The following is a 105,777-nucleotide window of genomic DNA, read 5'->3' on the forward strand; positions in this document are numbered from 1 at the left end:
AATATCTAATTTTTTAATTTAAAATAAGTACTTAAAGTATTTTATATTAAAATAGGTACTTAAATTATTTAAAAAATTTCATCTAAGTTCTAAAAAAGATGATAGATGAACATTAATTAAAAATATTTTAAGTACTTAGATAAAAAAAATATTTTACGTACCTATTTGGACTAACTAAAATAATTTTACATATTAATTTTGATAAAAAATACAAATGTAAAAAGGTAGAGATACTTTTTCCATTTATTTATTATATAAATTATTTAACGTATTCTCATGTGTAATGAGATAAAGAAAAGTAGAATAATAGACAGTCAAAATTTTAAATTGACCATCGTGAAACTTAATCTGACTACAAAATTAAAAACCTTATAACCTTAAAGTTAGGAGCCTTGTACTTTAACCAACTGTATCAGTGGTCAGATCGAGTTGCCTGATTAAACCATCTTCAAGTGAAAAGTCTCCGCGCTTCAAATTATATAGGCAAACTTGCAGTCTCGCGCGTTCTCTAACGGCAATTCCCCTTTAATTAAAATCCTCCGTGTCTATGGCTTCCTTCTTTTCTTTCGCTTTACTCTTCGGCAGCCGGCCCTTCTCCGCTCTTCTCTTCACTACACTAAAGCAGTAAGTGCTTCTACTGAATTTATTAGTTCATTTATCAAATCTTGCTCTAGATTTTATGTAATTTCCTTTTATGGTTTCTTTAGTTTACTTGATGAAACTTCATTTCATTGCGTATCTTTCGTTTTCTTAGTTTATAGTTTATATATCTGTTGTTTTGACGGAATATATAGGTTTTGTTCAATTGCTTGATTCTTTCTTTTTTTGTTCTGAATTGGGGAAGATGGATAGTATTTTTGGCTGTTTTTGATTTAGTGATTTGATCTGACCTGAGCTAAATTTACCAGATCAGTACAAGATGAGCAGCTCTGATTTGAATCCTTCCAACGACCTCTCGGTTTCTGATTACCCATCACCAGGACATCTTCAACTTGGTAAGTGGAAAAGGCACAACGGCCAAGAAAAGTATGGCCTACAGCAGGCAACCTTGTTGTTTCCTGCTTCTGTTTACACACACACATGTATGGCCTTTAATGCTGGTTTCTTTAATTGCTCGAGGAAATCTCGTTTCATATCGTCTTGTTAGTTTATGTCTAATTGTTTGAAGAAATGTCAGTGTCCTTGACTTGCTTCTTTCTATTTTTGTTCTGCAAATGGGAAAAATCATTAATGTTTTTGGCTGTTTTCTACCCAATGATTTCGTCTGATCTGAGCTAAATTTCCCAGACCCGTGCATGATCAGCAGCCCTGACATTGATCCGTACAGCGACAACAACTATGTTTGTGCTTTGTCTGTAAATAAGTTTGCACAGTCACTTCGAGCACATGGACCGCCTGATGAAAACCAGGAGAACTTGTTGATCCCGATGCCAAGTGAAGGCAACATGAGAGACTGCCATGGAGCGATGTTGTTGTCCGATGACAACCAGCTGAACTCATTCGGGTCGATGCCAAGTGGAAGCAACAAAAGAGACCAACATGGAGTGTGTGGGCAACAATTGTTGCCAAATGACAACCAGGTGAACTCACTGAGCTCGATGCCGAGTGGGAGCAAGAAAAGAGGCCGGGAATTAGTTTCTGATGACTCATCAAAAGCTAAAGGAAAAGGCAAAATGAAACAGTCCCGGCGTAGAAGAACCATTGTTAACGGTGAATCAGCACCGACCAGTAAAGCAGTGCGAGTGAGTTATGAAGAGCATATCAAGGAGAAATCTGTGGGGGGAAGTGCGAAAATTTTGACAGATCGAGTCTCCAAAAGGACGGAGAGCGTAAATTCTCTTACCTGAACTTAGTACTTCATATTCAATTCACATTATTGTTATTTATTATATACATATATGTCGAAGGCAAAAATTTCCACATTAATTAGAAAGAATTGGACTCTGTTTATAAAGCAAGGGTTCTTTCTACCTTCACCTTTTCTTATTAGATACAACTGTGAGGACAGTTCTCCCTTCTAAAGGGAATAATACCTTAAAGTCTATCAACTAGTAATTGAAATTATTGAACTATGGCCTCTATAAGCAAAGGCCTATACTTTTCTTATGAAGTGCCTTTTCTTGAACGGGATAATACCTTGAATCCTTGCATTAACACTGTCTGTATGTTTTAAGGTGATGGCCCTGCTAGGTGAATTATTCCTCACCTACGATCAAATAAAAAAGCCATGGACAGCTAGAGCCCAAACATTGAAAACAGATTGGAAAGCTATGAGAGCTAAACTTAAAAGAATTGATCGATATATCAAGAACATACCAGTCAAACACGAGAAAGGTAGATTAACAGAAGAAGTGGCGAAGAAGAGATTGGTGGGTGCACACAATAGGTTAAATGTCTTCCTACAGGTAAGCTACTGTTCCTAGATCTAAAAGTTTGATTTCATGATCTAAACCCCAGTTTAACATTGTAACTTTGTTTTTCAGAAAATGGAAAACGCAAGGGAGGAGTTAAAACAAATCTGCCGGGTACGCTTATGTTCACAAATCTAGTTATCATGATAGATTTCACAACCTGAATCTCTAATTTAACATTTTAACTTGGCGTTTCAGGATCTGGAAAAAGCAAGGAGCCTTGATGAAATCTTCATTAAGAATATGGTATGCATGTTCCTTGTCATTGATATTAACCAACGTAGTACTATTATTCTTGAAAAAAGATGAACATTTCTTGTTTATAAATCACATTAAAAGCATATCGTCTTTCCCCTGTTCTAGATCCGTTTTACAAAGTCATTTTCAGCTGTTACTTGAATTTGAGTGCAAGTGTTGAATATGGATTCATTCCTGAAGCATGTATGTTCAACTTTTTCGAAGCTTTTTCACATGTAGTCGTCATATTTGATACTTATATCCAAATGTGTCTGTTAATTTATTCTCCATCCATACCTTAGACTTTCCTTTGCTTACATCTTGATCATTTATTTATTTATCTCGTAAATTTCAGGATTACAGCCCAAAGGATCTAAGAGATAAGGTACGAGATATATATATATATATATATATATATATATATATAATTTCCAGTTTCCGGTGTACATAGATTCATAGAACTAATATATCATTGTTTTGATGACATGTTTTCATGTTTATTGTTTTAGTTGGCTTCTGGATTACCATTTGATATCAAAGAACTTGATCAAAATCCAGATCATGGAAGCTTATCAACTCTGGTTGATTTACCCACTAAATTTATTAATTTTAAGAACCAACTTTACAACGAAGAGAACAACAAAGTGGATTTTCCAGAATTCGAGGGCTTGCCAGAGGCATTGAACAGAGCTGGCTGGGGGAAAACTCCGGACCACCTGGAACATATTGCTGTGGAAATTGAAGAGGCTATTGGTAAACAGATTAACAACCCATGTATCCGAGTTCTGCTCTCTGCTGCCATCAAAGAGATGAAAGATTTGAAAGTCGATGAAATGGAGGGGGATATGTGTAACATGTTTAAAAAGTGGGCGGCCACGTTCAATTACGCCAAGCAAAATGGTTTTCATGTGCGATTAGCATATGAAAAGCTGGAGAAAAACTTGCGTGCCTACCTGAGTTATCACGGGAATTAAAAAGGCAAAGGTTTGGGAATCGTATACGGCCGAACTCTCATGGTTGTAAATCAAAGAGTAGTTTGCATTTGCAGAAAGATCTTTGGTAAACTGCCAGGGACTTGGTTTCCATATCTGCTTCCCTGTCTTTTGTTTATGGTTTTTGGCTGAACTCGTACGTTTCTCTATCCTTTGTGTGTGGTTTTCTGTGTCTGGACTCTTTAATTCACGATATATTTCTTTTGGGTACACTTTTTATATTGGAGGTTTAGAAGGGATTTTTAATGAGGCTCTTTTTTTTTTACTTTAATTCGAATCTTATTCGTGTATTCTATGGATTTTATTGTATTGTAATCCTATTTGTATTGTGCTTTACGTATCTCGAGCCTTAAACTTGTACCGGGTCTATGTATTTTGTTGTGTTATAATCGTATCTAAACTATATTATGTTTATAGATATTGGTATGTATTTTTTTGCTAATATTTTTTGCTTTTCATTCTGTCATATGGGCATCTAATATTGTTATAATTGGCTAATTTGATGTTGAAATTTTTCTTATCCATCGACGCGTAGTTCTATTTGTCATACCCGTTTAAACTTTTCTTATTTTTCAAATGTGTGTATCTGTCCCTTAAAAAATTTGAACGAGTTAAATTACCTCAGTAGTTAAATGAATATTTGTTATTCTTAGAAGTTCTGAATTCGAGCACTAACGATTATTAATATTGATAATTGAACGTTTATTGTCAAATGGTTGATAGTATTTAGAATAGATATTACTTTGTAATCAATATAATTTAATAAAAAATGAATCTAAAATAATAAAAAACAATAACATTAAAATTCAGGAGAATTATTTATATTGTTTAACACGACTAATCCAATATGTTTCATATGGTAGGTATAAATGTACTTAAAATTCGATCAATATATTTTAATATATTCTATGTCAGATTAAAATTGATTTTCAATGTGTAAACTAATAATTAAATTAATAGAAATATCTGATTGATAAGATAATAATAGTTTGAGAAATTGGTTAAAATTAAATTTAGAATAAATTCTTCAAATGGTCTCAATGGTTAAAGGAAATATCGTTTTTTCTAGAGAATTTAAGGTCGAGCAGTTACGTCTAAGTGTGTCTATTGTCAATTGATTAAAAGAGTTTTGAATAAATACTATCTTGTAATCTATCTCGTACTATTAAAAAAAATAGAACCACATTTGGATCATAATTGAAGGACGTCTAACATAATTAATCCAATAAACTTTGATTGAACTAAAAAGTTCTCCTCTCTTTTTCACTTCCACGTGGAAATTGGATTTTACCGATTCTTATCTCCAAGCCACGTGTATAAAAGACAGCGTCAAAAAAAAGTTAATTCATTTTTATTTAAAATTTTATTTATAATATCATGATATTTTAAATATTTTTTCACTTTTTTTTTATTTCGTCATCGTTGTTTGATTTGTTAATAGGATTTCAGATCAGAATTAGAAAATCTTATAATTTATTAATATTTTAGTTATAGAGAATTGTTTGATGTAAGTAGTGTCATCGAAACTTCAAAAATCACTAGTGTCGGATGTTTAATATCTATTCCGATTGATCGATTCAGTTGTTTTCAATCCAAAATGTTTAAGAATTTTAGGAAAGGAGGACAACGGAAGCATTCTAAAGCTGACGCACCGGATGCACCCGTGAATGGATCCGGTACACTCGGATCGGGTCAGTTACCGAGTCCCCGTGACCCGCTACCAAGCCTCCCTCCGATGACGAAGGTGGAACCCCTGCCGTTATTCAAAGACGTCTCCAAATCAGAGAGGCAGACTCTGTTCTTACGAAAATTACAGATTTGTTGCTTCCAATTCGATTTCACGGACTCCTTGAAATCGGTACGACAGAAGGAGATCAAGCGGCAAACATTAATTGAACTCGTCGATTTCATCCAGTCCGGAACGGGCAAGATCGCCGATGTGTGTCTCGGAGAGATGATCAAGATGGTAAGAGTCAACATTTTCCGATCCCTTCCGCCGGGGTATCACGAGACAACGGGACCGGAAGGCGGCGATCCCGAAGACGAGGAAAACTATTCGGAACCCGCATGGCAGCATTTACAGATCGTTTACGAGCTCCTCTTGAGGTACATCGTCTCCTCCGATACAGAAACCAGGTCCGCCAGGCGATACATTGATCACACCTTCGTCTTAAAGCTGCTCGATCTGTTTGATTCTGAAGATTCAAGGGAAAGAGAGTATATAAAAATGGTTCTCCATCGGATTTACGGTAAATTCGTGGTGCATCGCCCGTGTATCAGGAAAGGCATAAACAACATATTCTATAGGTTCATATACGAAACCGAGAGGCACTGCGGCGTCGGCGAGCTTCTCGAGATCCTCGGAAGTATCATCAATGGCTTCACGGTGCCGATCAAAGAAGAATACAAGCTATTCCTTACGAAAACATTGATCCCTTTGCATAAGCTGAAACAGCTCTCGCTTTATCATCAGCGGTTATCTTATTGCATCGTCCAATTTGTTGATAAGGATTATAAGTTGGCTGATGTAGTTGTTAGAGGGTTGTTGAAGTATTGGCCATTGGTTAATTGTCAGAAGGAGGTTCTCTTCCTAGGCGAACTCGAGGAAGTTCTCGAAGCCATGCAGTTCGCCGAGTTCCAGCGATGCACGGTTCCTCTCTTCCGACGGGTTGCTCGGTGTGTTAATAGCCCCAATTTTCAGGTAACTTTGAAGGCTTTTGTTCTTTATAGATATATATAATGGTATCGAACCTAGTTAAAAATTTTGATTCAGCTAAGTTGACAAGGTGTATTTTATACCTTAAAATTTATTTTAAATATTTTAAAATCAATTATATGAACAAGTCGAATTATTTAAATTTACATTTAAAATTTATTTATAAATATTTATAATATTTTAATAAATTTCAATTTAAATAATTTTTTATAATAATATATCAAATATGTACATTTATATTTTCGAGTCAAATAAGATTTAGGATAAAGTATATAAATGATCCATTGACTATAGGATACTACTTTATTAAGTTTTTTTACTGTTAAAAGTTACAAAATTATCATTTGACTATAGAATGTTGCTTTGTTAAGTCCCTCGACTATTAAAAGTTACAAAATTATCATCTGACTATCATTATATTCTAAACTCATCATTTTCCGCTAAAAAGTTGACGGTTGCCTAAGTATGATGTTAACAAGATGACCCCAATATGATAATTGTTTGAGATTCTAGGATTAAATTTTATTATATCACAGTCAGTATGTTAATGTTCAACTCAGAATATTATTAGTTTTTTAACATAAAAGGATGAGGTTAGCGCATCGGGTGACCATTTTGTAACATTTTATAGTTGAGAGATTTAACAAAATAACACTCTAGAGCTAGAAGATCATTTGGTAAATTTTAATGGTCAAGGGACTTAATAAAGTAGTACCTCATAGTCAGGGACCATTTCTATACTTTACCCTAAAGTTTATAAAATTATAAATTGAGTCAAATATTTTAACAAGGAGTCGAATTGAAAAATTGAATTTGTTCTTGTGGACTCTAATTTTGTTTTCCTGAAGCTCTGGTCCTACTAGGTGAGGGTTTTGTGTTGCAGGTGGCGGAACGAGCCCTTTTTTTCTGGAACAGCGAGCACATCGTGGGCTTAATCTCGCAGAACCGGAAGGCGGTGTTGCCGATCATGTTGGAGGCGTTGGAGAAGAACATCAGAGGTCATTGGAATCCAGAGGTTCACGGGTTGACGGTCAATGTGCGCAAGATGTTCATGGAAATGGACCCCGTGTTAGTCGACGAGTGCGAGAGACAGCTCGAAGAGAAAGCGGCCAGAGCAGACGAGATGGAAGAGCAACGGGAAATGGCATGGAAGAAGCTGGAAGAAGAGGCAGCTAAGAAAGGTGGAGGAGGCTAAACGAGTTCTGCTATTCCCTTCTCAGTTTTGATGGTATGCTATGTTTTCTTTTTCCCTTCGTCTCTATTCTTTTCAGAATTATATATATATATATATATATATATATATTCGTCGGAATTCGGCGGCGGGGAATGTAATTAAGAATGTCTGGAATCTGTTGGTTACAGGCTGCTGATCAAATAATCCTTGAGGAACAACTTGTATCTTTTTGTTCTTCTCTGCAAATTAAATCATGTTAGATTTACATATTGGAACACGAGCTTAGGGATATGATTCTTTAAAAACTGACGCTCATTTTCATTGCAAATGTATACAATAACCTATGATAAATTTACCATTTATATTTGGTACATATCTAATCATGAATTTAATCAAATAAAAGGTATTGAATCATTCAATTCATTTTTTGTCTTTTTTTTTATATTTACATTGGAATGTATAAAAACCTTTGATCATTTAAATAAAAGAAATTATAAGTTAAAGATTTATTTTTTTAATTATAACTAATTACAATATGGGTAAAGTACACAAATGGTACATTGACTATAGAGTACTTGATCATTAAAAGTTACAAAATGGCCCTCTGACTATAGAATATTATTTTATTAAGTCATTCGACTATTAAAAGTTATAAAATGATCTGACTATTCATTATGTTCCAAATAACAACAATTTCTCTACCACCGAAATCTTCGTGTTAAAAATATATATTTATATATATAATTACACATATATAATTATATATAATATGTTAAAATAGTGATAAATTTGGGACCATATACTATTCACATTATTATTCACAAAATAAATAAATATAATGAAGACTATTAGATTATATTTAAATAATTATTTTAATCTTTAAATTTTGAAAAATTATTAAACCTTTTAAATTATATTTAAATAATAATTTTAGAATGTTTAAAATTTGCTTAAATTAGGAATTTAGTATTTAAATTATCATATTTGGTCTATTTAGTATATAAACTTTTAATTTTTTTTTAAAATATACTTAAATTTAATGTTTGTTTCATTTTAGTACCTTGTTCAAAATTTAACGTTAAGTTTTAAAAAATTGAAAGTTTAAATACTAAGATGAGCCAAAACTAATAGATTAGGTATTAAATGAGTTAAATTTTTAATGGTCGGATACTAAAATGGAATGAAAATTAAACGTTAGGCATGATTGTAAAAAAATGAAAGTTTAGGTCTTAAAACGGACTAAAACTGATAGTTAGATACTAAATGTGTAGCTTAACCTTAAAATTTTAGTGATTAAAATAATTATTTCAGTATATTTAATGACCTTTATTATCCTAAATAGAAAACCTGCTTCGATAAACCACAGTTTAAAAACCAGGTGAGATGAGCCACAATTTCTCTATTGAACTAATTTCCATTCATTTCTTATCATCATCTTAATTCCAATCAGGAATTCGTTCAAAACCCAGAGTTGAATTCGTTTCGATCCTTAACTAAAACAATTAAAAACCAAAGCATGACGAAGAAAGGAGGTGCTTTGTTGCAAAAGGATGTTCCATGGCCGGCCTCAGCTGGAAAATCTATTCCTAGAATCCACCACTCCCCTGTTCTTCGTCTACGTCAAACCCCTAATTCCAATTATGCCATCGACATCATGAAGATCATCCCTTTATAATCAATTTTATTTTCTTCTAAAAAGAAGAAGAATATGATGAATTTAGATTTTTGTTTTGATTTTTGCAGCACTCGGACCCTATAGGAAGTGGGTTACCGACAGAGGCTATTGCGGAAGCAGCTGGACCCGAATGCATCGTCCCGGGCCAGATTATTAGATTGCTTGGTCTTAAGGTATTCTTGTTTCATTCCTTTTGGGGAAAATATGATTTATGTTCTTTTTTTTTGCCAAGATGGGAGTTTTTTTATCAGTCTATTATCATAATCTATAACTAGTTGTATTAGCAGCTTAAGTACAATTAAAGGGACTTCTAGTTTGGAATTTTGATATGAAACATTTGAGGAAGTTCAACTTATTTTGCTCCATAAGTAATCTTATTCTACTATGAAAGGATTTATCTCGTGTTTGTGCAGATTTTGAATGCCGGTAGACGGGTTGAAGGCCTCTTGTTGGCTGTTGCATTCGATTTTAACGAAACAAACTTGTGTCATGTTTGTATGTTGTGTTTGTAACCTTTGTTCCATGGTCCTCTTCCTCTTTCTAGTTTGCTTTGAGAGCCTCTAGGCTCTAGTGATGAGGTCTTTCTAGATGTATCTATTTAACCATTTGATTAAAATTATATTTTTAATTTTTAACCTTTGGAAGGGTACAACAACCGTATGATTTTGATGTTTGGTCTAATGGTTAATTTCTTTTGAAGTAATTTTCCGGAGTAATGCGCATTTTTGCAGAAATACAACATTAACTCGAAAGATATACTTTGCAGTTTCATCATCAAAGTGAAACTGAGATACTGTTGCTTCCTTTGTCTACCCGAAGCATTGCATCTGTTTTACAAATAGCTTCCTTTGCTTATGTCTGGGGTGTAAACCTTGCCTGCTACACATTTTTTAATTTATTTCTTCTCGGTATTGACAGGTGTGGCCAAATGAAGTTAACACAGTTTTTGGAACCAGTCAGTAAAGAACTAAAGTTGCTTGGAAAGGTAAAAATCTGTATTTTTTGATGTTCTCTTTCTAGCACACATGGAATGGTCCACTTATCGTGTAGCTGGCATCCATAATAAGGAACTTATGATGTTAATGACCATATTTTCAGGGTAGTTGCATCTGAAATTCGAAATGAGTCAATATAATTAAGAAAAGCTTTTTAAGTATTGAGATGGAGATGTTTGTGATGAAGTAGAAACGTGTTATTTTGTAGCCAATAGGCCCAAGGGATTCATATAGCATTTTGTCTTTAACATTGATTTCGATTGGATGGAAATGGGGTTCCTCTAGTTTGTAATGCTGTCCAGAGCTATGATAATCATACTCGGGTGTAAGTGTCAAATATGGGTATGTATCTTCCACGTGTAAGGTTGGATTGTTCTAAATTCATCTATTTAGAGGATCCTTGGAGGTCGTATCTATTCATATGTTGAACACGAGCACTGGACATGCATACTTCAAGTAAAAACGAAGTACACGAGCAACATGGGTCCAGAGCCCTCAGACAAATGGTCAAAAAGACTATCGATGTAAAGTATATGCATCTGATAATATTTCATGTACTTGCTAGTGTTGTTGCAGTTCATGGATGATGCCGTCAACCTCATGAATAAGTTGTTTATAGATCGCTAGCGGCTTTATAAGCTATTGAAAGTAGAGGGAGCAGCTAAAAGGGCTTATAGGCGGGATTTCGGATTTTTGTTGCAACACATAGACCAAAGAGTGACTGTTTTTGCTATTTCCGTACACATGATATTATTTATTTTTATTAAGAAAGGGAATAAATTGATCAAACAAGAACCATGTCATTCAAATTCAAATTATCTATCAATCTGGAATAGGATTGCTTAATTTCAATCGAAATAAAATTAAATAATCTTATTCCGAACTATTGACGTCAATTGATAACACGATAATTTATAGAAAAACCAAAATTTTAGAAATTTGAGGATTAATTTAAAATGATGGTCATAGTTCGGGGATCAACTACAAAACAAAGTAGACGCAACAGACTACAAAGGTCAGGCAGCTGTGAGGCTATAGCAACAAGTAGAGCTGCTGCTGCTCTTTGCCAGTCCGCACTGAGTTACAAGGAAACTAGGATAAATGCTATGCATCGTTCATTTCTGATTTCTACCCAGTGAGTTGTTGTGAAGTAGCTTGGGAATATAAGTGCAAACTCGATTTGTACTTCGACCATTTTTGAAGGTTTAATTATGCTTTTCTCAGCTGTAGGCACTGGTTGATCTTGATCATGGCTTGATCTGCCATAGGCTTGTAAAACTATTATGTTTGGATGTTGGACTATGTAATTTGAAGTTTCGAAATTTTAAATTCGTGTGTATTTTTAATTAATAATTTAAAGAAAAAATCGAGTACCGGGTACCCGTAATATCCGGATCGAGACACGAATCGAGAAATCAATTACCCGAATATCCGATACCCGAAAACCCGAGTATCCGGATTTGAACACCCGTAGCTGCAAGTTTCCTCCGTAGAATTCAATGTTTACTTGACCAGTCTCCCCCTTTCGTTTTCTAAGAAAAGAAATTTGTGTTCAGAAAATGGTAGGAAAAATATCAACCGTAGAAACCAACTTGTGAGCAAAACTAGTTCAAATTTGTTGACTCACTCGACTCGATTTAACATCACCCTAACCCCAAGTACACGCATCTAACTAAAGCAATTGAACTATTTATTTCAAACTCTACCTCTTGCTGATGGACAAAGCCTTCTCAAATACATCATTTCTTCTCTGTAACCCCATATTTGTTTCCTTGGAAAATTGGTCTATTTTGCTCTCTTTTTTATGTTCCTACTTCCTATACCATACTTTGATTGTTTATAGTTTCTTTCTGGATATTGAGAGATCTATTTTCTGATTTTCAGCACCAGATTCTTCATCATGTCATCGTTACCTTCAACCTCATCATCTATTCCTACAAGGATATACGATGTTTTCTTGAGTTTTAGAGGCGAAGATACCCGCAACAACTTCACAGGTCATCTCTATGATGCTCTAAAACGGAGTGGAATTGTAACTTTCAGGGATGATCCAAAGCTGGACACCGGTGAAGAGATCGCACCGGAACTCTTCAGAGCCATCCGACAATCGTGGTGCTCGGTAATCGTTTTCTCGGAAACCTATGTCTTTTCAGGTTGGTGCTTGGAGGAGCTTGCCGAGATTGTTAAACAAAAGAACGAGACAGGACATAAAGTATTCCCAGTTTTCTACAACGTGGAGCCATCTAGTTTTAGAAAACAGAAAGAGAAAGTTGAAGAAGCTTTTGCCAAACATGAAGAAAGATACAAGGAAGATGAAGACAAGATCTTAAGGTGGCGAAATGCATTGACTCAAGTGGCAAACATCAAGGGATGGCATTTAAATGACAGGTGATTTAATGATTACAAATTAAATTGTTGTTTTTCGGATCACATGTTATAGATATAATATTATATGTTTAATTGTAGGAAAAGAACTAAATTTTGTTTCTTCGTAGGCCCGAATCAGAATTTATTGCAGACATTGTAAGAAAAATATCCGCAAAACTATGTCAGACGTATCCAATTGTTCATGATGAGTTGGTTGGAATTGGTTCACGCTTGGAAGAGTTGTATTCGAAAATAGAGATTGGGGAAGATGATGTCCGCGTTATAGGAATTTGCGGAATGGGCGGCATCGGTAAAACAACTCTCGCAAGAGTTGTTTACGACCAAACGTCTTCTCATTTTGAAGGTAAAGGCTTCATCGCTGATGTTCGAGAAGTTGCAGGGAAATTCGGACTTGTTTCTCTACAGAAGCAACTTCTTTTCCAGGTCTTGTCTGATGAAGGTTTCAATTTTTTCAATGTTCATGAAGGGAATGCCATAATTAGCCACAGGCTGTCTCACAAAAAGGTTCTTGTTGTTATTGATGATGTGGACAATGAACAACACTTGAAATGCTTGGTTGGAAGGCGTAATTGGTTCGGATTAGGAAGCAGAATCATTGTAACAACAAGAGATGAACATTTGCTCCAATCTTACCGAGTCGATGATGTGTATAAGCCTACAACATTGAATGACAATGATGCACTTCGGCTTTTCAATTTGAAAGCTTTTGATAGCCAGACAGTACCGGAAAATGTTTTCATTGAGCTTTCTAAACATGTTGCAAAATATGCGGGTGGACTTCCTTTAGCTCTTGAAGTTTTGGGTTCATTTTTGTGTGGTAGAGATGCAACTCAGTGGAAAAGTGCAATCGAAAGGCTCGAAAAAGATTCTAACAAAGAAATTATCAACAAGCTTCGAATCAGCTTTGATGGATTGGAAGAAAGGGAGAAGGATATATTTCTAGACATAGCATGCTTCTTCAATGGGGAGGAGAAAGATTTTGTAATCAAAGTATTGGATGGTTGTGAGTTTTTCCCGGATATCGGAGTCGATGTTCTCATTAAGAAGTCTCTACTAACAGTTAATGAAAACAACAAACTGTGGATGCATAACCTGCTACAAGAAATGGGAAGAAAAATTGTTAGGGAAAAATGTATTGAGGAACCCGGAAAACGTTGTAGATTGTGGGAGGAGAAAGATGTCTATCATGTGCTAGCCAAAAACACTGTATGTACTCATTCCACAGAAATTATATATTATTTATGTCGTGTTTTCTGATGTTCTGTTCTTGATTGCTTTTAGGCTACAGAAGGGATTGAAGCCATGATCATTGGCAATGAAAGGTATAATATTCATATTGTTATCAAGTAATGCTTTGGTATTGGATGCCTTTGTATATTTTGAAGTGAATTTTCGTTCTTTTACCTATGGCTATATCAGGGAATCGAAGAAGATGCTGAATTTGAATGTGGATGCCTTGTCGAAGATGAAGAAATTGAGATTGCTCAAAGTCCTTTGTCTCTCAAACTGTGATGACCTCAAATATCTTTCTAGTGAGCTACGACTTTTAGATTGGACAGGATATCCTTTAAGATTCTTGCCTCCAAGCTTCCAACCCGATAACCTTGTTGCTCTTCTCTTGCCATACAGTCGCATCGAACAACTATGGAAGCGAAACACTGTAATAATTCATTCATGCCATCCTTCTTTTCTAGCTTTATCGGATTGGTTTCTTGATCAAGTTTTTCTCTTTTATCTCTAATTCATCATCGGTTTCAACAGCTCTTGTACAAGTTGAAGGTGCTCAACCTCAAAGGGTCTCGAAACCTGATCAAGACACCAGACTTCACAACCACCACAAATCTGGAAATATTGATATTGGAGGGTTGTATAAAAATAGTAGATGTTCATCCATCGATCGGAGTTCTTTCGAGGCTTGAAATTTTGAACTTAAGAGGCTGCAAAAGTCTTAGGAATCTTCCAACCAAAGTAGGAGGGTGCAATTCTCTTAAAAGTCTTGATGTTTCTGGTTGTTATAAAGTTGATAAATTGCCAGAGGATTTGCAGCAAGTAGAGTTTCTAGAAGAGCTTGACTTGAGTGGAACAGCCATTGTAAAACCGCCATACTTCGTTTTCCGATTTAAGAATCTTAAGGTTCTGTCTTTCAATGGGTGCAAGGGATCAGCATCTAAGTTTGGAACAAATCTACCTCCTCTTTTCCAGGTTTTCCAAAGAGGAAGTATGGAGTCATTGCCTCTAATGTTACATTCATTGTCAGGTTTGACATCATTAACTAGCTTGAAACTGAAGGACTGCAATCTTTGCGAAGGAGATATTCCCAGTGATATTTCTTCTCTATCCTCTTTGATAACTCTTGATCTCAGTGGTAACAACTTCGTCAGTGCACCTTCGCCTATTTCTCTATGTTTCAAGCTTCAATATCTGGGATTGTCAAATTGCAAGGAGCTTAAACATTTGAATGGGTTATGTACAGAAGGTGTAAACATAGATGGTTCTTTTCTGGAACTAGTTCCTAATAAGGTATGCAATTCAGTGGGTGGACCACGGTTTAGGGGTCTTCACTGCTATAGTTTGGCTGAGAGTATCGATGTTTCTACATTGCAGGGAAGACATATTAAGGTCAATTAATCTCTCTTTCGCTCTTATGAAATCTCATGCTTGAATAATTTTTAGTTTTAGTCACCAAGTAACATAAGTTGTATTTTGCAGCACCATGCAATTTCAAGAAAAGAGTTTGATGCTGTTGTACCTGGAAGTGAAATCCCAAAATGGTTCAGCCATCGAACAGATGACTCCTCGATCAAGATACCACTGCCTAACAATATTCAAAATGATAGTCAATGGATGGGAGTTGCTTTCGCCTGCGTTTTTGTCGACGATGATGGTTTGAGGCATGATGAACTCACTTGTGAATTTGTTATCCATCATAGAAAATCTGGACGAGCTAGTTGTGATGGATCTGTTTCTGGGTTTAAAAATCCTCAGCATGTCATATGGAGATCCTGGATTTTTAATAAAGAATATTTCCAACCCATGATAAAGGACCATTTTTATCATACTTTTGTGCCGCGCGACTCATTATATCCATTTTACTACGAGGATAAATTTGGTGAAAGTGAAAATGAGGATTCACTTACAACAGATTACTCGAATCAGGTATTCAATGAACTTCAATTGTCGATAACATCAGACGACTGTGCCAAATGTGTTAAGGTGAAGAAATGCGGAGTTCGAATAGTATATTGGAGAGATTTGGAAGATACCAATGAAGACTCAGCCGCAAATGAATCAATAGCTATTGGCACCCTTATAAAGCGAAAACGTAGTGTCTGTGAAGAGACAGAGGCTGAGCCACAGCAAAAAAGGATGGAAAAGTTTTTCAATTTTGTAACGGGACGACCGGGGAAGAAACATTAGTTATGGTCATACATACATTTACAATCTTTTACTCAATGTATACATACATACCATATTGCATTCTGATGATCAATGGAATTTGAAACGCAGGTGCTGTCGAAAGTTGTACGATTCCCTTTGAACTCACCGTCTGAAGAAGAGGATGACATTCTAAAGACTCCCCCGAGGAAAAAGAAAATGGAGAAGCAGAGAAAGGCAAAACGAGGTGAGAAAGTATATCAGCTTGTTTTTTTAGTATTCTTTTGTAATAACTCTTTGAAGATTTCATTCTAATGCAGCTTACTATTTCAGGAGACAGAGGAGAAAATTGTGGCTATGTTCAACCAAGTCCTGGATCTTTGAAAGGCACTGCTAGGAGCCCTGGAAGAGCTGTTTGAGCTGCCTTTATGAACAAAAATCTATGTTTCTGACAAGCCCATTTGTGGTTATCATGGTTGTTGCAATTGTATGATTGCAGGTATGGTTAACGTTCAATTGTCTCCGTCATCACCGCATTGTGATGAAGTGAAACAATGTAAGATACAGCATTTGCAAGGTTCCAGAAGAGCTTGTAGGTGACCAATAATGGGTTGTTCCTTTTGACTACAAAGAATTTTCGGTACTTGACTCTACCAAGGTCACTTGAGGAACTCTTCTAAGATACGGTTAGTCTAATTGCAGGGTCTAAGATTTAACCATAATAATTCATGTATTACAATTGTGTTTTCAAACCAAGGAACTTGTAGAGAAAGATATTTGGCCTAATGGTTAATTTCTTTTGGAGTAATTTTCAGGAGTAATGTGCATTTTCTCAGAAATACAACATAAACTCGAAAGATATACTTTGCCTTTTCATCTTCAAAATGAAGCTTAGATACTGTTGCCTCCTTTGTCTTCCCAAAGCATTGCATCTGTTTTACAAATAGCTTCCTTTGCTTATGTCTGGGGTGTAAACCTTGCCTGCTACACATTTTTTAATTTATTTCTTCTTTTCGGTATTGACAGGTGTGGCCAATTGAAGTTAACACAAAGTTTGTGGAACCAGTCAGTAAAGAACTAAAGTTGCTTGGAAAGGTAAAAATCTGTATTTTTTGATGTTCTCTTTCTAGCACACATGGAATGATCCACTTATCTTGTCGCTTGCATCCATAATAAGGAACTTTTGATGTTAATGACCATATTTTCAGGGTAGTTGCATCTGAAATTCGAAATGAGTCAATATAATTAAGAAAAGCTTTTTTAGTATTGAGATGGAGATGTTTGTGATGAAGTAGAAACGTGTTATTTTGTAGCCAATAGGCCCAAGGGATTCATATAGCATTTTGTCTTTAACATTGATGTCGATTGGATGGAAATGGGGTTCCTCTAGTTTATAATGATGTCCAGAGCTATGATAATCATACTCGGGTGTAAGTGTCAAATACGGGTATGTATCTTCCACGTGTAAGGTTGGATTGTTCTAAATTCATCTATTTAGAGGATCCTTGGAGGTCATATCTATTCATATGTTGAACACGAGCACTGGACATGCATACTTCAAATAAAAACGAAGTACACGAGCAACATGGGTCCAGAGCCCTCAGACAAATGGTCAAAAAGACTATCGATGTAAAGTATATGCATCTGATAATATTTCATGTACTTGCTACTGTTATTGCAGTTCATGGATGATGCCGTCAACATCATGAATAAGTCGTTTATAGATCGCTAGCGGCTTTATAAGCTATTGAAATTAGAGGGAGCAGCTAAAAGGGCTTATAGGCGGGATTTCGGATTTTGTTGCAATGAAGATGTTGCAGCACATAGACCAAAGAGTGACTGTTTTTGCTATTTTCTTTATTTCCGTACACATGAAATAGTCTGTGACGATCTATACATTGGATGATAACATTGAAGCTTTTATGAGTTTCCTTCACCAATTTGAACTAAAGATTTCATAACACTTTAGTTTTAATATAAGGCAAAATATTATTTATTTTTATTGAGAAAGGGAATAAATTGATCCACAAGAACCATGTCATTCAAATTATCTATCGATCTGGAATAGGATTGCTTAATTTCAATCGAAATCAAATTAAATAATCTTATTCCGAACTATTGACGTCAATTGATAACACGATAATTTATAGAAAAACCAAAATTTTAGAAATTTGAGGATTAATTTAAAATGATGGTCATAGTTCGGGGATCAACTACAAAGCAAAGAAGACGCAACAGATTTACAAAGGTCAGGCAGCTGTGAGGCTATAGCAACAAGTAGACCTGCTGCTGCTCTTTGCCAATCTGCACTGAGTTACAAGGAAACTAGGATAAATGCTATGCATCGTTCATTTCTGATTTCTACCCGGTGAGTTGTTGTGAAGTTGCTTGGGAATATAAGGGCAAACTCGATTTGAACTTCGACCATTTTTGAAGGTTTAATTATGCTTTTCTCAGCTGTAGGCACTGGTTGATCTTGATCATGGCTTGAACTGCCATAGGCTTGTAAAATTATTATCATTTCCTCTAGCTGCAGTTTCTCAGATGACTTTGGAAATCAAAGTTTACCTTTTTTTAACATAAAGAAAACTCTTAACTTTGTTTTGATGTTCCATAATTTAGACAGTAATTCTCAATGTAGTGCCCCATAATTGTGACCATGCTGCAAGTTTCCTCCATAGAATCCAATATTTACTTGATAAGTCTCCCCCTTTCGTTTTCTAAGAAAATAAATGTGTTCAGAAAGTGGTAGGAAAAATATCAACCATAGAAACCAACTCGTGAGCAAAACTCGTCAACTCAACCTCAAGTACACGCATCTAACTAAAGCAATTGAACTATTTATTTCAAACTCTACTTCTTGCTGATGGACAAAGCCTTCTCAAATACATTTCAGCTCTGTAACCCCAGATTTGTTTCCTTGGAAAATTGGTCTGTTTTGCTCTCTTTTTTATGTTCCTACTTCCTATACTATACTTTGATTGTTTATAGTTTCTTTCTGGATATTGAGAGATCTATTTTCTGATTTTCAGCACCAGACTCTTCATCATGTCATCGTTACCTTCAACCTCATCATCTATTCCTACAAGGAAATACGATGTTTTCTTGAGTTTTAGAGGCGAAGATACCCGCAACAACTTCACAGATCATCTCTATGATGCTCTAAAACGAAGTGGAATTGTAACTTTCAGGGATGATCCAAAGCTGGTCGCCGGTGAAGAGATCGCACCGGAACTCTTCAGAGCCATCCGACAATCGTGGTGCTCGGTAATCGTTTTCTCGGAAACCTATGTCTTTTCAGGTTGGTGCTTGGAGGAGCTTGCCGAGATTGTTAAACAAAAGAACGAGAAAGGACATAAAGTATTCCCAGTTTTCTACAACGTGGAGCCATCTAGTTTTAGAAAACAGAAAGAGAAAGTTGAAGAAGCTTTTGCCAAACATGAAGAAAGATACAAGGAAGATGAAGACAAGATCTTAAGGTGGCGAAATGCATTGACTCAAGTGGCAAACATCAAGGGATGGCATTTAAATGACAGGTGATTTAATGACTACAAATTAAATTGTTGTTTTTCGGATCACATGTTATAGATATAATATTATGTGTTTAATTGTAGGAAAATAACTAAATTTTGTTTCTCCGTAGGCCCGAATCAGAATTTATTGCAGACATTGTTAGAAAAATATCCGCAAAACTATGTCAGACGTATCCAATTGTTCACGATGAGTTGGTTGGAATTGGTTCACGCTTGGAAGAGTTGTATTCGAAAATAGAGATCGGGGAAGATGATGTCCGCGTTATAGGAATTTGCGGAATGGGCGGCATCGGTAAAACAACTCTCGCAAGAGTTGTTTACGACCAAATGTCGTCTCATTTTGAAGGTAAAGGCTTCATCGCTGATGTTCGAGAAGTTGCAGGGAAATTCGGACCTGTTTCTCTACAGAAACAACTTCTTTTCCAGGTCTCGTCTGATGAAGGTTTCAATTTTTTCAATGTTCATGAAGGGAATGCCATAATTAGCCAAAGGCTGTCTCACAAAAAGGTTCTTGTTGTTGTTGATGATGTGGACAATGAACAACACTTGAAATGCTTGGTTGGAAGGCGTAATTGGTTCGGATTAGGAAGCAGAATCATTGTAACAACAAGAGATGAACATTTGCTCCAATCTTACCGAGCCGATGATGTGTATAAGCCTACAACATTGAATGACAATGATGCACTTCGGCTTTTCAATTTGAAAGCTTTTGATAGTGAGACAGTACCGGAAAATGGTTTCATTGAGCTTTCTAAACATGTTGCAAAATATGCGGGTGGACTTCCTTTAGCTCTTGAAGTTTTGGGTTCATTTTTGTGTGGTAGAGATGCAACTCAGTGGAAAAGTGCAATCGAAAGACTCGAAAAAGATTCTAACAAAGAAATTCTCGACAAGCTTCGAATCAGTTTTGATGGATTGGAAGAAAGGGAGAAGGATATATTTCTAGACATAGCATGCTTCTTCAATGGGGAGGAGAAAGATTTTGTAATCAAAGTATTGGATGGTTGTGAGTTTTTCCCAGATATCGGAATCGATGTTCTCATTAAGAAGTCTCTACTAACAGTTAATGAAAACAACAAATTGTGGATGCATAACCTGCTACAAGAAATGGGAAGAAAAATTGTTAGGGAAAAATGTATTGAGGAACCCGGAAAACGTTGTAGATTGTGGGAGGAGAAAGATGTCTATCATGTGCTAACCAAAAACACTGTAAGTACTCATTCCACAGAAATTACATATTATTTATGTCGTGTTTTCTGATGTTCTGTTCTTGATTGTTTTTAGGCTACAGAAGGGATTGAAGCCATGATCATTGGCAATGAAAGGTATAATATTCATATTGTTATCAGGGAATGCTTTGGTATTGGATGCCTTTGTATATTTTGAAGTGAATTTTCGTTCTTTTACCTATGGCTATATCAGGGAATCGAAGAAGATGCTGAATTTGAATGTGGATGCCTTGTCGAAGATGAAGAAATTGAGATTGCTCAAAGTCCTTTGTCTCTCAAACTGTGATGACCTCAAATATCTTTCTGGTGAGCTACGACTTTTAGATTGGACAGGATATCCTTTAAGATTCTTGCCTCCAAGCTTCCAACCCGACAACCTTGTTGCTCTTCTCTTGCCATACAGTCGCATCGAACAACTATGGAAGCGAAACACTGTAATAATTCATTCATCCCATCCTTATTTTCTAGCATTATCGGATTGGTTTCTTGATCAAGTTTTTCTCTTTTATCTCTAATTCATCATCGGTTTCAACAGCTCTTCTACAAGTTGAAGGTGCTCAACCTCAAAGGGTCTCGAAACCTGATCAAGACACCAGACTTCACAACCACCCCAAATCTGGAAATATTGATATTGGAGGGTTGTATAAAAATAGTAGATGTTCATCCATCGATCGGAGTTCTTTCGAGGCTTGAAATTTTGAACTTAAGAGGCTGCAAAAGTCATAGGAATCTTCCAGCCAAAGTAGGAGGGTGCAATTCTCTTAAAAGTCTTGATCTTTCTGGTTGTTATAAAGTTGATAAATTGCCAGAGGATTTGCAGCAAGTAGAGTTTCTAGAAGAGCTTGACTTGAGTGGAACAGCCATTGTAATACCACCATACTTCGTTTTCCGATTTAAAAATCTTAAGGTTCTGTCTTTCAATGGGTGCAAGGGATCAGCATCCAAGTTTGGAACAAATCTACCTCCTCTTTTCCAGGTTTTCCAAAGAGGAAGTATGGAGTCATTGCCTCTAATGTTACATTCATTGTCAGGTTTGACATCATTAACTAGCTTGAAACTGAAGGACTGCAATCTTTGCGAAGGAGATATTCCCAGTGATATTTCTTCTCTATCCTCTTTGATAACTCTTGATCTCAGTGGTAACAATTTCGTCATCATACCTTCATCTCTTACTCTATTTTCCAAGCTTCAATATCTTGGATTGTCAAATTGCAATAAGCTTAAACATTTGCCTGTGTTTACAAGTACACAAGGTTTGTTCATAGATTGTTGTGCTTCTCTGGAACTTGCTCCAAATCTATCAATGGTATGCAACTCAGTGAGTTGGGCACGGTTTAGGGGTCTTCACTGCTACAAATTGGTCAAGAATATTGACATGTTATTATTGCTGAGAAGACGACATCTTAAGGTTGATTAATCTCTCTGCTGCACTTACGAAATCTCATGTTTAATTAATTTTTAGTACTACTAGTTATCAAGGGACATAAGATTTATTTTTGCAGCAACACGCAATTTCAAGAAAAAGGTTTGACGTTGTTATGCCTGGAAGTGAAATCCCAAAATGGTTCAGGCATCAAACAGTTGGCTCGTTGATCAAGATACCACTGCCTAACAATATTCGAAATGATAGTCAATGGATGGGAGTTGTTTTTGCCTGCATTTTTGTCGACGATGATGCTTCGAGGGATGAGGAACTCACTTGTGAATTTGTTATCCATCATAGAAAATCTGGACAAGCGAGTTGTGATGGATTTGTTTCTGGGGTTAAAAATCCTCAGCATGTCATATGGAGATCCTGGATTTTTAATAAAGAATATGTCCAACCCATGATAAAGGACCACTTTTATCATACTTATTTGCCGCGTGACTTATTATATCCATTTTACTCCGAGGATAAATATGGTGAAAGTGAAACTGAGGATTCACTGACAACAGATTACTCGAATCAGGTATTCGATGAACTTCAATTGTCAATAACATCTGATGACTGTGCCAAATGTGTCAAGGTGAAGAAATGCGGGGTTCGAATAGTGTATCAGAAAGACTTGGAAGATACCAATGAAGAGACTGCCGCAGATGAATCTATAGCTAATGGTCCCCTTGTAAATCGAAAACGTAGTGTCTGTGAAGAGGTAGAGGCTGGGCCACAGCAAAAAAGGATGGAAAAGTTCTTCAATTTTGTAATGGGACGACCAGGGAAGAAACATTAGTTATGGTCATACATACATTTACAATCTTTTACTCAATGTATACATACATACATACAATCTTGCATTCTGATTATCAATGGACTTTGAAACGCAGGTGCTGTCGAAAGTTGTACGATTCTCCTTTGAACTCACCGGCTGAAGAAGAGGAGGTTGACACACTAAAGACTCCCCCAGGGGAAAAAGAAAATGGAGAAGCAGAGAAAGGCAGAATGAGATAAGAAAGTATATCAGCTTGTTAATATTCTTTGGTAATAACACTGAGGATTTCGTTCTAATGCGGCTTACTATTTCAGGAGGCAGAGGAGAAAAATGTGGCTTATAGATGACCAATAATCGCTTGTTCCTTTTGACTACAAAGAATTTTCGGTAGTCGACTCTACCAAGGTCACTCGAGGAACCCTTCTAAGATATGGTTAGTCTAATTGCAGGGTTTAAGATTTAACCATAATAATTCATGTATTACAATTGTGTTTTCAAACTCAGAAACTTGTAGACAAAGATGTTTTGGGGATTAATAGCTTCTAAAGCCTTCTTCTCTGGTCTCAGCAATGCCATCTTCAAAGCTCCAATGCTTTTCTTTCATTCAACCCCTGTTGAGAGGATTCTGACCCGAGTACGATCGAATTTCCCGTTGTACCCATTTATGTTTCCGATATTTTCCTTGGTCCAATTGATCTGTTTGATATAAGTTAAACCAGCGAAAAATATAATGAGGAATCTGGAAAATGTTGCAGATCTCTATACAAGCAAATCTCTATTAAAGTGAAGGGTAAATTATGTTTTTTTTAGTACTTAAATTATCAGTTTTAGTCTTTTTTTTAGTTTTTAAATCTAACTTAAAACTTAAGTGATCCTGTTCCCATATGTAATGAGGTAAGGGGAGGTAGGATAGTAGGCTACCCCCAACGTCAGGTTAAGAGCAGCTTCCGTGGGAGACCTACCGACAATCAGAATTATGAATTGCCCACCGTGGGACTCGATCTCACGACCACAAGGTTAAGAGCCTTGCGATCTACCAACTGAGTTGGATGGAAAATTCAATTTCTTTAAATCTAAGTCAAATTAAATAAATAATAATAATAATAATAATAATATTCAGATCTGTTAAAAATTTAACCAATTTAATCAATGTCTATCTCTGAGTTGAATTTCTAATTTTTTTATTTAGGTTAACTACACAAATGATCACTTATGTTTGGGTTTTGTCCATTTTTGGTCATTGATTTCAAAATACATAATATATAGTCGCCTTCGTTTTTATTTAAATAAGATATGGTCACTTTTGTTTTTATTTGATTAAGACGTAGTCACCAAGGGTTAACTGTCGTTAACAGTTAACAGATTCGATGACGTTGCAGTTAAATATTTTGGTATAATCATACATTTGGTCCCTATTGTTTAAATATTATCTCAATTTAATCCTTTTAATAAATTAAAATGAATTTAATCCTCCTATCGAATGATGTCACGTGTCATTAATGTCACAACCAATGCTTGCTCTAAAATAGATAACATGATGTATATATTTTGTATCTTAGCGTATAAATATATACTTAACTTAAATTCATAACATTTTATATCTAGTAACTTCAAAAATATAGTTTTTATATTAACTTATTAGATATATTTTATTATTTTTTAATTTAGAAATATTTTATTTTTTATTTTAATTTAAAAATATATATTTTATTCTTATCGAAACTTTTAAGAATATATATTTAATTTATTTTAATTTATTAAAAGGATTAAATTGAAAGAATAGGTAAATAACGGTGACAAAATGTGTGATTATACTAAAAAATATTTAATTGTCACATCACCTAATATGTTAACGGAAGTAAGCCTGGTTATCACATCTTAATTAAATAAAAAACGAATGTGTCTTTTGAAATCAATGACTAAAAGTGGACAAAACATAAACATAAGTGATCATCCGTGTAGCTAACCCTTTTCGTTTTTAAAAAAAATAGAGTATGCTCTCACCTAAGTAAATGATCATGGTTGGTTTGTTAGGATGAGAATCTTTTTGGGTAGCCCATCATTGTCATATTTGCATGTTTTATATGTGCAACATGGCTTAGGTTTTCTGTCTTCGTCCATTTATCCTATTCTATCAATGTCCCACCTAAGAATGTACAGAAAAATAGCTATGAATAATATGTAATTAATATCAAAGTTGTATTAATGAATGGTTAATATATATATTTTATGCTTGAGAACGTACTTATAGTTGTTTTCTCCATGCTTTAATCAAAACTAATTATTGATGAAGAAAATCGTATTATATATTTCAAAGAGATTCCAAAATGGGAGGATCTTTGATACCTAATGCATTAAATCTTTCTAAAATTAAAATATGAACTTGCGGTTCCACATTATAAGCATCCACAGGGTAGTGGATGATGACTACAAATGTGTTGTTTCTGCTCGTCAGCCATGCCATTTTCCTTTCTTAATTTCGGTGCCAGGTTGGTTATTCCCGTCACGTGGCCTACACTGTGCATAGAAATCAGGGTAAGTTACGTGTTTAGCACTTAAACTAGCAGTTTTGATCCGTTTTAGTATCTAGAGTTTCAATTTTTTTCGAAATCATACTTAAAGTTCAATTTTTGTTTCATTTTAATACTCACGTTCAAAATATAACGTTAAATTTTCAAAATAATTGAAAATTAGGTACTAAAATGGACCAAATTAATAGTTTAGGTACTAAACGTATTAAGTTTTTAACGACGGGATACTAAAATTAAACGAAAACTAAACGTTAGGTATGGTTTTAAAAAAATCAAAAGTTTCCGTACTAAAACAGATTAAAACTGATAATTTATGTACTAAATGCGTAATTTACCCTAGAAATAAATAGGTTAAAGTACACTAACGATTCAATTGTCAACTCTAGCCTCGAGTTTGAATTTATTTTTTTAATAATTGATATTTAATTTATTAACTGATTAATTTGAATGAAATATTATAAGGGTTTATTATGAAACAAATAACTGTTAAAAGCGTCTAAATAATAACTCCACCCCAAGATGAGTGCTCCTATTCCAACTTCACCACAACTTCTGGTAGCATAGTCGAGACGACAAAATGTATTATATCCTGGCAAAAATTGGGTGACATAAATTTTGAGAATTCAAGAGAAAGTTAGGGTGAGATGAGTCGTTTATCATTATGATTGGTATTAAGTGAAAACGAATTATGTATACGGTTGAGGCATTCTATTAGACCAATACACTTGAATCTTATTCTACATAATCTGATCAATTCGACCAGACATCATCTATTTTTATTGTTCAACTCTTAAATAACACAAATTATCTCAATCTAATTTATTTTATTTATAATATTAAAAATTAAACTCTAAATTTATTTAAAGAATTTGTTGTCTCGTATTCACTCATCCTCGTGCAAAATTAAAGCTTCATTCATCATCAGCTTTTGGTCTTTACATATAACATATTGTTATCAAATTGAATTGCCCGTCCAGTTCAGTTGGTAGATTGCAAGGCTCTTAATCTTGTAGTCGTGGGATCGAGTCCCACAGAGGGCAATTCATAACTGGAGGTTTCCCACGGAAGCTGCTCTCAACCTGACGTTGGGGGCAGCCTACTATTCTACCTCCCCCTTACCCCATTATATATGGGAATAGGGTCAGCTAATATTGTGATCAAATCCAAAGCCCTTGTGGGTTTTTGAATTTTTTTCTCCAATAAGACAAACAATTTTATTAATTAGCTTAATAAGATATATAGAAGTTTATTAATTTGTTATGTCGACGTGATGAGTTTAAATATAAAATATTTTTTATTCAAACATTTTACTTCGATGTGATAAAATTTAATATAAAATTATATTTTATTGGAACTCATCATCTCGACGTGATGAGTTAAAATAAAAAAAATATTATTTGGGTAAACTCTTCACCTCAATATGACCAATTTCTTCAACAGTGTAACAAATGTCGTAGATCCCAAAATAAATTCCTATATGTTTTATTGAGCAAAATATATGTTTGCTCTATTGAGCCCAAAAAAACAGACAAAAATGTAGAGTATCACAAAATACGGCCCAAACAATGTGAGCCAGATTCACATGCTGGCCCAAATTTCTTCGGAAACAAACCAAACACTGCAGCAAACGGCCTTATTCATGACCGCCGCCGCCTTGTCCAGCATATGGCCCAAATATTTATATATATTTATTATTTTTATTAATAGATAATATATTATTACAATGAATATTTAAATATCTCTGCACTCGAATTCAAGATTTCTAGAGATAACAATCATTCATTAATCACTTAGGTCACTTGGTTCATATCATATAATATTTTAAATATATTTATAATAAATTATAGGATAAATTATGCATTTAGAACATAAACTGTCAGTTTTGATTTGTTTTAGTACTTGAACTTTCAATTTTTTCAAAATCATACCTAATGTTTAGTTTTCATTTCATTTTAGTATTCTATCGTTAAAAACTTGATGCGTTTAGTACCTAAACTATCAATTTTGGTCCGTTGTAATACCTAAACTTCCAATTTTTTCAAAACTTAACATTAAATTTTGAATGAGATAGTAAAATGAAATAAAAACTAAAAATTTTTAACGCCAAGATACTAAAATGAAACAAAAACTAAACTTTAGATATAATTTTTTTAAAAATGAACGTTTAGATTATAAATGCTTCAGACGGAAAATACTTATTCCAACTATTAATATAGATTCTTACGTTTAATTGTTGTACGTTGGTGGAGGGACTCTTCTTATGAGTATTAGCTAGGGGCGTATTCAATTCAGTTTGGTTTTTTTTAAAATATGAATCAAATAGAACTTTGCGGGTTTTAAACATGGGAATCAAAATCAAAATTGAATGATATAAAAATTACTGTTTTTGATTTTGTACAGTTAGGTAGTTTTTTACTGTTTACTATTTTTCAAACTCAACATAAAAAAACAAACTTAAAGTTAAAATATAGTTAAATATATAAATTTAAATTTATAAACAAATATTATTAGTTTTAATAGTTTATTTATTTAAAATTTTCTTATAATAAATTTAAAACTAATGTGTTTTGGATACTTATTATCTTTTATTTTTTTTATTCAGTTTAATTTTGTTCAAACATATTTTATATGGAAAAATTAAAATCGAATTAAATTACACATTTATTTTTTTAAAACTGAACCAAAATCAAACAACAAATTAAAAACTCGAATTGAACTAAATCAAATAAATCAATTAAAATAAATTGTTCGATTTTCTCGGTTTTGTGCTAACCCTATTATTAGCCTTAAAAAGCCCATATTGAACCCAAATTTGTCAATATCGAATTTAACCGACGACGACCCATAGGCCACACGGGATCCACCCACCTGCGCATTCTTACCAAGTTTCCCTCGTTACTTAACGGAACCGTCACGGCCCATCATGTTCCGTCGAACCATCCCTCCACTCTCTCCTCAACGTTTCTCCCTCCATCCCCTAACGTCTTCCGTTCGACTACCCCTTAACGCTAACGTCGACCTATGGCCTCTTCCGTTGACGAAGAGTTCTCTCTCATCGACGACCACGAAACTAACCCCGATCACCACTACCACCTATCTTACGCGCCACCACCCGATAATCACAACGCCGACGATGACTCCGACTCCGCTTTCCCCGGAGCCAATTTCGGTAACACCACCACCAACAACAGCAGTAACGCTACCTCGTCCGACGCGCGGATCGGGAAGAGGAGTAATCAAGAAGAGATAAATGACGGAGCTTTGAAGAGATCGAAGCAGTCAGCGTCGGCGGAGTACCGGAAAGACAGAGAAGAATGGAGCGACGCCGCGATTGGATGTTTGCTGGAGGCTTATATGGAAAAACTGACGCAGCTGAACAGAGGGAATCTGAGAGGACGGGATTGGGAAAAGGTGGCGACCGCGGTCAGCGAGCGATGCAAGAAGCAGAGCAAGAGTGTGGAGCAGTGCAAGAACAAGGTTGATAATTTGAAGAAAAGATATAAGCTCGAGAGGCATAGGGTGAGTGATGGCAGCATCACGGCGAGTAATTGGCCTTGGTTTAAGAAAATGGAAGAAATTGTTGGAAATTCTCTGCCGGCAAAGGCCGTAGCTGATGAAGATAAGGTTAGCGCTTCTCCTGGAACTGCCGTTAGACGATCCAAAAGGTATATCTCGATAGCATTTCCGCTTCTGGTTATTATTTGCTAATGTTTCACTAGGTTCGAATGTAGCCATGGAATAGCTTGAGAAATGATTATTTGTGATATTCAAATTCGTTATCCGCAAAAGTAAAGCTAACCTGAATGTATATAATTCAGGTATATCATCTGCATAAGTAATGCGAATTCTGATAATGGATATCCAAAGTTTCAAATCCGCACTCAATTTTTAAATATTTGCCTGTACTCGTTTGCCAACAAATGCTAAACCATTATTAGAATCCGTTGTCAATATGAACTATCAACAAAAATGTGAGCAAACCGTTCTCAGTTTCACTCTTTTATGAGTACATTTGGAAACAAATATATTCTCGAGTTGTTTCAGTGAAATCAGAGTCTGTTTGATTTTATTGTTTCATTGTACAGAATTTGTATTCGAATTTTGAAGCGTTCTATCTTTTTATAGTTCTTGACTCTGGCTTACAATGATGTTGCTGCCTTAGTTTGTGATAAAAAGTCATGTTTAGTGTATTCTGTTCTTTATATAATGATAGAGATGCCTTAGCTTTTGTTTAATTTGCAGATATGCTTTAGCTACACCGAGCCCTGTAGGACAGATTACCGTGAAACCCAAAAGTCCTAAATGGCGCAGAGTGGTATTCAAAATTAGCAGCGCAGCTCTTGCTTGCACTGGTCCTCTCAATATCGACCCTAAGGTGCACCATGAGTTTGCTGTACAAAGTTTGAAACTGGATAATTTTGTTGTCAGTTTGCATAAATGTGTTTTCTTTCTCATTATCAGGTAGCAATGTTGATTGCTAAGGAGATTGCAATTGCATGCCGCCTCGGTGTAGAGGTAATAATTACTTCCTTTATATTTTATGATTGCAGATGTTTGCAATCCTGTTAAGATGCTGTCCTTTTCGGTGATATTCCAGGTAGCAATCGTTGTTGGAGGTCGCAATTTCTTTTGTGGAAACACATGGGTTACTGCAACAGGCTTAGATAGAAGTACTGCATATCAAATTGGGTAATGTGTTCACTGCTTGACTCACGATGGATGATACTCCTTTTTATTTCCATACCAAATTTGGTTTAATTTTGATCTATAATAGAAGAGTATAAAGCTTAAACTTGGGTGAGGCTTGTAAGACTAAGTTTACCGATGTATAGCTGTCATTATATTGTATGTTAAAACAACTCTGGTTGATAGTTTTATAGTTCTCGGGTCATGATCATAAGCCGATACTTTTTGGATGTTCTCGGGAATGACTTCAGTCGGGTGGTATATCCGTATATGTAATACCTCTGCTTGTAAGTTGTTCCATATTGCTTAGATTCAAGTGCAAGTATCGGACATGAGTATGTGTCTCACAGTGCCCTGCTTATTTATTTTCCAAGATTTCCTCTCGTTTGGAGAATCATATTCTCTTATCCGTGTCTAAGTATGCGTTGGATATAGGTGTCAGACATAGGTACTTCAGGAAAAATGAAGATTCGAAGTAACATAGGCATATTATATCCCAATAAACAGAATAAAATGATGGAATGGGTCGAAGAAAATATCTTAGCTAATGAATCTGCTTTTTGTCTGTCTTTTAATCTTCATGGGCTAACTTATATTTTTGTATCTGGTTATGAAACTAACCAAAATCATGATCCTGCAATTTACTGCAGCATGATGGCATCCGTGATGAATTCTATACTACTTCAATCATCGTTGGAGAAGATGGGTGTTCAGACCCGTGTGCAAACGGCATTTTCTGTGCAAGAAGTTGCAGAACCATACAGTCGGCAGCGTGCCATACGTCATCTTGAAAAAGGTAGAGTCGTAATATTTGGTGGCATTGGTGCTGGCACTGGAAATCCACTCTTTTCTACTGACACAGCTGCTGCGCTTCGAGCTTCGGAAAGTATGATCGTCTCTCTTCCTGTTTTCTAGAATTCAGTCTCTTAAATTATATGCACTTTTTTCTTTCTTTTCTCAACATTTGACGTGTCTACTGATTTCTCTTCAGTTCAAGCTGAGGCAGTTGTTAAAGGTACGAATGTAGATGGTGTTTATGACTGCCATTCCCAGGACAACAATGCTACATTTGAGCACATCTCATTTCGAGATTTAGTCTCAAGAGGCGCCACAGCCATGGACATGATGGCATTGACCTTCTGTGAAGAAAATGGCATTCCTGGTTGGTATTCTTGTAGAACTCATGATTCGTGTTCGTCTTCCATGTTCTGAATTTTCATTACCAGACAATTGATCCCATACGAATTAAGTCAACTTACTTTGGCACAGTTGCAGTCTTTAATCTTCTTCAGCCTGGGAACATCTCGAAAGCCTTATGTGGAGATCAAGTTGGTACGTTGATTGATCAAACTGGAAGGATAAGCTGATCTGATTCATTTCCGGTTGTTGTGACCGTTGATATTAGGCCCGATACGGTTAATGCTACTCTAGTAACAAGTACCCGGCAGTTCAGCCGCCGTGCTTCTACAACGAAGACTTCGATTTATTCTTGACCCAAAGATGCTGCGGCTGTAACATCTGGAGGCCAGGTTTCTATTTTTCGCCTGCGATGCCGACTTGATCGAAAATCTGTAATTTCGTATGGTGGAAAAATTTATTGTATTTAAATGCATAAGAAATAGTATAAACTCAAAGATGATTACCGGTTTATAAGAAGACAATGTGATACTGTTGAGGTTTTTGTAGTTCACTGATAGCACTCGTAGTTTAGAATTAGAGGTAGGAAGTGGTCATAAGCTGAAACTATTGTATCCGAAATTTTATAACAAATAAATTATTTTTCTTCTACCAATTTACCTATTTTATAGGAGGGGCCAAAATGCAACCAGGACAAAGTCAAATAGATAATGGGAGGGGATCAGATGGTTAGTATTTGATACATTGTTAGTGAAATGATTTTTTTATTAAATGAAGAGGTATTATATTCCTAAAATATATCGTTATGCTATAAACTTTAAACTCTAAACTATTAATTTTGATTCGTTTTAGTACTTAAACTTTCATTTTTTTCAAAAACATACCTAAAGTTTAATTTTTGTTTCATTTTAATATCTGTTGTTCAAAATTTAACGCGTTTAGTGCCTAAAATCTAAATTCAAACCCTTTAATATCATATCTTATTCATTCTTTTTTATTAGTTTGTGGTAAGTACAATGCAAGATTTGTTCATAGATAACTCTATACTATTTGACATGACATTGAACGCTCACACCCTTGGTATTTCTAATACTCAAACACAATATCTCAAAGAATAACAATAATTCATTTCCACCGAGGTGGCTTAGTTGATGCATATCCCATTCATTCAATTCTATTAGTGAGTTCTTTTTTTCTAATTCCATAGGTTGTTGGCATTTGGATTTAGTTCTCATGTATTTTTCACTATCAAGTATTTGAAAAATAATTAAAAAATTGAGATAATGTACTTGATATTTTATCAATTTTAAAATAACAATGACTCGAAGATACCTATCAAACCATTGCTAATCTGCTTGATTTTGTCGCTTTAAATCTACCGGCTTTTATAAAGAGTGCTTCCCCTATTATATATGTGAAATCATTGTTATGATTTAAACGTAATATCTATCTCTATATATGCACACATTGATACATACATGATACATACATACATATATATATATATATATATATATACACACATAGAGGTATAGCAATTTTCCTATGGGTTGCATGCAGGGGCGGATCTAGAAATATTTTTTTTGGTGGATACACATATATTAATAACATAAATTTTTCACATGAGACATGCACAAATAAAATTTTAAGGTGGAAACTCTAAATAAAATGAACTATTAACATAAATAAAAACAGATTTCAGGGTGAAAATGTGTCCATATTGACCAAAGTCTACATCTGCCACTGGTTGCATGGCTGCATGGGCCATGAGGATAGAGTGGTGCCATCCAGAGATAAACCGAAGGGTTAAAGATAATCGTCCTTATGAAATTTTAAAAATATTATATATTTTTTTATTAAAAATCTTTTTTTGTTCCTTTAAATTTTAAAAGTTTAAGTTTATCCTTTAAAATTTAAAAAGTTTAAATTCGTCGCCTAACATAAAATTTTATGTTCGTTATTGGTATTATCGGCGGTTAGAAGAGGTAGGGCGACTTCCATCAAGGTCGATGATCGTTTGCCAAGTTGCTTCGTTGGCATGGACCCATCATGACCTTGGGCTCATGACTCCACGATCATCTCATCCAACAAGGTAGCTCGCGAGATGTTCAAGAACAACGAGGTGGTGTTGGCTGGCCGAAAGATCTACGAAGCCATGAAGGCTCCCTCTCCCTCATAACATTCCAGTACGACCCACATTGGCGGATGAGACAATCGTGCGCCAAGACGAGTCGCCTCGGCGCCATGCGGAGAGTCTAGAGACAGTGGTCGGTGGATAGACCGGGTGCTGCATTTGATAAGAGATCCAAGATATTTGGGCCGTCAGGTTCTTTCAAGAAAGCCCAAACTGGTTGATTACCCAAAAAAAGAATCCCACATCAGAATCTTTTTACTCTACTCTGGGAAACACTAGATCACAGCCTCACCCCGCTCCCCAAGTTTTCAAAAAGTCGACGCCCGATGGACAATACTAATTACACACTCTCTGCGTCGTTGACTGACGGATTTCTTCTCTCACACTGCAAATGGAGTTTTGGGGTAAATTTCTCTCTACATCACTTCTATCGTTTGTTTTAATTAGATTTTCGTTTCTTTTAATCTTTCTTTCAGTTACGGAATCAGCAGAAATTAATGTTTATTAGTATTTGCTCATCGCTTATTTTAGAAATGCTAATTATATGTTCGGAACTTCGGTTACTGTTTTCCAGAAAGGATTTGATCTTTCAGGTTGTTTCTTAATCAAGTTATTTTGCTTTCAGTTTGATAGTTTTTATCTTTGATTATGCATATTAGAGTGCGGCTTGGAATTATTATTAATTTTAAGATATAAAATCACTTAATTGATTTCCCTAAGTTAGGAGTTATCTTGTTTATTGTATAAAATTTAAGAATATGTTCTCTCTGCTAGTACTCTTGGTATTATGTTTCATCATAGTCCCTTAATTGAAGCTTTTGTTTCTTATTGATGATTGCATGTTGATTTTTTTTTAATGTTTGCATATTTGCGATTTTGTGTTGGTTTTTTAACTTATCATTGCATCCTTCAATGTTTTTGGTTCTAACGAATTATGTACGCCCGTTGTCCTCTGAAATTTGGCAACATATATATAGGTGCTGAGGTTAAAACTGGACAGATCTTTGAGGTGGAATTGGAGGATGGTGGCTGTAGGATCTTGCATATTTCACAGGTAATTAGGGAATTCTGGTTTCCATACTTCGTGTTTGTACTTTGTCTACTATACTTAGATATCTATTAAATTTGCTACTGTATAACTCACAGGTTGCCCTTGGTGAGGTAACCGGTGATAAGAAGAAGGAAAAAGGAAATGGAGATGCTTGCATCTATCTTAAATTCAAAAACGAGAAGTTTGTAATTGGAACACTTTCCCATGAGAAATTCCCCCAGATGCAACTGGATTTGGTGTTGCATGGCAAGTTTGAGTTGTCCCATACCTGGAAGAACGGCAATATATATTTCACTGGGTATTATGTTGATACAACTCAAGGTGGTGGTAAGTCATTCTGATAGTGTTTTGTATTTTTTTAGTAATCTTTGAATCTGTAAACCATGTTTCAATTTTTACTTTACAGATTCTGAGTCTGAAGATGAGTTCCCTAAACCCACAGTTTCTCCCGTAACGCCTCATGCTATAGCATCTGATCCTACTACGTCAAAGCAGGTTAAGAATGTGGAACCAAACAAAGAGGAGGATAGCAGTGATGATGAGGATGAAGACGATACTTCTACTGAGGATGAAGTGTCCAGTGATGATCAGGTAGATGTCTAGCAATTAGTATCATAACCAACTGATAAGTTCTTCCCCATTTTTGGGCAAATCATAATTCTGAATAGTTGAAATAAGGTGTTAAAACTGTGTTAATGATTGATGGTACATTAGGGACACAACTATCCCTGTTGCATACCTAGTAAATCTTCGATGTTTTCCTTTATAATATTTTGTCTTTATATCAAATTTTGATATTTCCTTTTCATCCAAGAATTTGCTGAATTAAATGTTTACTGTATTTATCTTGATCTTGGTTGGAGCTGCTTTTTTTATTGTTGTTTCATAATCCAATTTGTGACATAATACCATGTCTGGTTACTGTCGATTTTGAGTTATTGTTTTAGGAACCTGGCCTGTTAGTCAATGGTGAGTATGAAAGTGATGATGATAGTGAAGAAGAAAGTTCAGATGAGGATCAAGAGACACCTGAGGCTGAAAAGGTGAAAACATATGCTTTAAGCTTTTTCATTCAGGAATTTGAGGTGTTTCAGTTGAGTTTTTACTTTGTCATTCTAATCACCGCTGATTGGTTCTCCTTAGGCCGGACCAAGCAAGAAGAGGTCTGCCGAGTCAGCTATGAAGACCCCTGCTCCCGGAAAAAAGGCAAAGCTGGTCACTCCCCAAAAGACAGGTACATTTTCTCTTCTATATGTGCTCTTCTTGAGATGGTGATTGCTAAATGACCAATGAGGGATTCATAATGGCACATTCATCAAACCATAATTAAAATGTTTATTGTTAAAAGAATTACAAAATCTTTGATGCAGATGGCAAGAAAGTGGGCGGACATACCGCAACCCCTCACCCTTCAAAGCAAGCCAGAAAAGCATCGGCAACCACTGGTCAGGCAAAACAGAGTTCAAATTCAGGTGGTTCATCATTCCTTTGCAAGTCTTGTGGAAGGTCAGTCGGTTATCAAGTACTTAAACCAATTACAGTTATTTTTGCTTACATATGGATTAAAATTCATTGCCATCAAAACTTGTCCAGGTCATTTGGATCCGAAAATGCTTTACAATCCCATTCCAAGGCAAAGCATGGATCTGCAGTGTAAAAATAAGTCAAACAATATCTTTGTTTAAATATTGCCATTTCTGGAGTGAACTAGTGGACTTGATTAGTTTCATGCTTATATTATTTCCCATGGTTATGATTGTGTTTGTGCCTTATGGTATTAATTGATCGTGTTGTGTAATTTTAGACGCTTGTATTTTTTTTGGTGTCCTTTGTGTTTATTTAAGGAACTATTTTTGGGGTTCAAAAGTGTCTCTCCCATTAATATTATTTCTAAAACTCGAAACTAAGTTTTTCCTTTGGGAGTGCAATGTGTCCTACCACTATAATGTGAAAAGAGTTATATATATGGTTAGACAAAGTTAAAAATTTAGAATAAATCCTTGTGATAATACTATAAATAATTATAATAAAATTAGTATAGAAACTCGAATAACTTGACTCAACTAGAAAAAATTTTAACTTAAATTTGAGTTGTGAAATACGACTCGCCAACTCGAATAATTCAAAAAATTTTGACTCGACTCGATCAAATGCTCTCCCCTAGTTTAGGTACCAAAGGACTGCGGCTTACGGACATTTTGGACGAAATGACTTGGATTTCACTGGAGAGATCGTTAAGCCTTTTAACCCAAAAGCTTTTGGGTTACGAATAATAATATATACTCTAAAGACTTTTAATCTTTTGATAATAAACACTCTAATATATTGTAATCGTTAGTGTTAGAACTCGAGATCTTTATAACAAGCATCTCTGTAACTAGTGAATTGATTTGGTTCTTTCAATTTTTGATTTATTTAAACTCATTAAAAGATCTCATCCTTCATTAGACTTGTTTGTAGATTGAACCGGGATGAGATTTTGATTTTTTTTTTTTGTTTAGTTTTCTTTTGAATCATTGTCTAGTTAACTTTACTTCCATCTAGTGTTATATATAAAATTTTATCAGTGTGATTATATACATGAAAAATTTTGGTATTTTGAAGTATATTAACAGGAATGTGATTACCCCATTCTTTTAGGTATTGTTGGATTATTGGTGTTTTAGACTAAAATGCCCTTAATTTTTTTTTCTTCAAAAATATCATTATTCTGTCGTTGAAAAATAAAAATTCTATGTAGGTTAAATTACAAATTTATGCTTAAACTATTTTAGATTTACAAAAACGTCTATAATTAAAATTTTATATGAAGTTCAGGGGTTAAAATAAAATTAAACCCTTTCATTAAACCTATTTATCTTTTCAATTTTGTAAAAAAATTATATAAATTTTATGAATTTAAATTTTTTAAAGAAAATATATAAATTAATTATAGTAATATTATAGTAGAATTCAACTTGTTAAAAAAACAAATATATAATAAGGACAATTTGGTAAAATATATATCCAATAGTATTTTATTCCTTTAACCAAACACTATAATCTTATATTCCTGCTAAACTAACTAAACACAAAATACAACATTCTCAGTAACCCTATTCCCCAGTAATCTTTTATTCTCACTGGTAATCTTACATTCCGTGAACCAAACACATCATGTAATATATCAATAAATATGATGCTTTATTTATAAAATTCAACATAACAATATATATATCGAGAGTATTTCTAAAACAATAAATATGATTCTTTATTTATAAAATTCTATTTTACAAGTCTCCTACCTAAAGTCTCAACATAACAATAAATATGATGCTTTATTTATAAAAAAGAAAATCGTCTCAGTGACCAAAAATGCCTTATAATATACGATTTTAACCAACTTTTTTTGGATTTGCCAAAATGACCAACAAAATCGCAACGCGAATATGAAAATCGCAACGCGATCCCCAGGATCGCAAATCAGTTTCCAGAATCGCAATGCGAATATGAAAATCGCAACGCGAACATATAAATCGCAACGCGTATTCGTAAAAATCGCAACGCGTATCCGTAAATCGCAACGACAATACGTAAAGTCGCAACACGTATCCGTAAATCGCAACGAGTATTCGTAAAAATCACAACGCGTATCCGTAAATCGCAACGACAATACGTAAAATCGCAACGCGTATCCGTAAATCGCAACGAGAATACGTAAATCGCAACGCGATTCTGACTATCGCAACGAGTATCCGTAAAATCGCAACGTGTATCCGTAAATCGCAACGACAATACGTAAAATCACAACGTGTATCCGTAAATCGCAACGACAATACGTAAAATCGCAACGCGTATCCGTAAATCGTAATGAGAATACGTAAAATCGCAACACGATTCTGATTATCGCAACCAGAATACGTTAATCGCAACGAGAATCTGTAAATCGCAACGATAATCCGTAAATCGCAACGATAATCCGTAAATCGCAACGAGAATCTGTAAATCGCAACACTTAAATTTTGGGTATATAACTACGCAACAGCAGCAAATCATAAACTAAATCCCTAAATCGCAACTCATTCCATCTCCATCTATCACTCTCTCCGGTGACATCCGTTCCTATATCCAACGACATCCTTCCCCATCCGGCAACAGATTTTAGTTTCGCAGCTCGTCTGTTTAGTAAATTAATTTACAACCATGAAATCATCTAATGTTGATCATGTTTGGATAAATTTGTGTTTTGGAGAGTCATGGGAGAATGTTCATGGTGTTTTACAATATATGCATTTACCTATGAATCTTCAACTAAAACTGTCTTTACAAAAGTTAACTTATGAAACTCTAATTTTACGTGTTTCAAAGAAATTGAATTTAGAGCCCCTAAGTGGATTTAGGTTATCTTATCAGAGAAAAGGTAAAGTTTATTTGTTATCCGACAATGAAGATGTTGAACGATTCATTGCTTACATTAGAGTTTCGCAAGATGATGTTACATTGTATGTTGTTGAACCTAGAAGTAGTGAAGTTGGGTCAGTAGCGGGTAGTAATCAACTAAGTTGTTCAGCCCCAGTTTATGGTGCTCACAATGTACAACGTTGTTATCAACCTCAAAATTTAATGGTTCCACCACAATTTCATGACCAAGAAATTTTTGTTTCACCACATTTCCAATACCAAACACAATATCAAACACAATCTCAAAACCTACAACCTTTCCCTAATCCAAATCCCAATCAACTTTCAGCACCAAATTTCGGTTTTCGTATTGACCAGTTAGACGATGATGAGCCAACAGAAAAAATTGTGAGTACTAGTCAGTATTCGAAATTTGATCTTGGTCAATACATGGACTTTGATCTTGGTCAATACTCGGATTTTGATGATGTTTCAGAAGAAGAATCAAACCCGGCGTGTAATGATTTTGATATTGGTCAATACCCGAATTTTGATGATGAAACAGGTGTTGCCGAAGAAGATGTTGTTGATGATAATGAGCAGGAAGTTACGAATGTGAATGAACATGTTGAACATCCATTCTGTAATTCATATAACCCTGAAGAAGAAACAGAAGGAGAAGAATTCCCCGAAGAAAAGAAAAAGAAGAAAATGCCACGGGAGTATAACTGGAATATGCCAGAATTACTTCAGATACCGGAAGAAGAGTTGGTAAATAATGCAGTTGATTGTTACACAAAAGTTATTCGTATCAAGAAAGATGATTGTTTTGATACAAAGGAAGACTTGAAGATAGCTTTGTATACGAAATGTGTGGAAGATGGCTATCAACTAAAAGTTAACAAATCAAGCAAAGATCGTTTCGAAACAAGGTGTATGATTGATAAAAATTGTACGTGGCGTATGATTGCAAAGAGGATAAAAGATTGCGAAGTGTTTCAAGTTAGGACTTTTATTGATAAACATACATGTTCAAGAACCCAAGTTTTTCCTAACCATAGACAGGCAAACAAAAAGGTGTTGGGTGGTTTTCTGGCTGAGTTAATGTTTTTGAATGGCAGTGTATATCGGGGACATGAAATTATGACTGACATGAATGCTCGGTTCAAGATTAGTATATCATATTCTCAAGCTTGGAGAGCCAAATGTTATGCCTTGGAATTGTTGAGGGGGTCGCCAGAAGCATCGTTTGCCCAACTGCCGGCTTATTGTCACAATTTAAAGCTGAAAAATCCTGGGTCGGTAACTCATATCAAAACATATAGAGATGGACGCTTTGAGTTGCTGTTTATCGCCATTGGTGCTACGGTTAGTAAATCAATATAATTTTGTTGACTCATTTTTGTTAGTTACATGCATTTCACATTTAAATGATTATATTTCTTGTGTATATTATTTTGTAGATTCGTTCGTTTATTACTTGCATGCGCCCAGTTATTATAGTTGACGGAGAATATTTGAAAGGTCGATATCTTGGAGTAAACTTATTAACAGTAGCCATGGATGCTAACAATGGGATATTGCCAATAGCTTACGGGGTTGGCAAATCTGAAACCTCTGATTCATGGACATGGTTTATGGGGCATCTTAGGGATTGCATAGGTCTTATTAGCAATCTGACAATCATATCCGATAGGGAAAACTCAATTGACAACGCTGTTAGAAGGTGTTTCCCAGATGCTTTTCATGGACTTTGTGGTGTTCATTTGTATAGAAATCTAAAATCAAGGTCTGCTGGTATAAAAAAGCACAAATGGACATACTGGAAGGCTGTAAAAGCTTATCGGGAAGTGGATTTTAATAAGCATATAATCTGTTTAAGACGTGTTTTGCCTCAGTGTGCTCAAACACTAGAAGATGTCGGGTTTGAAAGATGGTCAAGAGTACATCAACTTGGAGCAAGATATGGTTTCATGATGTCTAATAGTGCAGAATCAATCAACGCTCTAAGTCGTCATTCCCGAAAATTACCTATTACTATGTTAATGGAGTTTTTTTCGAGCCTCTATTCAACAGTGGTACTACAAGAAAAGAAACCATGCATGTAATTATTTCTTTAAAATCATAACTTATCATATATTTTACTAAGTATTGTTTATTTAAATTTACAGGAACATTGGAACATCGTGTTACAATATGGACTGAAAAAAAGATAACGAAACGTGTTGTGAAGTCAACGTCATGGAGAGTTGAACCATGTTCAAACACTTTGTTTCAAGTACTGGATAATAACTTAAATGGGCTGGTCGATCTAAATACAAAGACGTGTAGTTGTATGAAATGACAAACATCTGGTTATCCGTGTGGCCATGTTATAAAAGTTGCTCTTCATCTAAACCAAGATGATTCAAGCGCATACGCTATAGATTGCTACACTACAGAAGTTTATCGACAGACTTATGCCGAGATTGTCTACCCTATTCCACATCATTCTGAGTGGGACATACCAGATGACTTACAAACAGTTTTGCCACCAGCCATGGACAGAAGGCTACCTGGCCGACCAAAAAGTCACGATCGTATACCGTCTAAGGGTGAAGAGAAGAAGAGATCGACATGTAGTCGGTGCAAGGAAAGTGGTCATACAAGGTTGACATGTGGATCACCAGTGTCATCACAATCATATTTTCCTCTACTAAAATATGGATCCTCATCAAAATCCAAATCTCATATGGTGTCAAGCAAAAGGCAATCATCTTTAAAATCCCAATCACAACTGGCTTCACCTTTTGGTACTGTTAACTTAGGTATTTTTAAATGCAAACGTTGTATTATGTGGATTTTATGTGTGAACTTTTAACATTTTCAGTTGAATTAATGATTCAGGCCAACCATTTTGACTTAACCAACTCTTACTTGTTATTCAGTTGTTATCATTTATTAGGCATTCATTTTACTATCGCAACGCGGAAATTACAATCGCAACGAGAGAATCGCAATGCGAAATGAAAATCGCAACGAGAGAATCGCAATGCGAAATGAAAATCGCAACGAGAGAATCGCAATGCGAAATGAAAATCGCAACGCGAGAATCGCAATGCGAAATGAAAATCGCAACGAGAGAATCGCAATGCGAAATGAAAATCGCAACGAGAGAATCGTAATACGAAATGAAAATCGCAACGAGAGAATCGCAATGCGAAATGAAAATCTCAACGAGAGAATCGCACTCGTTGTGATTTTCATTTCGCATTGCGATAGTCATTTTTGCCTTCAACATAATGCAGATTGAAATTAACAAAATCAACCATTACATTTCAATCAATTAAACAAGCACAAATAAGAATTATGTTCACATCAATTAAACAAATCAACTTTTACAAATCATCTTTTACAAATCAATTAAACAATCAAAAAATAAGCAATAATTCTTATTTCCTCATCTACTATTGAATCAACTTTTACAAATCATCTTTTACAATGAATTAAACAATCAAAAAATAAGCAATAATTCTATTTCCTCATCTACTATTGAATCAACTTTTGCAGCCATACATCATTTTCACGCAGCTCACTTATAAGATTAACCTGCAGAAACCAAACATTTGCTCAAACAACACTTTCTACACATCTAAAACCTACAAACAACAAATTATTGAATTCTAGGTACTTAACCAAACATTTTCAAACCAAAAGCCTATAAACTTACCAATTGTTTATGGATATTTTTATAACGCGGATGCAGGTAGGCAGCGTCTCGTATATATCGATTTAGCCATATAATGCTGAAACCACAAGCCTACTACAGCTCTATCTCTATCGGTGGGAGGTAGATACTTTATACTTCCTGTCGTCAAACGCTCCAACGCGAAGCATACGAGAGGACCACAATCCCCTCTGGCTCCTTCCGTTTGTTGTGGCGCGGTCTCGTCTCTGATAACTGTAATATTGAGCTTCTTTGGCTTCTTGTTTCCAGAACGAGTCCAATAATGTATCGCATCCAAGAATTTAGCCAAATGAGAGCTCCATCCCTTAATAATATCTCTTAAATCAGCCAATGATATGTAATTTATCATGATGTCATATACTATTATCTTAAGGGATGGGAGCTGAAGCTCGACGAGAATCCAATGTTTACGTTCCAAAACAGGGATAAACACCTGCAATCATAAGTAATAATTCATTCATTTGCGTACTTATTTATGAATACCTTTAAACTCAATCTAAAATAAATACTAACCTTATCGACCTCCCACCATGCAGGATAAAATTTAGCTTGTCCATTGCCCAACACAAATGATTCATCTCGTTGATTCTTCAAGTGAACGGCGTTAAAAGACGTCGGCATAATTGTATATCGTGTATTTCTTTTATTTTTCTTAAGTTTTATAATTATTAGAAGACGTGTCACCCACACATCGATATGCTGTTTTACAAAAAAAAGACATATATTAGTGACTTACATAAATTTAAAAAAAAATTAATGAAATTTAAATATAAGAAAAATATAAGACTTACCCCCCATCGAAATAGCCATTGTCTTCGACCCCTAATAATACGCCCCACCAAGACCGATCAAGCAACAAATAGATATCATCGGTGAGCTTGCATATGTCAGTGAAACACCCCTGGCTCCGCTCATGTAGATAAAAATCAATTGCGGTCTTAGCCCAAATGATGTTATCCAGAATTGTGTCTGGTAGTTGTCTCATCTCTACTTCAGATACCGGAATGGTACTGGCCGGTAACTTATACGAGAGCCAACTCTCATCCATCATGTCCGGCACGTCAGAGGGTTTCTCAAGAAGCCTACATATGACGCCATGTGAATCGGGCTCTTGAATGGTGGGAGGGACCTCTTCAATGATGACAGTGGCCTCTTGAACGGTGGGAGGGGACTCTCGAGGAATGATAGGGGCCTCTTCAACGATAGGAGTGGACTCTTGAGGGATGACAGGCGAGTCGAGCTTCTTCTTGTGGTGTCTTCGCACTATTGGGGTGTACGGAGACTTAATAGCACGTGCACGCCGTCTGATGCGTGAACTCCGTCGTGCAAGCAAAACCCGACGTAAAGCATCCACCTTATCGGGCCGCTAAATAATTAAATACAAAAATCAGTAAATAAACAGACATGATATTTAAATAGTGAAAACAAAGACAAATATGTTTCAAACTTGCATTGTATTCACCCAAGTCAATATTCTATCATAGTTCACAAAATGCATCAGATAACAAAGACAAATATGTTTCTATCATAGTATTTGTCTTTGTCTATTGGTTGAAGTAATGCAATCCATTCAAGTTTCAATTTGCAGAAGAAACGCAACGAGAGAAATGAAAATCGCAACGCGAAATGAAAATCACAACGCGAAACCAAAATCGCATTGCGATTTTCATTTCGCGTTACGATTCTCTCGTTGCGATTTTCATTTCGCGTTGTGATTCTCTCGTTGCGATTTTCATTTCGCGTTGCGATTTTAAGTTTCGTGTTGCGAAAGTAAACTATTTCTTCTTCTGCAAATTGAAACTTGAATGGATTGCATTACTTCAACCAAAAGACAAAACAAAGACAAATACTAACTTCAGAGTATTAAAGAATACACAGTTTAGTTCAACCAAAAGACAAAACAAAGACAAATACTATTTCACAGTGTTAAAGAATATACAGTTTAGCAGAATTGGTAGCAACCGAATAAATTTACTTCAACCAAAAGACAAAACAAAAGACAAATACTAACTTCACAGTGTTAAAGAATAAACAGTTTAGCAGTATTGGCAGCAACCGAATAAATTTACTAAGCAATCTAAGTGAAATGGTTAATCTAAGTGAAATTACGAGTAAATTTATCATCAAGTTAAATATGGAAAATCTTAAACTTACCTCGTTGCGTAGAGTATGAACCTCATTCTGCAACGATACTACCATCTCACGTAGAGCGGCAACCTCACCACGTAAAGTAGACACCTTCACACGCCATGCACCATCGTTATCGCGTAGAGTACCGATCTCCTCACGCAAGGCATTGACCTCATCACGTAACTCCCTTGACTCATCACGTGGAGGTGGAGGTGGAGAACAGGGAGATAGAAGTCGTGGCATCTCTGCCGGTCGCCTATCATGAGGTGATGGTGGAGAAGAGGCTCGATGATGTGACAGGATAGGTGATGGCTCTGGGTGAGGTGATGGCTCTCGAAGTGGAGGAAGTGGATGCTGCTCATCATCCGTGCCATCAAAAAAACGCTGACTAGCTTGCCACCAATCAGTGGCAAGCTCATCCTCCGTGGGTGTCAGTCTTTGTAATGGAGTGTTGGCCTCCTAACAATATAAAAACTCAAACAAAGTTAAACGTCTACTATTAATAACTTGTTTATATATGAAAGTATTTGTGTTAACTTACATTATTTATTGTCGCATATGGTATTAAGTCTTCCCAATCCAACAGACTTTTCCTCTTCCAGGAAATAGCCCTGGGAATATCATTTGACGTTTTTATTGCATATGTCCGCATGCTGGGGAAAGCCTCGAATATCCAAATCTACAAACAATATAATAACAAACATTAGTAATTGTTAAAATAATTAATTATAATTTTGGAAACATTATATAGAAATTCTTACCTTAAAGGCCCAAACAAAGCCTGATAAAGTGTATTTCGACCCATCGCCACGCAAACTTTTACGGTCATCAAAGGCAGACGACAACTTAGTCCAGGTAGCTTTCCATATATACGAACCCCACGGAAACAGATTCCATGCATTCAGGTCCTCTACCAATAATATTAGCTCCTGAGGAATAGGTTGTCTGGCCTCTCTGCCTAAAAAGCCGGCATACAAAAGTACTAGAAGGCATACTCGGACAACATCGACGTCATCCATCCGAGTGAAACCATCTTTCTTATTAAACAATTTCTTCAGGTCGTCGACGTGTAGGTTCGGCTTCTCCATTGACTCATCCGGAAAAACCCGGGATAACCATGATGGGCGGGCGATATGACGAGTGTACTGGCCTACATCATCGTGTCCGAATCGTAGACCAGTGATTAAGCAGAACTCCTTCCGCCCAAAACAAGTATACGCCGGTGGAAAATGAAACCATATCTCTTCCTCACCACGTTGTATACTGTCGGGTAGATCGCTAGTCATGGTCTGAAGCCACAAATGGGTCAAATTAGCATCTCCACCCGGATGCTGTACTCTCAGCCATGGCCCGAAGCAGGTTTCCTCAAACAATTTTCTTTGTGCAGGTGAAAGCTTCGAAGCAATTGTAGTGGCTAGGCTAACTTTATTCCTTAATGTCAATGAAGCCGAAAAAAATTTCTACAAAAACAATAAACATACCAAGTTAGATATACCAAAAACTACACTGTGAAGATATACCAAAAACAATAAACATAAATAATAGTTTATTCTTGAAACTAAAATTTGCAACACTGTTTTGTCTTTTGGTTGAAATGAAAATCGCAACGAGAGAATCGCAACGCGAAATGAAAATCGCAACGAGAGAATCGCAACGCGAAATGAAAATCGCAATGCGATTTTGGTTTCGCGTTGCGATTTTCATTTCGCGTTGCGATTTTCATTTCTCTCGTTGCGATTCTTATGCAAATTGAAACTTGAATGGATTGCATTACTTCAACCAAAAGACAAAACAAAGACAAATACTAACTTCACAGGGTTAAAGACTAAACAGTTTAGCAGTATTGGCAACAATCGAATGAATTTAATAAGAAATCTAAGTGAAATGGTTAATCTATTATTGAAATTACCAGTAAACTTATCATCAGTTTCAATATGAAAAACCTAAAATAATGAAAAAATTTCAAAATAAAAATAATTAAAAAAACTAACCCTCGGAGGTTGATTTTCCATTTCTGAATGATTGTGAGGGATTTCTGACCGTGAATGGTTGTGAGGGATTTCGCAGGAGATGGGGACGGAAATCTTCGGAGATGGGGACGGATTTCGCCGTAGAGAGTGAGAGATGGAGATGGGACTGAGTTGTGATTTTAGGTTTTAGGTTATGAGTTTCGATTACGGGATTTTCTCTTAATATTTGTGTTTGGAATTTGAAAATAAAATACGCGTAGCGATTCTAATGGTGTTTTAAAAATCGCGTTGCGATTTTACGTATTGTCGTTGCGATTTATGGATACGCGTTGCGATTTTTACAGATACTCGTTGCGATAGTAAGAATCGCGTTGCGATTTATATGTTCGCGTTGCGATTTTCATATTCGCGTTGCGATTCTGGAAAATCGCAAAGCGAATTTGTACTATCGCATTGCGATTTTGTTGGTCATTTTGGCAAATCCAAAAAAAATTGGTTAAAATCGTATATTATAAGGCATTTTTGGTCACTGAGACGATTTTCTCTTTATAAAATTCAACTCCATGTAATATATCCAGAGTATTTCTAAAACAATGAGAAAGTAATATATTATTTCTGAAATTTTTTTAGCAAAAAGAACAAATAATTTGAGAGAAGAACAAGGATTAAATTGATAAAAAAAAATTAAGTATGATAGGTTAAATTTATTGAATTATTTTTAAATTAAAATTAAATTGATATAATATATTTTAAATTAAAATTTATTGAATTTTGTTTGAAAAGCGTAGCCAATGTTGAGCTCGAGTTCAACCCTCTTCAGCTGAAAAAGCCTCAGCGCTTCAAATTATATAGGCAGACTTGCAATCTCGCGCGTATTCTAATGGAAACTCTCCTTTAATTAAAAACCCTTTCTTCATCTTCATCTATGGGTTCCTCCATTTCATTCGCGGCAGCCGGATCTTCTCTGCTTCTCTTCACTACGCCAAAGCGGTAAGGCCTTGTACTGAATTTACTAATTTATTTATAATATCTTGCTTCGAAGTTCAAACTTTGTATAGTTTCCTTTTATGGTTTCTTTAGTTTACTTGATTAAATCTCGTATCTTTGTTTTTCTTAGATTATAGTTTATATGTCTGTTCTTTTGGTTTTGTGCACTTTCTTGTTCTGAATTTGGGAAGAAGGATATTATTTTTGGCTGTTTTTTATTCAGTGATTTGATCTGACTCGAGTTCAATTTACCAGATCAGTCCAAGATGAGCAGATCTGATTTGAATCCTTCCAACGACCTTTCGATTTTTGATTACCTATCACCAGGAGACCTTCAACTTGGTAAGTGGAAAAGGCACAGTAGCCAAGAAAAGTATGGCCTTCAGCAGGCAACCTTGTTCTTTCCTGTGTCTGTTCACACACACACACACACACATATATATAAGGCAATAAATACTACTGAATTTACTTTATTTGCATCGCCTTCTACACAAGTACACATTTATTGCTTTGGTTTTGCTACATTTATTGCTTTGATTTTGCCGAATTTCCTTTAATGCTGGTTCTTTAATTGCTCGAGGAAATCTCGTTTCATATCGTTTTGTTAGTTTTTTCTAATTGTTTGAAGAAATATCAGTGTACTTGACTTGCTTCTTTCTTTCTATTTTTGTTCTGCAAATGGGCAAAATCGTTAGTGTTTTTGGCTGTTCTCTACCAAATGATTTCATCTGATCTGAGCTAAATTTCCCAGATCCGTCCATGATCTGGAGCTCTTACATTGACCCGAACAGCGACGAGAACAATGTGTCTGCTTTGTCTGTAAACAATGCACAGTCACTTCAAGCACATGGACCGCCCGATGACAATCAGGAGAACTTGAGTGGAGGCATCATAAGAGACCACCATGGGCCGATATTGTTGTCCGATAACAACCAGTTGAACTCATTGAGCTCGATGCCGACTGGAAGCAACAAAAGAGACCAACATGGAGCGAATGAGCAACAATTGTTGCCCAATGACAACCAGTTGAACTCGATGTCGAGTGGGAGCAAGAAAAGAGGCCGGGAACTAGTTTCTGATGACTCATCAAGAGCTAAAGGAAAAGGCAAAATGAAACAGTCCCGGAGCCGGAGAACCATTGTTAATGGTGAATCATCATCTTCCGGGAAAAAAACAGCACGGGCCAGTAAAGCAGTGAGTTATGAAGAGCATATCAAGGAGAAATCTGTGGGGCAATGTGCGAAAATTTTGACAGATCGAGTCTTCAAAAGGACAGAGAGCGTAAATTCTTATACCTGGACTTAGTACTTCATATTCAATTCACATTATTGTTATTTATTATATATATACGTCGAAGGTAAAAATTCCCACATTAATTAGAAAGGATTGTACTCAGTTTATAAAAGCAAGGGTTCTTTCTACCCTCACCTTTTCTTGTTAGATACAACTGTGAGGACAGATCTCTCTTCCAAAGGGATTAATACCCTAAAGTCTATCAACTAGTAATTGACATGATTGAACTATGGTCTTTGTAAGCAAAGACCTATACTTTCCTCATGAAGTGCCTTTTCTTGAAGGGTATAATACCTTCAATCGTTGCATTGACACTGTCTGTATGTTTTTAGGTGATGGCCCTGCTAGGTGAATTATTCCTCACCTACGACCAAATCAAAATGCCATGGACAGCTAGAGCCAAAATTTTGATTGCAGATTTGAAAGCTATGAGAGCTGCACTTAGAAGAAGTAATCGATATATAATGAGAATACTGGTCAATCACAAGAAACGTAGGTTGACAGAAGATGTGGCAAAGATGAGATTGGTGGGTGCAAACAATAGGTTAGATGGCTTCCTACAGGTAAGCTACTGTTCATAGATCTAAAAGTTTGATTTCATGATCTAAGCCTCTAATTTGACTTTGTTTTTCAGAAATTGCAAAACGCGAGGGAGGAGTTAAAACAAATCTCCAATGTACGCTAATGTTAACAAATCTGGTTATCATTGTTAGACCTGAACCTCTAATTTAACTTTTTAACTTGGATTTTCAGGATCTGGAAAAAGCAAGGAACCTTGATGCAGTCTTCATTAATAATATGGTATGCACGTTCCTAATCATTGATATTAACCAACGTATTACTATTATTCTTGAAAAAAGATGAACATTTCTTGTTTATAAATCATTTATTTATTTATCTCGTAAATTTCAGGCTTACAGCCCAGAGGATCTAAGAGAAGAGGTACGCTATATATATACACTATAAATAATTTCCGTGTACATAGCACTAATATATCATTGTTTTGGTGTGTTGGTTCGTTTTATAGTTGGCTTCTGGAATGCCATTTGATATCGAAGAACTTGATCAAAATTAAGATCATGGAAGCTATCAACTCATACGTTTCTCTATCCCAAGTGTGTGCCGTATCTGGACTCTTTAATTCGTAATTTCTTTTGGGTACTCTTTTTCCCCTTATAGGTTTAGAAGGGGTTTTTAACGAGGCCCTTTGTTCAAAGAGAAAAGACTCTGTAATCCGAATCTTATTCGTGTATTTTATGGATTGTAATCGTATTTGTATTGTAATCTTATTAGTGTGTTTTATGGATTTTAGTATCTTATTCGAAGCAGTTTTCGATTACTTTCTAAAATCTAGATCTAGAAACAGCCATGCAAGCAATGCCTAACTTCCCAGGCACAACCATATTGTCATATTTGGACTCGTAGCAGCTTCAGACTCCATCGTAGTTCATTTACCGTTATCCATATATAGATTTCTATGAATTTAACAGGCCAGATCCGCAAGCTCTCAAGTTCAAACCCCAAAACTATAGTACTCGACCATCATTCCCTAAACGACAGTGTCTTTTTCCTTGCACAAACTTGACCAGTCTAATTCTATCCCCCAACAAAACCTATTCCTAGCGTCGTAATAATATAATTACGCTCTCCTGTCTACTCGGACATGTTAGAAATGATACTGGAATTTCAAAAGCTACAAAATGATTATTAAATTTATTGAATTGTTACGAAACGAGATGAGTTCTGCTAAGAATAGGGACTATTTTATAATATTTCGATAAATTCAATAACAATTTTTTAATAGCTTGATCAATGACTATTTTGTAACCGTTTGAAAAAACTAATGGTCATTATACGATTTACAATTTTTATGACAAAATCATTTCCATATATTTTACTAACCAACCCTAGTTAATGTCATCCTCCAATTTGCTCAAATTTTACTTTTGGTTCTCCTACTGTAATCAAGTTTAGGAAATAAATCCACATTTTAGTTTAGTAAGAGTTAATTGCATCATATGTCCCCAATCTATGACTCTCATTTCAAATTTGTCCCGAAACTTTTAAACGTTTTAATTTCATCCTTAAACTATGACTGTGTTTCTAAATTAGTCCTCCAACGTTTAAACATTTCCTTTTCATCCCCGTATTGTGATCTCCATTCTAAATTAATCCCTAAACTTCTTGAATATTTCAATTTTATCCTAAATTATACGTATATACTGATACATATCTTGTTAATAAAATCGTTAGGCCAAGTTATATAATTATATGTTTGAAAAAAAATTAGGTTAAACTATGGTTGAAATGGATTGCATGTTTGGATGAATTTATGGATGAAATTGTAAGATCTAAAAGTTTAGGGACCAATTTAGAATGAGATTCATAGTTTGGGATGAAAATGGAATGTTCAAAAGTTTGAGAATTAATTTAGAATGATAGTCATAGTTTAAGGATGAAATTGAAATGCTTAAAAGTTTAGGTCAACGGCGTTAGTTTTTTCCGTTAAGTAACACATGTCACAACCTTGTAATTTTTAAATTTATTTTTAAAAAAATATTTAAAATATTATTATATTTATTTAAAAAACCCTAACTTTTTTTTATATAAATAATAACTTTGGTCATAATCCTCGGTGCTGCTAAATCTATGATTTGTTTCAGGGTTCAGACCATACTTCCGCACTCTAATTTAGTTGTGTTTCCTCATTGCAGATTCCTGGGCTAGTCAATGTAGATTTTGCAGATGTGCGAACTATAATGGCAAATGCGGGTTCCTCACTGATGGGGATCGGAACTGCAACTGGTAATCAAAGAGATCGTTAGCAATTATATTTGAGGCTTGGAATTTGAATGCATAAAGTTCATACCTCGGTCTTTATTTTATTTTTCATCCCTCTGACAGTAATTGAAGTGACTGTAGTTTGTCTATTCTAATTTGGAAGTTGACAACTCGGTTCCGAACTGGTTATTCTGTTCTAATTGTTTGTTTCTGGTATGCAGGGAAAACACGAGCTAGAGATGCTGCACTAAATGCTATCCAATCACCTTCGTTAGATCTTGGTATAGAAAGAGCTACTGGTATTGTGTGGATCATAACTGGTGGGAGTGATTTAACCTTGTTTGAGGTATCACTCCATCTCTTAACTCTCTCAGTGTGTGTGTTTTGTCGCGGATTCAGAGGGGAGGAATTTGACTTCATATATATCATCTCGAACTTGGGCTCAAAATTGTTGGTTATATGTAAGTGGAGCCCTTCCCGATGGGAGAAGAGTTACTGAAGCCCGAGATGGAGACCTTGATTATCTTGAATGTTTTGGTTGTTTCAAACATGCATCCGTAACAACCCTCCATTAACAAAAGCTGCAGGGATTGAACTATCCATATCTTGCATAACAAATAGGAAAAAATAAATAAATTCATTTCACCAATATCAAAAGCGATTTCCAACAAAGTTGTTCCACTAAATCCAAAAAGCTAAACACGTAGATTCAAAATTGTTATCACTAATTACATCAAAATTCAAACCTAATAGGGAAAATCCAAGCACAATCAACAATCTATTCTCCAATCATATTACAATCATTTGAAAATCTAAGACGAGAAACATTCAGGACTAGTCAACAAGTCTATCGAAGGTCAAATTAATTAACGGTTCGTTAATTCAGTCGGATCTACTCATTTCACAAAGTCATTTCCGGGAAATGGAAATTAAATAAATACTAATCACCAGTGATTTAAAACTCTGTCGGATCTACTCATTTCTTTTCATCGTGAAAATTATCAAGGAAAAAGAAAACAAAAAGAAAGAAAAGGATGTGATATAGAACGTACCGCATCAAACTTGACGTGAGGTTTAGTGAGAGGTGATGACGGTGGACAGTTAATTGATGAGAAATCTGAAAGAAATAAGAAATTTCAATGATTATATAATAAATTGAAAAGCAAGAGTCAGGTCTTGATGGCGGCAAAATGCTCTGTTTAAAACGACAATTTCTGTATGCCGTTTGGTAAGGACTTAAATAGGTATTTATGCTTTGATTCAACATGAAAGGCTTCATATAGGTTTAATCTGTTCACGGTCCCTATACACTTCGAACTATTACATCTAATCCCTGCCCTTTCAATCTCAACAACTTAGTCCTTGTGTTTTTATAACTGACCTAATGACATTTTGGCTGTCAAACTTCTCTGAAAAATCATTTCTCCTTTGACCCTCAACTTTTATTTTCAATTGTTAATGAACTTTTTTGGAATTCGTAAAGAGCATTTAAATATAAATTTGAAAATTAGAAGTCCATAGAACTTATTATCCCATAGGAAAAAGTGGAGTGCTCCGAGAATCAAACTCGAGACCTCTCGCACCCGAAGCGAGAATCATACCACTAGATAGGTTATTTTTATTATTAATAACCTATACACAGCTGTTTTATCATTCAGTCCCAATGCAATTTATGTTCTTAGCCCCAATTTTATAAGTCTACTTTCTATTTGTAATATGTAATGAAAATTCATTAGTTTATGCCAACTACTTATATTAAGATGTCTATTTTGTGGATAATTGTTAAAATTTCATTACCCAAAAGGAAGTAGAGTCCGCTACAAAAAATCAACGAAACACCTCATAGGACACGATCAAATTATACAACCTCAGTCTCTAAGAAATTGTTGATATTTCTTGAAGTCCCGGATTTTAACACCAAGAATATCAAGTGTGTGGACATTCAATGTCAAATGGTTGAACAGATACTACCCTGTACTCTTAATCAAAAAATATATATACAACCAAAAACAAAGCAGGACAAAAATTATCTAGTAACGCCCTGAACGAATAGCGATGCCCAATAACTAATGATATGGGGGAATAAAGTGAGGTAATTGTTGGAGAAAGTGATTATTGGAGGAAATTTGTTCAACCGAGATTACAACTAAATACTTTCCAATGAAGAACTTTGAAATTATTGCAATCCATAAAGTAAAACTGGCCAACATGGTCAAAAGTGTATGTATGAACCTCAATTTTCAACAACTGCAATATCAAGATATTAAATTTCAAAGAAAAATGGTAAAGCAAAGAACCAAATGGAATTTTTTTGACAAGTTCTGTGTTCATGTTCTTTGAAGCAGATGAAATAACCACCATACTCGTAGTTTACTTGATCTTCTTCTTTGGCCTCAACTGTAAAAGAGAGATTAATATTTAGTACACTGCATCGAAGTAGAACCGCAGACACAGCAGCACACGCATACAAACCTGGTTGCTATGACCACATTTCTTCTTGCGACAGTTCACAGCTCTAGGATGCAGCCGAGCATAACACCTAGCAAACAGAAATGCGATACATCGATTTCAATGACTCACAGTGCAAGTTAGAATTTCGGGTTTAAGTATTTTGGCTTTTGGTCAAATCAGATTTAGGGGTTGGTGTTCTAGTTCGGGTTCGTTTTGCTATATATTAAGAAAATAGAGCAAAACAACAACCAGTACAACCAGTACAACCAGTTCGGTAATTCTTGCCACTAGACCCTTCGAGCTATACCATTCACTCAAATTCTCTTAATATAAGCATCAGTCTCCATAAAAACACCTCACAATGCACAAAGGGTTTCTAAATCAAGTCCCGAAACGACTAGAGACGGAACAAATCTTGAGAACAAGCAAAGCATTATCATGTACCACCCTCGAAAATCAACTGCAAGTGAAGTTTAGATCAGTTGACAAAATAACGAATGGAAATTTTAATTTTGGGAACTAGGATGCTATCAGCTACCGAATATAGATGTCCCATCTTTACGGTATATGGAAATGTTGCAAAAACAAGATTCAGCGGACGAGTTAACTGTCGAAACCTTTGAACCGAAAAAAGTCACAATCTCATACTGCACCTCCCCCATGGCGGTCAAGTCTAACGGATTTAATCAGGTCCCTGTACCTACTTTGAATCTCTCTATTTTGGAAGAGAACGGGAACCCATCGCACCAGACTACAAATCCAGGCAAGCTGAGCTGACATCTAAATTTCCAATGCATCGGTAGCACTTTTGGTGGTTTGTTGAACTCAGAATCGAATTCATTGCGATTTGCAACGCCGTATTGCCTTCAATAGCGTTTGTACTTTATCAGGAGAAAGACTGCCTGTGGAAGCCTGCGAAGTATCGATTTTTAGCATGCTCGTTTCAGAAGAATAGCAGATTGGGAAAAGATGATGCTATCGGCTACCGAATATATATGCCTGAATATGTTCCATATTTTTCGCGTACCCAACTCTAGGGACAGTAGAAATTCGACCCTGGCTTTCATATTATGAGGACAGATATTGTTTTTGCTTAAGCATTGCAATTTTTTTACTGGTTTTGATAGTGGCATTGTTAGTTGCTTGTTGAAAAAGTTGAGTCTTGTAATTTTTAAATGGAAATTCGGTTTTGGAACGTGAAGCTTAAGTTTCAAGGCAAGATGATTTGGGGTTAAAGATTTCTTGATTGAAGTATTAGATTCTTGTGTTACGACTCGATTCCAAATTTGACACGAAACATCGGATTAAGGACAAAATTCGACCATCCCGATCCGTTGTCATCATGTTACCATCATGACAAATCATACCTAATGTGTATAGTTGATGGTTGAATTCCATTTCCCTAATGTGTTTTTCATTAAATTTTTAATATATTTTTTAAAAAGTTTGTATTTTGACATAAAATTTTGTTTTCGTTCCTTATTGAAGTAAATTAATATATCACATCGATCAAATAGGGGTGAATAGATGAACTAGGGAGTAATTTATAAAATTTTATAATTAAGATATCAAACTAATAACAAAGTGGTAATTGAATTGCTTCATAGTCAACAATAATATAGTTGATTCTTCATCCATGCTTTGAATCCCCTATAAAAACTTGATCATCCATCAAGCCAATTGTTCATCAAGAACAAAAAGCTCCAATTTTCTCTCCTTTTCCTCTTCCTCGGCTCTAAGATTTTCTCTCCATCCAAACAAACAAAAACAATAAAGAAAAGAAAATGCAGAAGAGCAACGCAAGCATTGATATAGAGAGCAACGATGAATCGAAGGGCAAAGCACCATTGATAGTCGATGGCAAAGAGAAAAAGAGCAGATTGAAGAAAGTAATGGACATTTTCGACTTCAATCCGAGACTCGACTATTTAATGTCACTAAAATAATGTAACAAACATATGAACATTAATTATAATTCCTAAAATAATGTCGCTAAAATTTCATTTACGTCACTATTTATATCTTGTAACGACAGTTTAATATTATAACGATGGTCACATTCGCACTGTTGCTAATGTCAAAGGTGATGGTACATATGTATTAGTGTCACTATTACTGATATTTTTATCGAAATGGTAGGTGGTATTGTCTCTGGGTACATCGATTGTTGTGACGATGATAGCAATAGTTTATTTGGCTCACAGCAGCAACCCTAATACAAACTAGGAAGCCATTTGCCAACGATTTGAAGATTTTTGTCAGAAAGTGAGTGGAGTCGTGGTGGTATCTTTCTGGTGTATGAGATTTTGGATGTTTCATAATCACATAATCATTTCTGATTATTCCAATTATTATCTGTTTCGGAAGTCAAATCTATAAAAAAAATGGTTTTATTTGATTTTTCTTACTAGTAGAGAGGTTAAATTGATCTATGTAATAATAGAGGGACTAATTTGGATCTATGCATGTAATAGAGGTTGCATGTACTTTCACATGTACCAAAAATTAGAAATAGTAAATTCATGTGAATTTATCATATATTTATGGGTAAATTATAAAAATAGTACCTATACTTTTAGGACAGTTGTATTTTAGTCACCTAACTTTTGAAACTTACAATATAATCATCAAACTTTTAGTTCGTTTTCATTTGATCTCCTGTTAGTTTTTGTTGATGTGACACTTAACCCAATTAACTTTTCTAACGTGACAACTTCTTCTTTTTACTCCTCTTGTGCTTTTTCTTTTCTTCCTTTTTTCTTTTTCTTCTTCAAAGCAAACATCTTCAGCTTCAAAACCCGATTCCAAAATCGACCCAACATGCAAGAGGGATGGATGAGCCGATGAAAAAGACGGATATGGATGTGGCATCCGCCACGACTCTAGTTGATGCATAATGCGTGGAGGCTGCTGAAGCCATGGGAGCCGAACGTGAACATTTGGCCTCAGTAATCAGCTCCGCCGTCAATGTATGGACCGCCAAAGATATAACGACCTTAAACGTTGGCGCCGCCACAGGTATACAATGATAAACCTTAATCCAATGAAAAACAATAAACCTTAATCCAATGAAAAACTTAGTGTTGTTTTATCGTTGAATATATCTTTGGGTTTCGATGTTTAGCCTTAAGATGGGCGGCCATATTGAAAGCAAGGGTGTTGAAGGAAGCATGGAACATAGAAGTTGTTATTCCGGTGGAGAAAGGCGGTGGCAATGGAAGTAACAGTGGCTCTAATGGCAGCTTTAGCAGCGAGCTTCTTCCCGGTGAGAATTTACTGGGGATTTGCAGTAGATAATTGCTTGCTAAAGGATGTGTGCTTCTCAAACGCACAAGAAAAGGTCATTTTCATCCATGCATTAATTTCATATTTCTTTGTACATTTTAGTGACAAATCATCGATGTGATTCTCCCAGGTGATCTCCATTGGAAGATCATCTCTGTTTACATAAACAGAATTAATCAACCAAGGCCAACTCGACTTATGTTGTTACTATTTATTTTTAGTCTCAGTGTTCGACACTCGATTCGAATATTAGCATAGAAGGCCTCAAGTAAAATGCATGAAAAGATGAGATTGCTCAGTTATTGGAGAATCAATGATGCTTCAGTTAAAGTTAAAGTTTTTTTTGGATAAGTTAGCTTTTATTATCCAAAAGAGCATTGAAACTATAAAGAACGTCCCAAAGAGGGATTATAACCAAATACTTACAACAAAAATGATTAATCTATACCCCAAGAGTTACAAAGGTTACAATTAACATTATATAATCTATTGATATTTTTGTCTGTACTATCTCTTTAATGGAAGATAGGAGTTGGTCAACTTCTCGTGATCCTCGATGAAAAATTCTTCTATTTCTCTCCTCCCATATCATATAGATGAATGAAGTCCAAGCAAGCTTCAAGATAGTAGTAATGAGGGACTTACCTTGCCATTCTTCACAAGCCCAGCTAATAGTTTCATCCCATGTCATATGAGGAACTCGCAGTTGAGTAAGGGTAAGTATGGAGCTCCATAGAGATTTTGTAAAACTGCAATCAGAAAATAAATGGTCTCTTGCTTCATTAGTATCATTGCAAAACACACAACTGCAGTAATTGACGATGCCCATCCGAGATAGTCTTTCTCTAGTTGGAAGTCTGTCCAAGATAGCCATCCAAGTGATCATACTGAATTTCGGTATGTGGGAAGGAAACCATAAGATTTTATGCCAATGAACCTTGCTTCTTTTTATCTCGAACAACTTCCCAAACATCTATGGTTATAGTAGTTCCCGCGTTAAGAATTTGAAGAGTAGTGGATCGAAGATTCATTAATCTCTTAATGCTCCAGCTGTAGGAAGCTTTAACAACCATGTTTTTGAAGTCCTCAGTTTTTATAACATAGCAGTATAACCAAGTGACCCAAAGTGACCCTTGCCCTGTAAGAACATTTCGAATAAGCTGGACCATGCAGGCAGTGTTCCAGGTTTTGATGTTTTTCAATCCTAATCCACCTTCAGATTTGGGGCAACATATACGGGTCCAACTGACTATGGCTCCTGAAGCAGACTGGTCCGTTCATTTTCAAAGGAACCTGGAACAGAGTTGGTTAATACGATTAATAATAGACTGAGGGAGGTTGAATTGCCTGCACCAGTAATTGGCCATACTATACAGGACCGTTTTAACTAATTCAAGTCTTCCAGCATAGCTTAGGAGTCTGCTTGACCAATGGTGGAGTCTAAGCTTGATTCTGTCAATAAGAGGCTGGCAGTCTTGTTCAATTAGCTTTTTAGTGACTAATGGAACCCCCAAATATCTGACAGGAAGAATACCTTGTTTGAAACCAGAAATGCATTTGATAATTTGAAGATTCCGAGAAGAAATTCTAGCAGCAAAGAGTTCAGTCTTGCTTATATTGAGCTTAAGACCAGACATGTGGTAGAAGTGATTTAATACAGAGATAATCCCAACTATTGAATCAGGGTTTCCTTTACAAAAAAATAAAAGATCATCTGCAAAAGAGAGGTAAGGCCTAACTTTTTGCATTTAGGATGGTACCCGAAGATCCCTTTGGTGGCAGCAAGATTAAGAGTTTTAGAAAGGATGTTCATATCCAACGCAAAGATGATAGGGGACAAAGGATCTCCTTGTCTAATTTCTCTCTGGCCTTTGAAATAACCAATCAGACTGCCGTTGAGGGAAATTGAATATCTTGCTTCAGAAAATCAAGCTTGTATCCACCTTATGAAGGTACTTGGCAGCCCAATAGAGTATAGTAAAGTAGAGATGTTGTTGGTACCATTGCAAAAATGAAAAAGAGTAGGTGACTTGCTTTTGTCTTTGCTCTAATAAACTCTGTAAAAAATAATGCAGAATTCAATGTAGGGAAGGGTCTTTGTTCCATTTGTGGATTTGAGAAAAGCTAAAGTAAAAAAGAAAAAGAGTATTGTCTTGTAACTTTAAAATCCTTAATCTTTCCACCAGATGTGATCATGGAAGTGATTAAAGACATGACGGCATGGCCTGACCGGCACATGCTGGACGATGGAGAGAACCGGAGATACTTTGGGTTAAAGACGTCGATGCGCGGGGTCATGGAGTTCGAGTGCAAGAACCAAAAGGAACATGATGTTTGGACTCAGGGTAATTTCGAGGCTTCTCACCATAGCTGCAGATAAGAACAACATATATAGAGTTTGAAAGATCAAACGTGTAATGTTGTGATATTTTGAATGGCTTTTTGTGGATGTTTTTGTGCAATATTTTTTAACTGGAAAAAAGAAGTGTAATATGTTCTATGGATATTTCAATTCAAATTAATGTGATCTAAAGTTGATGTTGTTGGTATTTTGGAGTGATGGAATGGTCAAAAGGATGATTGCTTTGAAGAAGAAGAAGAAGAAAGAATGAAGAAGAAAAAGGAAGGAAGGAAGAAGGAGGAAGGGAGAAGAAGGAAGAAGGAAGAAGAAGAAGAAGCTGTCACGTTAGAAAAACTAACGGATTAAGTGTCACGTCAGCAAAAACTAACAGCAGGGACCAAAATGAAAATAAACTAAAAGTTTGATAACTGTATTGTAAGTTTCAAAAGTTTTGTGACCAAAAAGTAAGATACATTAAAGTTTGGAGACTATTTTTATAGTTTACCCTATATTTATTTATGACTAAAATTCAGGAGGCTATTTCGGTCATTTGAAAATCAGTGCACTGCTACTTTCCGAATATTTCGAGAAAATTTTATTGACGATGGTGTGTTAATCCCCCCAAAACAAAAGGTGAAATTTCCCGGGAAAATCATTAAGAAAATTGGGATTTTGGGTTTAGAGATTCAAATTACTTGAATAGTGAAATGTCTCAGACTGGGAAACTGATGCCAAATCTCGATCAACAGAACACGAAGGTACTCAATCTCACTGTTCTCCAAAGAATCGATGCTTTCATAGAAGAGATCTTGATCACAGCTGCTCACGTCACCTTCTACGAATTCGACATCGATAGTAGTCAATGGGTTCTCTTTCTCACAAATCTGTTCTTTAAGTTTTTTTTATTCTTAATTTTTTGCTCTTTATTTCGTTTAATGTCTGGATCGTTAATTTTTTTATCTTTTTTTTTTATTTAGAGCCGAAAAGATGTTGAAGGATCACTCTTTGTTGTTAAGAGGTAAAATAAGTTGATATTTTTTAGTCTTTTATTCCTAGCATTAACTGTTTTAGAGCTTAGAAGCAAGTAATTAAAACTTGGGGAATTGATTTAGCTCATTGAAATGATTGATGATTTTCCTTGGTTTTAAGGAGTACTCAACCTCGGTTCCAGTCCATTGTCATGAATCGGCGTAACACAGGTAGAAATTCTTAATTTTAATGAAAGAGCACACACTTTTTTTCTCCCCTTTTGTCTGATTTGGTACAAAAGTTGTTTTTTAAAAACAGATAATTTAGTGGAGAATCTATTGGGAGATTTTGAGTACGAGGTTCAAGGTCCGTACTTGTTGTATCGAAATGCAGCACAAGAAGTTAATGGCATTTGGTTCTATAATCCACGTGAATGTGAGGAAGTTGCAAACCTCTTTAGTAGGTATAACATCTTGTTTTAGTCCATTTATCTAATTTCCAGCAATCGAATTTGAACATGGACATGATCATCCCAAAGTGAATTCAAACACAGGTTTAGATCTTTTATGTATCTTATTTATATTGTACCTCGTTTCTTACAATTATTTTTCCCGATAGGAAGGGTTCAGTAGTTGAAGGCCCTACTATAATCTTATCACTTATGGTTATTGAAGTTCTAAGCATTCATAAATGTGGCAATAAGATTCTAGTTAAGTGGGGTCAATGCACTTTAATCTGTCAAACAGAGAATGTGTGTGTTTTTAGCTCAACAACTATCAAGTTGTAAACATGTGAATGATATGCAATATGATATACTGCATGTAACTTGACAATTAATCACAATGTTATAAAACAAAATTTTCCTTGCATTATGGCTACCCTTAAACTTTTGTTGTTTAAGAACGCCATGAAAGCACACAAATAAGATTGTGTCGGTGTATATTTTGAGGTATTGTTTCGATAAGAGAAGTTATTGGTCTGTTTCTTTTGGTGGTCCCTAACATTGTATTTGTTGTCTTCTTCCCAGAATACTTAATGCATATTCAAAAGTTCCTACAAAGCCAAATGCATCTTATAGCGCAAGGTAATTGCTTTGATGAAGCATCTATAAGGGAGTTAGTGCTTTTGTGAAGCCTTAGGACATAGTTAAATGTTAAGTTTTCCCATGTCTCCTGCAGGATGCTTCTATGAGGCAAAGATGGTTGAGAGTTTGACTAGAGTGGATTGTGGGGTGACATATATTATGACAGTAAAAAAAAGTTAGGCGAGAGTGAAGGGAAAACGAATTAGGAACTGTAAAATTGGAATTGGTAGTATATGCTGGGAGTAGATGAGCGAGACAGGAGCTTTATATGCAAATTTTTTTCTTTTAACCGCAAACTCCCATATCAATATGTTGTAAGGTTCATCTAATTCAATAGATAATCCTCTCAAGACCAATTATGAGTAATATTGATAAATCTGCAATAATGATTAGCTAAAAAGGGCATCTATGTGGTGTTTAAAAATAATTATGGTGGAATTTTAATTTGATCCTTGGAAGTCCATCATCCTTGTACTACACTATCTTGCTACTCCTGGAAGTATCTTCTATCTTAATTTCATTGTCTTCCTATTGTTTCCAAGTGTCCTAAGCTTTTCTGTTGTTATTGTGTAGTGAATTTGAGGAACTAGAAGCAGTTCCTAGCATGTCCGTAATTGAAGGCCCCTTGGAGCCACCAGCAACTGCCTCTCCTACTGATGTTCCTCAAGATTCGTCATTTGTAAATTTCTTTAGTGTATGTTGACTGCTGACACTTACTGATTTTCAAGGCCCAGTATTTATCTGATGTCTCTCAAGGTTATTTGGTTTTACTAATTTCAGGCTGCTATAAATATCGGAAGTAATGCTCCAAACAGTACAAAACCAGCACAGCCTTACCGTTCTCTCTCGACTACCCCTCTTTCTTCTCATGCACCATCTGCCATATCCACTCCTATACTTGCGCCATCAGTGTTATCCCATCCTCTTTCTGCTCAACCTTCTCTTGATTCAGTAAGTAACAGCGACCGAGTGACAAATCTTGTAAAGCCTTCTTCATTTTTTGTACCCCCTTCCTCATCCTCGTTGATGATGCCACCTCCCTCTTCATCAAATCCAACTGTCTCTGCTCTTCATCCACCCGTCAATCCTCAACGTCCTTATGGCACTCCAATGCTTCAACCCTTTCCACCACCTACTCCACCTGCATCTCTCACTCCTGGTGCGCCTAATTTGCACAATGGACCTCTGATTAGTAGGGATAAAGTCCGTGATACACTACTAATGCTTGTCCAGGTATTTATGTAATTTTCCGAGTATTTTTCACTTGGAATGTTAATATTGATATCATCTCATACGGGCCCGAGTATAATGGCTAATAAGCAAGTAGATCAATCAGTGATACACGTTTTCCAGTTCCCACTCAGGGTAAAGGCTTCTAATTGTCAATTCTTTGTTTTGTTCTTATGCTAGGATGATCAATTCATTGACATATTCTGTCAGGCATTGCAAATGGTGCAACACGCCTGAGCACCCTAGAGTTCGATCCTCAAAAACTTCATTTTTATGTTCAATGTGCACCTCATGCTTTTTATTTTCATCGATTTTCTATCTAAACTTTGACTATTGATTTGATATACACACCAATTGTTTACGGAGGATAAAATGTTAAAACATACTCTGCTGGCATTCAAGCTTGTATAGCAGGCATCGATGCATAAAAAAAGAAAAGAACGTGAATCAAGTTTTGCCAACATGGCGAAAAAGGCCGCTCACGTGCATCAACAGAACTTAATTTATAGTGTTGAGAGAAGAAAGAGAATAAGAATCAAAGTCATCTCCTAAACTCGAACTTTCTCCTCCAATCACCATTCTCTCTGCACCTTTAAGTCTCCCCTTCAGGAGGGAGATATCCGTCGTGATTGTTATTTGGAGTGTGTTTTTTCCCTCCACTTTATGAGATGAGCATTATATTAGGGTGGCTGGCTGCGGCAGCTGCAGGAGTGGATGATAAGGGGAATAACTACTGCGGTGGTTTCAGTCAGCAAGTCTATGACGCATTTTGTTAACTCTAATCGGCATGATTTTTCGTTGCTCGAGTCGGTTATAAAGGACCTGATTCCTAGTTCAACACGGTACAAGTTGGAGGTGTGCAATGGGCATTGAAACATAGTTTGAGGGTCGTTTTGGTGGCTGGTATTGTCAATGTAAAGTTGCTGCTGTTAGCTGGTTCCATCTTTCAGAAGCTTAAAGGTCTGTTTAAACATCTTTATATCTATAAATGCTAAATATGTATGATGTAAGCTCCTTAGATGTGTAGGATTCTCCTATACCATTTGTTGACTTCGTTTCAATAACTTCGTCAATTGGGCACTTGAGGAATGTAGTTGCATTTGTTGTTAAATTATTGAGTTTGATGTCTGCATGTGACAGTCAGATTCGGGTATGAGAATATGATAGTTAAAACTCGAACACATCTCTCATCAACACAAAATTTTGCCAATTTATGTTCAGTTTTGGTCCTTAGTTCATTTACATAATGATGATTCTTACATTTCGAACTCGATCATCCATGCTTGATTCGAGTGCAAATTAAGATGTTTAAGATATTGTCGTTAATGTGGCCTCAATTTGTCGTCGTAAAGAATGTGACCTCAATTTGTAGAAAAAAATATAAAGAGAATGACATTATAATAATTATTGCCAAATATATAAAATGTCTATTATATTATTATCTTGAAGTTGGATATTTTTCATCTTAAGTTCTAACACAACCCGATATGATCTTATCCTTGAAAAAAAAAACATCCACCTAATATAAACCAATCATTTTAGAAAAATACTAATCTTATATCATATGACTGACATTTTAACCAATCAAACCCAAATCGATGAATGTGACCTTAATTTGTCGTCACAATAAAAGTGATAGCAGCCCCACTACATGTAACGCTCAATCATGCCTTCTTACGACAAAAAAACACATGCAAGATATTTTTCTTTAAGAAATCGTTTTCCTCCTCTAAAAATGAATTAAAAATATAAATTTTACAGAATAAAAAATATATTTTCTTCTATAAATAGCCCAATGATTCGTTGAAGGCACAAGGCAATTGCTGCAACACAAATCAAGGTTTTGAGTTGATTTCCCGTCGCTATTGTTTTAAGGCAAATATGAGTTTCAGTTCTTTGGCGGCTTTCGTCGTTAAAAGGTAAACATAATACTCTCGTTTTCTCAATGGAAACTATGATATTACAGTCGTCGCTATAAGTTTTTTCACGAAATTTCATTGTGACGGTGAAATCAATGACGGTTGACTGAAAACTTTTGAGGATTTAATGAGAACTTTTTTACAAAAATGTGAGTAGATATTAAAGTTTATTTTTTAGGGTAAACTATATCTTTAGTATCCAAACTATCAATTTTAGTATTTAAACTTTTAATTTTTCAAAATCATACCTGAATTTTGATCTATTTAGTATTTAAACTTTTAATTTTTTATAAAATCATATGTAATGTTTAGTTTTTTTGTTTCATTTTAGTATCAGTTTAAAACTTAACGTTAAGTTAAAAAAATTTAAGTATTAAAATAGATCAAAAATAATAATAGTTTATGAACTAAACACGCTAAATTTTTTAAGAGCTTGTATTAAAAACTAAGCATTAAGTATGATTTTAAAAAAGTTAAAAATTTAAATATTAAAATAAATTAAAACTGATAATCTAAGTATTAAATTATTAATGAATCCTATTTTTTTTTTTGTATAGGCTAAATGGTAAAGTGGCATTAATAACAGGTGGAGCCAGTGGCATCGGCGAGAGCACGGCGAAGCTTTTCGTTCAACACGGAGCCAAAGTCGTCATCGCCGACATCCAAGATGAACTCGGAAGCTCAATATGTGAAAAAATCGGCGATCATGAAACCATTTCCTACGTTCATTGTGACGTCACCAGCGATTCAGATGTTCGAAACGCCGTGGATTCAGCCGTTTCAAAGCACGGGAAACTCGACGTCATGTTCAACAACGCCGGAGTAGGCAATTTGGGGAGCAGCATCATTGATTCAAGCAACGAAAATTTCAAGAGAGTTATGGATATCAACGTGTACGGCGCATTCCTAGGCGCCAAACACGCCGCCAGGGTCATGATTCCGGCGAAGAGAGGCTGCATTCTCTTCACCGCTAGCATGATGTCGGTGATCGGCGGTTTCGCCGATCATTCTTACGTGGCGTCGAAGCATGCGGTGGTTGGATTGGCTAAGAATCTGTGTGTGGAGATGGGGCAGTATGGGATTAGGGTCAACTGCGTTTCGCCGTTTGCGGTGGCGTCGCCGTTGTTAAGAAAGGAAACGGGGATGGAGAAAGAAGCCTTGGAAGGCTTGATTTCGGAAGCGGCGAACTTGAAAGGGACGGTGTTGGAGGCGGAGGATGTAGCGGCGGCGGCGTTGTATTTAGCCAGCGACGAGTCCAAGTATTTGAGCGGTGTTAACTTGATGGTTGATGGAGGAGTTAGCATCACTAACCCTTCGTTGCAAATGGCAGTCAACAGCGCTATGTCCTAATTTCGTGTTACTTAGATTCCATTAAGGACTAAAAGTCTAAAATAAGTGATTGACTTGGGGACTAAATTAAAATAAATCAATTTCGGGATTAATGTAGAACCAAATTGAAAATAGTTGTTAATTTTAGGGATTAGATATTGTTTTATCCCATAATTTTTCAAACAAATGGGTAAATTACATATATGGCTGCAAATAAGATGAGACATATCGTGAGCTACTCGAGATCGATTCAGTTAAAGCTCGATAAATACTCAACTCAAATGACTTGACTCGAGTTCTTAACGCGAAACGAGTTATTTGATATTTGACTTGAAAAATTCGTGAGCAATTCAAAAAAATAATATATATTAATATTTTATTTAAAAAAAATATAAATTATTAATAATATTGACATTTATATGTTTTTTTCCTAAAAAATATAGTATAAGGTTTCATGTATTTAAGGTTAAAATTCATGTTTGAGTTTGAAGCTTTAATCGAGTTAAGTTTCATTTTTTTTTTAATTCCAAGCTTTTTCGAGCTTCAGTTTATGGTTTTGAGTTCGAGTCGAGTTTGAAAATTTTAGGCTCGTGAATTTTCGAGTTGAGTCGAGCTTCATTTTAGAGTTTTCAGTAATATGTAAGTATTATAATACTTGTGAGAAAATAAGAAAAAAGACTAAATTGATGAATTATTAAAATTTAAAAACTTAATTTTATGAAATTATTTTAAATCGGGATTAAATTAATAGAAATATACCATAAATTTAAGAAACTAAAATATTATTATGTTATAACATATCACTGTTCCGACTAAAATTTAAATGTTGGTGATAGAATTTTAATAAAGTGATTGAATTGTTATTATATATATATTTGTTAAAAAGTAGTCTATTTGTAATTGAACTTATAAATGAGTGATCTGAAGTGTAATTTACCCAAACGAATTACCTATTCTCCATTATCATCCACTTCGATCTACGACTGTTCTATCTTTTTCCCCCACTCCATTTATCTTCGCTAAAAAACGCTTTTCAACAGATTTTTCATTCTCTCTAAAATCCCCAAAAGATTACAAGGGGATTAAATTCTAGGTTTTGGGTTAAATAAATGTGATGTCGAGGCCTTGGCTACTGGTTTTTGTAGTGTTTTTAGTAATGTTCACTTCTCAATTCGAATGGAAGCAGCAATTCGGTGAAGAAATTGAGCCATCTCCCACTGTTTCTCTTAAAGATCAATCCGTTTCCAAACGCCACGAATACGTCAAAGAGAAGGTTTCGCCTTTCCCCCAATTTGTTCTTCTTTTAATGTATAGTTTTATCTTATTTTAATCCGAAATTATGAATTAGATTATTGGTTGTTGTTAATTTACATTGTTATTCATTTAGTACCCAAAATTTGTTGGCTTGCAAATGGTATACTTTATAGTTCAATTAGCAGAATCTGTATATCCCCCAAAGGAAGGGTATGGAGTATTAAATACTGCCATGAATGACTGTTGATGCATTTTTGGTAATGAATTGAGATATTCTTAGTCTCTTAAGAGACAAATTAGGGGTGCCGGAGCTTGTGCTCCGGTACGCTTTTCGATGCTTAAGTCAGGATAATGAAGAGGGCCTCTCTTTGTTACAGCAAACTCCGGTGTCTCCTAGCTAATTTTCATCTTGCAGGAGCCCGGATATATTCTAGTCTGTCTCACTTCCATCGAAGATCATTGTCCTGCTTGATCTATTACCAAAGTTGCATCAATAATATAAAAATCTTTGGGTCATTTTGATGAAGATTTCAATCCTTTAATGTGTGCTCGAATGGATAATTAACAAGCTAATCATTCTCTAAGTGTTTTATCATTTGCTAGTACTCACCAGTGTGTAGAAACAAATGCTGGGAAACACGATTATTTGGGTGAAAAGTACAAGCTTTGAGCCAGTGGTCGTCCGTTAAAACATGCATGGATCACCCCTGCTTATTCGAATTCACTGTGGTGGGGTTGTAACTGGGTAAATTCCTTTTAGCATATGATGCAATCAGACCGAACCTACTTCCTTATAGCTTTGTGTAGATAAAACTCATGAATTTGTACATCTCACTTTAGGACATATAGATTCGTTTTGGTCTCACTTAGTGCCTTGATTCTTGCTTTCGGTTCCGCAATTGCAATTCATTGAGTTAAAACATTAAGTTTCAAGATTTTCTTTAGGCTTCGCCCCCTTCCCACTGTCTACCCGATGTTAATGATAGTTCTGTGTAGTTTATACCAATTCGAAACCTCAAATACGACCCACTTATCCACATCTTACCAATAGGGTTTGTTCCGGGCTGCGTTCACAGTTTTTCCCGATATAGTTGCTTGAACTGAACTTAAATTTTCTATGGATTGTTTTAAGATTACATACATAATCAACTTTGTTGCAGATCATACTCTCTCAAGAAAGGAATATTCAGAAACTGAACGAGCTCGTGAAGAATCTTCGTCAACAGTTGCTTCAGTGTAAGACTGAAAACGAGGTCGTTAACAGTTCTGCATTTGCTTTGAGCGAACATTTAAGTGAGATTGAACGGCAACCGACGTTGGATGACTAGTATTTTTGGGTCACTGCCAGTAGAATCGGTACTTTCCGGTACGTGCAATTGTGTAAACCTTGATTTTCTTTCTTTTTGTAGCTTCACAATGATCATTGATTTAGTTTAGCTTGCAACACATGAGATGAAACTCTTGAATGTCTCTTGTCGATATATTTCATGCTTGGTTTAAGTTATTGTGCTTTTTGACCTTTTTTAAACGTCAAATTAAATAATGAGTTAATTGCATCATATATCCCCAAACTATAACCCTCATTTCAAATTAGTCCTTAAACTTTTAAATATTCTAATTTCATCCCCAAACTATGTCTCTCATTCTAAATTAGCCCTTAAATTTTAAACATTCCAATTTTATCCCTAAAATATGGATCTCATTCTAAATTAGTCCCCAAACTTTTGAATTTTTCAATTTCATCCCTAAATTTATCCAAATATGTAATTCATTTCAACAATAGTTTAATCTAATTTTTTTAAAAATATATAATAATATAGCTTGGTCTACGATTTTATTAACAAGAGATGTGATTAGTATATAAATATAATTTGGGATGAAATTGAAATGTTCAAAATGTTTGGAGACCAATTTAGAATGAAGATCGTAGTGCGGGGAAGAAAATGAAATGTTCAATATTTTGAGAATTAATTCAGAATGATAGTTATAGTTTAGGGATAAAATTAGAATGTTTAAAAGTTTAGGGACCAATTTAGAAAGGGTTTATAATTAAAGGACGTATGATGCAATTAACTCTTAAATAATCATAATATAACAACACGAATCCAATCATTATACTTTCAAAAATAATATCAATGATTCCATATTTAACAAGAATTCTTTAATTTTTCAATATTAGCATGATTAAAGTGTTTCGTGTCATGCTTTTATTGTTTTATAAATTTTTTTAACCAATGTTTACATTTGAGGTGATTTAGTTAATGAAAAGGATAGTTTAGGGTACTTTATAACAAAAAAATTAAGTATTAAATTGAAAAAAATGAAATAATTTATGGGGCAATTAAGCCCCTTTTCAAACTATCATAAAGGATAGTGGATCAAATAAATAAAGAGTTATAATTTTACACTTATCCAGATACATGCAATAAGGTTCGTGTATCAATACTCTATATTATTGTGAAAAATATAACGGTACCATTAAGTGTCACATGTCATAATTGATTGGCTGTTGAAATATCATATCAACACCACATACTAATCTAAGAATTTTTTTAAAGTTTAAGTACCAATTTGAGAATTTGTTTTAATTTAAGGAACCAATTTGAGAAAAAAAAGAATAAAGTTAATGCATTCATTTTAGAAAAATATCAAATTCAATTAAGCCATATTATATATTATACTATTTCGTACTTGAATTTATTAGATTTTTTTCTTTCTTTTACAAATCAATTTTATACTTGTATTTGCCAAACGTTATTTGATATCTATTTTTTCTTTATTTTTACAAAGGTGGTATCTATATTTTCTTTATAGTTTTACATGTTTTTAGGATCGTTGGATAAGGAAAAATAAAAGACTGATATTAAATCTTTTGTTTTTCTTGTGAATATCTTCTTATTTCCTACAATTAATCTCAACTTTTGATTTCTCGAACCCAAAAATCATAAAAAAAAGTGTAAAATGTTTTACGCTATGTAATTATATCCTAATCCTATACATAATACATTTCATATTTAGTATTTGTATGAAGTAAATCAATGGTACACGTTATAAAATATAACAGGATTTCATATCATAATTCGTTATAATTTGAGAGATCTATCGTCTTATCTTATTATACTAACAAATGTGGTTAATAGTCAAATAAGATATTATCACTCTATAATCGAATCCAATCTGACTTTTATCTTTAAAAAAAATAAACATGAAAAAATTGATATGATCTAAACTCGATTTTTTTTCTAAAAAGAACTCTATTCTTAATTACTAATTAGACCAACAACGGATGTGATTAATGGACATATGGAAGATGCATAAAGTAGAGTGGTGGAAGAGTCCAAGCTTTCAAGTTAAACTACTCCAACCAAAACTATACTTTTCATATTCCTTTATTATTGTTGTTTTGGGTACACCTACGTTCTTTAGTTTAAACCAACTCTAGGGAATTTTGTGCCCATAAAGCTTAGGGTACCTTCTTGGATCTTTATATTAAAAAAAACATATACACTATGGTTCTCATATGGACCACACCCTATACTTTATTATATTGATTGATTTCATTGGTTGGTTAATAATGTTGACCTACCATAACGACCCAATGCACTTATGATCATGGATACATTTTGAGACCATTTATTGAATTTTTGTTTACTAATAAAATATGTATTAAAATTTAATTTTTAAATATTTTTTAAAAAATAGATAAACAGTTAATTATGAAACACGTTAAATATAAGAACATTCAGATAAATAAAAAGTAACACGAATTAAACTATCTCAGTGGTTAAAAGGATGTCTGTTGTCCGGTGTCTGATGTCGTTAGTGTTTAATTTTTTGGTTTTGCTCGCTATGCATTTAGTTTTGTTTTCTTTATCGATTAGTGTATGTACTCTTTTCCTCCACTTGGGCTAGGGAGGTTTTTAACGAGGCATGAGCTAATCCTTCCTTGTATGATTTTTCGGTTAATGAAATCATACTTTTTCACCAAAAATAAAAAGAAAAGAAATTATGGTTGTTATTTTTAGAGGTTATGGGTTTGAGAATCAACCTCTGCTGAGGCGTTTAAACGTTTATTTTCAAATGATTTAGAATCGTGCACGGATATTACACTTAATTTAATAAAAAATTAAAAAAAAAAGAGTAATGAAATTTATTTAAAGAAGCCAACCTTGACCGATCCAGAAGGAAGCCGGTCAAGAATTAGAAGGATTCTGGAACTTACTGATGTGAATATTATAAAATTCTAAGGTTTTGACAGAAGCATTTATTTCAATTAGTCAAATCGCTTACGATGGAAGTTCAAGCAGCAATTTCTTACATAAGATTATGAAATTAATTCATACTTTTATAATTTTTTTAAAAATAATTATAATTTTATTATTGTAAGAAAACCATTTATTTCGAATTATAAAATCAGTAATTATAAATCTCATATCATAATTTATATTTGGTGCAGTAGTTGGTCACATAAATCAATAATTGTCACATGTTTTAATATTTGATTAATTTTATTAAATAAGAGTTAATTATATCATATATTTCTAAATGATGATTTAATTATAAATTAATTTAAAATTTTAAATATTTTAATTGAGGTTTTAAGTTAATAATATCATTTTCTGATATTTAATTATTAGTGTAGAGATTTGTTGAATTGAGTTCTTAGCTATAATTGACTTTTCTATAGTTCGTGCGTAAGAATTGTTAAAGTGTCAATCACACATATAATTCTATTTTTTATTAAATAATATATATCTAATTAAGAAAAAAATATAGATAGATAGGTATAGGCATTGTTAAATTAAAAACCCCATTATTATATTTTTAGAAATAACTCCAAGTCAGATTAGTTAAAAAAATCTCCCAAACTGCCCACGTAGGATTACGTCGCGTTTTTATAGAATGTGAGACCCATCAATTTTTTCAGATGAAGCCATTTAATACTAGATAAAGACAACAATAAATACATCAAACTCGCTTTTCGTAAAATGCGACGTTTGACCTCGCTTCTTACAAAACGCGAGGTCATCTTAATTGAGCAGTTTGAGGTATTTTTTTAACAAATCTGACTTCAGGATTATTTCTTAAAAAAATTAATGAGTGTTTTTAATATAATAACGCCAAGTATTATAGCAAATTTTCTCAAATACTAATAAACAGATTAGACTTATGTAGAGACATATATAAGGTTTTATGTTAGAGAGACGAATTTATAGAATTTTAAGAGGTAATTAATTGGCAATGATTGCTTATACTCGTAAATGTGTTTGAATTCGTGACCTCTAAAAAATATAGTGAGTTCATTAACCACCGAGGTATATCGGTTTGTGCTTTTATAGTTGTGTTGAAACTTAATATCTAAATTAATAATTATACTTAATTAATACTATATAAATATTTTAACAAAACTATTTTACAATTTTATACCTAAATATTATCGAAAATAATTTTGAAGACGAAATCAAACCATGAAACGCGTCACCTTTATAATATATATATATTCTAGACTTCAATCAAAATAAACAAAGTTTATATATTTGTAAGCAAAGGTAATTCCAAATCATTTTTCCTTTCGTTTTGCCTTGGATCTCAAGTTTCAGCCTATAAGAAAACCATCATTCTTCTCTCTTTCTCTGTCGGTTGCTCATCACATTTTCCTTGCACGAAAGCAAACGCTGTCCATCATTTGATTCCCCCACACCTTTAGCTTTTTTTTAACACCGGAATTTCGTTCAAAAGAATCTCAACAAACTCAGCTTTTCGTCACCTTGTCTCTGTTTTTTGAACAGTTTTTGGTTCTTTTAAGCTTCCATTGTTGTTGATACAGTAGATCGAGGCGCTTCGTTGATCCATTTGACTCACCATCTTTTCCAAAAGGTTTCGAAATCTGGGTTTCTCTTCTTTCCCTTTTTCTTTTACCAATGAACGATTGTGTGAACTGTGAAGTGATTTCTCTACCCTCTTTCTCGTTTTCCAGGAAAATTTTCGATCAGAAATGTTGGGTGAATTCATTACCAGGGTTCTTGTGTAAGTCATGATTTTTCACCACTTTTTTTCTGGGTTTTGAATAATTCTAAGAAGGCTTTGCTTAGTTTGATTCATGGGTTTTGATTTGGGCGTTGCAGGTTGGTTCTTGGATATGGATTTCCAGCGATCGAATGCTTTAAAACAGTTGAGAAGAACAAGGTTTCGATCGAGGAACTCAGATTTTGGTGTCAATATTGGTAAATTTTCGAAAGTCTTTGCTTTTCACATTTCCTAGCAATTTTTCCTTAGCTATAATTGACTTAATTATATTTAAATATTTTTTTATCATAGAATTTTTAAGGAAAAAATACGCATTTAATATATAAACTATCAACCTTGGTCTATTTTAGTATCTAAACTTTTATTTTTCCAAAATCATACTTAATGTTTAGCTTTCGTTTCATTTTAATACATTGTCGTTAAAAACTTAACGCGTTTAGTACCTAAACTTTGGTCCGTTTAGTACCTCGATTTTTAATTTTTTTTCAAAACTTAATGTTAAATTTTGAATTAGGTACTAAAATGAAACAAAAACTAAAGTTTTTAACTGCGTAATATTAAAATTAATTAAAAACTAAACTTTAGGTACTAAAATAGATCAAAATTGATAGTTTAGGTACTAAATATATAATTTGCCAAATTTTTAAAAATTATGAAATAGTCGTTGAAAGTCTTGACCTTTCTCATTTCTTTGCATTTTTCGTTTCGTTCTTAGCTATAATTGACTTTTCTCTATGCATGCATTGAGTTTGGTCAATTTAATTTTCTCCTCCTCCTCCTCCTCCTCCTAATCATTAGAGTTAATTATATTAAAGGTGATTGAATTGTGTTTAAATAATCATTTTAGTAATTACACTTTTAAAAATCATAAACCTTTTATTAAATTTATTAAACTATTATAAAACTATCATTAAATTTTATCAAACTATTACAAAATATTTATCAAATTTAGTGAATTTCACTTATTATAACACTATAGTGATCATTTTGTAATACTTTGATAAAGTTAATGATTGTTTTATAATTTTTAAGAATTCAACGGTTAAAATGATTATTTAAGCATATTTCAACGCCCTCTACTTTACTTTACCCTTATTATTATTATTTTACTTGTTTGATCCTTCTTTTATGGTTGAGAAATTCAATGTTTCTTAAAGCTTCTAGTCTTTCCAATTGAAATTGTTCATTAAGGTTTTGAAGTTGTCAAACTTTGACCTTTCCTAGTCTCTATTATATTTTTTTTACATATTTTTGGGTGATTTTATATTTAATATATTTACATATATATAATATTTATTGATTTTAATCTCGTTTGTTATCATTTTAAAAGTAAAAATAAAAATAATATATGTAAATGTTTTTTTTATAAATTTGCAAAATAAAAATATTAAATTATTTTAATCCCATTTAAAAAGAAAATTTCATTGATATTGTACATAGTAACAAACCCATAAATTTACATATAAATTTATAATATACGTTTGTACATTTAGTCATATCAAACTATTTACTATTAATATATATTGAAGATATTATATATAGTAATTATTTTTTGTATTATATAAATTTGTGGTGAAATTAATTACATGGTACTTACATTTTAATTAGTCCCATGTCATAACTACGTTTTAGTTAGGCCATATATACAGGTTTTAATAGAAAATTGATCCTTAAACTCTATTCTGATTTCCATATTCATAGTTTTTTCTTTAATTTATAAATGTACATAAATTCTCTTTTTTCTCTCATTTTACCACGACGATTTTGCAGGATCGTCGTAGCATTTCTGACGGTATTCGAGAGCATAGGGGACACATTGTTTTCATGGTACATTTTCATTCCAACACGAGAAAATAGCTAAACCGCAACACGAATATATAAAATATAATACGGTTATAATACGGATACATGTATTTTTAGATCGAATACTGATACTACGTTTTCTTAATTATTCTGAAGGTTGCCTATCTACGACGAGCTGAAGCTTACACTCTTGATCTACCTATGGTATCCCAAAACCAAGGTAAAACTAAAACGTACAAGCATTTGCATTTGATGTGTGTTTTGTTTTCCAATGCAAAACTTGCAAGTTAATGCACACTTACAAGCTTTGCCTTTCTTGGTAATGAAGGGAACTAGTTATGTGTACGACACCTTGCTGCGGCCATACATGATGAGACATGAAACCGAATTCGGTCGAACGATACAAGAATGGCGAGCCAGAGCTTGGGATTTTGCTCTGTATTATTGGGAGAACTGCACCGAGTTGGGGCAGACCAAATGGGTCGAGATGTTGCAGTTCTTGTCCGGTCAGCCTTCGAGGTTGAAACAAGGCAAGCTGGTGAGTTTTCGTTACCCTTCTGTTTAGAAAACTAAATTCGAGTCACAAATTGTATGTTTTGATCCGAATTCGAAAAGCCCGAATAACCAAATTTGTCGAAATGATCCTAAACGATACGATCTGATTTAGATCTAGATTGCCACATCTAACTTGAATCAAATTGAACACTATGACAATGGTTCATCAAAAGTTCATCAATGGAGTGATTACATATGATATGTAACTTGGAATGATTAGCTGTTTTAAGTTTTCTAATTCTTCAATGACTCGATGCAGATTGACCCGGTTCTAAATCACCAATTGGAGTTCGACGAGAAACGGCCAGCCCGCCGTAGACTCTTTGGAGGCAAAGGTCGTTAAGTCCAACCCCACGGTGAGTCAAAGCTCCGACAGGGAAAACCACACAGTCAACAACTTGTAACAAACGAACAACACATGTATAAACCACCCAACAATTGGCAAACACTAACAGAAGAAAGAAACCAAGAAATTGCTTCATGAATAGCTAGTGTCAAATTCAGTTCATTCTTTGCTTTTTTTCTTCTTGTCCCGTTTGTGATATAAATTATGTTTCTACTAAAAAAAAGATTATTATTATTGTTATTATTATTATTATTATAAGACTTGGAGTTTATTGATGGTCAAATTATTCAATCCCGTTAAGTTCCGACTTAAATCTATCACTATAGGATCAATTTCTTCTTTTGAAATTTGGATTTGAGACGGGGTCAAGGCGAGTTTTGTTAATGGGTAAGTAATTATTATAATGTTTCTCTCTTTATATTTTTCAATTATATTTCTATATTACCGAATAAATGAAAAAAATATTCATGTCAGGTCGGATCAGAGATTCGGGATGAGTAGAATGCCACCTAACACCAGGGCAGGTCGGGTTTCAAATTTCAAGTCGGGGCGACCAAAAAAATTAACCCGTCCCATCCTATGCCCATCCCTAACAAATGAATGCTATAACACAATAGATCAAATTCAACCACAAAGTGAAAAAGTTGGTAGAAAAATCACTGGATTTGTATAATCATATCATGGTTTATGGATGCCATGGTCATAACTTCAATATACGTGATCGATATTATAGAAACAACCGATGGACCCTATGATTACATTCTCAACGCACCAATTCTACACATCTACATCTGGTATGTCTGCTTTCGAATTTTGACATCTCAAACTAATGACTGATTAGTAAAAAACCTCAAAATCAACAAAGGGATGATGTTAATGTGCATATATACTCAGATTCGACGGACCGTAATTCCGATGCCGACACGTTTTATTTCTATAACTAAAACCATAGGATAGATAAATTGTTGAACCATGCAGTGAATGGAAATAACCCCTATACCACCATCCATGTTGTAGACATCAATTTTTTCATTTAAATTTATTATTATTATTAAAATTATTATTATTATTATTAGTATTATTATTATAATTATTATTTATTATTATTATTACTATTATATATTATTATTATTTAATAAATAATTACAAAACTGGAAGCCCATTTACAAGCCCAAATCCCAGGCCCAACCAGAACCGACCCATACCCAAATGGAAACCCTAAACTGATTTAGGGTTTCAGCTAGGGTTTTCAAACCCTAGCTCCCAGCCGCCGTTTCCAGAAGCCCCGCGCCGCAGCCGCCTCTCCAGCTGCCAGAAGCTTCCAGATGCCTCAACCTTTGATGCCAAGTGCTCCAATCGCCGTTGCCGACACTCCACCAGTGCCACGAAGCCACCTCGAAGAAGCCTCCAGAAGCTTTGTTGCCACAACACCGACCGTCCATGTCGAGCTCTATGGTGAGTCACCACATAGCTCGGTGACTCACCGAACTCCTTTCCTTTAACCGGTCCGATGAGCGTCTTGATGATGGCTATAAAGTCATCGATCACCTGCGAAAGAAAAGGGACGACCACAAAAAAAGAAGGGAAAACACAGACAGAAACGAAAAGAGAGCACAACAAACATAAACGAGACACCACAAGAAGAACTACACCAACGATCCCATAAAATACAAACCGAAAGAAGAGAAAAATAGACTTACCGAGGAAATCGCCGTCGTGAGAGCCTCCACGAGTCATCGGAGAACCGAAACGTCGAAGGAAACTATCTCAGATCTACGACGTTTGGTAAGTTTTTAGGTTAAAACAACCTTAGATTGGGCTTTAGGGTAAATAGAGCATCGATTTGGGGGTGTTTTGTAATTTTCCGGCCACCGTAGATGGTGGCCGGCGGTGGTACCGGTGGCAAAATACGGCGACCGGTTGTTGTCTGGTTTCCTCCGGCGAAGGAAACTATGAGAGAGGCGAGAGAGAGTTATAAAACTCTCTCTGTTTGAGAGAGAAAAGAAAGGAAAAATGGGGAAGCTGGCCCGAAGGGCCAGCCGTTTGGGACTTAAATAGCCCTCCCCAAACGACACCGTTTTGGGTAGGGGTTTGTCTGTAATTAACTACGGGTAAAACCCTTTCTGCAGTCATCTTAACTTGTAATCTTTACATTTTAGTCACTAAATCGAGTTTATAATCCTTTTAATTCGGTTCTTTAATTTCAATTTTATTTATTTTAGTCCTTTCTATTAAATAATATATTTAGGATAAATACGTATTTAGTCCTTTAGTTTTAATAAATAATATTTTAATCCCGAGTATATATTTTTAATTTATTTTAATCTGATATTCGAATTTTTTATAATTTTATTTTAGTCACCAAATTAATAAATAAGGAGAATAGCATGTTTAATCCCTGTAATTTTAAATAATTAATCACGAATTAGGTATTTAATTCTATTAAGTTATAATTTAGTCATTATTTCAATTTCTATTTAAATTTTTTTTTACAAGTTTTATATATAGTTTTAATTTTATTATTTATATGTTTACTCTTAATTATTATTACTATTATTATTATTATTTAGTCATAAATATATATATTTATCTAATATTTATTTTATTTATTAAAAACTTATTTAATTATTTTTAACCTATTTTAATCATGTTTTAATATTTATTTATTTTTCAATATTAAGAAAGGGCAGTCTTAAAACAACTGGATGTCCATCTTCTGATATTTTTAAATAAATAAATATTTTATTTTTTTAAATCATATATTAATTATTTTAATATATATATATATATATATATATATATATATATATCAAAGAAAAGAGCTGTCTTAAGGCACCTAGAAGTCCTTTTCTGATATTTCTAAATAAATAAATATTTTATTTATATTTTATATATAAATATATTTTATATAATTATAACTTTGAAATAATTGGATTATAAATTAAATATATTTTTTGATTTTTTAAATTTCCAATAATAAGAGACAATTTATAATTAATAAGTACCAATTTTGGGCGTTGTGGGGGTGCTAATCCTTCCCCAAACATAATCGACCACGAACTCCTTTTTATTATTAAAAAGAACGAATCTCTGGTTAAAAAGCAGATAAGTTCATCTTTTAACTGATGTTTTCTTAAAACTCTTTTAAAAGATAATTTTTAGGTATTCGACCTACCTGACCCAAAAGGCCGATGGCGACTCTCAAATTATTTTATATTTTAAAAAAAAACCATTTATTCACATCAATTTTCTCGCCAAATAAAAAAATTCGTGCCCGGGCGAAAACCGGTTACGACAGCTTGGCGACTCCGCTAGGGACTGTCAAACTTTAAAATCAATTATAAATTGTCTCTATTAATTAGAAATTAAAAATTCATTTATTTAATTTTTAATTCTTTTTTTTCAAATTTTTATTATTTATTATTTTAATATTAATATTGTTTTTTTATTCAGGTATTAATTATTTTATTTATCTGTTAGAGGTTTGAATATTTCTACTCACACACAACACTTGCATTGCATAACATAAAGCTCTATAATTGAGTTTGTCCCTTTTAAGTGGGAGTGAAAGCGACGTCTTCGTGAGAATTTATTCTCCGTGTCAGACCTAGCAAGTAACTTTCGGGGTTCATATGCTCTATGTCTTCGTGAGAATTTATTCTCCGTGTCAGGTATAGAGAAATGTGTCCCCTCGAATTGAACTCGATCCGTTTAAATCTGTAATGGATTAGGATTGATGGTTGATAGCCCAAGGGGGCATCAACAAGGACAATTCGAGTACCTTTACTCCTAGAACTGAAACTCTGCATATAATAAACCCTAGAAATTCACCTAATCTAAGACAGTACTGAACCTCTGTTCATAGGTCTACACAAAGGAGAAATAAGCTCTAGCTTTTAATTTATTTAATTTATTATTATTTTTTCTCCCTGAATAAATGCATGCGAACTAGAAATCATGCGGTTAGGTTAAATTTTCCAAACAAAGCATGGAACTAGAAAGCATGAGATTAAGATTTATACCTTGATAGATAGATTTTTTCATTAGTGGGTACTAACTATTTTATTTTTTCTCATTTCTTTTGTTTGCATTGCATGATCATAGCATAACCAAAAGGTGTTTACTTGAAAGACTGTTCATCATATTGGAAAGAAATTGTAAATGGACAAAAAGTTTTATGATCAAACAAAATATGATGCGGCCAAAGAAAGACATCCTGAGCAAACTCTGAGGATAGAAGCAAGCTATGCACCCAAAGATCGTATGACCATTGAAGAGAAAAAGGAGATACGAGAAATAAGAGAACAGATGATCAAGATGATGGATAGAATATCTATTTTGGGCAAAGGAAAAGAGATTCCAGCACAGAAAGAGAGAGAGCTCAATGAACCTAACTATGCAGTTTCAGATACGAAAGGGACTTCGATTCTTAACCAATTTGAGAAATTACAGACAGTCATCATTCGTATTCACAAGTCATCTGGAGATACCAAAGAAATGATGACAATTGTAAAAGCTTCCAGAGAAGAGAAGAAATCATGTAACCTGAAATCATCGAAGTTTAGTATGCTCCCGATATCTAAAACTCAGGTTCAATTCAAGACAAAAGGTGGTTCTCATATTGATACTATCCCCATATCATATAAAGAGTTGTATGAGAAGCTACTTGAAGCACGAGAAGTGGATCCATATTATATAAAACCGTTCCAACCTCCGTATCCAACTTGGTATGACATCAACGTTCATTGTGAATATCATGTCGGAGCTCAAGGACATACCATCGAGAATTGTCTTGCCTTCAAACGCCGAGTCCAAAGTCTTTTGGATCATGGAACCTTACAATTTATGGTAAATGATCGACCTAGTTTGGTAACCGAGGGTCCTGATAGATTAATACCAAAAGTCTTCAAAGGTAAGAATATCAGTAGGGGCGCCCAGAGAGAAGAAGATTTGCTGAGGTTTGAAGCTCAAATACGTCATTTGAAGATTGAAAACGATAAATTGAGCACCAAAATGGAAACCATACATGAAGAATTCCAGAAGGTCAGTCAAGCCTTTCAAAATGCTGGTATAGGAAACACCCCAGAAGAGTGGACAGCAGGGGTCACCAAACTGAAAAAGAGTTGCAACATACATGAAGATCTTGTCCAAAAACTTTTTGAACACAAATGTTTTCTCACCAAGGAAAATGATCAACTCCAAGAATTGACATAGGAGATGAAAGAACACCAGAATATCAGGGAAGAAGCTGCAGTCCAGACAAGCAATATGGCCCATAAGCTGATAAACTAACTTGGTTTTAGAGAAGAAAATGGGAAAGTTATTTCCTATATGTAAAGTTTTGTTAGGACTGAAAGTTGTCCCCTACATGTAAAAGTTTTGTTTGATGTACTGAAGCTTTTGTGTTCAATGAAATCTGTTCTAAGATGATCACTCTTAAGTAACACCTTTTCATACATGCATTTACATTTTGTATCTGTGCATTTTCATTTTGTATTTTTACTTTTTATATCTTTGAATTGCACATTTTGCATTCTTATTTTTCCATTTATGCATTTTTCACATTTTTATTTAAGTACTGTCATGTACTTTAATTATAAAAACATGTTAATAATTAATGAAAGGTTTTGTAACAGTAAAACCAAGGTCATTCATTCATATTACTTTACTGTTATCATGAAAACAATGGAGCAATCTTATAAGGGACTACAAGACCAGTGGCCAGAACAATTGACAGGGTTACCTCCGGATATAAGGAAAAAAACATCAGATTCAGTACCAGATGGATCAGATCAAATTATTCAGGGAATGGAATCTGATAAAGAAGAGATAACTGCTAAAGAGAAATCGTGCTATCAGATTGAAGAGTTGAGAAAGATAACATACCCTGGGGCATCCCACTCAAACCCAAAGAATATCCTCATTAATTATTCACAATATGAGGAGAAAGTCAAGAGGATGGATGAAGCAATCAAAAATATGAAATATGTTGATACTTCCCACAAAGAACTAGAAGCAAGAAAACTCAGTTTGGTTCCGGATTTGATTATTCCCCATGAATTCAAAATGCCTGATTTTGAGAAATATGATGGCACCAGTTGTCCCCTAATCCACCTGAGAATGTTTTGCAGAAAAATGGGAGGATATTTAAATTCTGATGACCTGTTAATTCACTCTTTCCATGATAGTCTTGTTAACCCAGCAGTAGTCTGGTACAATCAGTTGACCCAAGAACAGATCAAGAAATGAGTAGATTTAGATGATGCATTTTTGGGACAATATCGGTATGTTAAAGGCTTAGCTCCAACACGTATGGATCTTCGAAGAGTAAAAAGGAAAACCAATGAAAGATTTCAAGAATATGCCTTAAGATGGAGAGGAGTGGCAGCAAAAGTTCAACCTCCCATGTTAGAAGAAGAGATATCACGTATGTTTCGTGATTCCCTTCCAGCGCTTTTCTTCGAGTTAATACAGGCAAATCTGACAAAGGAATTCGAGAATCTTGTGACAAGTGGAGATTTAATTGAGAATGTAATCAATGAAGAAAACTCAAAAGTCACATCCAAGAGCCCAACGAATCAAAAAGTGAAAGCTGATGATGTGAATGTATGTCGCATCCAGAATCTATTGGCAAGTGATAAAATTATATCTTCCATATCCCATCCAATGCCAATTACTCGACCCTTACCAAAACCAAATCCTGACACTACATTTATCTGCGACTCTAAAGAAGTGTCTCTATATGTTTTTGAGACATCAACTCCAGATGTTTACCTTTTCGGGTAGAGTTGATTGATTCATGATACTACCTTCCACCATATACATGACTTTATAAGTCACACATTTGTCCTTCCAAATACAAAACCATCATAAACCAAAAAACCTCAAAAGAACCAAACTTTCAATTATCCGTGAATCTTACTGCAAGAAGAGACGAGATGAGGCATCATGGACAAACTCATTGAAGATAATTTCGAGTGATTAGGGCATACTTAAAGAAGAAGGGAAGAGTGATTGATTGAAATAAATATATCATGCATTAATTACATTTTTTCATGTAAATAAATTTAATCTTGAATATTAATTCCCCTGTGGATACCTCTTTTTACAAAGGTTTCTGTGTATGAGATGACGAACGGCATTGTTTCATTTATCCTTATATATATATATAAATATATCATTTGTTGTCCCCACTTGAGCCTGAATAATTTTTCTTCTGATTCAACCCTAACCAAGGATCACCCTCCACATTAGGGGGCAAGGTGAAGGATATTTGCTCACAAGAATGAAGATTGTCAATACAGTTTTATTACGAAGACAAGTTTCCATGAAGTCAAGAAAGTTTTGAATTACAAAGTATGTCAAATACAGAGTGCTTGAAGATCAATCCAATCAAGAATAATGGAAAATCTCCAAAATGCAAAAGGAAAAGGAGGTGATCAAAGCAATTGAAGTATTATACTCATCCAGCAAAGAAAGAAGAAAAAAAAAACAAACAAACAAAAAAGAAAAAAAGAAAAAGAAAAAATTGAATCAAGATGGGTGAATTATTGAGCCTCAAGTTACAAGGTTGATCAAGTACAAACAAGAAAAGCAAGAAATGCTGAAGATATGAGAAAATGGAAATGAATCCAAAATTTGGCAGTCTAGAGGGATCCAGATGATGGAAAAATCCTCAACAAGGCAGATCGAAGTCAAGCAAAGCAAGATTGAAGGCATCTAAAGAGAATATCTTTAGAATTCATTCCGCCTCTCAAGATTGATTTTTATTTGCAAAAATTGGTTTTTAAAATCTTTAATGCATGATATGAAAAATGATAAAAGGGGGTTCAAGATGTAAATTTTTAAATAACATCTTGAAACCAAAGGAGGATTCGAGTTGAAAACCTAAAAAAGGCGGCTCGAATATTGAATGGTGCAACAAACGACATAAGAGATGATCTTAAATGAAGCACCGCACATCCCAAAAGACGTTCCCGAGATTTTGGAATCAAGAAGTATCTCTACAAGATGAGCATAATAACCATTTCTTCAAGTTAGTGGAACCCCGAAGCGACATACTGAACCAACTTGAAAGAACCTTACTTTACCAAAATCCACCTACACCTTAAATCAGTCAATAATTTTGACACTTGCCATAGGACTATGATTTTTGAATGATTTAAAAGTGTAGTTGATTTATTGGATAGTCATTAAACTTATTGTTTATGATTTGATTATATTGTGAACCTGAAAGGGACAATACTTTGCAAAATTCTTTTAGAAAGAAAAGAGAAAAAACATTTTCAAACAGTACAGTCTCAAATGAGGAAGGTCCTTAAAGCAATTGTTGCTTATTCTACCTATGTTGTAGAAAAAGAATGAACGAAGCCAGAAGAATGAAGCGCTTCACATTTTTGAAGGCAAGTGGTCCAAGAAGCCAGAAAGTCTGGAGAATTGAACTTGTGACACTCTCCTATGACATTATTAGTAGCTCATCAAGAAATATTATCGTTTATCTCATGCTGAGGACGATAAGTATTACCAGACAGATTATTTTCCCCAACCATCAATTCATGTTCTCTAGAAGATTACATCATAGAACCATGAACAAGTCACTACCTGCACTCTGGTTATACTGTGATGTTAGCTCAAGTCTTGATACATCATTGCTACTTCTTCTATGCCGATCATTTTCTTTGTCAAGATGATATCCATTATGTCCTTCAGAAGATTGCTGAATTTGAATTTAAGGACTTATGGCACAGAATAAGACATTGGAACAAATTCTACATTTGTATGCCGTACAGGATTCCAAAAGTTGAGATAACCAGTTTTACCATCAACTAAACCTGTCCATGGTTAGGGAAGAGTATGATATGGCAGTGTGTATTTTGGAGCAGCAGAAGAGATAGTTGTCGTAGCAGTCATTGCAAGAAAATGCACCAATAAAAATCTTCTATTTAATCCTGATGATGTTTATTTCTTCCAGTAAGGTTGTTACACTGGATGCAATCGACAACAAGGTCGAATTCGACAAATCTACTCATCAATTGCTCCAACCGATCATCATTCAGTTCTTGCACATCTGTTTTCAAAAGTATGCCAAGACAATAAAAGGCAACTTCTGTATCATTGATCCCAGAGAAAAAGAGATAGGACATTGATACCACCATGGAACATGTCTCTATACAGATCATTGTGTATGGTTTTTAGGGAAACCTAGAAGCATTTCCACCTCATCAGATTCAAGTGGAACAATTTTATTCTTTTCAACCCATACCAGATTCCATTTTCAGCACTCATCAAGAACATACTTCTGGACACTCGAAGGAAGGCCATCATCTCTTTGTCAATGGAAAAGCATCAGCACATGGAGGAAGCAGAATAAGAGAAAATCTGTTCTCATTTGGCAGAATTATGAATATAGCCCTTTTCAGTGTAATAGCATGAAAATGCTTCGAATCTACAAATTCTGGCTCTACATCGAATAAGTACTGTGATATTCCAGTCCAAACATTAACTGGAACAAGTGCCATGTGCTCATAGTAGAAATAAGAAGACCCAATAGTATCTTCTGGAAGTGTTCTTTGAGTTATCTGATCTGGTTTGATATGAAACCACAGAACCAATCATTGAATTTGGAAGATGAATGTGCTCATAGCATCTTCTGGAAGTGTTCTTTGAGTTATTTGATCTGGTTTGGTATGAAACCACAGAACCGATCATTGAATTTGGAAGATGAATGTGCTCATAGCATCTTCTGGAAGTGTTATTTGAATTATCTGATCTGATTTGGTATGAACTCCAAAATCAATCATTGGATTTAAAAGATGAATTTGCTCATGGTAGAAATAAGGAGGCTTAATAGCATCTTCTGGAAGTGTTCTTTGAGTTATCTGATCTGGTTTGGTATAAACCCCCAAACTAATCATTGGATTTGAAAGATGAATTTGCTCATAGTAAAAATAAGGAGACCCAATAGCATCTTCTGGAAGTGTTCTTTGAGTTATCTGATCTGGTTTGGTAAGAACCTTAAAACCAATCATTGGATTAGGAAGATGAACTACATGATCGTCTTCATTAAGAAGTTTCTTTTCAAGCTTCCTCTGCTGCTTCCTTTTCCAAAAATCATAATCTGGGTTTTGCTTTTTCTTATAATTGGGGTCATTGCATAATGAATTCCTATCTTCTCCTGAAAGAAGTGTGTCAGCAGCCTTAGCCATTTGAGCAGCATATATGAAATCTGTCAACTCTGCAATTGATGAATCCAGATCACATCTCTCCATAGTTATTGAAGCCTTAGCCTCTGAGAATCTCATTTTTGTCAAGTATAACAGTTTACTCTCCTCATCAGAATCAGAATTCAGGATTTTCTCAGTATCAGAAGAAATATCAATATCTGTGAAATCATCCTGAAAGATCGCTTCATAATCAGATGAGTTGTTATCAGAATCAACATGTTGCATGGGTGCGGATTTTTGATGAGTCTGTACCATTGTATATGTAGTCTTGCTATTGCATCAGATTACTGTTCGCATAAATTGGTTTTTCGCCCACAGAAAAGTATATTTCAGAGATGGCTTTCACTGAAAGATGATAAGCCACTGTGTCAGCCTGGAACGGATTACCAAGCTATTTTTTTACTGCTCTGTTTGACTAAATTCCTCCAGATACAGAAAATGGTCACCTCATTCAGAAGACACATATCTCAGACGTTTCTGTCAGAATGATTGAGTACTTCTTAAGTTTGTAACAACATGAAGAGATTTCCTCCAGTTATTTGACAATACTACTGTTTAGTAACACCAGAATGAGAGTATTCAAGATAAACAGATTTGGGGCATGAATAAAGCCACAAGTACAACAGTTTATTGTCAAAATTGGACCTCATGAGGATCATAACATTTTAGTCAAACAGACATTGAGAGTGAATCAGAAACAGAATATTGAGGCATCTTGAAAGCCCATTTCAAACAGAAATAGAATATTGAGGCATTTTGAAGGCTCACGTCAGTATGAATATTTGGGCATTTTTGAAGGCCCATCTCAACAAGAAGTAATGTTGAACACACTTTTAACATCTGTATTAGCAATTGTTGGGGCATTTTAAAGGTTCATTCAGACATATCCACGTGGGGCATTTTGAAGGCTCAGATTAACAAGAAGCAAATGTTGGGGCATGCTGAAAGCCCAGTTCAATCAGAATCAGGAATGTTGATGCATTCTGCACGCTTGTATTAGCCCATGTTGGGGCATGCTGAAGGCCCATATCATCCTATGTCAAGATCATAGATTTGAACAAATATTTCCAATGAGACAAAAAGGTATAAATAATAAAAATGGTGAAACAGTAATAGTCGAGCTGACTATACATAATTGCTTCATTCATCAGGCAGTTACATTATGATCCTGTTGTTGAACAAATATCTATTCAGCAAGTATGGTTTCAAATACCCAATCTTCTTAACCATGTGTCACATGATAGCACGGTCTTTGTTAAGCTACATCACAGTTGCATGAATAAGAATGATCCCCAGGAGACTACTCGATCCAGGGTTAAGTTCCTCAAGATCTCAGCTTTGAATTTTGCATTCTCTGTATCAGTGATAATTGAAAATATTTCTTTGAGGTTCCTGGCAGTTAGTTTCAACCATACTATTGAGGTTATGAAGCTGTTTTTCACATCAGTTTTTGTTTAATTGATGACATTGAAGAGAGAAGCTCGACTTACATATATTACCCTTTCCTATTGTTATTGGGGTCATCATTGCCAGCCAAGATGAACTGATTTTCCATCAATTGGATTTTATCATGTGTGTTTCATCCCCGGCAGTAAAATTTTCACGGATATCTTTCTGTACATGGATCCTATAGCGGATGTGTTTCTACTTTCTATAATTCTCATTATGAAAGAAAGCATGATCAGTATCACATTTGCCTTTGCCAAAGATGATATCAAGATTTGTTGTATCTCCTATTCAATTCAGCACTAGCATATCTTGTGAATTTGACCAACTTTTTGGTCATACCAACATTACACTTGAATCCCCACTGAGTTTTTGTTCTCAAATGGTCTTGTGACATCATTCAAAAGCTTTGGACACTAGGCAAAGAGCTTCAATGATTGAGAACATCTGAGCAGAAGCCACAAAAAAATGAATGTGTTGTCAAATGTTTTACGAACATCTGAGCAGAAGCCACAGGAAAAGATGAATGCACTGTCAAATGTTTTACGAACCTGTTATTCTGATGCTGAACCAATGTTGCGATCATATGGTTTCCATTTATTGATCCAAGATGAAGTCTGTCTTCTTCAACTTCAAGATTAAAAGTGAGATATAATGAAGATTTCTTTCCACAGAAGGAGAGCTGAAAATTTTGACAACAAGAAACTAGTGGAGCCAACTAAGATCAAACAATAGGTTGTTGTTAAACATCTTTACATGATATGGTTTGAGTTGTTTTGTTCGAGATCCAATTAGATGTGGAGACATGAAAGGAATTGGAATAAATCCTCCTTGTGATATGTTTCAAGAGTCAAATCAGATCAGACTCTACTCTCCTAATTAATCCCTGCTGAGTCAGGCATATCTACATCTACACTCTTCAAAGATGATAGATTCTCTTTTTAAAGATGACAGATTCTCTTTTCAAAGATGAAAACTTTATGGGATTTCTACACAAATTCAAACAAATAAAGTTGGTTTTATCCAAGACAAAATGGGGCATCAAGGTCATAGTTCTGACTACGACAAGAGTTCCATAAATGAAACAATTCTTCTGAGACTTTCATGAAACAAAGAAGACAACAAAGATATAAGTTGATCAGATGATTCTGCATGAATGCAAGCTTGATAGCATAAGTTGCGATACTGATATCCAGAGGTAACCCTGGCAATAAATGATGAACTGAAGGAAGATCGAGTTCACCACTTTGAAGTCAAATGAAGATTGCATCAACATTCATGCATTCATAAGAATATCATTTACACAATAGACAATGCATTACATTGATACATCTGAGTGCATTCAAACATGAAGTTTTACAGATCTTCTGAAGAACAAGAAGATTCAGGGTAAAAAAATACCTTACACGAAGAAGGTATTCAAAACCACAAATACAAGAATCATGCAAACATCTGAAGAAGAGATGGACATAATCCACAAAAATGAGCATTATCTTGAGATTGGGGCATGTTACCCAATCAACATGTTATTTTGAAAAGAAAAAAATATGAGAAAACGATTTCCATAGTTTCTCATTCAATCTTTTCTAAAAATGAAATTGATGAAAAGTAAGAAAACGATTTCCTTAGTTTTTTTACTTAGTAAACTATTTCCTACATCTGTAAGTCCTACAGTGCATGATGTTTCCAAAAAAGCATTCGGGAGCTTTTTGATGTTTTCAAAACCTTAGGGTCATCTGTAAGTCCTTCAGTGCATGATGTTTCCAAAAAGCCTTCGGGAGCTTTTTGATGTTTTCAAAGCCTTCGGGTCATCTGTAAGTCCTTCAGTGCATGATGTTTTCAAAACCTTAGGGTCATCTGTAAGTCCTTCAGTGCATGATGTTTCCAAAAAGCCTTCGGGAGCTTTTTGATGTTTTCAAAGCCTTCGGGTCATCTGTAAGTCCTTCAGTGCATGATGTTTTCAAAACCTTAGGGTCATCTGTAAGTCCTTCAGTGCATGATGTTTTCAAAAAGCCTTCGGGAGCTTTTTGATGTTTTCAAAGCCTCAGGGTCATCTGTAAGCCCTTCAGTGCATGATGTTTCCAAAAAGCCTTCGGGAGCTTTTTGATGTTTTCAAAGCCTTCGGGTCATCTGTAAGTCCTTCAGTGCATGATGTTTCCAAAAAGCCTTCGGGAGCTTTTTGATGTTTTAAAGCCTTCGGGTCATCTGTAAGTCTTTCAGTGCATGATGTTTTCAAAACCTTCGGGTCATCTGTAAGTCCTTCAGTGCATGATGTTTCCAAAAAGCCTTCGGGAGCTTTTTGATGTTTTCAAAGCCTTCGGGTCATCTGTAAGTCCTTCAGTGCATGATGTTTCCAAAAAGCCTTCGGGAGCTTTTTGATGTTTTAAAGCCTTCGGGTCATCTGTAAGCCCTTCAGTGCATGATGTTTCCAAAAAGCCTTCAGGAGCTTTTTGATGTTTTCAAAGCCTTCGGGTCATCTGTAAGTCCTTCAGTGCATGATGTTTTCAAAACCTTCGGGTCATCTGTAAGTCCTTTAGTGCATGATGTTTCCAAAAAGCCTTCGGGAGCTTTTTGATGTTTTCAAAGCCTTCGGGTCATCTGTAAGTCCTTCAGTGCATGATGTTTTCAAAACCTTCGGGTCATCTGTAAGCCCTTCAGTGCATGATGTTTTCCAAAAAGCCTTCGGGAGCTTTTTGATGTTTTAAAGCCTTCGGGTCATCTGTAAGCCCTTCAGTGCATGATGTTTTCCAAAAAGCCTTTGGGAGCTTTTTGATGTTTTAAAGCCTTCGGGTCATCTGTAAGTCCTACAATGTATGAAGTTTCCAAAAAGCCTTCGGGAGCTTTTTGATGTTCTCAAAGCCTCAGGGTCATCTGTAAGCCCTTCAGTGCATGATGTTTTCAACATTTCCATCCTGCTAAAAAAAAAGCCAAATGAAAAAATTATTGTCTTTTTCGTCATTGCTCTATTCTTGTTAACACAAGGATGAGCAAAGAGGGGCAGCTGTAGACATCAATTTTTTTCATTTAAATTTATTATTATTATTAAATTTATTATTATTATTAGTAGTATTATTATTATTATTATTATAATAATAATAATAATTATTATTATTATTTATTATTATTATTAATATTATATATTATTATTATTTAATAAATAATTACAAAACTGGAAGCCCATTTACAAGCCCAAATCCCAGGCCCAACCAGAACCGACCCATACCCAAATGGAAACCCTAAACTGATTTAAGGTTTCAGCTAGGGTTTTCAAACCCTAGCTTCCAGCCGCCGTTTCCAGAAGCCCCGCGCCGCAGCCGCCTCTCCAGCTGCCAGAAGCTTCCAGATGCCTCAACCTTTGATGCCAAGTGCTCCAATCGCCGTTGCCGACACTCCACCAGTGCCACGAAGCCACCTCGAAGAAGCCTCCAGAAGCTCTGTTGCCACAACACCGACCGTCCATGTCGAGCTCTATGGTGAGTCACCACATAGCTCGGTGACTCACCGAACTCCTTTCCTTTAACCGGTCCGATGAGCGTCTTGATGATGGCTATAAAGCCATCGATCACCTGCGAAAGAAAAGGGACGGCCACAAAAAAAGAAGGGAAAACACAGACAGAAACGAAAAGAGAGCACAACAAACATAAACGAGACACCACAAGAAGAACTACACCAACGATCCCATAAAATACAAACCGAAAGAAGAGAAAAATAGACTTACCGAGGAAATCGCCGTCGTGAGAGCCTCCACGAGTCATCGGAGAACCGAAACGTCAAAGGAAACTATCTCAGATCTACGACGTTTGGTAAGTTTTTAGGTTAAAACAACCTTAGATTGGGCTTTAGGGTAAATAGAGCATCGATTTAGGGGTGTTTTGTAATTTTTCGGCCACCGTAGATGGTGGTCGGCGGTGGTACCGGTGGCAAAATACGGCGACCGGTTGTTGTCTGGTTTTCTCCGGCGAAGGAAACTATGAGAGAGGCGAGAGAGAGTTATAAAACTCTCTCTGTTTGAGAGAGAAAAGAAAGGAAAAATGGGGAAGCTGGCCCGAAGGGCCAGCCGTTTGGGACTTAAATAGCCCTCCCCAAACGACGCCGTTTTGGGGAGGGGTTTATCTGTAATTAACTACGGGTAAAACCCTTTCCGCAGTCATCTTAACTTGTAATCTTTACATTTTAGTCACTAAATCGAGTTTATAATCCTTTTAATTCGGTTCTTTAATTTCAATTTTATTTATTTTAGTCCTTTCTATTAAATAATATATTTAGGATAAATACGTATTTAGTCCTTTAGTTTTAATAAATAATATTTTAATCTCGAGTATATATTTTTAATTTATTTTAATCTGATATTCGAATTTTTTATAATTTTATTTTAGTCACCAAATTAATAAATAAGGAGAATAGCATGTTTAATCCCTGTAATTTTAAATAATTAATCACGAATTAGGTATTTAATTCTATTAAGTTCTAATTTAGTCATTATTTCAATTTCTATTTATTTTTTTTACAAGTTTTATATATAGTTTTAATTTTATTATTTATATGTTTACTCTTAATTATTATTACTATTATTATTATTATTATTATTATTATTTAGTCATAAATATATATATTTATTTTATTTATTAAAAACTTATTTAATTATTTTTAACCTATTTTAATCATGTTTTAATATTTATTTATTTTTCAATATTAAGAAAGGACAGTCTTAAAACAACTGGATGTCCATCTTCTGATATTTTTAAATAAATAAATATTTTATTTTTTAAAATCATATATTAATTATTTTAATTATATATATATATATATTATATATATTATATATCAAAGAAAAGAGCTGTCTTAAGGCACCTAGAAGTCCTTTTCTGATATTTCTAAATAAATAAATATTTTATTTATATTTTATATATAAATATATTTTATATATAATTATAACTTTGAAATAATTGGATTATAAATTAAATATATTTTTTGAATTTTTAAATTTCCAATAATAAGAGACAATTTATAATTAATAAGTACCAATTTTGGGCGTTGTGGGGATACTAATCCTTCTCCAAACGTAATCGACCACGAATCCCTTTTTATTATTAAAAAGAACGAATCTCTGGTTAAAAAGCAGATAAGTTCATATTTTAACTGATGTTTTCTTAAAACTCTTTTAAAAGATAATTTTTAGGTATTCGACCTACCTGACCTAAAAGGCCGATGGCGACTCTCAAATTATTTTATATTTAAAAAAAAAAACCATTTATTCACATCAATTTTCTCGCCAAATAAAAAAATTCGTGCCCGGGCGAAAACCGGTTACTACACATGTAAACATAAAGATAGGGGGTGCTGCCATTCTTTGTGCAGAACTTGGTTGGGAAAATTGATTTTACCTATTGAGTTGAGTTAAAATCTGAAGATGGCACTTCAGTCATTCTAGAAGGTGGAGTTTCTGGCATAGGGGTACCGATATCAGCCGTTGCGAAGTCTGGATGAAGCATATCGACTCCGCTCCATTCAACACCTGCTATTCTTGGAGTTAAGGGTTACAAGCTCAACTGTTGAAGAATGTATAAAAATCTGTGCACGTGCTTGTTCATGCCTTGGGCAGGTTAAGTAGATTAATTAGCTAAAAATAAAGGATACAATCTGTCTTCCACATATCCGTAATGCTAACATCCGCATCTGATAGGAGCCAATAATCTGCATCATTCTGACAACCAGACAAGAGAAGCTATAGTCAATATTACAAATTCATAAATAACATATATTTGATGTTTGTAAAGCTTGGCAAAAGTAATAGTTGGTCAAAGAAAAAGGCACTCACGTCGATATCTGATGGAACAATTCTCATCATTCCCCCGACAGACTGCTGTGAAGCATTAATATCAGAGCCGATTTGATGATTTTGCTGTGCCCGTGGTTCAATCTCCTTTCGGATGCCCACTGTATTGACCAACTCAACCTGCTTTTCATTAGAGCCAGAACTTGAAGCAAGTGTGACACTTGAAGGTGGGTTAATGCCATTCATCTCTTCAAACTTCTCCTCAAATTGGCTGAGGAAACAACAATTTGAAAAGAACGAAATTAAAACAACCTCTCTTGTCATTATCAATTAGTTTTGTTTTAAAAGAAAAATGGTTCATAAACATGTATGGATCATAAATGGCTAAATATATAGAAAGGAGTAACACCTGACTAGGTAAACATCAATGGGACCCATTGTGCTTCTAAGGATTATCCTATACCTCCTTTGTCGATAGTCAACATCCTGGAATATATAGGAGCAACCCCATTATGCCTTTAAATCATGCAAGTGGAACATTGTACTAAGTCATTAAAGTTTTCCAGCGATCTTACCTCATCAGGATCAGGTACTTCCAGTGTTGTTCCATGTGGAGCTTTAATTGCTATCAGGGTTTCATTCTGAACGAAAGCAACACAGAAAATTTGGCTACGGTAAAACTAAGATGTCTTGGAGATTAGTGTCAAATGCAGAAGATGATTGCAGAAGTGTTAATTTAGTGGCATGAAATCAACAAACCTGAAAACAAGGTATACACTTAATGTCTTCTTCGGTCAAAAATAGCCACCTGAAACAGTTTGAAGATAGGTAAATGTAAATCTTTATGCAAATATAGCAGTTAACTTCAATTAATTAGATTCCAGTGCAAGGCAGGCAAGAAAGTCTTACCTCTGATTGTTCTCATTCTCACTCAAATCCCTTAACCTTTCCTGCATTTCTCTGCAATATTTTAGAAGCATCAGCATTCCTAAACAGGTTTGAGGCAGTAACGGTTACAACTCTTAACACGATAATAAGCCATGTACAACCTTATTTGATCATCTAAACTGCGCTCTTCCATGGAAAGTTTCTCAATTTCTCCCTGCATAGAAGAATAGAAATCAAGCCCATATGTATGGGAAATAAACCAAAAATGGGTAAAGCAGCACTTACTGAAGATCTTTTCAAAGTAATTGGTCAACATAAAGAACTAAAGAAAAAGTCTAATGACCAAGAGAAAAAATTGTTGCCTAGGTGTCAAAGAAAAAGAAAATTGATATTATTTTCACGTACCTGTAATACAGAGACATCACCATCTGTTTCTCCTGGCCTTGAAGCACCTTCACCCCTAGTAAATTTGAGTAAATCTTCAAATAAGTCCCAAGTTCTTTGAAGGTTAACGAGAATGACAGACCAAATTAAAACATCGAATTCTAGAAAAATGTTTAACGTTATCAAATAATTACTTCCAGCGTATTCTGTTTTTGAACTTCTTTTCAATAAGATCAATGCCTTCCAAGACATTAGTTATATCATATATCCTCCTCTTCTGCACCTGTTGCAACATTTAGAGGAATAAGTAAACAATAACAACGAAAGGGCCCTTTAAGTAACATGAGAAAACACTCACTAAACACCCAACTATACAAGATCACAAGTCGTATATCATTACCTCCAATGTTTCTGCGGCCTTATTTAGGTCAAGGGTACCATCTTCAGCATGCATTATCAGATTAACAAACTTTTTTGTCAGCAGACCTAAAAATTATGATCACATTATTGTGGTTCTCACCATCCATAGAAGGTTAAGGAGACAAAATTAAGCAGTTAAAAGAGAAAAGGACAGCCATAAGATTACCTAAAGAACTGTCATACCGGCAGTTGCCCGTGAGTGTAAAAGGACATGGAGAACCTGTCAATTATCATACATGATGTCAGCAATTCCTCTTCCACATACTGTATCTCTCTTAAATCAATCATTAGAGTATTGATAATAGACTGTGGTGTGATCATAAGTTTCCTTCTATGGACTATGCTTGTAGGATATGCGTTTCTCACCAGCATTCGACACAGGTGTCTGAGGTGTAGATTTATTAGCCTTCGGGTTCTTTGATCTATTATTTACCCTTCCTTTACCAGACACAGGTGTCTGGAAGGGACTGTTGGAGATGTTAGTAACTCCTGGACTGGCCGTCCATTGGCTAGACTCAATTTCATTTTTGTTCACTGTGTTCTTCCTTTTTAATTGCTGAGAAAAAACATCAATATTTCAAAGTAGTTCCAATCGCAGGCTAAATTACAAGTTTACTCAGTATTTGCAGATGATTATATGTACATAAACAACCAATTGGATTAAGGAAAAAACACTAATAAGAAAGTAAGTCTAACAAACGCAGATATAGGACAGCAATATGAATAAGAAAACTTACTGTTAACCATAAGAACCAGGAGTACACTTGTTTTTATGTAGAGGACAATAATAAAAGGGGATATCATATATGAGCATAAGTTTGCACAACAAACTAGCACGATATGATACAGAAAGCGGAAATTATGGTGTCATAGTCATAAAGAATATCAACTGAATCATTTCTTAAACAACCATCAAAGCAGCAACATCAAAAGAATTATCAGACATCAAGCTTTCTTCATATGGGGCATGCCATTGAATGTTCGGCTTTAAACCAAGAATGCAGTAGCATAAACATAACTTACTCTTCGATCGTAGCAACTTTATTACATGGAACTGACACGCTATCCCCTATCAATTGCAATTATATTTGAAATCCAAAACATCAAAACCCAAAACTCAATACTAGAACTTTGCCTCATCAGCATGTTTGGAAAAAAATATTGTACTAAAAATTAGCAATTAGCAATTAGCATTCTCAAAGGCATAGAAATGCATTGGTTATCGGGTTTTGGACATTGGATGAGGCCAGCATTCATTAAATTTCGACTTAGTCTAGCAAATGAGCACTTGAATTTATCCAAACTCGAGTAAATCGTCAAATACTTGAATGGCCAGCGAAAAAGTCGCCTATTAAAGTACGGCCATAACAATTTCACTGCACAAACAAATAACGCTACTGACACCTAAGAGAAAACAAACCACCATGAAAGGTTCTATCTATGAACAGATCAGATAAACACATGACACTAAATGTTAAGTAAGAGAATAATTCTCATCAAAATTTAAATATCGTGACTAATTACGCTGCAACCGCCATCTCCAGAAAAGAAAAATTAAACTCACTGGAGCTCTCACAACAATTGCTTCAACTTCTTGATCGGCGATGATTCCAGGATCATTTACTGCACTGGAGGAAAACCTGTGATAGTCATCGGGCTGAACAAACGGCGGCTTCGTCGAGGCGAAGGCCAGGTGCCGACGTATCGGCGGAACAACCGAAGGAGCCGTCGATGGAGGTGCGGCTGAACCCGTAGAAGGAGGAGGATACGGCCGGGCGGGACCATCAGGAGCTCGAGCACCGCCGGACATGGAGGCGGGGGTAGAATTGGAATTGGGTAAGAAGGGGAAGAGAGAGAAACTGAGGGTTTAGACGTTAGAGAGAGAAAGTAGAAAACGAGGGAAAAAGGGATGGAATCTTTTGTTTCGGATAAATAAGGAGGGAAGCATTTTGTATATAATTACAATTAAGGTATTAAAATCTTTCATTTTTATCTTTATGAGCTCTTAACTTTTACATCTGTTCAATCTGTCCCAGAAATAATATAGAAAATTTATTGGCTAAAATATTTTCTAAAAAACTTAATGAAATTGTATAATTCAGACATTTTTTTATATTAATCTTAAAATAAATTATTACCCAAGATTAAAACACGAGATAGATGAATTTATATAGAAAATTTCTTCTATTTCATATATAATCATCAATGTGATAAAATCGAATTTATATTTAAATAGTTTTGATTTATTATAATATATCGAATATGACATTTAGTTAATGCATAATATAAATAAACTATATGAAAGTGATTGAGTTAAATACTTTGCTCCTTCAGTTTGTAGCATAAAACAATTAAGTTTAGAAGGATACTTCACTTTCATTTTGAGGGTTGGGTGCTAATTTTTGTTAATCAATATTAAGAATGTGAAATTAAGGATTATACACAACATAAGAAGGATAAGTGGGATCATGTGTTAGGATTTTCGGAAGCTTGAATCGACAACCGAAACGATTTGCAAAGAGGGGTCGGAACGGTTTTGTGTTTAGGGAGTAAGGAGATTGAAAGATAGAGAATTGCACAACGATTTATAGCAGTTCGACTTTCTCAACCAAAGTCTACGTCCACTACCTTAGCTCATCACCAAGGATTTTCCAACAAATTCACTAATTTGTTCTTTCTTTTAAAGATAAAGAGTAACCTTACAAACTCCCTAGTTTTTCCGGGCTAAACTAGAATCTTTCCCTAGCTTTTACACGGGCTAAGCTAGAACATTTCCCCTTTACAAAAGGATAAAAGATGTAAACAAGAAAACCTCTCTAAGGTATGTGTTTACAAGATTGAACTCACAAGAACAAAATATTTACAAGAGAAATATGAAATAAGAATGAAAAACTCTTCTCTTGTGTTTGATTGCTTGGATATTTGTTCTCTTACTTCTTCAAGTGTCCTTAGCTTGTATTTATAGCTTGGAATGTGTTTGAAGTCGTATATAGTCGTTGGGGATGTTTTGGAGCCGTTTGAGGATGAGAAACAATTAATAAAACAGCTTGGAGTGTGGGGGGAATCGGTACCCCCTTATAGGGAATCGGTTCTCTAAGTGCAATATGTTTTTTACCGTTAAACAGGGAGGAATCGATACCCCTTGGGGGGATATGTTCCCCCTGGGAGGGAATCAGTATCCCCTGGAGGGGGAATCTGTACTCCTGGACATTCTGTTTTCTCGTAGCCAAAAACCTGTAGGGGGAATATGTACCCCCTGGGGGAATCTGTACCCCCTGGACAATCTGATTTTTTTTTTTTTTTGAAACGGTTTGAAATACTTTGTAAAATTGTTTTAAAAATAGTTTAAGTATAAAACTCAATTTTACACTTTAGTAAGGATTAAAATGAACTTTGAAAGACTTTGAGTAATATTTTGATATTCGAATAATTATATCGAATATACTTAGAAAATCTTTTAGAAAATCTTAAAATTCATTTAACTTAATTTGTTATATCGAAACATCAAAATGTTTTCAACACCATGCCCCCCAAAATTTTAAAAATTAAAATTTAGACTCTTAAACTTTTTTGCCCCCCAAAATTTTTAGAAATTTATATTAAACTTTAAAATGTTTTAACGTTGTTAATTAAACCCCTCCCATAATATTTAAAAGTTCTCATTAAGTTCTCAAAATTTCAAAAATTTTAGTTAGACACTAATTTTTTTTAAAAAAAATATATAAACTAAACCCTTCAAAAATTTTAAAAAATTTAATTTAAACCTTTGAATTTTTAAAGTTTTAAATTGCCCCGAACTCTTTCATCAAGTTTTGCCATTGGTGATTACAAAGTAGTATCTATTCTAAATACTCTCGGCCATTTGACAATAAACGCTCAATCACTCTTGCAGTCGTTGCTGCTCGAACATGTGACCTCTAAGAATAATAATGATTTCTTTAATTAATGAAGTAAGTTGGTTCGTAAAAAATGAAAGGCTTAATACGAAAATAAGTGTCTAAACTATGCCTTAAAATATGTTTTAGTGCCTAAAGAATTTTTCGCTAAAAATATGTGTTTAACGTTTTCTCCGTTACACTTTTAGGTGTATAGCGTCAACCACCGTTAAACTGGCCGTTAAGTGGCATGTGTCGTGTTCTGATAATTTTGAAATTTTAAAAAAATATAATTTTTTTATTTTAAAAAAGCCTAATTTTTTTCAAATCTTAAAAATAACCCAAAACTTTTAAAACTTTAATTTTAATCCATTTGCCACAGTCGGTCCCCACCAACGACGTCAATCTGCCGAAAACCCAACGACGTGTGACTGGCCAATCACTCACAACCAAAAGCCCCGTGCTTTCGCAACCAATCGAACACCCAAAAATGTTGTAATTGAATTTTTTTTGTTTTAGGGTTTAAAAACCATAAAACCCCCCTTAGATCGATTGTGATGGTCGGTCGTTTGTCGTTTGGCCGACAGTGGCAGTCGGTCTTAGGTTGTGACAATTGGCCATGGCAGGGGAGGGGGAGAAGGGAGAAAAGGGGGAGGGAAACCAGGGGGAGAGACAACACTTTTTTTATTTAAAATTTTTAATATAAAATATTTTTAAAAAAATCAAAAATATCGAAGCATGATACGTGCCACATAACGGGAATTTTTAATGGCGATTAACGTCCGGGCACCTAAAATGGTAATGAAGAAAACGTTAGACACCTATTTTAGCGAAAAATTCTTTAGACACTTAAACATTTTTCGAGGTAAAGTTTAGACACTTATTTTTGTATTAAGTTTAGATACATTTAGTATGAATTCTCTCCGGACACCTTCCCTACCAGACATTGTATACCACTCTTTACAAAGAAGAAGACAATAATCCCAAAAACAACACATCATAAAAGAAAACATCTCGGTGAGTAGATTTGGTGCTTCTCAAGCTCATGAAGTTGTTTTTGAGTAGATTTGATGTTTCAAATGCTTGGATGATTGCATCCCTTTATAAAGGCTCTAATAAAGCCGGTAAATCTCTATCAATTTCGCATGTGCAACCACAAATGAACCTGCAAGCCATAAATGCCAATGCGTATGTTAAAATTTTACTTTTGAGATTCCTGATATACCTTTAACTGCTCAACTCTTATCTAATTTACTCACCTGATACATAGAGTAACATGTTTTATTAGCCGTTAAAAAAATTAACGACGATACTAATGTGATATATGATATTTTAATTATTTTCTTCAATTTTTAATAAGGATTCTGATGTGATCCCTAACATGCTCCTATGGCCGAACCAGATTCAAACATGAAACCACTATTACAGGAGTTCAATACATAACCACTACACTAAGTTAAATACTTGATAATCGATAAAAGAAATAGTTATGTTAACATTACAATAGAAAAAAAACGTAACACTGGTGATAATTTTTTAGAAGAAAAAAAATTGATTACTAGAATAGAAAGGCAATAATAGATTGTTGACCAATAAGGTAATTTGCCCTTATATTTATAAACAAGTTTATATATATATATATATATATATATTCTGAATAATTCTTAAGGAAGATGAATTTTGCTCCTAATAAAACATGTACCCACAACTTAGAGGAGAGGGAAGCTTACATCCTCTGTTTTGAAAATCGGACTGTATCGGCCGGTTCAATCGGGAATCGTTATTTAGTCCAGTTCAATCTAAACCGGTTGAACCGCTATTAGTGAATCAGTCAGAACCGCTGAACCGTTCGAACGGGACCGGCTGAAAACTGTAAAAAACCGGGATTTTTGTTTTTTAAAAATTTAAACCAAACAACGTCGTTCGTTAAACGAGTCAAGTCGAACTCGAGTATTGCCGAGCTCGACTCGAACTTGAAAACTTTAAAAGTAAGCTCAACTCAACTCAAACTCACAAGCTAAAAATTATCTAGTTCAACTCAAACTCGAAATATAATATTGAAACTTGAACTCAAAAAGGCTTGAACTCAAAAAAAATTAGAAGCTCGATTGAAGTCTAAAATTCGAGCTTGATTGAAGTGAAAGAATAGTTATATAATTATAATTATATAATTTTGTTATGATTTTTTTAACCCCAAATTTATTTTTTAAATATAGTTATATAATTATATTTATTATTTAATATGTTTTACCTTAAATATTATGTTGTAGTTAATTTGAATCATTTTGTTTCACTTGATTTTATGGTTTTTAACTTATATATGTTATGACTTGCTTTGAATATGACTTATGATATAAAAAATTATTTTTTATTAAATATTTTTAGTATTTTTATTTAATTATTTAAATAATTATGTCGTCGTCCGTTTCTTATGACCGATCGGACCGGTTCGACCGGTTGAACCAGTGAACCGATAACATGACCGGTTCGCTAACCGATCTGATTCTGAAAACCATGCTTACATCCACTTGCTCTATATTTTATCATCGTTATTTATTTATAACATATTTATTAATATCTATGTTTGATTATTTATATATAAAATTTTAAGAAATATATTGATTTGTAACTTATTTGTTTATTATTCACAAACATGTTCAATAATTATATTGTTCATACATATTTGTGAACATGTTCGTTTAACGTATTTTTCTATTCTTTCTTCAAAAGTGGAATGTATCTTACCATCACACCAAACAGTTATAGATAAACAAGCACAATTTTAAATAAAAAAACAAGAACACAATTTATGATTTATTCACTCAAGCTCGATTTTTTAATGCTTGTGGATCAAAGCATCCCCTATTCATTTAATGGTACATGCAAAGATCAATTCTATAGAATCGAGTAAAACCACAAAAAATAAAAAAATAAAATACTCCCATCAAATATTTAATATTCTTATTTTTTTAAAAATGAGTAAAACACACAAATGGTCCCCTAGCTATAGGGTACTACTTTATTAAGTCATTTGACTATTAAAAATTATAAAATAGTCCTCTAACTATATAGAATGTTGCTTTGTTAAGTCCCTTGACTATTAAAAGTTACAAAATGGTCACCCGACTGTTCATTATGTTCTAAACTCGTCATTTTCCGTTAAAAATTGATGATTGTTTAATTTGGACGTCAACATGATGACTGAGATGTGATAGTTATTTGATAGTCTCAGATCAAATTTTATCATATCATAATCAACATATTAACATTCACCTCAAAATACCATTCATTTTTAATAGAAAATGACGAGTTTGGAACATAATGAATAGTCAGGTGACCATTTTGTAACTTTTAATAATCGAGAGACTCAGTAAAGCAATACTCTATAGTCGGAGGATCATTTTATAACTTTTAATAGTTGGAGGACTTAATAAAGTATTATCCTATAATCGGGGACCATTTGTATACTTTACCCTGTAAAAAATTTATATAGGAGATCTTGATTAAACCGGAACAACCCATTTACGTGATAATTTATTAAAAAGCACTATATAAAGAAGCTTATTTACTCGCATCTCCAACGCTCAATTAACCGTCTCCTATCGGTCGCCACTTCCTTTTTCCCCCATAATACGATTCAAAAGCTTATGCAAATCCTTGTATTATTTGAACAAGGTGAAGATCATTCTGTGCGTGTGTTTTTGCAAGGATGAAGGGCAGTGATGAAACCGGTTTGAAAAAAGGGTTATGGACGCCGGAGGAAGACCGGATCCTCGTCGATTACGTCCAGAGACACGGGCATGGGAAATGGAAATCCGTCGCCACTTCGGCCGGGCTGAACCGGTCTAGCAAAAGTTGTCGGCTCCGATGGACTAATTATCTCCGGCCTGATATCAAGAGAGGCAGCGTCTCTGGTGAGGAAGAGCAAACAATTATCGATCTCCATGCACTACTTGGCAATAAGTAACCTCTCTTTACTTTCGAGGTGTTTTTATACGATGAATGTTTGATGCACTGATACTATGCCATTTTTACAATTTTATGATGATGAATCATTATTTGATTCATCCACGATGCATAAAACCATACAATATATCAAATATTAATTATTTGTTAATATTCTTTTAAGTTTACATTAATAATTCTTTTATAATTTAATCGAGTCGAGATTCATTCGAGACAACAACAAAAAAATATCCAGAATTTTTATTATTGCACCAACAAAAACGTATCAAAACAACCATTATCCAATATAAGCTAAAAATCATACAACAACTCAAACTTGTGTTAAAAACCACTCCATGCAAACCACACCAAAAACTTATACAAAAACAAAAGAAATTAGAACATAGTAATTGACAAATTAAAGTTATAAGGAAAATGATAAATGATATTTTAATGAATGTAATATCATTAAAATTTTTTGGGTAAAGTATACAAATGGTCCCCATACTATAGGATATTGCTTATTGAGTCCTCCGACTATTAAAATTTACAAAATAGTCCCTCGATTATAGTGTGTTGTTTTGTTGCTCCCATCGACTACTTAAAGTTACAAAATTATCATCTAACTATTCATTATGTTTCAAATTCGTCTTTTTTTTGTTAAAAATTGACGGCAGTCTGAGTTGGACGTTAACTCGTTGACTAGATATGATAAAATATAATCTCGTATTCTCAAACGACTATCATATCTCAGTCAACATGTTAACGTCTAGCTCAAACAACTGTTAATTTTTTAACAAAAAATGACGAGTTGAGAACATAATAAATAGTCGGGTGACCATTTTGTAATTTTTAATAGTCGAGGGACTCAACAAAGCAACACCCTATAGTCGGAGGATCATTTTGTTACTTTTAATAATCGAGAGACTCAACAAATAAATATCTTATTGTCGAATAAACATTTGTAAACAATATGTTTTAGAATACATATGTGATGTTAAAATAATTCTAAACAACTAAATTGGAAGAGTGGTTAGTAGAATGAGTGTCAGTAAAATTTGATTTGAATTAGTTGATGAATAAATCGAAAAAGAATTTACAAAGATGATATTCTAAGTGGTATATATGATTTAACTTGGAAGGTGGTCTACAATAGCAAGTCATCTACCCGGAAGAGCAGATAACGAGGTTAAAAATCTATGGAGCACTCGGCTGAAGTGGAAGCTTATCCAGATGGGGATCGATCCGGTCACCGATGGACCGACGACCGACGTTCACAGCATTCTAGCTAGCCAGCTCCAGCTGCTCGCCGCTGTGAATTTCTGTAACCCCATAGACATCAACAGTGCTCTCATGTTGCAGTCAAATGCTGCTGCAACGATTGCCAAAACACTCCATCTGTTGCACAACATGATTGAAGTCATGGGCACCACTGCCAGTAATCCCGCGACCGTCGAGAATCAACCGTTCGGCTACGGCCTCGGACACGAGGTTACGGAATTGCAGTCGAATTTTATCGACCTGGTGGCTTCTCAACATCAGCCGAAGCCGATCCTAGACTCGAAAACATGTTCCAACAGCAATGATGTTCCGTTTGCTTCTTCATCGTTTGCTGCTAATGTTCAAAATTCAACTACTCTTCAGCTTCCGACGTGGATTACGGCATCGCCGGAGTGTCGACCGCGACCCGACATCAACGTTGTCCAGAATGTAAACAATATCTCTAACCCTTCCACTACGTTTGAAGCTTGGGGTGATGAAGCAACGGCAAGTGACTCTTACTGGAGGGATATTATAGAGTAAGCAATAAGCATACAACTTTCTCCTCGTTAATGCAATGCTCAACTGATTTTTCCTTTTTTAGAGTTAATTATATCATATATCCTCAAAATATGACTCTCATTTTAAATTGGTCCCTAAACTTTTAAATGTCCTAATTTTATCCTAAACTATGACTATCATTCTAAATTAGTTCTCAAACATTTGAATATTTCAATTTCATCCCCAAACTATGACCATTTTTCTAAATTGGTCCCCAAACTTTTTGAACATTCTAATTTCATCCCAATTTCATCCAAATATATAATTACTTTCAACTATATTTTAACCTAAATTTTATTTTCGTTCATACATATAATAATATAACTTGGCCTAACGATATATACATACAATTTGAGATGAAATTGGAATGTTCAAAAAGTTTGGGGATTAATTTAGAAAGAGGGTCATAGTTTAGGGATGAAATTGAAATGTTCAAAAGCTTGAGGACTAATTTAGAATGATAGTCATAGTGTAAGGATAAATGTGGAACATTTAAAAGGTTAAGCACTAATTTAAAATGAAGATCATACTTTGAGGACATATGATGCAATTAACTCTTTGTTTAGTCTAAAATTTTAAGCCATAAAAGTAATTTCTAGGGTGAAATACACTAGAGATCAAAAACTATGCTAAAATGATTATTTGGTCATTGTACTTTTAAAACTTATAAAATGATCATTTAGTA

General features: G+C 34.7%; 14 protein-coding genes, 1 long non-coding RNA gene and 1 pseudogene across 23 annotated transcripts; 14 read left to right on the plus strand and 2 right to left on the minus strand.

Annotated features, from left to right (window-relative positions):
• The first annotated feature begins 490 nt into the window (after nucleotides 1–490).
• LOC120183531 lies at nucleotides 491–1,847 on the plus strand. Its single transcript, XM_039188205.1, has 3 exons — nucleotides 491–624; nucleotides 909–995; nucleotides 1,288–1,847. Exons 2-3 carry the CDS (start codon nucleotides 920–922, stop codon nucleotides 1,845–1,847), a joined length of 636 nt encoding a protein of 211 aa, XP_039044136.1. The 5' UTR covers nucleotides 491–624; nucleotides 909–919.
• A 3,261-nt stretch (nucleotides 1,848–5,108) lies between these two features.
• On the plus strand, nucleotides 5,109–7,592 carry LOC120183544 (serine/threonine protein phosphatase 2A 57 kDa regulatory subunit B' beta isoform-like). Of its 2 annotated transcripts, none has more exons than XM_039188226.1 (2): nucleotides 5,109–6,341; nucleotides 7,240–7,592. In XM_039188226.1, the coding sequence occupies exons 1-2, from the start codon at nucleotides 5,238–5,240 to the stop codon at nucleotides 7,549–7,551; spliced, it is 1,416 nt and encodes a 471-aa protein (XP_039044157.1). In that variant the 5' UTR covers nucleotides 5,109–5,237; the 3' UTR covers nucleotides 7,552–7,592. The 2 variants fall into 2 exon arrangements, with proteins under 2 accessions (XP_039044157.1, XP_039044158.1); XM_039188227.1 differs by having other exon boundaries at nucleotides 7,220–7,381.
• A 1,293-nt stretch (nucleotides 7,593–8,885) lies between these two features.
• LOC120183547 lies at nucleotides 8,886–10,949 on the plus strand. 2 transcript variants are annotated; one of them, XM_039188228.1, is made up of 6 exons: nucleotides 8,886–9,190; nucleotides 9,274–9,378; nucleotides 9,619–9,700; nucleotides 10,124–10,190; nucleotides 10,304–10,378; nucleotides 10,409–10,597. In XM_039188228.1, the coding sequence occupies exons 1-4, from the start codon at nucleotides 9,047–9,049 to the stop codon at nucleotides 10,135–10,137; spliced, it is 345 nt and encodes a 114-aa protein (XP_039044159.1). In that variant the 5' UTR covers nucleotides 8,886–9,046; the 3' UTR covers nucleotides 10,138–10,190; nucleotides 10,304–10,378; nucleotides 10,409–10,597. The 2 variants fall into 2 exon arrangements, with proteins under 2 accessions (XP_039044159.1, XP_039044160.1); XM_039188229.1 differs by lacking the exons at nucleotides 9,619–9,700; nucleotides 10,304–10,378; nucleotides 10,409–10,597 and adding an exon at nucleotides 10,777–10,949.
• Nucleotides 10,950–11,874: 925 nt separating this feature from the next.
• Nucleotides 11,875–23,678, plus strand: LOC120183542 (disease resistance protein RPV1-like). 5 transcript variants are annotated; one of them, XM_039188220.1, is made up of 11 exons: nucleotides 11,875–11,983; nucleotides 12,085–12,588; nucleotides 12,696–13,794; nucleotides 13,870–13,910; nucleotides 14,008–14,248; nucleotides 14,350–15,207; nucleotides 15,298–16,010; nucleotides 16,096–16,210; nucleotides 16,284–16,649; nucleotides 16,990–17,058; nucleotides 17,645–17,667. In XM_039188220.1, exons 1-7 carry the CDS (start codon nucleotides 11,916–11,918, stop codon nucleotides 16,003–16,005), a joined length of 3,519 nt encoding a protein of 1,172 aa, XP_039044151.1. In that variant the 5' UTR covers nucleotides 11,875–11,915; the 3' UTR covers nucleotides 16,006–16,010; nucleotides 16,096–16,210; nucleotides 16,284–16,649; nucleotides 16,990–17,058; nucleotides 17,645–17,667. The 5 variants fall into 5 exon arrangements, with proteins under 5 accessions (XP_039044151.1, XP_039044150.1, XP_039044152.1 ...); XM_039188219.1 differs by having other exon boundaries at nucleotides 16,297–16,649; XM_039188221.1 differs by having other exon boundaries at nucleotides 15,298–16,004; nucleotides 16,297–16,649.
• A 4,679-nt stretch (nucleotides 23,679–28,357) lies between these two features.
• LOC120183516 (uridylate kinase-like) lies at nucleotides 28,358–31,874 on the plus strand. Its single transcript, XM_039188195.1, has 7 exons — nucleotides 28,358–29,110; nucleotides 29,688–29,820; nucleotides 29,907–29,960; nucleotides 30,043–30,134; nucleotides 30,782–31,017; nucleotides 31,123–31,293; nucleotides 31,401–31,874. The coding sequence occupies exons 1-7, from the start codon at nucleotides 28,467–28,469 to the stop codon at nucleotides 31,496–31,498; spliced, it is 1,428 nt and encodes a 475-aa protein (XP_039044126.1). The 5' UTR covers nucleotides 28,358–28,466; the 3' UTR covers nucleotides 31,499–31,874.
• A 1,855-nt stretch (nucleotides 31,875–33,729) lies between these two features.
• Nucleotides 33,730–48,221, plus strand: LOC120183520 (histone deacetylase HDT1-like). Its single transcript, XM_039188199.1, has 10 exons — nucleotides 33,730–33,806; nucleotides 34,380–34,456; nucleotides 34,549–34,780; nucleotides 34,860–35,044; nucleotides 35,401–35,496; nucleotides 35,597–35,687; nucleotides 35,824–35,959; nucleotides 36,047–36,189; nucleotides 46,732–46,738; nucleotides 48,216–48,221. The coding sequence occupies exons 1-8, from the start codon at nucleotides 33,794–33,796 to the stop codon at nucleotides 36,108–36,110; spliced, it is 894 nt and encodes a 297-aa protein (XP_039044130.1). The 5' UTR covers nucleotides 33,730–33,793; the 3' UTR covers nucleotides 36,111–36,189; nucleotides 46,732–46,738; nucleotides 48,216–48,221.
• On the plus strand, nucleotides 47,455–50,186 carry LOC120183519. Its single transcript, XM_039188198.1, has 8 exons — nucleotides 47,455–47,650; nucleotides 47,903–47,989; nucleotides 48,399–48,928; nucleotides 49,273–49,503; nucleotides 49,575–49,616; nucleotides 49,694–49,741; nucleotides 49,853–49,882; nucleotides 49,968–50,186. Exons 2-8 carry the CDS (start codon nucleotides 47,914–47,916, stop codon nucleotides 50,013–50,015), a joined length of 1,005 nt encoding a protein of 334 aa, XP_039044129.1. The 5' UTR covers nucleotides 47,455–47,650; nucleotides 47,903–47,913; the 3' UTR covers nucleotides 50,016–50,186.
• A 1,086-nt stretch (nucleotides 50,187–51,272) lies between these two features.
• LOC120183532 (cell division protein FtsZ homolog 2-2, chloroplastic-like) lies at nucleotides 51,273–52,220 on the plus strand. The gene is made up of 3 exons (XM_039188206.1): nucleotides 51,273–51,284; nucleotides 51,655–51,745; nucleotides 51,943–52,220. Exons 1-3 carry the CDS (start codon nucleotides 51,273–51,275, stop codon nucleotides 52,218–52,220), a joined length of 381 nt encoding a protein of 126 aa, XP_039044137.1.
• Nucleotides 52,221–54,038: 1,818 nt separating this feature from the next.
• On the minus strand, nucleotides 54,039–54,326 carry LOC120183525. The gene is made up of 2 exons (XR_005521954.1): nucleotides 54,194–54,326; nucleotides 54,039–54,118 (listed from the first exon to the last, which is right to left on the minus strand). It is a non-coding gene; the product is annotated as an uncharacterized LOC120183525 (long non-coding RNA).
• A 2,677-nt stretch (nucleotides 54,327–57,003) lies between these two features.
• Nucleotides 57,004–59,859, plus strand: LOC120183524 (annotated as a pseudogene).
• Nucleotides 59,860–60,389: 530 nt separating this feature from the next.
• Nucleotides 60,390–63,455, plus strand: LOC120183518 (mRNA-decapping enzyme-like protein). The gene is made up of 8 exons (XM_039188197.1): nucleotides 60,390–60,664; nucleotides 60,776–60,816; nucleotides 60,948–60,997; nucleotides 61,086–61,230; nucleotides 61,795–61,851; nucleotides 62,425–62,545; nucleotides 62,632–63,084; nucleotides 63,262–63,455. The coding sequence occupies exons 1-8, from the start codon at nucleotides 60,506–60,508 to the stop codon at nucleotides 63,316–63,318; spliced, it is 1,083 nt and encodes a 360-aa protein (XP_039044128.1). The 5' UTR covers nucleotides 60,390–60,505; the 3' UTR covers nucleotides 63,319–63,455.
• Nucleotides 63,456–64,911: 1,456 nt separating this feature from the next.
• On the plus strand, nucleotides 64,912–66,529 carry LOC120183521 (secoisolariciresinol dehydrogenase-like). The gene is made up of 2 exons (XM_039188200.1): nucleotides 64,912–65,000; nucleotides 65,558–66,529. Exons 1-2 carry the CDS (start codon nucleotides 64,963–64,965, stop codon nucleotides 66,348–66,350), a joined length of 831 nt encoding a protein of 276 aa, XP_039044131.1. The 5' UTR covers nucleotides 64,912–64,962; the 3' UTR covers nucleotides 66,351–66,529.
• A 795-nt stretch (nucleotides 66,530–67,324) lies between these two features.
• LOC120183522 lies at nucleotides 67,325–69,078 on the plus strand. Its single transcript, XM_039188201.1, has 2 exons — nucleotides 67,325–67,602; nucleotides 68,744–69,078. The coding sequence occupies exons 1-2, from the start codon at nucleotides 67,444–67,446 to the stop codon at nucleotides 68,909–68,911; spliced, it is 327 nt and encodes a 108-aa protein (XP_039044132.1). The 5' UTR covers nucleotides 67,325–67,443; the 3' UTR covers nucleotides 68,912–69,078.
• Nucleotides 69,079–73,144: 4,066 nt separating this feature from the next.
• On the plus strand, nucleotides 73,145–76,428 carry LOC120183512 (HVA22-like protein j). Of its 2 annotated transcripts, none has more exons than XM_039188193.1 (7): nucleotides 73,145–73,460; nucleotides 73,561–73,610; nucleotides 73,709–73,807; nucleotides 75,381–75,437; nucleotides 75,570–75,633; nucleotides 75,742–75,951; nucleotides 76,228–76,428. In XM_039188193.1, the coding sequence occupies exons 2-7, from the start codon at nucleotides 73,579–73,581 to the stop codon at nucleotides 76,309–76,311; spliced, it is 546 nt and encodes a 181-aa protein (XP_039044124.1). In that variant the 5' UTR covers nucleotides 73,145–73,460; nucleotides 73,561–73,578; the 3' UTR covers nucleotides 76,312–76,428. The 2 variants fall into 2 exon arrangements, with proteins under 2 accessions (XP_039044124.1, XP_039044123.1); XM_039188192.1 differs by having other exon boundaries at nucleotides 73,145–73,419.
• A 462-nt stretch (nucleotides 76,429–76,890) lies between these two features.
• On the minus strand, nucleotides 76,891–97,336 carry LOC120183511 (transcription factor E2FA-like). Of its 2 annotated transcripts, none has more exons than XM_039188191.1 (15): nucleotides 97,016–97,336; nucleotides 95,818–96,007; nucleotides 95,618–95,671; nucleotides 95,432–95,517; nucleotides 95,226–95,314; nucleotides 95,053–95,107; nucleotides 94,809–94,861; nucleotides 94,669–94,719; nucleotides 94,519–94,567; nucleotides 94,335–94,400; nucleotides 94,169–94,245; nucleotides 93,802–94,030; nucleotides 93,621–93,687; nucleotides 93,300–93,498; nucleotides 76,891–76,903 (listed from the first exon to the last, which is right to left on the minus strand). In XM_039188191.1, the coding sequence occupies exons 1-14, from the start codon at nucleotides 97,259–97,261 to the stop codon at nucleotides 93,368–93,370; spliced, it is 1,443 nt and encodes a 480-aa protein (XP_039044122.1). In that variant the 5' UTR covers nucleotides 97,262–97,336; the 3' UTR covers nucleotides 76,891–76,903; nucleotides 93,300–93,367. The 2 variants fall into 2 exon arrangements, with proteins under 2 accessions (XP_039044122.1, XP_039044121.1); XM_039188190.1 differs by lacking the exon at nucleotides 76,891–76,903 and adding an exon at nucleotides 77,156–77,324 and having other exon boundaries at nucleotides 93,302–93,501.
• Nucleotides 97,337–103,035: 5,699 nt separating this feature from the next.
• Nucleotides 103,036–105,074, plus strand: LOC120183533 (transcription factor MYB93-like). The gene is made up of 2 exons (XM_039188207.1): nucleotides 103,036–103,289; nucleotides 104,414–105,074. Exons 1-2 carry the CDS (start codon nucleotides 103,036–103,038, stop codon nucleotides 105,072–105,074), a joined length of 915 nt encoding a protein of 304 aa, XP_039044138.1.
• The last annotated feature ends 703 nt before the right edge of the window (nucleotides 105,075–105,777 follow it).

The sequence above is a fragment of the Hibiscus syriacus genome, unplaced genomic scaffold (genome assembly GCF_006381635.1).
Source record: "Hibiscus syriacus cultivar Baekdansim isolate YM2019G1 unplaced genomic scaffold, ASM638163v2 tig00112789_pilon, whole genome shotgun sequence".
Classification (NCBI taxonomy): Eukaryota; Viridiplantae; Streptophyta; class Magnoliopsida; order Malvales; family Malvaceae; genus Hibiscus; species Hibiscus syriacus.

What these genes read in the sequence shown, in the direction of transcription:
- LOC120183531 (XM_039188205.1), top strand. Translation starts at nt 920, where the DNA reads ATGAGCAGCTCTGATTTGAATCCTTCCAACGACCTCTCGGTTTCTGAT. An exon ending in ACCAGGACATCTTCAACTTG is followed by an intron (nt 996 to 1,287) that starts GTAAGTGGAAAA and finishes TAAATTTCCCAG; the next exon opens with ACCCGTGCATGATCAGCAGC.
- LOC120183518 (XM_039188197.1), top strand. Translation starts at nt 60,506, where the DNA reads ATGTCTCAGACTGGGAAACTGATGCCAAATCTCGATCAACAGAACACG. An exon ending in AATGCATCTTATAGCGCAAG is followed by an intron (nt 61,852 to 62,424) that starts GTAATTGCTTTG and finishes GTTATTGTGTAG; the next exon opens with TGAATTTGAGGAACTAGAAG. An exon ending in CATTTGTAAATTTCTTTAGT is followed by an intron (nt 62,546 to 62,631) that starts GTATGTTGACTG and finishes TACTAATTTCAG; the next exon opens with GCTGCTATAAATATCGGAAG.
- LOC120183516 (XM_039188195.1), top strand. Translation starts at nt 28,467, where the DNA reads ATGGCCTCTTCCGTTGACGAAGAGTTCTCTCTCATCGACGACCACGAA. An exon ending in GCCGTTAGACGATCCAAAAG is followed by an intron (nt 29,111 to 29,687) that starts GTATATCTCGAT and finishes TTTAATTTGCAG; the next exon opens with ATATGCTTTAGCTACACCGA. An exon ending in TGCGCTTCGAGCTTCGGAAA is followed by an intron (nt 31,018 to 31,122) that starts GTATGATCGTCT and finishes ATTTCTCTTCAG; the next exon opens with TTCAAGCTGAGGCAGTTGTT.
- LOC120183547 (XM_039188228.1), top strand. Translation starts at nt 9,047, where the DNA reads ATGACGAAGAAAGGAGGTGCTTTGTTGCAAAAGGATGTTCCATGGCCG. An exon ending in ATGCCATCGACATCATGAAG is followed by an intron (nt 9,191 to 9,273) that starts ATCATCCCTTTA and finishes TGATTTTTGCAG; the next exon opens with CACTCGGACCCTATAGGAAG. An exon ending in TTAGATTGCTTGGTCTTAAG is followed by an intron (nt 9,379 to 9,618) that starts GTATTCTTGTTT and finishes GTGTTTGTGCAG; the next exon opens with ATTTTGAATGCCGGTAGACG.
- LOC120183512 (XM_039188193.1), top strand. Translation starts at nt 73,579, where the DNA reads ATGTTGGGTGAATTCATTACCAGGGTTCTTGT. An exon ending in TTCATTACCAGGGTTCTTGT is followed by an intron (nt 73,611 to 73,708) that starts GTAAGTCATGAT and finishes TGGGCGTTGCAG; the next exon opens with GTTGGTTCTTGGATATGGAT. An exon ending in GGTTGAAACAAGGCAAGCTG is followed by an intron (nt 75,952 to 76,227) that starts GTGAGTTTTCGT and finishes GACTCGATGCAG; the next exon opens with ATTGACCCGGTTCTAAATCA.
- LOC120183511 (XM_039188190.1), bottom strand. Translation starts at nt 97,261, where the DNA reads ATGTCCGGCGGTGCTCGAGCTCCTGATGGTCCCGCCCGGCCGTATCCT. An exon ending in GAGAATGAGAACAATCAGAG is followed by an intron (nt 94,568 to 94,668) that starts GTAAGACTTTCT and finishes AAACTGTTTCAG; the next exon opens with GTGGCTATTTTTGACCGAAG. An exon ending in AAGTACCTGATCCTGATGAG is followed by an intron (nt 94,246 to 94,334) that starts GTAAGATCGCTG and finishes TATATATTCCAG; the next exon opens with GATGTTGACTATCGACAAAG.
- LOC120183533 (XM_039188207.1), top strand. Translation starts at nt 103,036, where the DNA reads ATGAAGGGCAGTGATGAAACCGGTTTGAAAAAAGGGTTATGGACGCCG. An exon ending in CATGCACTACTTGGCAATAA is followed by an intron (nt 103,290 to 104,413) that starts GTAACCTCTCTT and finishes TTAACTTGGAAG; the next exon opens with GTGGTCTACAATAGCAAGTC.
- LOC120183542 (XM_039188216.1), top strand. Translation starts at nt 11,916, where the DNA reads ATGGACAAAGCCTTCTCAAATACATCATTTCTTCTCTGTAACCCCATA. An exon ending in ATGATCATTGGCAATGAAAG is followed by an intron (nt 13,911 to 14,007) that starts GTATAATATTCA and finishes TGGCTATATCAG; the next exon opens with GGAATCGAAGAAGATGCTGA. An exon ending in CCTCTTTGATAACTCTTGAT is followed by an intron (nt 14,947 to 21,857) that starts CTCAGTGGTAAC and finishes ATAACTCTTGAT; the next exon opens with CTCAGTGGTAACAATTTCGT.
- LOC120183519 (XM_039188198.1), top strand. Translation starts at nt 47,914, where the DNA reads ATGAGCAGATCTGATTTGAATCCTTCCAACGACCTTTCGATTTTTGAT. An exon ending in AGTTAAAACAAATCTCCAAT is followed by an intron (nt 49,617 to 49,693) that starts GTACGCTAATGT and finishes TTGGATTTTCAG; the next exon opens with GATCTGGAAAAAGCAAGGAA. An exon ending in CAGTCTTCATTAATAATATG is followed by an intron (nt 49,742 to 49,852) that starts GTATGCACGTTC and finishes CGTAAATTTCAG; the next exon opens with GCTTACAGCCCAGAGGATCT.
- LOC120183532 (XM_039188206.1), top strand. An exon ending in GGGGATCGGAACTGCAACTG is followed by an intron (nt 51,746 to 51,942) that starts GTAATCAAAGAG and finishes TCTGGTATGCAG; the next exon opens with GGAAAACACGAGCTAGAGAT.
- LOC120183522 (XM_039188201.1), top strand. Translation starts at nt 67,444, where the DNA reads ATGTCGAGGCCTTGGCTACTGGTTTTTGTAGTGTTTTTAGTAATGTTC. An exon ending in ACGAATACGTCAAAGAGAAG is followed by an intron (nt 67,603 to 68,743) that starts GTTTCGCCTTTC and finishes ACTTTGTTGCAG; the next exon opens with ATCATACTCTCTCAAGAAAG.
- LOC120183544 (XM_039188226.1), top strand. Translation starts at nt 5,238, where the DNA reads ATGTTTAAGAATTTTAGGAAAGGAGGACAACGGAAGCATTCTAAAGCT. An exon ending in TTAATAGCCCCAATTTTCAG is followed by an intron (nt 6,342 to 7,239) that starts GTAACTTTGAAG and finishes TTTGTGTTGCAG; the next exon opens with GTGGCGGAACGAGCCCTTTT.
- LOC120183520 (XM_039188199.1), top strand. An exon ending in TGATACAACTCAAGGTGGTG is followed by an intron (nt 34,781 to 34,859) that starts GTAAGTCATTCT and finishes TTTACTTTACAG; the next exon opens with ATTCTGAGTCTGAAGATGAG. An exon ending in GGTCACTCCCCAAAAGACAG is followed by an intron (nt 35,688 to 35,823) that starts GTACATTTTCTC and finishes TCTTTGATGCAG; the next exon opens with ATGGCAAGAAAGTGGGCGGA.
- LOC120183521 (XM_039188200.1), top strand. Translation starts at nt 64,963, where the DNA reads ATGAGTTTCAGTTCTTTGGCGGCTTTCGTCGTTAAAAG. An exon ending in GCGGCTTTCGTCGTTAAAAG is followed by an intron (nt 65,001 to 65,557) that starts GTAAACATAATA and finishes TTTTTTGTATAG; the next exon opens with GCTAAATGGTAAAGTGGCAT.